The following is a 144,179-nucleotide window of genomic DNA, read 5'->3' as shown; positions in this document are numbered from 1 at the left end:
AGACCATAAGGTTAGAACTGAGAGGAGAGAAAGAACACACATATATTGAATTCTTGACTAGTTTGTGGGCATCCTACATGACTCATCTTTTAGAGTTCTCACTATCGTCCATTGATGTGGACATTTCCTTTTTTTTACAAAGAAGGCATCAAGTTGAGAAAGGTGAAGGACCTTGTCAAGTGTAACTTTGGCTTTCACATGTACAATATGTGGGCTTACCCTGCAGTTGAGGGTCACTGAGAAATTCAGGATTCACAAATTTGGGGCACAACTAACATGTTCACGTGTCCTTGAAAAGAGACAAAGAAACCTTTTTAAAGAAAAGATATAAATGTTCTAATGAATATAGCTGTTAAGTGCTGGATCTGTAAGTCCTACCCCATGTCTACTGGATTCTAACATCTCCTTTTTTGCTACTGTATCCCTTGAATCCAACTTACGTTGGAGTTAACTACAATGATGAAGGTGAATAGATACAGATCAGTATCTTTGAATGAATCATTTGTGGTGTAAGAGCCACAAGCATGATCAAGACTTTAGGTTGACTTGCCCAATCCCCTTTTTCATCTCTTCTCTCAGCTTACCTCAACTCTTTAGTCTGTCGGTGCTAGGAATGATTTCCCAGTGTCTCTTGTAGTATTGTGGACTTAATAGTGTTTCCCTTCCCAAAATTCATTTGTTGGATCCCTAACCCCCAGTACTTTAGGATGTGACAATTTTAAGAGATTGGGCATGTCAAAAGGTAATTAAGGTTAAATGAGGTCATAAAGGTTGGTCCTAATCCAATATTACTTGTGCCCTTATAAGAAAAAAAAGAGGGACATGGAGTTGTGTACACACCAAGAAAACACCATGTGAGAATATAGCAAGGAAGCAACTATCAGCAAGCCAAAGAGAGAGGCCCCAGGAGAAATTAACCCGCCAGAACCTTGATATCTTCCAGCCTCAACAATGTGAGAAAAAAAGTTACTGTTGGCCATCCGGACTGTATTGCTTTATTATGGCAGCCCTAGCAAATGAATACAGATTTTGGTATGGAGACGTGATTGTGATTAAAATCTAATACAGTGCAAGTGGTTTTAGAACTGAATAATAGTTAGAAGCTGGATAATAGAGGTTTTAAAAGAATCCTAAAACAAGTCTAGATTTCCTTGAAGAGATTGTTGGTGGGAACATGAATGGTAATGGTGGCTTTCTGTGTGAAATCTCATACAGAAATGGAGAATATGTTATTGAGACTATAGGAAAGGTGATTCTTGTTATAAAGTGGCAAAGAATTTGTCTGAGTTTTCTTCTAATGTTGCGTGGAAAGTAGAAGTTACAAGTGATGAACATGGATATTTAGCTGAAGAGATTTCTCAGTGAAGTGTTTAAGGTGCTGCCTGTTTTTGCCTCTGTGCTTATAATACAATGCTAGAGGAGAAAGATAAACTGAAGAAATTGTTAAGGAAAATGGACCAGAACTTGCAGATTGGTAAAATTCTCAACCTATCCATATTGCAAAAAAACAGGAAGTTTTCCTGGAGAGGCCATCAAGAATGTGGCTTGATGATGCAATAACTCCATAAAGAGATTACCCATGGATCTAAGCAGAAGCCAGAAATAATGACGGGTCTGTGCCAGCAGAAATATGTCCAGATTGGACTAAAGGATCAAATGTGGAACAAAATGAAAGAAGCCTTGAACTTCTGGGATTGTACAGAATGGAAGAGTAGAACTATTCCATTATGAACATTATTCTTCAGGGAAAGAAGGTAGGGCCTTACCTACAAGACATTTAACGATGATTCAGGGATTGGTAGGGCTGCTTCTGCACCACAGGTCCTGGGGCAAAGCTGCCTCCTCCTTTATTTCAGAAGACAAGACTGCTATCTCCCATTGTCTCATGGGTAAGACTTTTGCCTAGAGTTATGAGAAAGTGCAACTGCCCAAGGTAGAGCCCCATCAGGTCCAAAAGGCAGAGCATCAAGCCAAAAAGGATTATACTTGAGCATTAAAATCTAAAGGAATTTGCCTTGTCATATTATATATACACTTGCTTGGAACCCATCACCTTTTCTCTTTTTTATATTTTTCCCTTGTGGAATTGGGAATGTTTATCCTATGCCTATTCCATTGTTTCTCACCATTGTGTTTTAGAACATATAAATTGCCTGATTTCACAAGTTGTCCTGCAGAAAGGAATTTTGCCTCAGGATAAATCATACCTTGAGTGTCACCCATATGTGATTTGGAAGATCTTCAGATAAGACTTCAGACCTAGAATTGATGCTAGAATGGGTTAAGAATTTCGAACTGTTGGTGCGTCTGGGTGGCTCAGTTGGTTAACCATTCAACTTTGGTTTTGTCTCAGGTAATGATCTCATGGGTTTAAGCCCTGCATTGGGCTCTGCGGTGACTGTGGAGCCAGCTTGGGATTTCTCTCTCCCTCTCTTTCTGTCCCCCCTCCTCCCGCTTGAACTCTCTTTCAAAAAATAAACATTAAAAATTTTTATTAAAAAGAATTTTGAGCTGTTGGAATGGGAATGAATGTCATTTGCATGTGAGAAGGTCATGAATTTTGATGGGTTAGAGGACAGAATGTTATAGACTGAATTGTGTACCCCAAATTAATATGTAGAAAACCAAAACCCAAACCCCAATACCTTAGAATATATTGTGTTTGGAGATAGAATCTTTTAAGAAATAATTATGGTTAAATGTCATGTAGGTAAGGCGCTAATCAAATGTGACTGGTTTCCTTATAAGAAGAGGGAGAGATACCTGGAATGTAAGCACACAGAAAGAAGGACATGGAAGAACACAGTGAGAAGGCAGCTGGCTCCTATCTAAGGAGAGAGGCCTTCAGGAAATACCAATCCTTCCAGCACCTTAATCTTATACTTCCAGCTTCCAAAACTATGAGGAAATACATTTCTTTCCTTCAAACCACCAAGTCTCTGGTATTTTGTTATTACAATCCTAGAAAATTAACACAGGCAGGTAGCAGTGCTTGTGTGATACACTTCTGACCAATGCAGTATAAGAACATATGTGAAGGTTTCTGACAAAGCCTTTGCTTTTCTGATCCAGGCACTAAACCTTCTCGTGTCCCCTTCTTTCCCTATTTATAATGTACGCTGATACTGGGAGATGCAGCAGTCATCTTGGAAGCATGAGGTGGGAGCATAGGAAGAAGGCCTATATGCTAAGCTTACAGCTTACTGGAAAAGTGAGAGAAGCCTGCTGGCATTAGTGGCATGCTAGATGTTTACTCCATAGGCTTCTTTAAGCCACTGTTGCATTATATTCTGTTATTTACGGAGAATACAGTCCTAACTGACACAAATGTATAACTGGTATAATTTTTTTATGTGAAATAAGCTTACATTTATCAGTTTCTCATGAGAGTATTAGGCATGCTTTGTAAGCACTTGAAGTAGGTATTTAAAGAGTGAATCTCCTGGTCTTTCATATTTCACAGTCAGTATCTTTCCAACTACTTTATATCTTCCATGAATTCCTACCCTTTTATCTGATTGTCCACAGGAAACAACCTACACTTACTCCCTCTGATTCTTAGGGCTTTGAGGAATTTTTAAAATTGTAAAAATTTAAAATTTTACATTTTGAAATCATGGAAATCCACATATGTGAATGTAAGAAATCATGCAGCAAGGGGCGCCTGGGTGGCTCAGTCGTTCAACTCAGGTCATGATCTCATGGCTTGTGGGTTCGAGCCTTGTGTCGGGCTCTGTGCTGATAGCTCAGAGCCTGGATCCTGCTTTGAATTCTGTGTCTCCCTCTCTCTCTGCCTTTCCCCCGCTCACGCGCTTTCTCTCTCTCTCAAAATAAACATAATAAAAAAATTTAAAAGGTCATGCAGCAAGATCATGTTTATGCTCTACCCAGTTTTTCTTGATGGTAACATCTTGTGAAATTATAGTGTAACACGACAACTAGGGTATTGACATTGCTATAGTCTAGTTATAAAACGATTCTAAAGATTAGTTGGCCAACTAATCTTTGACAAAGCAGGAAAGAACATCCAATGGAAAAAAGGCAGTCTCTTTAACAAATGGTGCTGGGAGAACTGGACAGCAACATGCAGAAGATTGAAACTAGACCACTCTCTCACACCATTCACAAAAATAAACTCAAAATGGATAAAGGACTTGAATGTGAGACAGGAAACCATCAAAACCCTAGAGGAGAAAGCAGGAAAAGACCTCTGACCTCAGCCGTAGCAATCTCTTACTTGACACATCCCCAAAGGCAAGGGAATTAAAAGCAAAAATGAACTACTGGGACCTCATGAGGATAAAAAGCTTCTGCACAGCAAAGGAAACAACCAACAAAACTAAAAGGCAACCAACGGAATGGGAAAAGATATTTGCAAATGACATATTGGACAAAGGGCTAGTATCCAAAATCTATAAAGAACTCACCAAACTCCACACCCAAAAAGCAAATAATCCAGTAAAGAAATGGGCAGAAAACATGAATAGACACTTCTCTAAAGAAGACATCCGGATGGCCAACAGGCACATGAAAAGATGCTCAACGTCGCTCCTCATCAGGGAAATACAAATCAAAACCACACTCAGATATCACCTCACGCCAGTCAGAGTGGCCAAAATGAACAAGTCAGGAGACTATAGACGCTGGCAAGGATGTGGAGAAACGGGAACCCTCTTGCATTGTTGGTGGGAATGCAAATTGGTGCAGCCACTCTGGAAAACAGTGTGGAGGTTCCTTAAAAAATTAAAAATAGACCTACCCTATGACCCAGCAGTAGCTCTGCTAAGAATTTACCCAAGGGATATGGGAGTACTGATGCATAGGGGCACTTGTACCCCAATGTTTAGAGCAGCACTCTCAACAATAGCCAAATTATGGAAAGAGCCTAAATGTCCATCAACTGATGAGTGGATAAAGAAATTGTGGTTTATATGGGGCGCCTGGGTGGCGCAGTCGGTTAAGCGTCCGACTTCAGCCAGGTCACGATCTCGCGGTCCGTGAGTTCGAGCCCCGCGTCAGGCTCTGGGCGGATGGCTCAGAGCCTGGAGCCTGTTTCCGATTCTGTGTCTCCCTCTCTCTCTCTGCCCCTCCCCCGTTCATGCTCTGTCTCTCTCTGTCCCAAAAATAAAAATAAAAAACGTTGAAAAAAAATTAAAAAAAAAAGAAATTGTGGTTTATATACACAATGGAGTACTATGTGGCAACGAGAAAGAATGAAATATGGCCCTTTGTAGCAACGTGGATGGAACTGGAGAGTGTTGTGCTAAGTGAAATAAGCCATACTGAGAAAGACAGATACCATATGTTTTCACTCTTATGTGGATCCTGAGAAACTTAACAGAAACCCATGGGGGTTTCAACTGAGCGTTGATGGGGGTGGGAGGGAGGGGAGGGTGGGTGATGGTTATTGAGGAGGGCACCTTTTGGGATGAGCACTGGGTGTTGTATGGAAACCAATTTGACAATAAATTTCATATATTGAACAAAAAGAATTAAACAATAAAATGATTCCAATACTACAAAGATCTTCATAGTCATACCAAATTCCCTCCCAGGCTTCCCCCCCCCCCCCCCGCCCACCCCCGGCCTTAACCTTCAGTAGATAGGTCTTTGTATAATTGTGTCATTTTAAAAATCTTTATAAAGGAATAATGTAATATGTAATCTTTAGGTTTGGCTTTTTTCACTTAGCTTAGTTCTGTGGAGATTCACCCAGGTTTTTGCATGGATCACTACTTGGTTGCTTTTTATTGCTGATTATTATTCTATGACACAATGTACCAAAGTTAGTTTAAACACTTACTGGATTTATAATCTTCAGCTGTTTATTAGGAAAAAAAAGTAACTTTCCAATGAAGTCCACCTTCTATAACCTGGATTCTCTTTCTCAGTAGCATGACTTATGTTTGAGTTCAGCCACTGGTCTATAGTCCTTCTCCCACCTTAGGCCCTAAAACCCTGCCCAGTGATTCCCCAATGTTACAGCACATTAGATTCACCTGGAGAACTTTCAATAAAAATCCCATGCCTGTGTTGCTTGTCAAAACAATTAGTATGTCCCAGTGTCAAAGCTAGGCATCTTTTTTTTTTAAGGATTTCCTCTTGTCTCCAGTTTGCTGTAGAATTGAGGAATCACCACCTAGTGACTGCCCAAGACCCTGATGCAACATCTTAATAGTAATCCATTTACTTTTAAGTTGCCTATATATTCCTCAAGAAATGGCAAAAGTTATAAATACACCAACCATTAGCAAGAATTAGTGGAATATCAGAAGGACTAAAGAGCATCTTCCTAAAACCGCTCTTTCCATCATTTGTAAATGCCCAGTAATTCTAAAGATTTTGCAGATACTTCTCACAAGGTATAAGGAAGAGGCACAGATAAGTGTATTGACTTTTCTTATCTATATGTACATATGGAGAAGGAAAATATGATCAAATATATATGAAGTTGAATTCTTGGGTTTTGCTATGCTGCTCAGTAGTCTTTGAATGGTCTTGACATGTTGATGTGTAGTTCACCTCCCTTGCTTTGATTAGTATTCAGTAACTATCCATATTGTCTTCTTTTTCAAATACTTGTATACAAATCTGTTACATAATTCAAGTGGGCTCACTTGAAAGCTCTGAGACTCTGGGGAACTGAGAATTTCAGAAATATCTTCTGTGTTTGATGCTTTGATGCTAAGACCGCATGTTTCAAGGCACAGCTTAATGGCAGAGTCCTATTAAAATAATGTTTAAGTATGATATTCCCACCCAGTGGCAGAAGTTTAATTTATGTTCATGTGATAAAAATGAAGTTAAATATTTCTCACACAACACAGAGAGTGCTTATAAATTCTTACCTGTTACATGAAGAAAGAGTCTTTCAAGACAACTTATTTTATCACTTAAAAATGCATGCTAGAATCTCTTCGAAGCATGAAAGAACCCTAGTTTAAAAAACAACTGAGGTGTGATGTCACCAAATGGCGATGTAGATTGTTCCTGACTTCACTCCCTCTCCTAAGAATAGCAACTGACACCTACCATGGACAAGACACACTGAAAGAACATGGACTAGGACCATTAACAGGGGAATGAGGCTGAAACAACCCTCTGTACCACAGAGACCAAGACTACATAGAAGAGTAAGAGGAATAGCTATACCTGATGGCATTGCCCTTCCCTCAGGCTCACAGGGCACCTTGCTGAGAAGTCTCCTCTGAGCCTACAGTTCCTCCAGTGGGTCAGGAGAGTCCACGTGGGATATCTAGCTTCACCAGCATTGTGGGTCACTTCATGGGAGTTCCTGCACTGGTTGCACTCCAAGAGTATCCTGGGGAATCTGCAGTACTCAACTAGGGTGAATCTGTGTTGGAACCATGGGGAGGGGCTGCAAGCAGTTAGTACTTGGATCTTGGTGGACCAAGTTCTTATCTGTGAGCTCAAGTAGTGGGCCTAACCAGTGATTTTGCTAATATGCAGAGCCAAGTCAGTAGTATATTCTGACCAAGGAACTCGGTGGGGTGCAGGTCTGCTTGATTCAGGTCCTCAAACAAGGAGTTTTGTGAACCTTGGATCCTAGTCTGCTCACTCCCAGGCAGAAGAGCTGAATCATAGCCCCACCTAGTGTAGAGTATGGCTTCCAGCCCCATCTGACAGGAAGGGCTGATGAAAACACTTAGAAGCTTCTCAGTAATCTAGCATTGCTTAAACTGAGAGATGGGTGGGCAGAGTTGATTGCCCTCAGAGCAAAGTCAGTGCTTCTGTTTGGACAAGGAACTTGAGTCAAGAATACAAAGAACCTTGGTGGCCTTGGAGCTGCTTCTCCTGTTATGCCTAGGGAGGGAAACTATTTAATAGCCCCATTTATTGTCGAATACAAGCCTTCAGCTTGCCCAACCAGAGAACCTTACCAGAGCACACAGGAAGCTGCATAGCCCAGCCATCAGCCGTGCTTACAGTGGCACTTGAACAGAGAACTCAGCTTGTGGGTTTCCCTTCTGCAGAGCAAAATTGGTGGCCTCACATGACCAGGATATTCCATTTATACTCTTTCCTGGTTCAGGTCCCACAACAATGATCCATGCAGCTCTGAGTTCTGTATTGCAGCCCCATCAGGGCAGGGGAGATAAGTCATAGCCCCACCTACTGTTGAGTCGAGTATCCAGTCCCAAGCATCTACTAAGCCTGACCAGAGAATTGAGGCAACTCTGGAGCTTATCCTATAGCCTCACTTGGGCAGGGAACCAAGCCAGTGGTCCTATTCAGTTATTCTCAGTCAGTGGCACATACCTTCCCACACCTGCCCTCAAAAGCTTGAACAGTTGCCTCACCCAAAAATAAGCCCTAATAGGAGATACCACCTGCCCCCGAATGTTACCTAAAGACATGTCCAGAAATCCAGATTGAACTGACTGGTGAAGAAATGTCTGCCAAAGCAAACCTGCAAAGTTTGTATATGAGGAGAATGCTTACTCAAATAAGCAGATACCAATGTCAAGAATCAAGGATTATTTAAAAATCAGTAAATATTGCACCAAAGGAAACTAATAAATCTCTAATAACTTATCCTAAAGAAATGGAGGTTTATGAGAATTCAGAAAAGGAATTCCAAAAAAGTCTCCTAAACTTAGCCAACTGCTTGAACACAGACAAACAAAATAAGGAAAATAATGCATGAAAAAACAAATTCAACAAAAATAATAGAAACCATAAAAAAGAAAGAAAGCAGAAATTCTAGAGCTGAAAAATACCATAACCAGACTGAAGAATTCAATAAGGACCTTCAAAACTAGTCTCAATCGTGTAGAAAAAAAGAATCATTGGCCTGGAAGATAGGACATTTGAAGTTACCCAGTTGGAGAAGCAAAAAGAAAAAAGAATAAAAAAGAGTGAAGAAAGCTTGTGGGACGTCTGAGACACAATGAAAAGAAACAATATTCTAAAAGGAGAAGAGAAAGGAGAAAGGGAGAGAAAGTATATTTAAAGCAATAATGGCTGAAAACTTCCCAAACTTGGGGAAGACATCCAGATCCAAGGGGTCCAGAGGACCCCAAAGAGAGTGAACACCAAGAAACATTGTAATTAAACTTTCAAAAGTCAAAGACAAAGAATTATAAAAGCAGCAACAGAAAAAGGAGAAGTTACATGCAAGGGAGTAGTCCATCAGACTACTGGCAGACACTACTGGCAGATTTCTCAACAGAAACTTTTCAGGCCACAAGAGAATGGGATGACAATATTCAAATTATTGAAAGGAAAAAAAAAACCTGCCAACCAAGAACACTATACCCAGTGAAGCTGTCCTTCAGAAATGAAGGAAAGATAGGTTTTCCCAAATAAATGAAGGTGAGAGGATTTATCACCACTAGAACTGCCTTATAAGAAATTCTAAATTCTAAAAGAATTATTTGAATAGAACTAAAATAATGCTAATTAAAATTGTAACATAAGGCATTATAAAACTCACTGGTAATGGTAAATGTGTAGTCAAAGTTAGATTCTGTAATATGGTAATGATGGTGTGTTATCACTTAAAATTCTAGTTCATATGTTACAAAACAAGTGTAGTATAAATAACCATAAATAAACACTCTATTATTAGTTACACAATATAAAAATATGTAAATTATAACATTAATAACTGAAAATGTGAGGAAGAGAAGTAAAAGTGTAAAGCTTAAGAATTCTATTGTGGTTTAATTTGTTCTTAGTTTAAATTAGGGTGTTATAATAACCTTAAGATATGTTATGTAAACCTCACGGTAACTACAAGGGAATAGCCTGTAGTAATTACATAAAAGAACATGATAAAGAAGTCAGAGCATATTGATACAAGACATCAAAATGCAAAGACGACAGGTTAAGCAACAAGGAATGATAAATCCAGAATACAACGAGAAAACAGTTAATAAAATGGCAATAGTACATCCTTACTTATCAGTATTTGCTTTAAATGTAACATGGCTTAAATTCTCCAAAAGACATAAAATTGATGAATGGATTAAAAAAAAGTTCCAACAATATGCTACCTACCAGAGACTAACTTTACCCTTAAAGACACATTATACTGAGAGTGAAGGGATGGAAAGAGATATTTTAAGCAAATGATAACTACAACAAAAAAGCAACGGTAGCTATATTTGTGTCAGAAAAAAAAGACTTTAAAAGTGGTAAAAAAGACAAAGAAAATCATTATATAATGCTAAAGGGGTCAAAATTTCAAGAAGATATAACAATTGTAAATATTTATGCACTAACATTGGAGTACCTAAATACAAGAAGCAAAAACTAACAGAACTAAAAGGAGAAATAAACAGAAATACAATAATAGTTGGGGACTTAGTACCCAACTATCAATGATGGATAGACCATCCAAAGAATTGAATAGCAATATAAACCAAATGGACCTAATAGACCTACACAGAAAATTCTATCTGACAACAGTGGAATATACATTCTTCTCCAGCATATGTAGAACATTTTCTAGGATTAACCATATGTTAGCCCATAAAACAAATCTTAGTAAATTCAAGAAGACTGAAATCATACCAAATATTTTTTCTGACTACAATGGTATGAAACTAAAAATCAATAAAAATAAAACTAGAAAATTCACTAATACATGGAAATTAAACAATAACCTTCTGAACAACGAATGAATCAAAGAAAATTGAAGGGGAAATAAATATTACAGGCATACTTTGGAGATCTTGCTGGTTTGGTTCCAGACCAAAGTCTTGCCTTTAAAGAAAATCCATTGGAACTTCCAAATGCCTGACAGCATCAAACTTACTTTCATCTGTAATTGGCTGAAGGACACATTGCCCTTGATTCTGGTTCCCTTTAGTGTCTCACTTAGTCACCCTGACACCTTTCTTTTTTCTAGCCTCTCTAAGATAGAACATGAATCAAACACATGAATCAAATAGACATTGTCAAGAGAAATTTTAAAATACGTTGAATTTAATGAAAATGAAAACAAAACTTGTAGGATGTAGTAAAAGCAGCACTTACAGAAAAATTTATAGCATTGAATGCATGTATTAGAAGGAAGAGATATCCAAAATGAGTCATCTAACCTTCTACCTTAGGAGACTAGAAAAAGAATAGCAGGTTAAACACAAAGCAAGTAGAGACAATTAGGCTAGAAATCAATGAACATGAAAACAGGAAGTCAATAGAGAAAATCAATGATATCAAAATCTGGTTTTTAAAAGATCAATGAAATGATAAACCTCTGACTAGATTAAGAGAAAAAGAGGGTAGACACAATACAAATATCAAAAACGAAAGAGAGTCCATCATGACAGATATTATGGACATTAAAAAGATACTAAAGAAATGCTGTGAACAACTCTTTGCCCACGAATTTAATATAATAGATGAAATGGACTAGCTCCTTGATAGATACAATCTTCCAAAGCTCATGTAACATTAAACGGATGATCTGGGGAAGGTTGTGGCATAGGAGGACCCTAAGCTCATCCCATTTCATGTTTACAACTAGATATCATCCCCATCCAAGTAAATAAGCCAGAGAGCAGTCCAAAGCCTGGCAGAACAAATCTACAATGATAGAAACTAAGGAAAAAATACAACATATCAATGAAATCAGGAGCTGTTTCTTTGAAAAAATCAATAAAATTGATAAACCTCTAGCTAGGCTTACCAAGAAAAATTACAAAGAACTCAAATAAATAAAATCACAAATGAGAGAGGAGAAATAACAATCAACATCTCAGAAATATAGTTATAAGAGAATATTGTGAAAATCTGTATGCCAACAAACTGGACAACCTAGAAGAAATGGATAAATTGTTAGAAACATGTAAACTGTCAAAACTGAAACAGGAAGAAATAGAAAATTTGAACAGACCAATAACGGGCAAAAAAATGGAATCACTAATCAAAAACTCCCAACAGACAAAAGTCCAGGGCCAGATGGCTTCACAGGTGAATTCTGCCAAACATTTAAGGAAGAATTAATGCCTATTGTTCTCAAACTATTTCAAAAAATAGAAATGGAATGAAACTTCCAAATTCATTCCATGAGGCTAACATTACCATGATACCAAAACCAGATAAAGACTCCGCTAAAAAAGAGAATTACAGGCCAATATCTCTCTCTGATGAATATAGATGCAAAAATCCTTAACAAAATACTAGCAAACCAAATTTAACAATACATTAAAAAAATCATTAATCATGATCAAGTGGGATTTATTCCTTGGTTGCAAGGGTGGTTCAATCTTCACAAAAGAATCAACATGATACATCATGTAAGAGAAAGGATAAAAACCATCTGATCATTTCAATAGATACAGAGAAGCATCTGACAGAGTACACCATCCATTCATGATAAAAGTCCTCAACAAAGTAGGGTTAGAGGGAATATACCTCATTATAATAAAGGCCATATATGAAAAACCCACAGCTAACATCATCCTCCATGGGGAAGAACTCAGAACTTTTTCCTTAAGGTCAGGAACAAGACAATGATGTCCACTCTCCCCACTTTTATTCAGCATAGTGCTGGAAGTCCTAGCCATAAGCCTCAGACAACAAAAAGAAAAGGTGTCCAAATTGATAATGAAAAAGCAAAACTTTCACTATTTGCAGATGACATGATACTATATATAGAAAACCCAAATACTTCACCAAAAACTGCTAGAACTGATAAATGAATGAATTCAGTAAAGTTGCAGAATACAAAATCAACCTACATAAATCTGTTGCATTTCTGTATACCAGTAATGAAGCAACAGAAAGAGAAATTAAAACAATCCCAGTTACCTAGGAGGAAACCTAATCAAAGAGGTGAAAGATCTGTACTCTGAAAACTATAAGACACTGGTGAAAGAAATGGAAGATGACACAAAGAAATGGAAAGACATTCCATGCTCATGGATTGGAAGAACAAATATTGTTAAAATGTCTATACTAACCAAAGCAATCTACACATTTAATGTTAAAATGTTTATACTACCCAAAGCAGTCAACACATTTAATGTGATCCCTGTCAAAATACTACCAGTGTTTTTCACAGAGCTAGAGCAAACAATCCTAAAATGTGTATGGAACCACCAAAGACCCTGAATAGCCAAAGCAGTCTTGAAAAAGAAAAGCAAAGTTGTAGGCATCAAACTTTTGAACTTCAAGTTATATTACAAAGCTCTAGTAATCAAAACAGCAGGTACTGGTACAAAAATAGACATATAGATCAGTAGAACAGAATAGAAAACCCAGAAATGAAACCACAACTAAATGATCAGTTAAAATTTGACAAAACAGGAAAGGATATCCAATGGGAAAAGGACAGTCTCTTCAACAAATGGTGTTGAGAAAACTGGACAGCAACATGCAAAAGAAAGAAACTGGACCACTTTCTTACACACTAAAATAGATTCAAAATGAATTAAAGACCTAAATGTGAGACCTGAAACCATAAAAATCCTAGAAGAGAACACAGGCAGTAACCTCTTTGACATCACCATAGCAACTTTTTTTCTAGATATATCTTCTGAGGCAAGTGAAGTAAAAGCAAAAATAAACTGTTGGGACTAACATCAGAATAAAAAAACTTCTGCTCAGTGAAGGAAAGAGTCAACAAAACTAAAAGGCAACCTATTGAATGGAGAAGATATTTGCAAATGACTTACATAATAAAGGGTTAGTATCCAAAATCTGTAAAGAATTTATAAAACTCAACATCCAAAAACCAAATAATTCAATTAAGAAATGGGCAGAAGACATGAATATACATGTATTCCAATGAAGATGTCCAGAAGGCCAACAGACACATGAAAAGATGCTCAAAATCATTCATCATCAGGGAAATGCAGTTTAAAACTACAATGACAAATTACCTCACAGCTATCAGAATGGCTAAAATCAACAACACAGAAAAACAACGGATGTTGGTGAGGATGTGGAGGAAAAGGAACACTCATGCACTGTTGGTGAGAATGCAAGCTTGTACAGCCACTGTGGAAAACAGTATGGAGGTTCCTCGAAGAGTTAAAAATAAAATAACCTATGATGCATCAGTCTCATTACCGGGTATTCACCCAAGGAATACAAAAACACTAATTCAGAAGGCTATATGCACTCCTTAATATACATTCATACATACAGTGGAATATTATTCAGCCATAAAAAAGAATGAAAATTTGCCATTTACAATGACATGGATGGAGCTAGAGAATATATTGCTAAGTGAAATAAGTAAGTCATAGAAAGAGAAATACCATATCAGTTCACTCATATGTGCAGTTTTAAAAACAAACAACCGGGGCGCCTGGGTGGCGCAGTCGGTTAAGCGTCCGACTTCAGCCAGGTCACGATCTCGCGGTCTGTGAGTTCGAGCCCCGCATCAGGCTCTGGGCTGATGGCTCGGAGCCTGGAGCCTGTTTCCGATTCTGTGTCTCCCTCTCTCTCTGCCCCTCACCCGTTCATGCTCTGTCTCTCTCTGTCCCAAAAATAAATAAACGTTGAAAAAAAAATTAAAAAAAAACAACAAACAACCAACAGGGAAAAAAGAGAGGGAGAGAAATCAAGAAATATGCTCTTAATTATAGAGAACACACTGATGGTTACCAGAGGGGAGGGTGGTGGGGGGATGGGCTAAATAGGTGATGGGGATTAAAGAATGCACTTGTGATGAGCAGCACGTGATCTATGGCATTGTTGAATCACTATATTGTGTACCTGAAACTAACATAACCTTGTATGTTAACTAACTGGAATTAAAATAAAAATTAAAAGAAAAGAAGAAACGGCTGATCTTAATACAAGATGTTAATAATAGAGGAAACTGTTTCTGTGAGTGAGAGGGGTAAATGGGAACTCTGTACTTTTTGCTACATTTTTTTGTAAACGGAAAACTTCTTTAAAAAATAATGTTGAGGCAGAAAGTTAAGATGGTGGAGGAGTAGGAGGACTGGGATTTTCTTTGTACCTCAAACATGGCTGTATTGAGGTCAGATCACTTGGAACACTCAGGAAATCGATCTGCACAGTGACAAAGGATCTCCACAGTTGGAGGGAGACAGCTTGGCAGGATCGAGGCACATGTATGTGAATTTGTCTCTGTGGAGAGACAAAAGGGAGAGAGCAGTTGTGAAAGTGCGGCATCAAGTGAGCACAAGAGGAAAACCTCTCTGGACCATGGATTGGGGAACAAGAAATACAGAGAGTGCCAGTTTATTATTCGCAAACAGCCTTAGGAGCTGAAACTTGGAGGTTGGGAAGTGCAGGGCTTTCTTTGGAGCAAAGCCGGAGTCTTGGCGCCTGCTCCTGGGGAGGCGGGAGCCAGTCTGGAGTATATAGAGCACAGTAGTGATCACAGGGGCACATTGGAAGAGAATAGTCCCCTTCCTGGAGTACTTTGGGAAGAGGGTTTATTGCCTCCCCCAGGACAAAAGACACTGCAGGTGCCAGCCAAAGGCCTTTTATCTGCAGGGCAGAGGGGGCTGTACTCTAGAACAGGGGAGAGGAGCTACACCAAGCTGGGTTTTGAATCCCAACCAAGCGCCTAAAAGGCGTGGGAGAACTGTGGAGCAGGGCAAGCTGACCGCCCGGGTTTTCTGTAAGGGCTGCCTAAACAGTGTGGGTTGAGATACCACATATAGAGTGGAGAGATGCCATTTTTCCCCCAACACCAACATGGTGGGACTTCAGAGAGCAGCAGACCCCAGCAGAGGCAGGACACACACACACCCAACCCGCCCCTTCGTGCCTGGCAACTGCTTATCAACTGGAGCAAGACTGACTGACCCAACACAGCTGGCCTCTCCTCCAGAACAGCACAGTCACGGGTCCCAGGCACCAACAGACAGCTGGTTTTTCTTTTTTTTCCTTTCTTCCCTCTTCTTTTTTTCTTTTGGGATCAGGCTCATAGTTTCTGGTTTCTTTTGTCTCTCTCTCTCTCTCTCTCTCTCTCTCTCTCTCTCTCTCTCTGTATGTGTGTGTATATATATATATATATATGTCAATATTACATGTATTATATATTGTATGTAATATATAGTATATGTCATATATACTATTATATATTATTTGATCAATATATATGTTGGTCAATATATAATTGTGTGTGTGTGTATATGTATATATAAATGTATATATATATATATATATACACACACACACATATATATATAAATTTTTTTGACAAGTCATTTTTGTTCTATTTTTTTTTCTATCTTTTCTCTTTCTTATTCTTTATTTTCCTTTCTCTTTCTCTGGACTTAGACTTATGGTTTTTTGATTCTCTGGCTCCCCTTTCATTTTTCACTTTTTATGGGATCAAGCTGGCCCCACTGCCTTTCCTTTTTTTTCCCCAACAAATTGCTTCAACAAATTGAAGTGCATCTGGTTGAAGGTCCAAACACTAAACCACGATGAGCAAGGAGGAACTCTGCAGAGGACTGGTCAGTGGGATAGAGCAGCCAAAATGCAACACAGAGTGCATGAGATGTACCAAAAAAACCACTTCCTGAAGTGCGAGGCCCTGGACAGCGTATGACCCCTTTTTAATATATTAACTTATATATTTAATATATTAATATATATATTAGTATGTGTCACTCTCAAGTGTGGGAGGCATAACAGGTTTTAAAACACACAAAGACAGAAACCTAGCCAAAATGATAAAATGGAGGAATTCTCCACAAAAGAAAGTTCAGGAAAAAATCACAGCCAGAGAATTGTTCAAAACAGATATAAATAATATATGTAAACAAGAATTTACAATAACATAAAACTAATAGCTGGGCTTGAAAAAAGCATAGAAGACACCAGAGAAGCTCTTGCTGCAAAGATCAAAGACCTAGAATTAGAACTAATATAAAAATGCTATAACTGAGATGCAAAATAAACTAGATACAGTGACAATGAGGATGGAAGAAGCATAGGAGAAAATAGGTGAAATAGAAGATAAAATTATGGAAAATAATGAAGCTGAAAAATAGAGGAAAAGGAATTTACTAGATCATGAAGGGAGAATTAGAGAACTAAGTGATTCCATGAAACAAAAAAAAATACCCATATCATAGGAGTCCCAGAAGAAGAAGAGTGAAAGGGAAAGAAGGTTTATTTGAACAAATTATAGCTGAGAGCTTCCCTAATCTGGGGAAGGAAGTAGGTATCCAAGTCCAAGAGGCACAGAGAACTCCCTTTAAAATCAACAAAGACCGGTCAACACCACAACTGAAACTGAGAAAATACAAAGATAAAGAGAGAATTCTGAAAGCAGGTAGGGAAAAAAGGTCCTTAACCTACAATGGTAGACACATAAGGTTAGTAGCAGACCTGTCCACTGAAACTTGGCAGGCCACAAGGGAGTGTCAGGAAATATTCAATGTACTGAATAGGAAAAATATGCATCCAAGAATCCTTTATCCAGCAAGACTCTCATTCAGAATAGAAGGAGAGATAAAGACTTTCCCAGACAAACAAAAACTAAAGAAGTTTGTGACCACTCAACCAGCCCTGCAAGAGATCCTAAGGGGGACTCTGTGAGTGGAAAGCACTAAAGACTACAAAGGACCAGAGACCATCACAAAGAACATGAAACCTACAGATAACACAGTGGCACTAAATCCATATCTTTGAGTAATCACTGTGAATGTAAATTGACTAAACGCCCCAATCAAAATACATAGGGTATCAGAATGGATAAAAAACAAAAACAAAACCAAGATCCATTTATATGCTGCCTACAAAAGACTCATTTTAGACCTGAAGACACCTGCAGATTGAAAGTGAGAGGACTGAGAAGCATCTATCATGCTAATGGATGTCAAGAGAAAGCTGGACTAGCCATATTTTTATCAGACAAACTAGTCTTTAAAACAAAGACTGTAACAATAGATAAGGAAGGGCATTATATAATTAAAGGGTCTATCCATGAAGAAGAGCTAACAATTGTAAATGTTTATGCCCCCAATGTGGAAGAACCCAGATATATAAATCAGTTAATCATAAATATAAGGAAAACTTACTGATAATAAGACAGTAATCGTAGGAGACTTTAATACTCCACTTATAACAATGGACAGATCCTCTAAGCAGAAAATCAATAAGGAAACAATGGCTCTGAATGACACATTGTACCACATGGACTTAACAGATATATTCAGAACATTTCACCCTAACGCAGCAGAATACACATTCTCCTCGAGTGCACATGGAACATTCTCTAAAATAGATCACACACTGGGTTACAAAACAGCCCTTGATAAGTATGAAAGTATTGAGATCATACCATGCATATTTTCAGATCACAATGCTATGAAACTTGAAATTAACCACAAGAAAAAATTTGGAATGCCCCCAAATACATGTAGGTTAAAGAACATCCTACTAAAGAATGAATGGGTTAACCAAGAAATTAAAGAAAAATAAAAAAAAAAAATACCTGGAAGCAAATGAAAATGCAAACAGGACAGTCCAAACACTTTGGGATGCAGCGTTGGCAGTCCTAAGAAGAAAATACATTGCATTTCAGGCCTGTCTCAAGAAGCAAGAAAGTTCCCAAATACACAATCTAACCTAAAGGAGCTAGAAAAGGAGCAACAAATAAAGCCCAAAGCCAGCAGAAGAAGGGAAATAATAAAGATTAGCGTGGAAAAAAATGATACAGAATCCAAAAAAACAAAACAGATCAATACATTTAAGAGCTGTTTTTTGGAAAGAATAAAAAAAAATTTGACAAACCCCTACCCAGACTTCTCAAAAGGAAAAGAGAGAGGACCCAAATAGATAAAATCATGAATGAAAAAGGAGAGATCAGAACCAACACCATAGAAATACAATTATTAGAGAATACTATGAAAAAACTTTCATGTGAGAAATAAATTAAGCATACAACCATTAGTTTTGCATGAGAGTTTTAGGAGGACTTTGGCAACACAAGAATTAGATATCTTGAAGATGTTAACATTATTTGAATGTATATAGTAGCTGGTTCACTATAGACTGTACTACTTAAAGTGTGGTTGTATCATCAGAGGTAGTGAATGCAGATTCTGAAACCAGGAACCCTGCCGAGGGCTTTTATGGAGGTACATATCAGGGATGCAGGCCAGGACAGGGTCTTGGGAGATACCTTCTGTATCTAAGAATGCCTCTTCATGTGTTGGGGCTGTAAATTTCCTGGGTACTGCCGTTGTTCTCCTTTGAAGGACTTCCCATTTCAGATAGCATTCTTCCTGGCTTTGTCCAAGATGGCTTATAGCCTCTGAGGTTCTGCAGCTGTTTATGAAGTTTTACAAGGTGGCCTTGGTTAGGACTTAATAAACCTTAAAGGCCTCATTATGGTGAACCATTATGGAGATTTAAAATTTGGGAGAAATTTTTAAATTCTGTTTACAGATATTTGATAGAGATTAACTTGCTATTTAAGTGTACTTTTCTATAAATGCTACCTAAAACTGTATGTGTGTGTAAGTCAAAGGAACTGGCTAAATACTAAGATATTTGTTACTTACTATTCTAATAAGTTTTCATATCATTTCACAGTTATTTTGTTATAGAAATGTCTTGTAAATTCTCAGTGAACAGAAAGCTTGTTCCCTTGTTAAACAGTTCTGCTGTAATATATGACACTCAGTTGTTCACTCTCTTCCATATATCTGTTCATTTTTCTTCTTAAAAAATAATTTACTTTTAATGTCTTAGATGGTAACATTAGAAGAACCCTAGTTTGAAAAATCCAACTAAATTAAATGGATTTAGTATCCAATCTGATTGTTTGCAATTAATAGTTCAAGAAGACACAAACATCTTTTAAAACCTATAAGAAAAGTCCAACTTTTGTGACTCTGTATATCTGATTTGAGTTTAAAATCACTAAAAACATTTTGGTCCTTTTTGTGTACCTGGTGTTAGGCACTATATAAGTTGAGTTATTTTTTATTTTTATTTCTTTTGCTATTAAAATAATTTGTTTAATATTAAGTAGTGAAATAACATTTGGGTATTAGGTCTAGAGGAGAAAGAGTGGGTGACAGATTATAATTTATCAAATACAAATTTTAAAAATAGGCTTATCCTTATTCACTAATGCAAAGCATAAGTTTTTGCTAAGTTATCTATTAAAATTTTTAAAGTTATTATATATGTTTAAAATGATAAAGATTATGTCATTTTAAGTTAACAGTATTAAAAAGGCAATAACCCAATTTAATTACCATTAATTTAAAAGGCAAAAATATTTTTTGGAATAAAAAGTTATTATTAACACAAACTATAACAATTCAAGGAATATTTTGTTACACACCAAATGAAAAACCCAAACACAAAATAATGATTTCTCATATTTTAATAATCAGTGGGGTGACAGAACCATCAGTGAATGTGTCAGGAATACATGTGAACACTGGATGAAATACACAATACTTTCATCTCAGCATAAATCAGCAAGCTCTTTCCTGGTACAACCTACGTTACAACACCTGTCACTGTATCTTATATAGTCTGATCTCTTTATTCGAGAATGTGCATCTAACCTTGATCTTCCTAATTGTGAAAGACTTTGGTCTTCAGCTTCATTTTGTCTACCAAGAATACTTTTCTCCACTTCTTCCAAGTTAAGATTAGAATCCTTCAATGAAGGTTGTAGTTCTCTGAATGATGGCTCCCTCTCAGACAGTGTTGCCTTCAGCTCTTGTGGCAAATCAGGAATGTATTCCAACATCCCATTCAAGGCTTCTGCACCACTGGTGATGGAGGAGGACACGATTTCTAAATTAAAAAAAAAAAAGGAGGGGGTAGAGAAAAATACTCAAGGAACATCAGGAAAAAAAAAATTTTTTTGCAGAGACATGAAAGAAAGTATTGTCTTAATAGAATTAAACATCAAAACAGAGTTAACAAGTATCCTGATTAAACAATTCAGCGGATTATAGTTGGGCGGCTTAAATTACTACAGCATTACTAAGATTCTGCTTTACTCCACAGACTTCGTGTCTGTCTTTCTTCATGTCCCCTTAATGCTTTCATCATAGTCTTTGACTCCCTCTGACATTTCTGAAGTCATCGAAAACACTCAGTTTGACTCCAGATTAATTTTTCTTACCTGACTAATTTTCTTCTGTTACTGACTTCTGACTTAATTCTAACTTAATCCTCTCAAACATTCCATGGTGGCAGATTACTGCCTCAGGATAAAGGTAAAAAGGCAGAATTTTCAGCTCCTCTGATCTAAAAGGAGATATTGGTCTCTGACATCCCTCATACATCTATTTAACAATTTCTTTTCTCCAGAGTATTTACTCCAAATCAGTAGTATTTTACATTTACTAGAGAAATGGGCTAAAAGAACAGTGACCAAAATACCAGTGACTTTAAGAAGAGATTGGTATCTGTTGTGCTGTGTGTACTAACTAATGTACTTTGTATGACTTTTGTTCCAGGGTTGTGGATCACACAAGTTCTGCATGTTAAGGGAGTCTGATTTAAACACATCCCAGGATGGGCAAATAAGAAGGTTGGAACTTGGACTGGGAACCTGCAGGAACTAGCTGATGTCTTCCTTTTTTTAAATTTTTATTTTTTAAAAATGTTTGTTTATTTTTGAGAGAGAGCACGCGAGCGAGCAAGTGGAGGAGCAGAGAGAGAGGGAGACACAGAATCCGAAGCAGGCTCCAGGCTCCGAGCGGTCAGCACAGAGCCCGACACGGGGCTCAAACTCATGAACTGTGAGATCATGACCTGAGCCGAAGTCGGACACTTAACCGACTGAGCCACCCAGGAGCCCCTGGTATCTTTCTTCTTAGATCGGTTGAACCTGCATTGACTGTTTCCATGTCTCTGGCACTGCCAGGTAAGAGATATAATAAAAAGGAAACATATTTCCTGCTCTCAAAAAACTCTTGGTCATGTAGACTCTCTCCTAACCTTACCTATTCCATTTACACAATTTTGAGAGTTTTAGCACCAGAAACATTAGAGACACAGATGAAGTTTAAATTAAAGTATAAACCTGTATCAGTTCTTGCTGTTCTTCATGGACAGCCAACTGTCCTTTTCAGCTTACTAATAAAGTGTGGCTCTTGAAACAGTGGAAACAATGAAGCCAAGATATATAAATCTAAACAATGGACTGTAGATTTCTGGGTAACCATTGATGACTATTGATCAGAGGAAATCACACCCCCTCACCCAGGCAGGCATGAATGCTCTGGGGCTGGCCCCTTTCCTGTGAGTTCTTTAGCAAGGGTCTCCATGCTCTCCTTTCAGCCAGTAACAAACTTCAATAGTTGGGAGTTTTCAAGTGAAAGAAAACAAACTCTAGTATTTTATCTTTCCTTCTAATGCTCATTTTCATTCATGTTCTAAACCTGACAGATGAGAATTTGTACCATTTTTTTGGTAGTGAGAAGTTTTTGCATTTTCCTTCAGTAAGATACCCCAAGTTTAATTCAATCTCCCCATAAAACTCTCCTTGCTCAAACTTAAACCTTCTCTAGTTGGGGCCTTATTGAATGCAGAGAAAAACTAATAGTAACTTTAGTAACTTTCCATATACTTAAGCCAGTTAATGAATTAGGCAAAACAATTGTAGTTTCTGTTGTGTTTATTCATAGGCTGTGTTTTTTGGCATTCTTTTTCACATATTGACTATTGTGAGCAATGCATGTGGGAGTGGTAATATCTCTTCAAAATTTGGATTTCATTTGTTTTAGATGAATATGCCGAAGTGGAGTTGCTGGATCATATGGGAATTCTTTTGTGTTGTTGTTTTTTGAGGCATCTCCCCAGTGTTTCCCACAGTGCTTGCACCATTTTGCTTTGCTTTCCCACCAGCAGTATACAAAGGTACTAGTATTTCCACATCCTCAACAGTTCTTGTCTTTTTTTTTTTTTATAATAGCTATCCTGACAGCTGTCAAGTGATACCATTGTTGTTTTGATTTCCATCTCCCTGATGATAGTGATATAGAGCTTTTTTTCTTATAACTGTTGGCCCTTGTATGTCTTCTGTGCCAAAAATGTCTGTTCATGTCTTCAGTCCATTTTGTAATTGGATTATTACCTTTTTTGCTATTGAGCTGTAGGAGTTCCTTATATATGTCGGAAATTAAACCCTTCCAGATATATGATTTGCAAATACTTTCTCCTAATCCATAAACTACCTTTTTACTCTGATTATTTCCTTTGCTCTGCAGAAGCTTTTTAGTATGATGTAGTTCCACTTGTCTACTTTTGCCTGATTGCACTCTTTTATTAAAATTTTTAAACTTATTTTGAAACATTTTCCAATCAACAGCTTTACCTTCTCAAGTGTAAATAAAAGATAATATTCTAATCAACCTGAATTCATATAAACATCTCTCTCTCTTTTTTTTACTGTTTGTTTATTTTTGAGAGAGAGAGAGAGACAGAGCACAAGCAGGAGAGGGACAGAGAGAGAGGGGGACACAGAATCTGAAGCAGGCTCCAGGCTCTGAGCTGTCAGCACAGAGCCTGATATGGGGTTCGAACTCACAAATAGCAAGATCATGACCTGAGCCAAAGTCAGATGCCTAACCAACTGAGCCACCCAGGGGCCCTCTTAATTACTGTATTTTGGACTAAAATTACTAACATAGACCTCTTTTAGTTAAAAATATCTCTTATTTTTTAAAGGGGTGCAATGAGTGTTATTTCTGCATACACTCTGGTAAAAAAAATGGCTACTAACAATAATACAAAACAAAAACTAACAATAGAGGTTTTATAAGCTCATGAATCACAAGTTATTTTGCTTGATATGTACTTCCAAAATGATTCTTACCTAGTAATTTAAGCATTTTTCTTGATCTTCACTTGCAGGCAATATTTTGTTAGTTTATTTCCAGTTAAATTATGTACTGGGTAGCAATGAAGACAGTCCTTTGAAAAAACTTTAAAATCACAATACTCTGCTACAGAAACAGAAATTTGGCCAAATAGCTATATTTAAATGTGCTCAGAAAATCGTGTTTAAGTAACAATTTGGAAACAACCTAAATGTCCACTAAGAATGGTTAAATATATATAGTAGATTTGTGACATAAAATACTATAAAAATTTTTTAAATTCACCGAGGTGGGTCTCAAACATACAACTCCAAGATAAGAGTCACATGCTCTACCCACTGAGCCAGGCAGGCGCCCATACATTAACAGTGCATGTCAGTTTCTCATTTAATGTAGATGTTTTCATTTTCTCATTAAATTCACGTATTTTTTCAGAGTCTTTAGTATCTGTGTTTTTTATTTTTTATTGTATTTATGTGTATGTTTCAGTCTTTAATATGAGCATATTATTTATTCAGAAAAAGTGAATTCACAAAGGAAACACAATGCAGTCTGGTCTTGCCGACTTTGAATGAGTAAATTTCTAAACTCTGTAGTGTAGAATATAAGCATTATGTAAAAACTTGCATTAAATAAATCAGTCTCTGACCAACAGTATAGAAAAATAAAGTAAATAGCTTTATAATCATACTTTAAATCCCATAAAAGAGAAGTAAATGTGCTTAGTGTGCACAATGATTTTACGTGAAGGTCACTTAAATATAGGATATATTATGTAGCCTATAAAATATAGTTGTGATTTATCATAAATCGCATACATGTTGTAAAACATAAAACACTATTCATAATTGAGCTTGCCTTTTCTGAATTTAATATAACCCATTACACTGATTAGATGTGAAAGTTTGTATTGCTACTTAAACTTAGGTTCTATTTTATCTCTCTAAATAGTATTACTAACAAAGTTTTTTTTTTTTTTTTAAACCATTCCAGATTTGAGCTGTACTCAATTCTGAGGGGTCAGGTTTTCTCCTGTAGGGGATCAGGCCTTTTTCTTTCTCTTCAATCCCTTCTCTGGCAAATGAACTTCAAGGCCCAATTGCAAAGAGGGTGGGAGGCTAGGCTCTCCCCTTCAATGAAATTTACAAATAAAAATAAAATTAAAAGAGATTTTGGATGATGTGGGCCACAGTCCAGATTTTTTGCAAAGGAGGAGAGTTGTTAAGAAGACCCTTCATATTTACCACTCCAGGATCCTAGCAGTGGTCTCCGAGTTCAGTCCCATGCACTTTGGCACTCAAACCAGCGCACACGACCGTCTGCTCTGTGCCCTGCGGACTTGACTGTGGTGTCCAACCCAGGTGCGCCCTCACCTCCAGCGGGTCTTTGGGCGACAGAACCACCTCTGTGGCTCCCCCTCATCCCCATCCCGATCATCCTGACTGCCAGGAGGTGAAGGGCACCAAGTGCCTCTCAGGAAAGGCCTCTGCTGTGCCCGATGCTTTCACTTCCTCTGGTGAGATCCCGGGTGCGACCTCACTAGAAAAGCTCATTGCAAGAGAAAATTCCAAACTTTTAGGCATCAGCAACCTCGGAGTCAGGGCTAAGCGCGGGAAGCCAGCGCGGTCTGGATCCGCCCAGCGCCGGTGCGCTTCCGAACGGTCCGGCAGGCCGACCACAGCCAATGGGAAGTGGGGAGCGGCGGGGGCCGGAGCGCTCACCTGGGAGTGCGGAGGGTGCCTGCCGAGGTTCCCGGTGTTGCTGACTGTTTTTTCCCCAGGACAATGAGCCGCAGATCCGGATTTGTAGTCGGACATACTCGCGGCCGCATGCCTTTAACACTTCCTGCTCCTGGGCTGGGATCTCTCTGGCACGTAGGCTCAGTAGCAGCCAGACTCCCAGCAGGTGGGATAAGAACAGGCGCAGCATCTTGGACCAGAAAGCTGCTGCCCTGGGCGTTTGCTTTCCGCTAGAGCCTGCAGCCGCTGACGCCTACCGGTCTCTGCCTGTGTTCCAATGCTGGACTTTGGGGCTGCTTTCCTGGCCAGGGTCAACCAAGCTTTTATAACCCTTGGGTGACCACTTAGACCTGAGTCAGTGGTCCAAGCCCCACCCTTTTCCCCACCCACCTCCTTGGAATTCCCCCTTTCACTCCCCCCAAACCCCCACCCCCTATCCCACCCCACCCACCCTCCGTTCACCCTCCCCAACTTTCCTCCACTTGCCCATCTTTCTGTTCTTGGATCTTTTGCAGCTGTATATATTTTTCTTTTCTTCCTTTAAAGTATTTCACAGACTTTAGGTAAAGTTAGTCAAGATTTAAACTTTTCTTTTATCATAAAGTTATGCATGGCCCTTACACTAAATTTATCAAGAAAAATAAAATTGAAATCACCCATATTCTCATAGTTCAGAGTTTTCCAGCATGACCATTTGTTGTATAACCTAATCCAAATAAGTTCATTAGAATAGTGTCTGGTATATCAGTCATTAAAAATACAATGAATGAATGGAAAAATTACTAGCAAAAGAGATATCTGATGACTTCTTTAAAAATCCTGGTTAAAAACATTAAAATTATCAATGCATCACTTTAAGTTTGTACGATATCTTAAGTTTACAGTGCACTTTCTCTACTGACTTTCCTTGACTCTTCTGGGAGATAGTCTAATTGTAACCAGTTACTTGAATATTTTAATTTCAGATTGTATTGTTTCTATATCCCTAGAGACTGGAGAACACACACACACACACACACACACACACACACACACACAGAAACAAAAAATGCCACAATTCTAGAAAGAATATTTTGATAATATAGGTTACAGCACAGAAATCATGTCTATTTTTTATTGTATTTTATGTTTACTGTATTTAGTGAGCTTCTAATTTAACAGTTTGAGATAATATGCTCATTAAATAATCTTTCTAGATGGACAGTAACTTTTAAGTGTAAATAGGTTCTTTTTTTCAATAATTTATTTTCTTGTGTTCATAATGTATTCAGATTACCTCAGTTCCACCAGGTAAACTAGAGACATGGAGGAAGTTAGGGTAGCTTTGGGTTAAAGTAGTAATAATCAGTTACAGATACAACTATGGGATAGAATATTTCTCATTTCTAGGTTGCTGCTAATTTCAACAGGACCCACTTGGCATTGATCAAATGCTGAGCATTGTGTAATAAAACACACACACACACACACACACACACACACACACACACACACCCCAGCCCTGACCAAAGCTATGAGATGGTCAGAGGTAGTGCTTTTACATGGTTTTTTGCTAAAACAAGCAGTTTGGGAGAGGCTTCTCAAAACTGAGGTTTGAAGGTTTTTTTGTGGGTTCACAATCATTGCAAAAAATAATCCATTTGCAAGGTTGCCCTCCAAAGTAATTGCTTGTGTAAAATGTAAATTTCGGGGGGGGAGGGTAGCTTTGGAGGGGGTGGAGTGCATTAAAAATGTAGTAGGTGACTGATACCAGCTTCCTGTGACCATCTCAGATGACCTCAAGGAACAATTAAATACAGGAAGAGCCAGAAAACCAGTTAAGCAAAGGCATGCAAGCAAAATTTTTAAACAATCAGATATGATAGAAACATGTATAAAGATGACCTAAGGGTCTTTCACATGTCTCTGTGGAAGTCAAAAAACCTTAATTGTTACAACCATAACAAATTCTACCTTTTGACTTGTCTTTGTCCTTGTGACTTGGAGAACTGCTTGCAAGCACGCACACCCTTTCTTCTTTTGCATGTAGAGTTCCCTGTATCTAATAATAAACTTGGGCAGTTCCACAGAGTAATCTGAAAACCTGTATCCTTGGCTCTCATCTTCAGTAAAACAACAGATAAAAGGATTTACTAGCCTGCTTTGAGGCTGGTTTTCTTTCAGTCATCAGGGGCATTTTTACTTTATCTGTGTCGTCTTGTAGAGTCCTTGCAGTTATCCAGTGAAACGGCCATTCTCCCGTTTTACAGGGAGAGGAAGCAAGTTGAGAGTAGTCATGTAACTTGTACAAGTTTGTCTAGCGCACATGCCAGATGGGGGCTTACTCTACTGTTAAGAGTAACAGACAACAGTGGGATTCACAGGCTTTGTAGGCATGGCTAAAAGGCATTTCTTTCATGTTGTTAAAAAACAAGAAAACCCAAAGACACCTTTTAAAAGAGAAAAATCAAATGTATGCCATACACACATCTGGTAAGTGCTGGAGCTGGGATTCCTGCCCATGTCTTCTGGATTCCAAAGCCCCCTTTCTCTGGTTCTCCTGCAGCCAGCTCCAGTTGGAGTTAATCTGCATGGTGAAGGTTAATAGATACACATGAATGCCTTTAATTGTAGGTACAAAGCGGTAAGCGGAACTATAGATCGATTCTTGAGGTTGTTGAGTTGTAGAAATGGTTTCCAGATGTCTCTTGTAGGTAACAGGGTCCATGTGACACAGTTCTGGTCAGTACAACATAAGCAAGCAGTGGAAGTTTCAGGCAAAGGCTTTGCTTTTCTGATCCAGACACTAAGCCTTTTTTTTTTTTTTCCTTTCTTGTCCTAAAGTGGACATTGAGATCCAGAGGTGCAGCGGCCATCTTGGGACCATGAGTTTCAGCAGCAGAAGGAGGAAGGCTTGCATGCTAAGCATAGCTGACCAGAAAGGGAAGAGCCTGCTACCCTCATTCACATCTAAACGGGTGATTCCCTAGGCTTAAAGCCACTGTTACAGGGTCTTCTGTTATTCACAGAGAACACAATCCTAATTGATAAATATATGTGTAAGCAGAGTACTTTTTTATATGAGAATCAAATGAAGATTGCATTCATTAGTTTCTCATGAGGGTTTTAGGCACATATTAGTAGCACTTGAGATAGATATTTTAAAGACTGAAGTAATCATTTGAGTGCTTTTACAAGATGGCTTACCACAGATTATCTTTGTACCTCTTAAAAGCCAGTCATCTAATAAGAAGCAGTGACTGTAGATTCTGGGAGCAGGAGACCTGCCTCCAGGGATTTTGTGGAAGAGGTGGTAAGGGACTTGGGCCAGGGCAGTTTCTGTGGAATTGCCTTTTGTGTCTGGGACTGCATCTTTGTCCTATCAAGGCTGTAAATTTCCCGGGTGCTGCCCTTGTGTTCTGGGTTGGATCTCCGTGTCACAGAACTTTGTTCCAGGTGACAGACAACCTCTGAGGTTCTACAGCCCCCTCTTGAATTCCCTTGCTCATGGTCTCCTGCCTGCACTCCATCCAGTTGGGATCAGCCTGTGGTTCTAAGAGAAACTCAGTTTTTTAAAGACATGAGATTCTGCTCTTTTATATTTCACCATTAGTCTTTTTCTACCAGTTTTCTATCTTGTAGCAAATTCTCATTGTTTTCTCTGATGTGTCAGTAGCAAACCGTCCCCCTCATTTCCCGTGATAATAAGTAGTGCATCAGATCTGTTTTTGTATGTTTCTTCCATCATTTCATTGGGATCTGTGGAAGAAGGAGAGGTAAACCTTTGTATTTTTTCAAGAGTAGTGATCAGAAATCAGTGCTGACTCTATGTCTCATAGACATCCTTGGAACTACTCTAGATATTTGTGCTTTCACTTCAGGTTATGCTGCTTTATCAAGAAGACTGAAACAAAAACTGAAGGGAAATTAGGATCTTCAGAAAGTTCTCTTATCAGCAAAACTTTGGGAAATATCTAAATTTTTCTAAGAGATTAGAAGAGATAAATAACTTCAATATTTTCTTATTTCTACTCAAACAACAATGTATGTGCTAAGCCAATGTTGAGAAAGAATTATGCCACTCTTTGTATACTTCATACTTCTTGTGAACAGGGACCTTAGTTTTGTTCACTGATGATACAAGCTTGTCATATAGTAGACACTCAATAATAGGTCCCCAAATATGCTTTATTGATCACCATAAATATTAATATATTGGGGCAAAAAATTAAGGCCCAACATTATATGCTGCCTTGACACCTGGTGAAACGGAGAGACTTAAATGGCCTAACCACAAGTTCCCCACCACACTCTGCTCCCACAGCGGAGTCTGGCTCTCCTAGCCAAACAACTCTCCTCAAGAGAACCAGGCACAGTTCTTACACATCCCTCAGTAGTAGGTTTCATTTTCCTGCCAGCTCATGGAATTACTCAAAGAAGCCAATCACATCCTCTCGTAGTAACTACAGTTTTACCTCACCCTCTTGCTACTACAAGGCCTGCCTCATATGGCCCCCGGCTGTTTACTGTGTTCTGAGTGCAGCTCCCATTCAGCCTTGTGTGGCATGCAGTGTCCTCCTACACTGAGCCGTGAGTATATGTGACTAATAAACTGACAGTCTCAGCTGTCCAGTGTTGGATGTTGAATGTTGTATGTGGCCATCCTTGTAACTTTGGGGCAGAATTTCCTCCCTCACCAATGGGGTGAATAGGAGGTAATTAAAACATTTGGATCATGAACAAGGTGGCCCATTCATGACCAAGGACACCTAGTCAGCTTTAACTAACTCCTCTTGGCTAACTGACTGGTTCCATCATGATATGGCAAAGGCCCCCTCAGACAGAACTGCCAGTTGCTGCATGCTTGTGTTTTGGACACACTTTTTGTCTTTGTCAATATTGCCACCTCTTCCAACCCTAAAATGCTCTTGTCCCCCAGATAAGAATTGTTGTTAACTTACAATATACCACAGCTTAACATGTTGTTGGGTTTGGCCTGTGTTTGTCTGGCAGGTGGTCTCTGAGCATCCCACCTGTAAAGGCAGAGAAAACTAACTTTAACTAATTATCTCTTGAGTCCCACTTACCAAGGGTCCAGCTACAACAGTGTGATCACTACATCCTGGTGACCATCACTGACAGCTTAGGGGCAGCCATGTGGATATTGTGACTGTGCACCCCTGGGACAGGCTCAGAGTTGGTTTTCTGTGAGTTTTGTGGAAAAGGAGGACACCACCATCCTGGGGAGAATTAAGCATGGCACCCCAGTTGCAGGCCTGTGGCCAGGTGCTAATGAGAAAAGAAAAGGTGAAGCAGCATTTGGTACCAGCTCCTGCCAAAATACCAGAGGAGTGAGTAAGTCAACACCCTCCTAATGCAAAATCCCAAGCCAGCATACCTGGGTTTTGCTTAGTGTTGCTGATTGCTAGCATGCCAAAGGGCTAATCTGACAATCATGGAACTTAATGGCTTCCATCTGAGCCATAGACCAAAGACCTTATTGTATGTGGACCTTGACCCTAGGGAGATTAACTGACATTCCCTGGAGGAGAAGATGGTTACCTAAGAGTGTGGCCGGCTGCTGGTCTTTTGAACTTTTCCCATAACCACTCAGAAGGTCTGCACTATGGATGATTGGATCAAGACAGAAACTAAAAGCTATGACTTTTTGCAGTTAGAAATATGAAAATTTTAAATACTGAGAACAAACTGAGGGTTGATGAGGGGTGTAGGGGAGAGGGGAAAATGGGTGATAGGCACTGAGGAGAGCACTTTTTGGGATGAGCACTGGGTGTTGTATGTAAGCGATGAATCATGGGAATCTACTCGCAAAGCCAAGAGCACACTGTGTACACAGTATGTTAGCTAACTTGACAACAAATTGTATTTTTTAGAAAACAGATGAAAAATTTTGAGAGAAATTGTACAGAGAGAGAGAGAGAGAGAGAGAGAGAGAGAGATGCAGAAAAGAAAGCCAATAGGTGGCTTGTGATTCACATATCCAATAGCAGACAGCACAGCAGGACCCTTAAATACCTCTTCTGCTGCTGCTGCTGCTTCTTATGCTATTGTCACAACAAAGATCCTGATCCTCAGGGTTACAAGGAAAGACACCTGTGGCATCCCTGTGGCACAGCAAAAGAGTTCATTTAAACTTCTTTAAACCCTATAAAGCAAACATTGCCATGGGGGTGACCACTGAGCCTGATGATACTTGAGACTCTGGGGGAAGATATTTATAAATAAGCATGGGATAGAGAGGACACCCCCTGACGCCAGATTATATTTAGTAGCCAACCAAAAAAGGGAGAGGGAGAAAGAAAGAGAAGGAAGGAATGAATGAACAAACAAACAAATGAACCTGGCTATAGGGGAAGGGGAAGGAAAAAGAAAAAAAAGAAAAACTGAGGCCCACAGTTAGACCCAATTGGAAGTCTAAAATTTATTAAAATGATATAAATGGCAAAGAGATAAAAGCATATTTATTGGCTCTTAAACTTCTACAGCACAGGTTCTGAATTAATTTTAACATCTTCTGAAATCTACCGATTGGTACCACATGGACATAATACTGGACTCAAATTACTGGTACACCTGGGGATCCCACTACATATTAATATGGTACCCCCTATAATCCTCAGAGGTTACTACATATGAAATGGAGAACAAATAGGTATGTCTCACTTTAACCATTGGAACTGTTGCCTTGCCTAAGGTACCCAACTGCCCTAAAATAGATCTTAGTGAGCATAGATGCTCTGACCCAATAAATGGTAAATTAAAGTCTTGGGGCACTTGGGTGGCTCAGTCTGTTAAGCATCCAACTTTGGCTCAGGTCATGATCTCACGGTTCAGGAGTTTGAGCCCCGCATTGGGCTCTGCACTGACAGCTCAGAGCCTAGAGCCTGCTTTGGATTCTGCGTCTCCCTGTCTCTCTACCCCTCCCCTGCTCTCTCTCTCAAAAATAAAGAAACATTAAAAGACATGCATTTTCAGTGTGATCCTCCCCATCCTTCTTTGGGATAGCATGATTTTGAAAGAAGGAAAGAAAGAAAGAAAGAAAGAAAGAAAGAAAGAAAGAAAGAAAGAAAGAAAGAAAGAAAGAAAGAAAGAAAGAGAGAAAGAAAGAAAGAAAAAGAAAAGAGGGAGGGGAGTGGAGGGGAAGGGAGGGGAGGGGAGGGGGTTTTTGGTACTTACAAACTGGCTTGATAGAATGGGACCCCATTGACTCATCTGTACATTTTTACAAACTCCTGGGCAGTTGTGTAAGACTTACCCCAGGGCACCCCTTTTCCCCATTACCCTTAATCTAGAATCTTTTCTTCATTAAGATGACTGATCCTTCAGATTAGCCAATGGTCCATGGCTCCCACTCCCAATCTGGACCTTTAATCCAGCCCAAAGTTTCCCCAGTATTTCAACACATTAGAATCACCTGGGGTCCTTTAAGAAACACTAATATTATGTTGCATGCTAAAACAATTGAATTAGTATATCCCGGTGCGGGAACTAGGCATCAGTATTTTTAAGCTCACTAGTTGTCTCCAGTGTGCTGAATAGTTGACAAACTACCATGTAGCCACTGCCCAAAGACTCTGATGAAACATTTTAGGAATAATGCTATTTAAGTTGTTACTTATGCAATCCTGAAGAAATTAATAAAGTTAGAATTCCTAAATATACCAGTCTTGAGCTTAAGTGGGTTATGCAATACTTTAAATGTATTGTAAAGAACTGTCAGTTTATAAGGATATGCTAATATGGTGGAAAACAGATATGTATGTATGCTAAGGGGAATATGTTTTCTAATTTGTCTGAGGTTCCAGCCAGTGTTTTATAGAAACACAGTAATTACTCTACTTTGATCTTTTAACAATGGAACATGTGAAAAATTAATACAAAGGTGTTCAGTCATGACTATTAAGCCCAAATAATCATACTTTATTCCTTCCAACTTGATTTTCAGTGTTAACCTTATATTTTGCAAGGGCATCACATGTCACTTATATTTGAAGAGATTAACAAGTTATATTTTATATTTACTTGTATCTGGCTCAATTATACCAACCTTGAAACAGCTCAGAATAATCTTTACTAACTATTCTCGAACAATTCTCAAGCACATATTAGCATGCGAGAGAGGACATATTAAAGCTTTAGAAATACATATAATTCTGTTGATATTTAAGGAGTATTATTTTTATGGAAACAATGTTGAACAGAATTGCAAATTGCCCTTCTTATAAAGTGAAGTTTGTGAGGGTTGATGGGGGGTGGGAGGGTGGGAGGGTGGGGAGGGTGGGTGATGGGTATTGAGGAGGGCACCTTTTGGGATGAGCACTGGGTGTTGTATGGAAACCAATTTGACAATAAATTTCATATTAAAAAAAAAAAGGAAAGGACAGTCCTGAAAAGGAATTTCATCCTGGCCACAAGAGTATTTGGCAAAAATATTAATATACTCTACCACATCAGTGATTATTAAAATTTTAGTTCATGTAAAAAAAAATAAAGTGAAGTTTGTTTAATTCTACTTTTTTTCTTGGTTAATATTGACTGATAGATGTGATTCTTTTTTTTTTTTTTTTTTTTTTGAAATGTAAGGATGATGCCCAAAAGCATTTGACAAAAGGAATCATTCTGAACTAAGCTGACTAGTGGAGAAGAAAACTGATGAAAAATCTAGGGCAAGTTCTATGCCTCTGTATTATTGTGAGCTCTCTTCATCTATGATTCAGTGGTTTCTAACAAGTGACTGACTGATTTTTGATGAGGGTGCTTTTCCTGCTGTTTGGTGTGTGTAGAATATCTGCTCATTTAATTACAATGAATGAAGAGACCTTCTTCGTATCTTCTTTCTTGCTTCCAGAGAATGAGTGAATCTGACCCAGTAATCAGCTGTTTTGAATATGTAGGACCACTTCCCTAGAAGGCACAGTTTTCTCTGAAAACCCTGTTTTCCTGCTTTCAGGTTTTCTTGTCTATAGGTCCAGATAACTCAGAAAATTCTGGATTTTCTACAGCCCTGATTTCAGTTTTATTCTTTTCAATAAGTATCATTTGTTTAATGCATAACTAAATGTTATTTGAATTTTTACTCCTTTTTTTAATTAAGTGTCATCTAAATGCACCTATCAAATATAGCCCCCGACCAAATCACTTTCTCTAGTTTTATTTCTCAAATATGTTCATTGTGTCCATAGAAAATGAATAGTCAGTTCTCTGACAAATAGGGTATACAGTTAATTGATAAACAGAGAAGGGCTTGCAGTCAGCTGTCTGCTTGTCCTTTGTCAATTAGAACTCATCAAGTTATAGACTAGAGTGAAAACAGCAACAGACATGGAATACGCTTTGGACATAGAACAGTAGTATTAGGAAATATTGAATGCCTATTATCTGCCAGATACTTTGTCTGCATTATCTCATTTTGTCACTCTCAGCAACCTCTGAGCTGAGTAATATTAGTATCACCAAATTAAAATTGAGTGATAGAAGAACAGAAATTCAGTTACATGTTCAGGTCTGGTGAGCACTGGAGTGAAGGGTTCAAACTGAGACTCAATCTGCAAAGCTTGGGCTGTTAACACTTGGATACTGACTACAGTTTCCTGAGAAATTTTGTAAACATGATTTCGTTTTGCCCACTCAACAATCAGGTTACACCCAATAGTGGAAATGTTGTAATATAAGCTAAGTACCTTTTAAATTGACATTTTATGCTCCTAGCATCACTGGCTATCTTTTAGTAGTCATCTGTTAATTTTATATACCTGGAAAGCTAAACAGTAATGGTTATTCATCACTGTTAAGGGAAAAAATATACATTTACAACAAAGATAAAAGAGAGTCTGGGGACATCTGGGTGGCCCAGTCGGTCCAAGCGTCCTACTCTTGATTTCAGCTCAGGTCATGATCTCATGGTTCATGAGTTTGAGCCCTGTGTTGGGCTCTTCGCTGACAGTGTGGAGCCTGCTTGGGATTCTCTCTCTCCCCGCCTCTCTCTCTGCCCTGCCCTCACTCTCTTTCTCTCTCAAAATAAAGAACTACACTTAAAAAAAAAAAGAGAGTCTAAATGATTGAACTGTCAATTCAAGTCAATGGTTTTCAACTAAGGATAATTTGGAGACATCTTTGATGGTCCAACCAAGATAGAGGAGGTTTGCTATTGACATCTAGTGGGCAGAGCCCAGGAATGCTGGTAAACACCCTACAAAGATGGAACAGCCCCCTACCACAAAGAGTTATCTGGCCCCAAATGTAGTGAGGTTAAGAAGCCCTGGACTAAGGCAACAGAACAGTCTCATTTATAACTAAAATTATATGCTATTAAAAACTACTGTTAGAATTATTCAAGCAATTATAAATGATGAAATGGTGGTGCATTTAATAAATTTATGAGGCTAATGGTCTGGCATATTGAGCATAACAGTATATTTTGGTGAGTTATAAAATATATTGCTTTAATGCTGGTGTTTAGACTCAAGTTCTCAATTAATTGGCAGAGTAGTAGATATGTAAATATTTCAGGAGCCAATACACTTCTCCAAAGTGTCTACACCTCATATAGAAACTGGTTGATGGCCCAGGACTCAGTCCTATTCTATTGAGGACGGGGTTCCATGGTCACCAGGGGTTTTGTTCCTTGGTTGCTTTGGCCTTAAAACCCTACTCTCTGCTGACTTTGCCAAAACAACTCACTGGGATACTTTTCTCCAATAAACACAAATACTCTTTAGTGAAAACCTCTCTATCCAAATTCTAAATAAAAGGATCTAGCCTAGGGGCGCCTGGGTGGCTCAGTCAGTTGAGTACCTGACTGTTGCTTTTGGCTCAAGTCATGATTTCACCGTTAGGAGATCGAGCCCTACATAGGGCTCTGCACTGATAGTGCAGAGCCTGCTTGATGTTCTCTCTCTCCCTCTCTCTGCCCGTCCCCCACTCATACCCATGCTCTCTGTCTCTCTCAAAATAAACATTTAAAACAAAGAATCTAGCCTATAAAATCAACATCATTAACATAAAATCTAAAAGTAGTTTTTCAAAAATTCTGAATATATAAATTAAATGACAGATGTTAAAATTCAGTTCTTTCATTCTTCTTCCCTTCTCTTTCTGAATAATTCCATGCTAAAGCCATCAGGAAGGAGGCCATCCACACTGGGGGCAGCAAGGAAGGGAAGGTGGCCTAGTGAGAGGTGTGTGGGCCTGACTGGGTAAGGATAGCTTCTGCCCAGTGGGGCAGGTGAGTGGGATGAGTGGGTGAGGAGCACATCTGTCTATGTGATGAGTGGCCCAACACGTGTGGTCGGAGCTCAAGCAGGGTAAAGAGGGGGATCTGTGATGGAAGGCTTCCCAGCTCAGGATATCGACAAACAGACTGAGAAGTGCAAAAAGAAAATGAGATGATCTCTTAGAAATACTGATGGAAAATTACTAACAACCAGGAATTTCTGTGCCCAGTCAAGGCATCAATCAAGCATCAGAAAAGAACTGTTAAGCGTCACCTGGGTGGCTCAGTCAGTTAAGCATCTGACTTCAGCTCGGGTCATGATCTCACAGCTTGTGAGTTTGAGCCCCGCATTGGGCTCTGTGCTGACAGCTCAGAGCCCGGAGCCTGCTTCAGATTCTGTGTCTCCTTGTCTCTCTCTGCCCCTCCCCTGCTCATACTCTGTCTCTGTCTCTCTCAAAAAATAAATAAACGTTTAAAAAAATTAAAAAAAGAACTGTTAAGTTTAGATACGTAAGATCTTAACAGGTTTCCTCCATTTACTCTTTCTCGGAAAGCTATAGGAGGATGAGTTCCAGCAAATGAAGGAGCACAACATAGGGTATAGGAAACAAAAGATGCAACACAGGAATAAGGAGAAGAGAACCCCTACCATAGGTGAAGGGAGAGCTGAGTACCAGGTGTAGAGGGAAAACAGTCCAGGTGGGAGCAGGTCAGGAGTCTGCAAGTTTGTTCAAGGAGATACTGATAGACTAACTGATGTGAATGGACGTCTTGGGAGAAACTGACAAAGAGTTCATGGCCACAGAAGTGATAAATACATAGAACATTAAGCACATGAAACAACTAGACTTACTAATTCCAGAAAAGCAGGATGCCAAACAAGAAAGAGAACGTAGTATACTTTACTACGTGGCACAGTTTTGCTAAGTGTTCATCATCATCACAATGTAAGCCCTGAACATTGATCTAACAAAATGATCACATAAGAGTATTGGAAAGATGGGTCAATCATTGGGAAGGGTGCAAGTGTGTGGCAGTTGTGGCGAGACGGTATAAGGTGGGAGAGGTGAAAGCAATTCCTCATGATTTGTATGATGTGTCAAGAAATTATATTTTTTAAAAGTTGGGAACATTAGGAAATAGCTACACTGGAATGTTACTTAGAGATGTAAAGTTAAAGTAACACTGTTGGTATTAAAATATGAATTGTCGGGGCGCCTGGGTGGCGCAGTCGGTTGAGCATCCGACTTCAGCCAGGTCACGATCTCGCGGTCGGTGAGGTCGAGCCCCGCGTCAGGCTCTGGGCTGATGGCTCGGAGCCTGGAGCCTGTTTCCGATTCTGTGTCTCCCTCTCTCTCTGCCCCTCCCCCATTCATGCTCTGTCTCTCTCTGTCCCAAAAATAAATAAAAAACGTTGAAAAAAATTTTTTTTAATTTTTTTCAACGTTTATTTATTTTTTCGAAAATAAATAAAAAACGTTGAAAAAAATTTTTTTAAATTTTTTTTTCAACGTTTATTTATTTTTTCAAAAATAAATAAAAAACGTTGAAAAAAAAATTTTTTTTTAATTTTTTTTTTCAACGTTTATTTATTTTTTTGGGACAGAGAGAGATAGAGCATGAACGGGGGAGGGGCAGAGAGAGAGGGAGACACAGAATCGGAAACAGGCTCCAGGCTCCGAGCCATCAGCCCAGAGCCTGACGCGGGGCTCGAACTCATGGACCGCGAGATCGTGACCTGGCTGAAGTCGGACGCCCAACCGACTGCGCCACCCAGGCGCCCCGAAAAAAAAATTTTTTTAAAAATATGAATTGTTTTCAACTACTTCCCCTTGGCCCTTGCCATTTCAGTTTAAGTTGATCTGACTTCCAATTTGTAGCACCTGCATCTCTTGCCTCCAGGTTTTCTGGCCTCCAGCGCCCACTTTGCCAAAACACCCTAAGTGCTGGAAAGATAATGGACTGGGAACAGCCCTCCACCAATGAACTCAAAAGTAGGTTTTTATACCCCAGCTCTTGCATTTCTGGGGTCAGATAACTCTGGGTGAAGGGGTTATTCTGAACCATTTCTCAGAGTTCCCCAGCAGGGTTAAGTTGCCCACAGAGGTAACTTCCTGGGTAAGATTTCATTTACTAGCTTTTTTCTCTGTCCTATCTTACTCCACCAATTCCCCACCAGAGTTTCTGGGATTATGTGCCCAAGTAAATGACTTGCTCAAGGCACTATTGCAAAATTTGCTTCAGGGAGATCCTATACTGAGACAGCTAAAAGAGATAAAAGTGATTATCTCTGAGGAAAAAGAAATGGGAGGGAGAATGGAATGTCTTATCCATCACCCATGAGGCTATTTGAATTTTTTCTTTTCCTAAAACAATCCTAGTAGGAAATTGATGTCTCTGCTTGAATTGCTGAAGAGAACTTACTAAAGTTAGAAGGTGAACAGAACCCCCTTTACCTGCCTACTTAGATTTTCAGGCAGTTTCAGAGATGGCAGCCTTGTCCTAAGCTTCCAGATCAGACAAGGAAACTGGCTGGAAGATCAGTCCGGTACTCTGTCCGTAGTCCATGGTTATTGAATTCAGAGACATAACCATCCATAGGCTCAAACTCTATTCAAAACCCAAGTGTCTTTTTGTTGTTTCTAGTTTGAAATAGGTAGCATTAGTTGGAAGCCTTTCAAAAGTTTTAGATCCTTGAAGAGGAAAAGAAAGCATTCCAGAGGCCAACTTTTCTCTGGAGTAATTTAAGAAGATGTGAACTTGTCGAGTATTTTAACCTATATTGGGTCCCTAGCAAGCTCGCTCTCTTTTCAAAATCACCTTGGTGAATAGAATTGGTTCTATCTTCTACTCAAGTCACATCTTCATCAGCAGTAAATTAATGGTGTGGGGATGGTATGAAGAGAAGGAAAAAAAAACGCCTGTATTCCTCAAATCCCAATCATATTATCCTGACATTCTGACAGCTTTTCACAGACCTCCCTAACACATTTCAATGTATCCTAGTATCTCTGATCCATTGACTTTCACATGTATTCAACAACTGTTTCCTTCTAGTTTTTTGAAACCTTCACCAAACCAGAATCCCAGATTGCCAATCCTTTCTAGGACATGAATTCATTGTGGACACATCCTGAACTCTGTTCTTCTAACACCAAATGAAATCCCAATACCAACTCAGGGTCAGTGTCTGCCTGTCCCTCGCATCCAGGCGGAGCAGAAAACATCCACAGAGTGCTGCTAGCCATAATGGAAGTCCTCCAAGAAAAAAATAAATAAACTGAGGTTAGCAATCCATCATTCAATCCTGTGACACCTGTGGACGAAAAATTTGAACCAGAAATGTCATCTAAACCTGAGACTTAGCAGCACCATTGAGTCTTTATCAGTGGCATAGGTTTCCAGTTACCTTTATCAGCAGTCATGATGAATTTGTCCTGCCCAGCCACATTTCTTACTGTCTTCCAAGTGGCCAGAGGAACAAGTTAGCACAGCAAAATAAACTGGGCTGCAAGAGAATCCCACAGGTGACTTTGGTCCCCGAGGGGCTCAACTCCCCCTACCAATGGCTCCCCTGGCAGCCATTTTTGTGCTGTTTACTATGAGGGGCATTTGAGTCAGCTTCATCCCTTCATGAAGACTACTCATTGTTTTTGGCCTTCTTATTTTCTAGGCCTTTCTCACTTTCTCTCCCCCGCCCCTAGTCAGTCTGGGCTTCCTGGTGCACCTGCAGGCCAAGCACTGCTCCAGTCTTCATAAATTCCAAAGTTACCAGTAGAAAAATCATTAGAGATGCTAAGTAGTCATCCCTGAATACTAGAATCTACTTTCTGCAAATTGTACAGTTGGTAGAATGCAGGTATTCCTGAAATCCCCTGTAGGCATCCACAAGGCCAAACCTAAGGAATATTTCCAACCCTCTTACAGAACAAACACACTCCAAGGCCAAGAGATAGTGTGATCCCTGGCTAGTGGGCTTTATTTAATAATATTTTCCCAGCAAGAGTTTGTTCCTTTCCCAGAACAGTGGAGCAGAAACACTATCTAGGTTCTGGCTAGTGTCTCTAGAATATAACATTTGAACATGCATATATTAAATTGTCAAAGTCTATAAAATATATTATGAATTTCAGATTGCTCACATTCAGATTACATTGGTTGTAGATTATTCTTTGTAATTTGAGTCTGCTCCCTCCTCATCCTCTTCTAAACCCTGCCCTTCTTTTTTTTTTTTTTTAATTTTTAAAAAAATGTTTATTTGTTCTTGAGACAGACAGAGTGTGAACAGGGAAGGGGCAGAGAGAGAGGGAGACACAGAATCCGAAACAGGCTCCAGGCTCCGAGCTGTCAGCACAGAGCCCGACGCAGGGCCTGAACCCACGAACCATGAGATCATGACCTGAGCCAAAGTCGGATGCTTAACCAACGGAGCCATCCAGGTACCCTAAACCCTGCCCTTCTAATCCCCTCTTCTAAGGCTCTGAGACTGAGTATCTATGATATTATAGAAGCATATTTTTTATTTTGACTTTCATTGTCACTGTTCTTTCAGAGTCAGGGAGAATCCTGCCAGGAATTCAAAACACCAACATTTTAGTACAAACTACCATTACCAGATGTGGAATTTTAGGTAAATCACAAAAGGCCTCCATTTTCTTGAGAAAATGTAAAAATGGGAGCTTATACTAGACCATTTCCAAGGGTCTTCTCTTTTTAACATCTGGACAATAACTTCAGTATTTGTCATTAAAACTGTTTTCAGTAGATTTAGGACACTTTTATAATCTTTACAAAGTGAATTTAGGTACTGGACCATAAAGGACCCTTCAGTTTTACCCCCAAACACAAACTGAGTTGGGTGTAATACCATATAAACTTAGTTTATTTGTAATTTTAGTGCCTGTAATTTTAGTCCCCAGTTCTCTCATTTAAATATGAGTTAAAAACATTCAAAATGGCTAAGTAGTGTGATTTTATAAACTGTTTTTGCTATTATATTATGTTATTATTATAAAGTGATTTGATTTCCAATAAGGGTCATTCTGGTGCAGAAAATTTGGGGGCCCGTATTTATTTCCTTCCCACCACGACTTAACCTCCACGTGAAGCTGGGGGAGTCTCTGCGTTGCTTTGGTTAGGTCTGCAGTGTCTTGGGGGAAGATGAACAGCCACACAGGATAGGGATGAGATTTTCCCCAGCTTTGTTTCTAGTCACTGAAAAGACCCTGGGTGAGGTTACCCTTATTCAAATCTCTAAATCTTTGCTTATAATCAGACCTTAGTTTCTTATTTTTCTTCTAATATATTTTCTTACAACAATTTCCTTATTCTTCTTGTAATATCACAAAGATCTGTAAATATAAGCTACCTGAACAAAGACCACATCATGTTCAGTATTTAGAAAGGTCAGATGTCTAGGAGTACCTGAATGGCTCAGTTGGTTGAGCGTCCAACTTTGGCTCAGGTCACAATCTCACAATTTGTGAGTTTGAGCCCTGCATCGGGCTCTCTGCTGTCAACTCAGAGCCCACTTCAGATCCTCTGTCTCCCTCTCTCTCTGCCCCTTCCCAGCTCATGCTCTCTCTCAAACATAAAAAAAATTAGAAAATTCAAAAAAAAAGAAATGTCAGATGTCTAGTTGGTAATCAGAATTTAATAATAATAATAATAATAATAGTAATTAGTGCAAGTATTAACATAAATGGCTAACAGCTCGAGTGTCAGAGCAAAAATGTTTGTCCTTTCAATTATAAATATTATTATCTTTCATAATATAAATATTATTATGTTTAATAATAAATAAGGGGAAAAGCATTGGATAATCAGTAATACAAAAGACAATTGGAATATATTTTAATACAGTTGAATTGCAAAGCCTTTATTTAATAGCTCTGCTTTGATTTTTGCCTCACAATAGGCACAAACAAAAATGTGAGTGTGTGTGTGTTTAGCAGAGGTTCTGTTGAGTAATAATTACTAACGAACTCAGGGTTAATGCCAGGGTGAGAGGCCAATACAAACGAATGTCCTGGTGGTCCAGAGGACCCCAGCCTGATGTGTTGCACACTGACACACATCTTGTGTAAGGTCTTTAGCCAGTCAGTTTTTGCAGGACACTTAAGCCCATTCTCGGTGGGCCCTGTCAGGAATGTTTGGACAGAATGATTGAATTTAAGGTAAAAGAAATGCAATTCCAGATTCTGGCATGGTCTATGAACCAGTGCTAGATGTTAAGCATCCTTTAGACCACCAGTGTGCCTCCTGATCACTACTTTCCCGTGTCCTCCAGGAAATCCATGCTAATGATTCCATGAAGAGACCTTACTTTCTTCTCCCTCCACAAACTCAAACTAGTTTCCCAGTTTTGCTATTCTTCTGTGTCACTTTCCTGAACCTATGCTCAAAGCCACAGCCTTAGTTCAGGCCCTGGCCAGTACTTGGGTGGACTATTGCCGTTCTTCATTGCATGGGCTCTGGGATCTTCCCCCTATAGTGACTAATTCCAGTAAAACCCAGTGCAGATCTTTCGTGCCCATTACTCTCAGGATGCAGATTCCTTAAACCCAAAGCCATTCCAGAGATAATCTGTGCCTCCAAGTGCATTTCTTAACACGTCCCTCACAGGAGGAACCCCCCAGTTTAGGCAAATCGAACCAGCAGCAAATCCCTGGACGTGACATCCTGTCTTGCCTTTAATCAAGCCTCTTCTTCTGCCCAGCATGTCATTGTTCTGCACCTCCTTACCTTCATGGAGAACTTCAGTGCCTCCTTTAAGACCTCACCCAACGTTCTCTACAACTATGATTCTGTCAGAACCATATGTTGATATGTGGTCAGTTGCTTGAGTATAATGACTATTGTTTATAACAATGGCTTGTGTTCCCCCTTCAGATTTCATCTCCTCCTATTCTGCTTGGCCTTTCTATTCTTTGGCCATGCCAGGTCTCAGAGTTTTTCTTCTGGCTCTTCCCTTTGCTGAGATCCTTTCCCTGTCCCCCTACCTGCTCTTCACAGGACTGGTTAATTCACCATTCAAGTATCAGCCGAAATGTTACATCTGTAGAGAGGCAGTTCCTCCTGTCCCAGATCCATAGTCCCCCCTCCCCACATGCTCCCAATCACTCTGTTATCATCCTGTTTTATTTCTACTGGAGCATTCATCACCATCAGAAATGGTCTTGTTTATCTCCATGTTTGTTTGTTCCTTTCCTCAGTTCTTCCACCCCTTACTAGAACACATTCCTTTGCCTGAGATGCACCAACCTTGTCTGTTCATTCACTCATGTAACCCTAGGGCCTACAATAGTGCTTGATACAGAGTAGGTATCAGGAAATATCTTTGTAATTATTCCAATATATGTAGGGTTTGCAACTGTAGGAATGGGGCTAAATAGGGTTATCTTATGAGTATAGGTTTCCTGGTGAGTGGAAGTAAAAAGGTAGGATCCTAATCAACCTCCCCTCATTGCCACCTCTTTAGCAGCTCTGTCCTGAATCATCATTTGACTGTGTTTACCTTTTGTCTTTCACAGCTGTCTTCGCTTGGCAAGAATGTGTTAAAGGTCTAACCTTTTCAAGGCCTTTTAGAGCATATTCACTGGAGCCAAACCATTTAGGTTCGAGTCTATATATGGCTCTAGGCAAGTAATTTAAGCTCTCTGTGTCTTAGTTTCCACAGCCGTAAAATGATGCCTGCTTTATGGGATTGTTGGGATGATTACAATAATATATGCAAAAAAATAAGTGGCCATAATAAGTACAATATTCATGTTAGTCATTAACATTAGTTGTTTTCTATCACGTTGAGACAGGACAACGGACAAATCCAAATAAAAGAAGTATTGATGGGAGAGAAATGTGATAGGGAACATGTGTGACCGAGAAATGAGAGCAGCAGGACATTTGCTTCCAGAAATTCAAAACAACATAATTTATTAATTATACATTTAGATATTTGTAATACACACATATATAGGAAATAAGTTATTTAGAGTACCTCCATAATTTTGTGTTGAATGTTATAAATTTTATTTTAAAATCATTTAACAAAACCCATTTTGCATTTTAATATTTTAAAATAAAATCCATTATATCAAAATCTCAAGCATCTAAAAATTGTAAAAACCATGATTCAAGTCAACAATGATGTGTTTTGAGATTTGGTGGGTAAACATAATTTCATTTGTCTATGAAGAATTTACTCTGTTCCCTTCTGGCTTTTTCAAGGCTTTCGAAAGTGATCATTCCTTTCGGCAGCTGCAACTTACTCTTTTCTGTTTCCAGTATGTTCTCAGCTTCACCTTAAATAAAGTACAGAAATATGCAAGGTGACAAAATGGCCATTAGTGTTTTGTGAAAAGGCCAAATTGCTATATCGCAATGACAAGCTGTAACAGTGTTGGAGGCATGCCCCTAAATCTCACATTCACATGTTTCACCCATTGTCCTTAGGGGAAGGAAACTCCCAAAGGAAGGCCATTCTTTCCTTTGGGAGGAAAGGAATTCTGAAGACTCAGAGATAAATGATATGCCATAGATTTTATTTGATAGAAGACAGCATTTTAAAATGTAAAAGAAAAAGAATACCACGTGTAATACTTAGTCCCTTGAAGGAAAGTCAGGATGGTAAGCCTTAGTTGTGTTTGGAGGGGTTTGGGATGGAGAAGCCAAAAAGTCTTTGCTATATTGCCCTTAATATATAAGCGACACACATAAGAGAAAATAAAGCTTATTAAAATTCTACCTTTTCAGAAAAGCTAATCTTTTACCTGAAACCACTTATACCCAAAATAATATTAAATGTTCTTTAGTCTGTATACATACATACACACAAGAATATACATTAAAAAATTTTTTTTAATGTTTTATTTTTTATATTTGAGAGAGAGAGGGAGAGAAAGCGAGACAGAGCGTGAGCAGGGGAGGGGCAGAGAGAGAGGGAGACACAGAATCTGAAGCAGGCTCCAGGCTCTGAGCAGTCAGCACAGAGCCCTAGGTGGGGCTCAAACTCACAAGCAGTGAGATCAGGACCTGAGCCGAAGTTGGATGCCTAACCAACTGAGCCACCCAGGCTTCCCAAGAATATACATTTTTATAAACAATTCCTCTTTCAAATAACAGCTAGTACTGTCTTGGGCCCAGTTGAAGAAGACTAATTAGCAAGATTAAAAAAATTATAATCTACATTGTTGACATTCTATAAACTTTCCTTGGGAATGAAGGCAAATGTTTCCTTTAAGTACCTCTGTTTTAGCACACAGTTAATTTGTACCCCAGGCCCAAGAGGGTGGGCTTACAATTTTCAAATTATAATGTTTCAACCATCTGCAAACATCTTTTTTTTTTTGCCTCTGTCTTAAGTAGTAAGTAAAAATCATTATAAATTATATGTAATTAGACAAGTCTTTGATGACATACTAGATGTTTCCATGTGATAGGGCCTCACATACTGCAAATTCTCACCATGTGTTTGCAGAATGGCTGATGATAAATTCAGTCAAACAAGGGTTGTATATATTGGGTCATCACTAGTTAACAGGGCTAAATGTTATAACCTAAACTTTCAAAGATGGCACATTTCCTGGTAGATTAGAGGAGCCCAACATGGGGCTCTAACTCACAACCGTAAGATCAAGACCTGAGCTGAGAAGAGCTGACCGAGCTGCCCATGTGCCCCTATATATTTTTTTTAAAACAGGAAATTCCCACAGTGTGTCTTGAAATTTTAAAATTATATGTTCTGTGAATTCTGATGGACCTGTAATAAAATTACTTCCCAAACATACAATCACAATGTTCTTAGAAAATAAACTTGTTCCCTAGTAAAATGTTCAAGTGAATGCTGTGTAACAGGCTTGACATTTAATAGTACATATTAATTTTCATGAGGCATTGAGAATTCTAATGTCCATATAAACAATGAAACAATTGAACTCAAGATTAGTGAATTTTTCCCCCCATTCTTTTTTGTGGTGGTAAAATACATATAATATTTACTGTCTTAACCATGTTGAGTCGTACAGTTCAGTGGTATTAAAAACATTCATAATGCTGCGCAGGCATCCCTACCATCTATCTCCAGAGCTCCTCATCTTGCAAAACCAGACTAATGAATTCTTAAGCAGATGAGTAGCATGAAACTGAGTAGGTTATTGAAATAAGCTTTAACGTTGGTAAATCAGTTGTGTAGTTAGTCTCCTGCATAAAATGAGATTGCACTCCAGAATTTAATTTGTAGGTCAGTGTTTAATGCATTTTCCCATAGTAATAATGCAATCAAGATATTTCTAGGCCATCAACAAAAAACTATTTAGCCCACAATATAGCTGAACATGATATGATACCAATAATGCTTGACCCCAAGGAACATTTTTGCAGAGTTTTTGTGTGGAAAATGTATTTCCATCTTCAAATGGGAATTTTTAAGAACATATAACCCTTGTATCTCTCTAGGCTTGGGAAAGAGAAGTTCTACTCCCTGATTCCAATACCTGCAAAGGAGTCTATACTTCTTCCCTTCCGGTACCAAATCAGTCCCCACAGAGCTTGAGAGACAGTGATGTGCCCACAGAGCCCATGAGAGGAAAGGCTTGGGAAAGCACTGTTTCCAATATACTCTGGGTCAAAGGCTCAAGAAGAAGGGACAGTGGCAGTGCTATTTTCTAGGGCAATAAAATCCAGAGTTCTGTGAGAACAGCATGGTGCTGGTGATTATTTAACAACCAGCTCTCCCGGAAAAAAAAAGCATATAAGTTTATTATGAATGTAAGTTTATTATAAATTTTACTTATATAAAATAAATGTAGCACACAATTTATAAAAAAATAATAAAATGTTCTGTATACTTTATCATAAATTTCCCATAGCAAATTGATTCTCAGAATGTTTTTATTGTTTTTTCCCTGAAATATTATATTCATAGCTAATCTATAGTAATTGATGAGAGAGCATAATTCCAACATGAATGTTTGTTGGTATTTTCATTTATACTAATGAGTAGGACAAAAGTGGAAACAGTAACATATGTTGGAATGTTATTTGTTTGAGAATGATGTAGACAACTTAGCTGAATCGGGTAACAGTTTTTATTTTATTTTACTTTATTTATTTTTCAGATAACAGTTTTTAAATGTTGGGAGAATATTTCCTCAACTGTTTGTGCTAGTCACAATGTAATAGCCATTGACACAACAAACATTTAAGCACAATCTACAATATTAACATTTTCTTCTTCACTTCCTTCAGTCTAGACCATGTTGGCAAGCTTTCTTAAAAGGGCCAGACAGTAAATATTTTAGGCTTGTGGGACCTTATGTCTCTATTGCAGCCACTCAGCTCTGTTGTGGTAATGGGAATATATCCACAGACAATTCAGAAATCAATGGGCATGTCTGTGTTTTAATAAAACTTTATTTTCAAAAACATGTGGCCAGCCTGCAGGCCATAGTTTGCCAACCCCTGGCTTAGACAATCAACAAGGTAGTAAGTCAAGCCTTGATTTGGTGTTTGCAGATTTCCATGTGTAAATATTCCCACCATGACCAACTTCAGGCTACCAATGGGATGCCACTGAAGTCAGGGTTGTATCTGTATCTTATTGTGTCTGTATATTGTATCTGCATTTCTGCCACGCAGATACAGTAGATACACATAAAATAGATACACATAACTTAGGAGTACTGATAATAGTAAAATAATGAAAAACTGGTAAGTTGAGTATATATTACCATTGTTTTTAACAGAATTTAATATTATTTTTGTAATTTATTTAATTATAAGTTTATATAATTTAATTTTTAATAATGACTGTATTTAACAACCAGCTTACAAATTCCTGAAAATTTGATAGTTCACGTGAGCTGGTATGAGTTGACTCTAGCACACTGCTGTGAGAGGGAGCAGATATGTTGGTCATTGGAAGCTCAGAGAGAGGGGTCTTGTCAAAATGCCCATAAATGAAGGGATCATAAGGAGAGGATCCTTGAACCAGAAGATGAATCACAAATAGACTCTGCTTTATCAAAAACTGACCTTTCATTCTTTGGAGAAGGGTTCCATATCCTAAGTCATACTGGTAGGTGAGGACAAAGCCTAATGGAATGATAGGGAAGAGGAAGGCTGGCTTCTTCCTTCGTATTGCTCTGGTTCAAGAACAAAAAAGAGTAAATATCAAGAATGGCCTGTAAATACTTATCTCCATACTCAATGAAAAAAAATTACCTGCTTTTGGACGAATGTCTTCCATTTTAGAAGGTACTTAGTTCATTTGAGTCTTTTACAGAAATAGAATTTTCTTACCCACAATCTCTCCCCAGAGTCTGCAATTCTCAAGAGCAGAGTCTATGACTTGCTCGTCTTTATTTGACGTTGAGGCTCAGATTAATCATTTAAAAAATGGTTAAGTATTGCTATATCCCCCTTATGGATTGTGGAGATAAATTAGCAGAGGACTTTTTCTATCTTGGTATCAAGTCAGTCCTGTAACTTATAAAATGGAGAAAAGGATAGAAGAAATCTGAGACACTAGAGGTAGAATTAACTATTTCTACCCTGGTTCTACAGTTATCTCCAAGGACTAAGCTATAAGGGATTACTGTTTTTACATATACACTATTTGCAACAAAGTCCTATCTTGGTCAACTTTATGATAATATGTAATGTCAAAAGAAAAAAATAAGTAAATTACTTAAGACAAGTTTAAAGTAAATAGCAAACATACCCAGCTGTTAAAGAGATGGCTGCAATGCCAAAAAAAGTTCCAAAATATTTGAGGAATTCTCGAGACCAAGCAATCTGCAAAGCCATCTGCCTTTCTCTCATTTCATTCTGCATCATTAGCTGTCTTTCCAGCTGAGGAAGAAACAAATAGCAAAGTCTGGTTACTCATCTTTTGATTTGGAGCACAGAGTTAATAATCTGCTCTTCCAAGGGATTTTCATTCTTCATTTGTTTTTATTCGTCTTTTTTTTTTTTTTTAATCTCAATAGACTTTGACTAAAGTTCCTCTGGACAGCTATCCACAGCTGTCACCTTGGCAGTGAAATCTTCCTGGAATATATATACAGACTGGATATGATATTCTTCTTCTGTGTCCTCAGGTCTTGAATGCATGTGATCTGGAACTTTTATTCAACCCTAAAATAGATGTTCAGCCTATTCTGTCACTTGTGAGGAAAGATCTATGTGCTTTTAAGTGCAAGTACATCTTATTGGCCATTATTAGAAATTGCATTGAAATCATTTTGCTTTCCAAATTTATCTGGCTGCAAATTGACATTCACTTGATGTAGCAGGTCCATATCATTTTATGATATGATTGTAGAGGGGTATTACTCTGAGACATCAATAGAGATTTTTCTTTGCCATAATCTTCTTTTTCCTCAAGTGCTTTGTCACTTTAGTCAGTGTCTTTCGCTTCATTGGAGCAGAAAGCAGATACAGCCCAGAGCACAGAAGAAGACTGGATTTCTGAAGGGATATTTAGAAAACAAGAGAAGCAACTGTCGGACAGCCCATTATTTTGAGGAATTCAGATTCTTTTTTTTTTTTTAAATGTTTTTATTATTTATTTTTGAGAGCAAGAGACAGAGTGGGAGTGGGAGAGGGGCAGAGAGAGAGGGAGACCCAGGATCCAAAGCAGCTCCTGAGCTGTCAGCACAGAGCTGGACATGGGGCTCAAACCCACGAACCATGAGATCATGACCTGAGCTGAAGTCGGATGCTTAACCGACTGAGCCATCCAGGCACCCCAAGAAAGTCAGATTCTTGAGAGAGAAAAGTTGTTTTTTTAAATTCTAAAATCTTGGCACTGTGTATCATTAGCAGAACATAGAGGACAGCAAGCATAGAATTCATGATGTAAACCATAGGGTGGGAAGGAATGAGAACGTGACTCAGTTTTCCCTTCTTGCTGCCTTTCTACTGTAAGAAGGAACTAGAAGAAGAAAGGGAGATTTTAGATTTAAAGATGGGGCTTGGCTCCTTGGCCCCTCTTAGGGGTTGAAACTCTGGAGGGTTGCGATGGATTTAGGGTTTGGGGATCCCCAGAGTGCACCTGTGGGCCTATCTTCTGTTGGGAATTCTGGCAAGGGGCAACTGAAGTGGAGCAGAAATGGTTGCAAGGCAGATCTAGGCTTAGAGCAGACCTGAGAGAGGCCACTCAGTCTTCCTCAGCTGCCAGGGGGTATGGGGAATGTTTGCAGGGTTGCTGTGTCAACCTGAAGTGGGTCATAGAAGGTAGCTGACAACTGAAGGCAGGTCTGGGCTTACCAGATAGTCCACAAAACCTAGAGCCTGGGGACTCCTTAACAGACACTCAGGCAGGGGCCATAAACCACGTGCTGGGTAGGGAAAGTGGCTGGATATCAGGGGATTAGCAGCATCCTAGAGTCCAGTGATGATGGTCAAGCCAACCTGAAACATGGCTGAATACCCTTCGAGGAAATAACCTGGAGCTGCCCAGGTTGATCAAACAGGAAATAACAGCAGAAAAGCCTCCTCCAGCCAGAGTGTTTTGTGTACATGATTAGTTAGCATGTGAAATGCATCCTTGCCATATTACTTACTTAAAAACTTACATGACAGTTCATAGTATCTCCCCCCCAAAATGATGTAGATGCATCAATTAATCATTTGTGTTGTTATCAAAATGCAGCTGAATCCAGTCATGAAACAGATGAACACAGATCAGTGGTTCTGAATCGTACCTGCACATTGTGAGCCTCTCAGGAACTTTTCAAAATCCCAATGCCCAGGCCCACACCCCAGACCAGTGAAACTAGGATCTGGAGTGAGGACCAGTCATTAATATTTTTTAAAGGTTGCCAGGTAATTCCAGTGTGCAGCTAGGATTGAGAACCACTGCCTGAAAAAATTCACAGCCTAGGTTTTCCCAACCAAAGATCAAGCTGAAATATCAGTCTGAAAACTCATCTTCTGGGAATTCTCAAAAGATTGGGAACAGAGGGCTTTGTAAGTGTGGTGGAACTAATCTGTATGTCACTATTGTGGTGGAAAGGTGACACTGCATTTGCCAAAGACCTTTAAACTTCACGCACAAAGAGTGAATCGCCTTGTATACGGTAATGAAGCATCCTGGATGGGATCGTGGGACAGAAAAGGAAATTAGGGAAAAACTAATGAAATTTGAATATGGAATTTATTTAATAGTGATATACCAATGTTAATTTCTTAGTTGTGACAGTTAAAATAATGTTAGATATTAACTGTAGAGTATACTAAGTATGGGGTATTCAAGAACCCTGTCCTCTTTTTTTTTTTAAGTTTATATATTTTGAGAGAGATGGACAGTATGAGTGGGGGAAGGGCAGAGAGAGAGAGAGAGAGAGAGAGAGAAAATCCCAGGCAGGCTCTGCGCTGTCAGAGCAGAGCTGGATGCAGGGCTCAAACTCACAAAACCGTGTGACCATGACCTGAGCTGAAACCAAGAGTCAGACGCTTAACTGACTGAGCCACCCAGGCGCCCCTGTCCTCTTTTTCTATAAAACTAAAGCTGTTCTAAAATTTAAGTTTATTTTAAAAATGGTTATGAACAAATCTTATTTTATGTGTCTCTTCTAATAAGAATAGAGGCATTCATCTCTGTATATCATAAATTGTGATAATCAGTAAGACTGTGTATCTACAATAAACTCTGAGCCTAGCATTAAAAAAAAATCTATGCATACCCTCTCCGTGGGCAAAAAAATTCCTGATGAAAGACATCACTGAGCTATAATTTTAATTATCAATTAAAAGTTTATTAATTATCTCATGCTTCATAAATTATGCTTAAAATCATAGGCCTAGATCTAAACACATTTCAAACTTCAAATTAATTAATGAATTTTATTAACAAACTTTTTCAGCACCCATAAGGGATAATTCTATTAATTTACCAATAATAGGCATCATGTAAATAAATGTACATTCATTTTCACCCTTCTTCCCCAAATATTGACACATAAGAAATACGAGAAAAAGAGAACATGTACAGTAAGTTTCCTTAGCAGTTTTTTTAATTAAAATAAATTTTTTTTATTGTTTGTTTTTGAGAGATAGAGACAGAGCGTGAGTAGGGAAGGGGCAGAGAGAGAGGGAGAGACAGAATCTGAAATAGGCTCCAGGCTCTGAGCTGTCAGCACAGAGCCCAATGTAGGGCTTGAACCCACGAACCGTGAGATAATGACCTGAGCTGAAGTTGGATCTTAACTGACTGAGCCACCCAGGTACCCCTCCTTAGCAGTTTTTAACCCAAATCATAAATGTAAAATTCTTCATCCTATTTTAAAAGAATTTTAGATCTTTTTATAATACTAGGGGGTTTTTTGTCTCTTATTTTTGGTATTGCTTTACAAAACAATTTGAAATTAGAATGTTACTGCTTATGACTTCAGACTCTAATGTTCTTATAGGTTTATCTGATACTAGTTTAACAGTTATAGAACCACAATTCATTTTAAAGAGAACATAATAAAAGGGAACTAGCTTATTAAAAATAATTGTAATAGGGGCACCTGGGTGGCTCAGTCGGCTAAGTGTCTGACTTCAGTTCAGGCCATGATCTCACGTTTGTGGGTTTGAGCCCCACATTAGGCTCTGTGCTGACAGATCAGACCCTGGAAGCTGCTTCGGATTCTGTGTCTCCCTCTCTCGCGGCCCCTCTTCCACTCATGCTCTGACTCTGTCTCTCTCTCCCTATCAAAAATAAATAAACATAAAAAAATTTTTTTCAATTGTACATAGTAGTAGAAACCATATCCTGACTACATTCATAAAACTGTTATATCTGCTCTTTCTTGTGTATTTTATTTAATTTTAATTAATTTATTTATTTTAGAGAGAGAGTGCATGGGCAAGTGTGGGAGGGACAGAGAAAGGGAGACTCTCAAGCAGGCCCCATGCCCAGCACAGAGCTGGACACAGGGCTCCATCTCACGACAGTGAGATCATGACCTGAGCTGAAATCAAGTCGGTTGCTCAACTGACTGGGCTACCCCAGGCAACCCCCTCTTGTGTATTTTAATTCTTCAGTTTCTGTGTTTATATATATATTTATATTATACATATATATTTTTAAATAAATATATATTTAACATATTAATATATTTGTTATATTTAAATAATTTAATAAAATATATTTTATATTTTTTATAAAAATATATATTTAAGCTTTATCTATCTATTTATTTATTTAGAGAGCACATGAGCAGGGAAAGAGGAGAGAGAGAATCCCAAGCCGACTCTGCACTGCCAGAGAGGAGCCAGCTGTAGGGGCTCAATCCCACGAACCGTGAGATCATGACCTGAACTGAAGTCAAGAGTCAGACACTTAACCAACTGAGCACCCAGGCACCCCTCTTTGTTTAAAAAATATTAAGAACAGTCACAAAATTACTGACCTCAGTAATTTATCAATCTCTTGAGTTTCAGAAGGGACAATTACATAAAGTTCCACAGACCACTTAATGCAAGTTTCCCCTTAATACAATAATAAAGTAATTAAATTTCACTTGGACGCAGAAAATATTTTCAGAGCTCAAAGAAGGCAATGACATTGTCCTATAAATTATTTTCATTGCATTTTTTTCCCATTGGAGCCTTTTCTATTTTTGAGAAATAATTAGGCCGATCTTGAAAAAATTCAGTTACTTCTGTCCTTTTAGTTTCCAGTGGCCTTTTAACTTATGCATAATATATTCCCAAATAACAGAAAAGTTGTGTTTTTATTTGCTTAATTGGGGAATGCCAAAAAGAATTCTATGTGTCCTGTCGCAAAAGAAGTTTTTTTTTTTTTTTTATCAGAATTGAAAATATTTTATATTTGTCTGGGCCTTTGTTAAATTAACAGAGACATCATTGATACCCCCTAAACTAAATGCAAAATCAGAATTTCAGATAAACAGAACATAAACTAAGACTGCTAACATGAAGCATCTGTAATGAAAACTGTAACAAGTAGATTTGTCTTTAATTGGCTCTACAGATAGATATATTTTAAGTTTGTTTATTTATTTTGAGAGAGAGAGAGAGAATGAGCAGGGGAGGGGCAGAGAGAGAGGGAGACAGAGAATCCTAAGCAGGCTCTGCACTGTTGGCTCAGAGTCCAATGTGGGGCTCAAAACCAGGAACTATGAGATCATGACCTGAGCTGAAATCAAGAGTCAACTGACTGAGCCACCCAGGTGCCCTGCTCTACAGATATTTTAAATGCTCAACATCCAGTAAATAGTTTGGGGAGAATCCAGAAAGGAAAATGAGTAATAAATTCAAGTTGTTTTTTTTTTTTAAAAAAAAACTACTATTTTTTTTGGTCAATGACTTATGAAAGTAATTGAACATAAACAAAATCACAGTAGTATTTAGAAGCTTAAAAGCTTTGCTTACAGCATCTTGTTACATATCTTCCAATAAAGATTAAACACAATTAAATCCATTCTTACTCTCAAATGTTTGAAAACAGTAGGGTCTCCCTAAATAAAAGATAAGAATGCAAGTTTGGCAAAAACCTTCTATGTTAAGTTATGGATCTCCCCAATGAGATCAGAAGATGCTAACAAGATAAGCAGAGCCTGGGAAAGAACAAAAGACCTTTGACCTTCTCAGCCATTGTCTAAAAGTCTTTTAAGATCACTCCTAACTGTGTCTGGTACTGAAATTGAAGACAATTCCACAACTTAAGTAAAAAACAATACGGGCGTTTTCTTTTATCCTGGTTTTCCTCATTTTAAAGAGGACATGTTTCTTAGTTTGATAATTAATGTTTCACTTTGTCGATCCTAACTGTGCACTAAACTAAAACCTCTATAATACGTAGAACTAAGAATCTTAGAACCAAAATATGTTTCAAAAAATAAAATCAGAAAATCCTTAAGAAATTGCAGGATGCTTATTTTTTACTTCATTGTGGACACTGATTCGCTAATTGTGACATATGATTGAGGACATACGATTCGCTAATAGTAACGTGGCTCATGAGGTGTTAAGCACTGTACTAGTTTACATACATTGCCTTTCCCACAAAACCCTATAAGGTTGGTCTGTGAGTTGAAAAAAAGGGAATCCATTCCAACTAGTAGTTTAAACAAAATGACAATTATTGTAGGGTATTTAACAGCTTAAGAATTTCTGGGGGAGCAGTGAAAATCAGTTTGCATTCTGTACTGTCAGGAACAACACAACCAGGAGAATGCTCAGCCAGAACATGGGACTTTTCTGGGGGAACCCCACAGCTACTGTCTCCTGTCACATACTTGGGTCCAAATGCTGAAACTCCACCTCCACATTCCCAAAATACCAGTCACTTCTACAGTGGTTACTAGAAGATCCAGTGTCTTCTTGGAGCTTTATACCGCCCACGTCTACCTCCAGAGTCTCCCTCAGGCATGCCCTACTTGGCAGAACTAGGTTAGATATGAAACCCAGCTGCAAGGGAGTCTGGGAAACTTGCCTTTGACTTTTCCAGCCTCTGTTGTATCCACCGGCACTTGATAAGGGAGTTGGAATGGAACAGAAGTTAAACAATCCAGTCAATATTAACGGCCACAGGAGGTATTATCTCAGTTTACAGTTGAGGAAACTGAGGTTCAAAGTTTGAGTGATTTCCCCTGTGGCCTCAGTTATTAAATAGCAGACCTGGGATTCTAACCCAGACCTGCCTGTCCCAAAGTCCAAATTTTCAGTCTACTGTTAAGTATACTGAAGTATCAAGTCAGTATAGAAAATAGGGGTGAATGGCAGGGTATGTGATCATCATCTGAAAAACCTTTAGCTTTCCATATATTTGATGCCATAATTTTAGAAAGATTGCATAAAGAGCTCTCAATTGACCTGGGATACAGACTGACCTGAATATTCTGTTTAAATCTCTTTGAAAGAACCTCAACAACTCACTGCCTCCAATTTCTTACCAGCATTTCATGCTCCCCTCTCCTAAGTGATTTCGGTAACTACCACTCTCTGAATGTGAGCATTTCATGGTCCTTACAAGACGCCCTTTTCAGTGTCACAGCGGATTTCTCAGAGAACCAGTAGCCACCACCACGTCCGAATAATGACCAGAGTCTGCAGACTTGACTGTCTAAACATTTCTTTGAGATGTGACCTCCCCTGTCCTGTTGCACAGGCATGGGTTTGGGGCTCTGGGATCTCTCCCTGAGAGAGAACAAAGCCAGCCCATGGCTTTGTAAGGAAAATAGTGTCTGTGCTCGAGATGAGGGCAGAACAGGCAGCAACGGAAGTTCTGAAAGGTCAAGACCTGCTCCCCTTCTGTAGACAGGATACAAAAGGAAAAGGAAACTCGTAAGAGCAGATGAGCACTGGAGCCTTTTCCAGAAACGGTCCTTCAAATCCTCTATTTGTTTACTTTGCCCCCAGAATTTCCTGCTTGGTCATCTTCTCTTGGTCTTCCAGTTCCTGGTGATACCATCTCTTCCTGATGACTTCTGAATTCTAAATCTCCATCCTAGAACTCTTTTCAGTGGTAGATCCTATTTCCAGCTGCCTTCTGGGGACCTCCCCTGGGAGAGGGATGGGCAGGTCTTACCATAATATCTCTGCATACCTCCTGAATCCAGTCTCTTTCTTCCATGCTGCCTTTGTTCCAGCTCCTGCCCAGAGCATCATTACTCATCAAAAAAAGTACAGAGTTACCGCCATCTGTGTTCTCTGGTCCTAGTTTCTTCCCCATCCTGTCCATTTTTTAATACTTCTCTTTTTATATTTGTTTATATTCTTGTCTTAAAACGATTCTTATATTACTTTCCTGCTGAAAAAACTTCCACTGGCTCTTTAGTTCCTAGACATGATGTAGCCTTTTAAAATCCTATTCTGGTTCATCTCTAGGGCTTTGTGTCCTGCCACCCTTGTCCTAGACACCAGCCACCAGCCTTCACCTGTGGCAGGCATTTTCCCCTTTCCACACATTTTTGTTTATGGAAAGAGACGGACTTTGGGATTGCATGGACTAGGTTCACATTCCAGTTACATCACTTACTTGCTGTGTGATTGTGGGGAAGACCCCTGAATGCCTTAACTCAAATTCCTCTATCTCCAGGAGCAACATTAGCTGCCTTACAGGGCTGCTCTCCTACATCCCACGGCATATTTGCAAGGGCTGGTGCGCCACGGGCACTGGTATGTGTTAGCCTCTTTGTCTTGCTGTTTCCTCTCATCTCCTGTCCTTGGTGGTTACCTAGACTTAGAGACTTACTCTTTTCCTTTCTTCGCTCTCTCTTCCTGGAGAGTTTACCTGTTTTCCTGACTTGAGAGTTTATCTGTGCAGGAGGCCCTCACATCTCTTTCCGGAGTGCTGTCTACTCACTGAGCAACGCTGCCAGCTGCAGCCATCTCTCTAGCATTCCTGGCACTACCCTGAATTCAACACCACCTGCATTTCCATCGTGGTTCCTCCAGACCAGCTCCTTGTCTTCCTCAGAGGCGCCATGATTCTCCCAGGGGAATGAAAACTTTTATTTCATTTTCAACTTACTCCCCTTCTTGTTCCCCCAAGTTCTAGTGAGTCCAGAAATCCCACCCACTTTTCTTTCAAAATTTCCCCTTTTCTCCATTCTTGCTGCCTCCCCTGCTAGCCTTATATGTCTAGACTGCGGTACATGTCTATTAACGAAAGCACTGTGGCACCGAGGCCACAGTAGACACCAGGGCCAGGCTGCCTGCCAGGGAAGCCTAGTTCCATCACTTGCAAGCTGTCTGGATTTTGGTGAGTTCTTGCATCTTTCTGCGCCTCAGTTTTCTCATCTGTAAAATGGAGCAAATGACAGTGCCTACCTTTTAGAGTTGTTATAAGTATTCAATGAGCAAATACATGCAGAGGTCTAGAGCAGAGCTTTAATAAGGGTTCAATAAAAGTTAGTTGCTATTATTTGCCTAGAAAATAGATACAAAATTGTAAGATTGATTATTTGAAAATATCAATTCTGCCCCTGGTGCTCCCCTGCTCGAAAACTTCTAATGCTTCTATTTTTGCCTCTCTGCTCAGTTTTCCAGGTCCTTCAGACCATATCTGTGCCCCAGGATGTCCTAACCTTGTTGTCTGCTGCAGCCCCTCCCAGCTTTGGTCAGCCTGGCCTCCTACAGTTTTCTAGATGGGACTCCATCCATCTCTGCCCAGCCCTGTGACCTAGGTGAGTCACGACATATGTATGCTCTAGTTTTCTCATCTGTAAAATGGGGATAATAATAGTACCTACCTCGTGGGTTTACTTTTTTATGGGGTAAAAAATTATGTATATAGAGCATCTTTTTTTTTTTTAAACATGCCTGTGGTTGGTGGAGGAAAGGATGTTTGTATGGGAAGAGCAGAAGCAGCTTTACACAGTATCAGATGGAAATACATTTCTGTAAATCTTGAAGCCTAGGGAAGTAAAAATATGTTTCAGGAGAAAAAGACAAAATTTGCACACAAGTGACAATATGATTCCTAAAAGCTAATGGTTATTGAGCCATTTACTCCTTGTAACAGTCTGTTTGGCAGAGGTAACAAACATCCCCATTTTTCCAAAAGAGGAAACTAAGGGGTAAGAATGATTAGGTAACTCGCCTGTATCTGTAGTTCTGTTTGTACTGGGTTTTCTTTTACCTCTTAGATGAAGAAACTGTAGCTCAAGAAGATTAAAAGTCACGTGCAAGTTTGCCAAATGAGTAGTTGGCAGGGCGCAAGCTCCTTCTCTGGACTGTTGGTCCATTGTTCTCAGTGAAACCTATCTTCCGTACTATTTATTTTCAGATAATAAGTCCCATGTTCATTTAGTAATAGAAAAATGTTTTATACAACCTAATTCATAAGATGTTTAGTTTACTGCAAATGTAACTTAACCCAACAATGATCAATAACTTCTTTATAGTATGGACTTTAAATGTTGTAATATCTAGTTATGAATGGGGTTGCAATCTCCCAAAGATTAGCCCAGCATCGTAATTTTTGTCAGTTGATGAGGACAGGCCAAAAAATAAGAAATGCAGAAATGCTACATTTTCAGCAATATTAGGAATCATCTGTTCATATTTAAAAGCATTTTCCTGAGGTACCTGGGTGGCTCAGTTGGTTAAGCCTCTGACTTCAGCTTAGGTCATGATCTTGCAGTTTGTGGGTTCAAGCCCCGTGTCAGGCTCTGTGCTAATGGCTCAGAGTCTGGAGCCTGCTTTGGATGCTGTCTCCCTCTCTCTCTCTCTGACCCTTTCCTGCTCGTCCTCTCTCTCTCTCTCTCTCTCTCTCTCTCTCTCACTCTTTCTCTCTCTCTCTCAAAAATAAACATTAAAAAATAAAAATAAATAAAAAATAAAAGCATTATCCTGAGGACTGAAATATACTCCTTCTAGCAAGGAATTTGCAAAAGATTTCTAACCATTTTAACAGACATTTTTCTAAAAGCTATATACTGCTTTTACTGCAGTATATGGTATAAATGCTGCTGCCTTCATAATAGAAAATAGCAAACCAAAGTAGTTTGGTTGTTTATTTATTTATGAATTTAGTTAGCTAGTAGTTACATACCTTTTTCTAGGTTTGAACATTAGGAACCTTCTTTTAGTAAAGACATAGACTCATCATTAGCTCTCCTGGGCTGTAATCCAGCTGTGCTGTCATAGTTCGCTGAGTGGTCCCAGGCCTCTGCATCTATTTTCTGTCTCCTCCTGTATCAAGTGCTTATTTCTCACTCTTAGTAGTAAATCCTCTTCTAAGCACCAGTGTCTCCTGGTCCCCTTTCTTCTCTTTCTCTCCCTCTCAATGATCTGTTGCTTTTGATTGTCTTAGGGGCATTAAGAGAGCAAAGCTTGTTAGAACTGTGTATAAAGTAGAAGTACATAAATTTCTAATGAGGACATGATAGGGACGTCCTAGGAGTATGTTATACTTATTACAATTATTATTATAATTATATATATGTATACAATTGTATATAAATATAATTGTTATAATTATTAATAACAATTGTTATAATTATTTGGTTCTTTTGTCTTTAAGTGATTTCTCCTTGTTTCCTCATCATGTGCCATACAAGAAGTTGTCAGATACATGACTTTGGTCTAATGAGACGCTATTACAGTCACAATAAACTGGAGAATAATATTGTTTAACACCTCTTACCATGATAGCCAGGAAATTTGCAAAGTATTTATTTTCAGGATATGAGCCAAAGCAAAAGAGAAGTAAAAAAAAAAAGATAACACTAACCACACTGAATACAACTATAACCATGTAGATATTCTTTATTTATTTTCCTTTCTGTCTTCTCAATGGTAGTGCTTCTAATCCTACATGTTGATGTCTTCAGGGAATCCTGAAACTGAAGGTCTTTATCCAATAAAAAGTACTTTTGTACTTTCATGTAGTTTTATTACATTCAGAAATGTTCTAAATCTAAAATAATTATTCCAAAATACTTCAGCAGATGGAGAATCCAAGCAAGAAACAAGAGTCATTAAAGGCTATGCTGAGCAAAGACTTTCCCACCTGGATGGCAGGAGTTTTTAAAACATTTTTTTGACAGGGGCACCTGGGTGGCTCAGTCGGTTAAGCATCTATGACTCTTGAATCTGGCTCAGGTCATGATCTCACAATTCATGGGTTTGAGCCCGCATCAGGCTCTTCACTGGCAGCGTGGAGCCTGCTTGGGATTCTGTCTCCCTCTCTCTGCCTCTCTCTCTCTCTCTCTCTCTCTCCCTCAAAATAAATAAATAAAGTTAAAAAATAAATAAAACATTTTTTTTTGACAAGCTGATTCTAAAATTCCCTTGGAGGAGGAAATATACTACAACATGGATGAAACTCAGAATTATTATACTTTGTGAAAGAAGCCAGACAGATACAGTACTGTATAATTCCATTTGTTTGAAATGTCTAGAAAAAGCAGATCTATAGAGACAGAAGGTAGATTAGTGATTTTCCAGGTTGGGTGTTGGGATCCAAGACTTACTGTAAATGAGCACAAGGGAATTCTGGAGATGATGGAAATGTTCTAAAACAGGATTATGGTGATGTTTGCAGAACACTATAAATATACTAAGAATAACTGAATTGAATCCTTACAATGGGTGGATTTATACTATGTCAATTATACCTCAGCAAAGGTGTTTAAAAAAAAAAAGAAATGGGACAGACTACCCTTTCAGCATTAGTCATGATAGGTAAATGACAGCATGTGTTTATGTAAGTTTTTTTTACTGTTTATTTAATTTTGAGAGAGAGACAGAGCGTGAGCAAGGAGAGGGGCAGAGAGAGAGGGAGACACAGAATCTGAAACAGGCTCCAGGCTCTGAGCTGTCAGCACAGAGCCTGACATGGGGCTCGAACTCGCAAACTGTGAGATCATAACCTGAGCCAAAGTTGGATGCTTAACCGACTGAGCCACCTAGGTGCCCCAGCATGTGTTTATTTTAAATCATTATAAAAAATAAGGAAGATATGTGGTTATATAGTCGCCTGACTTCGTAATTCTTCCTGTATCTTAAAAAGGCCTTTTGTATTCCACTCTCAGTAAATTATTCAAAAACATCTGAACCACTTGGTAAGGAATAATTCTAGTCAGATGCAAAAAATTATAAATAATTTTATAATAAAACATTCCATCTTTACATTTATAAAAGAAGAAAGGAAAAACTGTTTAGCATTATATATATATATATATATACATATATATATATATATATATATATTCCTTTTCACAAATCATTACTTTCAAGCATTATATTCCATATTTTTCTATTCTCATACCAAAACACACCAGGTTTTCCTTGCAGTGGCAAGAGGTGGGAAGAATATTGGGTTTTTTTGCTCAGTAAATGTTTCTGTATTTTCTTCAAGTTTTCTTATGTCTGATACTAATATCACCGTCCTTGAGTATTAGATGCTTACTTGCCCTATAGAGGTGCCATATATACCATACTAAATTTTTGGTCAAGAGGGTGAGTTGAAGTGATCTGCCTTCCTTTAAAACATTGCTCAGATATCAGCCCATCACCATTTTTTACAGGGAATTTGGGGAGCTCAGTTTGGATGGTTGTTAATCTGGATATTCTTTTACTTAGAAGAAAATATGTTTGCACAATAACTAAATTCAGAATCCAATTAATATCAGAAAGTTAATATAGTGACATAATTGCTAATAGGAAGAATTCATGGGGTAGGTCATCTCCAGTTCTTATGAATTTTTGGCAAACCTTATATTGGAAGTTTCTTATTTAAACCTGATTTCAGTATAAAGACAGAAGTAGGCTGTAGAAAGAATCCATTATTTAGTTTCCTGTTTCTGGGAAATAATACTTCCAATATTCATGTTCACATGTGATTTTAAGAATAAAATACCATTTCATTATTTTAAGAAAATAACCATTAATTCCTGAAATGGAAGAAATTGTTATTTTTACATTTTGTCCTTTTCTGATGTGTATGGGTCTAAGAGTTCCACAGAAAGGTGAGCCTGACCCAGTCATAACCAATAAATCTTCGATTTGCTGCTGTTAAATCCCTGCAGAAATACTCATTCCTCCTGCAATATAATGCTAAGTAAAAACCCAAACTGAATAGCCACAGACAGGGAGAGGTCAAATTGGGAAACATAAACATAAATGTAATTAGAGGTTTGTGTTATAAAATGTTCTTCTATAATCCTCATGAATGTTTCTGCTTAATGAGAAAGAGATACATTTTTTGTGATGGGATGTTTATTCACACTGACCTCATTTTTGAAAACTAAAACCTAATTTGATGGTACTGATAAGCAAGCTAAGATGTGAAGTATTAAAAGCACTAGTGGCTTAGTATCAGCCCACAGTGGGAGGTGGGGGAAAGGCCACATAAAAGACAGTGTGGTAGGAAGGGAAAGGCATGAGTTTTCATGAAAGATATTGGCATCATTAATTCTGAGTCTGGAGGAAGACAGCACTCCCTGTATCAAATCCAATAGAAAATCAATTTAGGGCACCTGGGTGGCTCAGTTGGTCTCAGCCACTCTCCCGCTCTCACTCAAAATAAATAAATAAACTTTAAAAAAAGAAATTGTAGGAATATTGAGGATTTGAGCAACTAAATTAACAAGTTAATTTTATGTATATGTGTATAGCCCAATAAAAATAGGAAAATACTCTTTATAAATATTTAGTGAACATTGTATTATACCACAATAAAATATCCCAATAAATTCTCAAGTCAAAAATCTCGTAGACCATTTTTAACCGTAGTGCAGTAAAAGTAGGAATTAAAACAAATGGATAATGATTATTTATAAGATTTGAGAAAATAAGTTGAAAAATGACTAAAAAAGCCCCCCCCCAGAACTATGAAAATCAACAAGATAATTTAGCAGGATGGCTGAATATAAGATCATATAAGCTCAACATACAAAAATTAAAAATGTTTATATGCCAGAAACCATTAAAAACTATTCATAATATTATAAATACTATGTAATACCCAAGAATAAATTCCAACCAGAATCCTATCAGGAATTATCTTAGTGAACTTCACAAGCTTGTTGTAAATTTACTTGGATGAAAAATATGCCAGAAAAAACTATTTTGAAAATTGCTTTACCTGCCAGACATCCAAAGTTACTGTAGCGGTGTGTTGTACATTATGGTAGCCACTAGCAATATATTAACTTGAAATTAATGATATTAATTAGAATAAGATAAAATTCAAAATTCAGTTTCTCACATGCCTTGCTGGAACTTTAGTTTTTACTCTGAAGAAGATGGGAAGCTGCTGGGGGTTATAAGCAGGAATTTGTGTGATTTGATGCTTGAACAGGACCAGTCTGAGAGATGAGCATTGTGTTCATAGCAGCAATATTCATAATAGACCCAAACTGGAACCAATCCAAATACCCATCAACAATAGAATGGATAAATAAATCGTGGTTTTGTGTAATTGAATACTACAAAGCCTGGAAAAAATGAATTATGGCTACAAGCAACAATATGAATAAACAATGTGGACATAATATTGAATGGGAAAAAAAGACAAAAGAATGCATACTGTGTGATTGCATACATATGAAGCATTAACATAGGCAAAACTAATTTATGAGGGTAGAGGTCTGGATAATGGTTGCCTTTAAGCACTGAGAGAGAGAGAGAGAGAGAGAGAGAGGCAGGAGGAAGCCTCCTAAGGGCTGAAGATGTTCTATATATTGATCTTGGTGGTACTTATACCAGTATAAACATATGTAGAAATTTATTGACCTGTATACATAGGGTTTGTGTACTTCACTATGTCTATGACATGCTTCAGTATAAGAAGGAAATAAGTTGTAGGGGAACAGTTAGGAGGCTATAGCACGAATGGAGGCAAAAGATGAGGCTTTGAGCAGTGTGGTAGCAATGGAGGTGGTGAGAAGTGGTTAGATTCTGGATATTTTGGAACTTAGAGCTGAAAGTGATTTTCTGATGGATTGGGTAATGGGGTGTGAGAGAAAGGGAAGAGTAAGAGGTAACCTCAGGTTTGAAGCCTGAGCACAGCATGGTGGTCGCACTTGTGGATATGGGGAAGCCGCCAGGATGAGCAGATCTGATGGCTAAGAATGGGATCGGTGGGGTAAGAATAAGGAATTGTGTGTGGTTTGAACATGTTTGAGGTGTTTATGGACATCTAGGTAGAGACGTCAAGTAGACAGTATGATCGGTCTAGGGTAGAAATATAAATCTGAAGTTATCAGTTATATAGGTGGTATTTGAAATTAGGAGATTGAACGAGATCCCCTATGACATGAGCACAGACAGAGAAGACAACTGTGATATGAGCCAGGGCCACTCCTGGAACGTGCAGCAGGGAGCAGAGGAGGCAGAAGAGACTGAGATGGCTTCATTAGCGAAGGAGGAGGGGAACCAGGAGATAGGCTTTCCCAGCATTGAGGACAGTAGTTTCAAGGAGGGAGTGATCAGTGATCAACTGTATCAAGAGTTGTTGAGAAATCGAGTGAGCCAAGCCCTGAGATATTAATTCTGTTGATTAGTGATAATCTGAAACCATGCCTGTCACATTGGTAAACACTCAAATATCACAGGCTATGTGGAGAATATCATGGGGAATATACCTTAAAACCTATATAAACTCATTATTCTTGGCAGGAGATCATATTTTTGCAGTGAAGAAAATAAAAATTCTTCAGAAATGACGTCACTCTCCTACTCTTTCCCTCTGACTTTCCAAGTTTTGGCTTAAAATTAGCGAGTATATAGTCCTAGGGAACTAGTCTAGCCTTCTATCACCCTGGTCCTAAAGAACATGGAGAACTGAAGTGTTTTCTTGTCTGTTCCATAGTTTAAAGACTGCCCAAACTTGTGATGGAGTGTTCCTCTTCTGGGAAACAGGGCTGCCACTTACTCAACCTCCTGGTGCCTCGGTTTCCCATCTACAAAATGGAAATAGTAATAGTGGCAATCTCAGTATGTGTAACAAGGATTACAGGGGTTAATATGTTCAGAGAGCTTAGAATAGTACTTGGCATAGAGAAAAATGTTAAATAAGCATTAGATATTTATTATCTTATCCTAGTGCTCCTCCTGCTGAAGACCACCAGAAAAGTAAAGTAAAAAAAGTAGAGTTCATTGACTTGTTGCAGCGAAAGAGAAACATACCATAGGAAGTGTGGGGTGTCTCAGTAAGAGACTATTAGAAGAGATTTATAGGACATGGACTTGTGGTAAATAATTTGGGGAAGGTTCAGAGATCATCTGGACTGAGTGCTGTCAGAAAGTGGGAATAATTCCATGACTGGATATTTTAAGTCTTCTTATCTAGAAGGTGGCAGGAACTAAGCATGTGCAAATTGTAAATAGTAGAGAAGGAGCAGCCCTCACATTAGTCAGAATGGGGCGGGGGGGTCGCCCAGTCATCTCCGTAGTTTGGACAATGTCCATTTCTTTGTCTATTTTCTGACATGATTATAGAGTGGTCTTGTCTGATGGTGGTGCTCTCTGAAGCTGCTTATGTTCCCTAGGAGAACACCATGGCCTAACTGGTAGTGCCAGGGGCTAGCTGTCAGGGGTACATTTTTCTTTCTCAGTCTGTACCAACTGCCATGTGCTTTCAGGGGGTGATTAAAAGACTCTGGGAAGATTTTTTTTAATTTCTCCTGACAACATCTGAGTAATGAGTCATCAAGGAGGACCTGGGGAGGTGGCCAGAGAGGATAAACTGATCTAGGAAACATCTGAGGATTTAATCCTAAGTGTACCCATCGTCTCTGCTTTGCAGATGACCCACTCTCTACAAGCTCTTAGAAAGGGATAGAATGTTAGTGGGTCATCCAGAGTGATACCAGAGAGAAAATAGGAAGTGATGGGAGTTTGCCTCTGGCCCTCGGAGAGAAGGGATTCTGGCATGAACTCCAGGGTAGGATGGCCTTCTCCTTTGTGACCTAAAGCCTTTACAAATATGAAGTGGAGGGACTTGCTTCACAGTACGTGAAACTCACCTCCTCTGAAGGATAGGGACCCTGGGAGCTCTCAATGAGAATGTGCTTCAGGAAAACCTAAGTGATGAAGAGAAATGTCAAGGAGGAGTGAGGAGCAAAGATGAGGTTTCCAGGGGCCTGAAGTGTAAAATACCTAGGATGGTTGGTGAATGTGGCCAGATGCACCAGGAAGGTATCATCTGGATTAGATATTCATTGAAGAAACCAACACAGGCTGTCTAGAAGATTCTGAAAACCTGGTGCCAGCCTTCATCTGCCTCAGGCTAGGATGTTTTTTGGCTTAGAATCTCAGGAACAGCGCACTCTGTATCTAGTTAAATTTATATTTTCATAAACTAGTTATGTCTCTATTTTGCTTACCTTTGTCCATGTAAAATTAACCTGTAAAACCATGGGAGTGCTAAGGGAAGATCTGGACATGTTGACAGAATTGGCCAAGGCGGACTGATGCTAGACCATTTTCAGAATCTGAAGATCACAGGAGAGGCCAAACGGAGGGGCCTTAGGCAGAGACTCAGAGAGGTAGCTGTGGGGCCTGGAGACCCTTCCTACCTGGGCTCTCTCCCACAGGATCCAAGGGCAGAATGCGAACACCAGTACACCATCCTCGCCTTTCTTCTACAGTGTTTATTCTTGGTGGCCTTCCATAATTCACCAAATAAAGGTGGGGTTTGTGACTTTGGAGCCAGGGAGATCCAGACTCTGACCTCAGGCTCCTTTGGTATTAGCTCTCTGGTCTTAGACGTGGGACTCTACACAGCAGTTACCTCAATCCATCAAATGCAGCGATTACACACCTACCTCACAAATCTTTTGAGAGACAGTAAGTGTAAAAAGGCAAGTCCAGGGTGTTGGAAATAAAGTGTAGTGATGGCAGTCAAATCTACATGTGTGCTGCCTTCCCTGTATCATGTCAAACAGGAACATTTCAGGAGAGAACTTTTTAAATGTCTTTGAAATTCAAAAAAGACTAAATCTTAAAAAAAAAAAAAAGTTCTGTTGACTACTATAATGGCTAATTGTCAGAAAATTGTTGCAAAGGAGATATTTGTTCTTTTGCCCTACTAGGTCTCCCTACTCTAAATATCAAAGTGGCAGAATTTTCTAAGAAAAACAAATAAAGGATATATAGCATATACCAACAGAAAAATACTTGGCTAAATTTATGTTGGCCACCAAAAGACCTTGGAATTTGGCTCCAAAGATTAAATGTTTGTATGTGCTTAAAGCATCATTCAGTTTATCTATAATCATTGATTTAACACAATTTTATGTGATGCAATATGGTTTTTATTACATAGTTTTTATTACATAGCTTTTATTACATAGCTACATATTACATATGGCTTACATAGATGTGCTAAATCAAAATAAGATTACTTATCTTTGAAGCATTTGCAATTTTTGACATTTGATCATTCAGGGTGAAACAGAAAAAAGCCAAGATGTCCAAAAACATTGCCTGGGGGGGAAAAAGCTAAGATAACAGAAGGAAGTCATAACCAACTGCAATACTAATTTTATCTAGATTATCACAATATTTTTCATGAGGGCAGCGCACTTTGATTTTATGTCAGAAAATTCCACAAAACTAGTTCGTCACATGTAACGAATTGTGTTGTTGGGTAAAAGATGATGTCACACTGGCTATTCCTTAGTCTTTGGTCAGAAGCAGTGGTAAACTCGGTGTTGATTCAGCACTGCCTTCTCCTCATCACCCTGTGAGCAGTGGCACACATTCCTGAGACTGTCCTCCAGAATCAAAGGCAGGGTCTGTGGCCTTGGAGCAGAGGTAAGGTTGGCCTTTAATTGTATTCAATCATGAGGAAAAAAGGGCAGTCCCACAGCCACCCGGGTATGTTCATTTCTTTTCATATTTTGTCCAGCTCAGCTGTCCTCATCCTTTTAGTAAGCCAAGACACCCTAAAGCTGGCCACTTGTTAGGTTGAGTAGAGAATCTGTGGGAAGGAGGCTTGGTTGGAAAAGCCTCACAGATAATTCAATGCACCTTCCCCTTTCCCACCGCTACCAGGCTCAAGGGGGTAGGGGCACATTCTCCTCAATCAGGTAATCCTACACCAATCTCCATTGCTGCAAGGGTGCACAGAGGTGAGGAGTTGGCCTGGCCTGGGCAGCAATGAACTTCACACCACTTAGAGCTCTGTTATCTGCACTATGAGGTCCAGAAGGAAAGGCAACAAATCTCTTACAACAACAATGCCGGGTACTAGGGTTTAATCAAAACGAGACTTAAACAGTCTGCACGTTTTGGAACAAACCTCTTGATTTTTCAGTGTCTTTGTTTTTTCCTTTCTCCATTTATATTTTAGACATTGTGATAAATTATATAATCTGCTCTCCTCGGGACTGCTCCAGGGAGGGCCTCTTGGGATAAATTAAGTGATACTTGGCAAGTTGTCATAGATGCTAACAATAAAGATGCTATATAATTCTGAGTAATTGCTTAGGGTTGATATGCTTATGTAACTTGTCATTGACAATAAGTCCCAGAAGGGTGTATTTCTTATTTCCACAGCTTATCCTAAATTTTATCTTAAAACTTCTACTTGTGCTTCCCATTTACTATGTCACTACTGTGTAATTATTACATAGATATGCGTAAGCCAAATTGTTTAAAGTTAACTTACATTCTTATATTGGTTAATGCCCTGGATTTTGTGTATGTCTTATGAATGAATAATTGAAGCAGGGAGAGACAAATATGGTTATGTAAAAGTGCAAAAAGTAGTCAGACTCCCTGGTTTGAATCTTGGTTCTACTCCACACCAGCTGCGTAACTTTAGACAAGCTCCTTAACCTCTCTGGGTTTCAGCTTCCTCATCTATAAAATGGTCATAATAATAGGGTCTCTTTACCAGGTTATTATGAAACAAAATAAGAGAATACATAAAATGTGTAGAATAGTGGCTGGCATTTAACAAGCACTCGGTAAAAATTGGCAATTATTATTATTATTTTTTTAATGTTTTATTATTATTTTAATGTTTATTACTATTATGTTTAATGTTATTCTTGAGAGGTAGAGAGAGAGACAGCACAAGCAGGGGAAGGGTAGAAAGAGAGGGAGACACAGAATCTGAAGCAGGCTCCAGGCCCTGAGCTGTGAGCATGGATCCTGATGCGGGGCCCAAACCCACGAACCACGAGATCATGACCTGAGCCGACATTGGACGCTTAACCGACTGAGCCACCCAGGCGCCCCCCATATATCCCTTTCTTAAGAACTGTGAACATTATTTATATTTATCTTTGTTAAGTCAATTTTTCAAAAATTTTGAAAGGGCTAATGATCTAGAATTTTTGATGTAGTGGCTGAGGTTTATTAAATTCTTGGGAAGTAAGAACTTGCAATCCACATTTACTTGCTGATCAGTTGGGAAGGGAAGGTGGAGAGAAAGTAGAGGAGGCAAAATATATTTATGAGGTTTTCAACATAGTCATTGAGGGGAAAAAATGAATGGTTCAGATGTAAGGAAATGAAGGAAGAGGGGAAAATAATTGGAAATAATATAACTGAATGAACCTTCCCAATATGAGGACTCTTTCATAAGGAGTTTTTTTAAAGTAACTTTCCATTTACAAAAAAGAACCACACATTAGATGCTGCAAACAAAATTCACTATCACTTCCCTCTAACACTGACTTAAACATGCCTGTTTTTTTAATCAACTCCCTTTTTGCCTGAGAAAGAGCCTAAGGTTGAACTCTTTGCAAACCACATTCTGATGTGTTACTGGTTCCGAGAGCAGAGATCAGGGGCAGAGGACAGACTTTTATTAAGGCTTGGGTGAGATTAATTATGTAAGCTGTAAAAACATGTGTCTGAAGAAGTGAATCTTACCTTGACTAGGTGATCATTACTCTGAGGCATGATATGAATTTGTTCCCAATAATTGGCAAGAGAGCTTCACAGTCAGTTACTTAATCCAGAAGTCATTGAAAGCTTGGTCAGCAGTTCTGACCGTGTCTCTGTAGATGCATCCACAGTTCAACCATGTCTCTGTAGGTACCTCAACAGTTCTAACCGTGTCCCTGTAGATACCTCCACAGTTCTGACCATGTCTCTATAGGTACCTCCACAGAAACATGGAGCAGTTTCATTAGGAAATAAGGGAAGTGATCATCAGGGAGTAAGAAAGTATGAATCAGGGAGCAGAGCATAACGTAGGCAGCAATCGTCAGGGAATAAGAAAGTATGGATAAGAGAGCAGAGCATAACATAGGCAGTGATCATCAGGGAGTAAGAAAGTATGGATCAGATGGGAATGCAAGCTGGTGCAGCCACTCTGGAAAACAGTATGGAGGTTCCTCAAAAACTAAAAATAGAACTACCCTACAACCCAGCAATTGCACTACTAGGCAGTTATCCACAGGATACAGGTGTGCTGTTTCAAAGGGACACATGCACCCCCATGTTTATAGCAGCACTATCAACAATAGCCAAAGTATGGAAAGAGCCCAAATGTCCATCGATGGATGAGTGGATAAAGAAAATGTGGTATATATACAATGGAGTATTACTCGGCAATCAAAAAGAATGAAATCGGGGTGCCTGGGTGGTTCAGTCGGTTAAGCGGCCGACTTTGGCTCAGATCATGATTTCGTGGTCCGTGAGTTTGAGCCCCACGTCGGGCTCTGTACTGACAGCTCAGAGCCTGGAGCCTTTTCAGATTCTGTGTCTCCCTCTCTCTGACCCTCCCCTGTTCATGCTCTGTCTCTCTCTGTCTCAAAAATAAATAAACATTAAAAAAAAATTAAAAAAAAAGAATGAAATCTTGCCATTTGCAACTACATGGATGGAACTGGAGGGTATTATGCTAAGTGAAATTAGTCAGTCAGAGAAAGACAAAAATCATATTGCTTCACTCATATGAGGACTTTAAGAGACAAAAAGATGAACATAAGGGAAGGGAAACAAAAATAATATAAAAACAGGGAGGCGTACAAAACAGAAGACACTCATAAATATGGAGAACAAACTGAGAGTTACTAGAGGGGTTGTGGGAGGGGGGATGGGCTAAATGGGTAAGGGGCATTAAGGAATCTACTCCTGAAATCATTGTTTCACTCTATGCTAACTAATTTGGATGTAAATTTTAAAAAATAAAAAATAAAATAAAAGAAAGTATGGATCAGGGAGCAGAGCATAATGTAGGCAGCGATCGACAGGGAATAAGAGGAGGAGAGCATAATAAGAGGAGGAGAGGCAGCGATTGTCAGGGAGTAAGAAGTATGCATCAGGGAGCAGAGCATAATGTAGGAGAAGTTGAGAGGAAAACATTATATTCAAGAACATCTTTAGAACAGTGCACATTTCTCTGTGTAATAATCTCTGTTCACTACCTCACACTGCATTTTCCTTTGTCCTTCTGCAGTATAATTTGGAAGCCCATCTCTTGGAATAGGCACTAAGGACCAAATGGAGATGTGGTTTCTTATTCCTAATTTGCATGGTTCTCATTTTCCCAAAAAATCCTCATGTACACATCGACTCCCCCCAAAAGTGGTTTTTTTACTTGGTCATGTATTATTAAGAAATGCACTAGGGCTGTATTCTTTAACATAATACCTTCAATCATACTTTGTAATTCTAAATGAATCTGTCTCTGGGTGGTTTATGAATACTAACAGCAACACCAAAAAATGTATTTAAATAGAACATTTTCACATATGAAAGGCTATTTTTATTTTTACATTTAAAGGCTCTTAACATCTAGAAGGCATTTAAAAATATTAAATGAAGAACTTTTTTTCTAAAGTATATTTATTTTTGAAGGGGAGAGAGACAGAGCATGAGTGGGGGAAGAGCAGAAAGAGAGGGAGACACAGAATCTGAAGCAGGCTCCAGGCTCTGAGCTGTCAGCACAGAGCCAGACACGAGGCTCTAACTCACAAACTGTGAGATCGTGACCTGAGCTGAAGTCAGATGCTTAACTGACTCAGCCACCCAGGCGCCCCTTAAATGAAGAACTTTTTAGGAAGGACTGAAACCTAGCAGAAAAATGCTTTTGCACTCTAGGTAATCCCTGCTGGAAGGCTGTGTAGAAATAGGTAGTATTTTGTTGTATTTATATCATAATAGGTCTCATTGTAAGAGATAGAAGCCAGTTTGGATAAATTTAAAGCTACAACAAATTTGTCACAGCAGTAAGAAACTAATACAGTGCCCATACATCATTTGAATAAATAATATTGCCCACACAATGGAGTACTATGCAACTATTAAAGAAAATGAGAAAAACCTCTGAACAGCTTTGGAGTGACATACTGTTAAATGTATAGGCAAGGTATAAAAGGGTATCATTGGTACACTACCCTTTATGTAAGAAAGAAGGAGACAAAAGAAAATACGCACGTATCAGTTTATTGTGCAAAAGAAGTGCAATAAGGATAATTGAAGACTAGAGAAATTAGGCACCTATAGGTTGAATGTGGGAAGGGGCTATATAAAAGAGAGGGGTGGGAATAGGTTAGCTGGAATGAGGAGGGAGATACCCTTCTCTGAGCGTGTCTTGCTGTATAGCTTTGATTAGTAGAACACAGTTATGTTTTATATATCCCCCTACCCTACAACTAATTAAAACTGACCAGACATAGGGAGAATATAAAGTATAAATATTGCAAATGAATAACCTAACCATTCTGAAGGAGCCCAGGAAGAACTAACCCAATTCACAGGAAAACAGTATTTTGAATGCATATTTATTGTAAAGGGGAAAAGAACAAAAAATGTACTTTAGTTAGTGAATCTGTTTCTCACCGGGGTATATATTGGCAATTTTAGAATTATTTTATTTGTCTACTAGGAGTGAAGTGAATATATTATGGAAAATAACAGCCAGGTTTCTCACTGTCTGATAAAGAACATATGAGGATAAGGAAAGACTAGAATGAGGTGTCATAATGGATTGATCAGAGATATCAGCATGAACTCCTGGTTTAGTGTATGTGCATGGGTTAGTACATGTACATGTCTTTGCTGAATAGGCCCAGGAACAATGACCATAGCAACAAACACATCTAGAGTCCAGGTCTTGATTTCTAAGTACTATTCTCCAATAAGAGGAACCAGGACTCCTTGAATAAGTGGTTAATTCCAGACCTGGGACAGGGACAATATATATGGACTATCTTTTGATCACAGAAAATAAAAAAATATTCAAAAAACGTTGGGGTATGTCAAAAGGACCTAGGAGCCAACTTGAAGGAGTTTCCAATAGCCAAGACAATAATTTAAACCATAAAGTAAATAATGGTGGTACTAGATTATAACCCATAGGATAAAATGTCCATGAGACCATATTGCTATAAATAATTTAGGTGAAGAAGGAACAGCTTTTCCAGTGAACAAATACAGATGGAATGAAGAAGATACAAAAATCACCACTAGGCAGATACTACAGTAATAATTGTTGCATGTAAGATCCCACCAATGGGTGTGGAAATCAATGGACACAAGTGTGAGTAATAGCAAGATATTAACTGAGTCTCAAAGTATCTCCCCAAAAGTATTTATCAATTAGAAAACCAAAAATAGTAAGTTTACAGTGGAGAGACCTGCTAGGCACCACCTTAACCAAGTGACCAAGGTTAACATTACCAGTAATAAGACATACTGACATCAGGTATCCTTTGATATGGTGCAATGAAAAAGACACAACAGCATTCTGTGGTTTAAGAATAATAGCAAAAAGTGCACAACCTGAATCTAATTGTCAGAAAACACTAAAAGAACCCAAAGTAAAATAAATTCTTCTAAATAATTGACCAGGACTTATCCAAAATACTTATCATGAAAGCGAAGGAAGGAATGAGGAACTGTCACAGATTGGAAGAGACTAAGGAGACACAACAGTTAAATGCAGTGTGAGATCTTAGATTGGATCCTGGAACAGAAAAGGGACATTAGAAGAAAAATTGGTGAAATATCAAAAAGATCAGTTGTTTGGTTCATTTTATTATGCTTATGTTAATTTCCTGGTTTTGATCATTGTACTTTGATATTATAAATTGTTACTATTAGAGGAAGCTAATAAATGAAGGGTATTCATAAACTCTCTCTGTATTAGTTTTGTAATTTTTCTGTAAATCTAAATTTTTATTATTTTTATTTTTTTAATCTTGTTCTTTTTTAAATTTTTTTTTAATTTTTAAGAAGTATTTATTTATTTTTGAGACAGAGAGAGAGACAGTGCGAGTGGGGGAGGTGCAGAGAGAGAGGGAGACACAGAATGCAAAGCAGGCTCCAGGTTCTGAGCTGTCAGCACAGAGCCTGACTTGGGGCTCAAACCCATCGACTGGACCATGAAATCATGACCTGAGCTGAAGTCAGTCGCCCAACTGCCCCAATGTTTCTTTATTTTTAAGAGAGTGAGAGAGAGAGACAGAGCATGCGCGGAGAATGGGCAGAGAGAGGGAGGCAGAATCTGAAGCAGGCTTCAGGCTCTGAGCTATCAACACAGAGCCCAATGCAGGGCTTGAACCCACGAACTGTGAGGTCATGACCTGAGCCAAAGTCGGACACTTAACTGACTGAGCCACCTAGGTGCCCCTTATTTATTTATTTTTTAAAGTTTATTCATATTTTTTTGAGAGAGAGACAGAGAGATAGAGAGAGAGAGAGAGAGAGAGACAACAAGTGGGGGAGAAACAGAGAGAGTGGGAGAGGGAGAAAGAATCCCAAGCAGGCTCTGCACTGTTAGCACAGAGCCCGATTCAGGACTTGAACTCACTAAGCATGAGATCATGACCTAAACTGAAATCAGATGCTTAACCAACTGAGCCACCCAGGCACCCCTAAAATTATTTTAAACTAAAACATTTATTAAAATGTGGTTTCACTATTATTTTGTACTTAATAAGATTATTGAAGAATAATGACAGTTTCAATTGTTACCCTTATGTTAACTATTAGAGATATTTACAGGGGATATTTTTTTTTGTCTCTTAAAAATTCTCCTCCTTCTGCTGCCCCACATTCTTAATTATCTTAAGGAAGAAAATGAAGTAGAAACAAGACACATATGAGAAGTGTAAAGATTTTAACAGCAAGCCTGCATTAAATTATTTTTAGAGTAAGGTAGGGTGAGAGGGAGAAAGAATACATGTTATGAAGATTTATAGAGAAAACAAAATTATTAAAGCTATAGTACCATTTTTTAATTAACAGTTTTGTGTCCCAGACTCTGTATATATTGGCCATTCAGAACATGCTTTACTGAGTTAATAAATAAAGTGACCACCCTTGTTCAAGCAATGAAAAACTAAAAATGAATTAAAATTCACTCTGATCAGATTTATGAAACAGAATTATAGTTGAGGGAAGCAAAGAAAAAGAAAAGCCTTCTGGCAGTCTATAACTGGATTCATTGATCTCATTTAAGTTTGTGAACAAACCTAAAACCATTGTGTCCCCTTTAGAGAACTGATTGAAGGGCCCTGGACCCAATGTCAGCAGGGAAAGGCTAGGTAGCACAAGACCAGCTTGGTGGCTTGACCCTTGTCATTTAGTTGTTTCCCTTTGTAGAGATAAGTACCTGTGGCATCAATGACCTCATTATTTCACTTTCATTTCCTACCCTTCCTGAATATGGACAGAATATAGGAAATCATAACTATTTTCATTAACTCCTCTAAGTGATTCCATTAAGTGATTAATATTTTGCCCCACATTTAAAGAGATTTGCTGAAGATTTTTAGCAACCTCTTTAAAAGTCAACTAATGTATTGTATTCTATGTATTTACCGAATCCTTCATAATGTAGTTAAATTAACTTATTCCTATCCATTTCAACTTTAGTAGAAAAGAAACTGGAAGGTTGTCACTGTCTTGAACTTCAGGTACTTGAAGACCACTAATAGGCCAAGATGCTCTTTTCAGAGAGCCTGAACCCTGATGAACAGATTCGTCATCTGAGTCAGTTACAGATTTAGTATGTAACTCCTAATCTTAACTGTGCAGTGCATGACTTCTTTATGTTCATAAAGAATGAGCCTCCTGCTAACTGGATATCTACATGCAAAAGAGTAAAGTTGAACCCTTACTTCACACCATATAAAAAACTAACCCCAAATGGGTCAAAAACCTAAATATAAAGCTAAAACTATAAAACTCTTAGAAGAAAACACAGAAGCAAATCTTTATGATTTTGGATTTGACAATGGTTTCTCAGATATGACACCTAAAGTACAAGCAACAAAAGAAAAAATAAATTGGATTTCACAAAAATTAAAAACTTGTATTCATGAAAGAACACTGTCAAGAGAGTAAGAAGACAACCCAAAGAATGGGAGAAAATATTCGCAAATCTTGTTTGATGATGATCTAGTGTCCATCATGTATAAGCAACTCCTGCAGAGTCAAAAACAAAAACAACCCAATTTAAAAATGAGCAAAGTTTATAGCAGCACTCTCAACAATAGCCAAATTGTGGAAAGAGCCTAAATGTCCATCAACTGATGAATGGATAAAGAAATTGTGGTTTATATACACAATGGAATACTATGTGGCAATGAGAAAGAATGAAATATGGCCTTTTGTAGCAACGTGGATGGAAATGGAGAGTGTGATGCTAAGTGAAATAAGCCATACAGAGAAACACAGATACCATGTTTTCACTCTTATGTGGATCCTGAGAAACTTAACAGAAACCCATGGGGGAGGGGAAGGAAAAAAAAAAAAAAGAGGTAGAGTGGGAGAGAGCCAAACCATAAGAGACTCTTAAAAACTGAGAACATGGGGCGCCTGGGTGGCGCAGTCGGTTAAGCGTCCGACTTCAGCCAGGTCCCGATCTCGCGGTCTGTGAGTTCGAGCCCCGCGTCAGGCTCTGGGCTGATGGCTCAGAGCCTGGAGCCTGTTTCCGATTCTGTGTCTCCCTCTCTCTCTGCCCCTCCCCCGTTCATGCTCTGTCTCTCTCTGTCCCAAAAATAAATAAACGTTGAAAAAAAAATTTAAAAAAAAATAATAATAAAAAAAAAAATAAAAACTGAGAACAAACTGAGGGTTGATGGGGGGTGGGAGAGAGGGGAGGGTGGGTGATGGGTATTGAGGAGGGCACCTTTTGGGATGAGCACTGGGTGCTATATGGAAACCAATTTGACAATAAATTTCATATATTGAAAAAATAAATAAATAAAATAAAATAAATAAAAAAATAAAAATGAGCAAAGGACCAGAATAGACATTTCTCCAAAGAAGATATATAAATGGCCAAAAAGTCTGTGAAAAAATGTTATTAGTTATTAGGAAATTTCAAGTCAAAACCACAATGAGAAACAACTTCAAACCCATTAGAATGGGTAGAATTAAAAGAAAAGAAAAGAAAAAGGAAGATAACAAGTTTTGTCAAGGAAGTGGGTAAATAGTAACCGAAATACCTTTTGGTAAGAATGTAAAATGGTACACCCACCAAGGGAAACATTTTTGTGGTTCCTCAAGAAGTTAAATATAAAAGTAGGTGATCTAGAAATTCCACTCCTAGGTATATACTCAAGAGCTGAAAAGCAAATGTTCAACAGAAACCTGTATAAGAATTTTCATAGCAGCATTAATCACAACAGCCAAAAAGTGGAAATATTAATGTCTGTAAACTGATGAGCAGATAAACAAAATGTGGTGTATCTACACAGTGGAATGTTGTTTAGCCATAAGTAGGAATAAAGCTCTGACTCATGCTACAACATAGAGGGACCTTGGAAAGATTATGTTAAGTGAAATAAGCCAGACAAAAAAATAATATTGCATGATTCCATTTATATGAAATGTCCAGAACAGACAAATCCATACAAAAGCAGATTAGTGGTTGCCAGGGATTGGGGTGATGGGGAGTGACTGCTTAATGGGCATGGGGTTTCCTTTTGATGAAGATGTTATGGAATTCAGTAGCAGAGATGGTTACACAACATTGTAAATGTCACTGAATTGTACACTTTAAAATGATGAATTTTAGGGGCGCCTGGGTGGCTCAGTCAGTTAAGCATCGGACTTTGGCTCAGGTTATGACCTCATGGATCGTGGGTTCGAGCCCCACGTCGGGCTCTGTGCTGACAGCTCAGAGCCTGGAGCCTGCTTTGGGTTCTGTCTCCCTCTCTCTGTCCTTCCCCCACTTGTTCTCTCTCTGTCTCTGTCTCTGTCTCTCAAAAATAAAATAAAAACACTTAAAAATTTTATAAGATGATGAATTTTATATTATTTGTGTTTTACCACAATAAAAATAAACCTCAAGAATAATCATGAGTGAGGGACAAAGGTAACGGGGATAGGGACTGGCCACAATGAGTTTCAGAGGGGTAAGTTGAAGAGAGTTCTAAATCTAAGTTGGTGAGCTTGTGTTGACATGGTGATCTTTTAGTCAGGGTACTATCTGGCCACTTCTGGTTCTGGAACCATCTCCCACTTGCTCGTCCTTCCACATACAGAGTTGGCTGCTTTCCTCCTCCTTCACTCCCTACTTTACATTTTGGGCTCCTTGTTGCCACAAGACTCTCTACCAAGCAGACACTGTACTCTCTTGTTTTCCTCAGAACATTAAGCCCTTCTTATTTCAAGAAGCTTTCACCTCAAAAAAAAAAACAAAACAAAAGCAAAAAACAGATGAGAGGGCATAAGAATGGCAGGTTGTTGGGAGTTATAGGGGTTTAAGCAATTTCAGAAAGTTCTCATAATAGTTATTGCTGTTCTAATTTTTATATATTTGAAAAAGCATGTATTGAGTATACATTATGTTTTATGTTGCAGAAACAATCCTATCAGAGTCCATGCTGCTATATAGACAAATTACTACAAACTTAGTGGCTTAAAATAACACAAATTACTATCTTATACTTCTGGACATCAGAAGTCTGACACAGGTGCGAATGGGCTAAAATCAAGGTGTCTGCAAGAATCTCCTTTTCGAGAGTCTAGGGGAGATTCTGTTTCCTAGCATTTTCCAGTTTCTCCAGGCCACCTGCATTCCTTGTGGGGGATCCCTTCCTCCATGTTGCAGTCCAGCAACATCACATCTCTCTCTCTCTCTCTTTTTAATTTTAACTCCAGTGTAGTTAATGTACAGTGTTATGTTAGTTTAAGGTGTCATTATAGTGATTCAACAGTTCTGTGCATTCCTCACTGCTCATGTAAGTGTGCTCTTAATGCCCTTCACCTATTTCACTCCTCCCTATCCTGCCTCCCCTCTGGTAGCCCTCAGTTTGTTGTCTACAGTTAAGAGTCTATTTTTTTGTCTATTTTTTTCTTTGCTCACTTGTTTTGTTTCTTAAATTCCACATTGGTATTTCTCTCTCTCTCTCTCTCTCTCTCTCTCTCTCTCTCTCTTTTGTCCTCACCTCTCCACTTTTAAGAATTTGTGTGTTTAGGGGTACCTGGGTGGCCCTGGGTGGTCGGTTGAGCATCTGACTTCGGCTCAGGTCATGATCTCACGGATCGTGCGTTCGAGCCCTGCGTCAGGCTCTGAGCTGTCTGCACAGAGCCCAGAGCCTTCTTCAGATTCTGTATCTCCCTGTCTCTCTCCCCTTCCCCTGCTCATTCTCTGTCTCTCTCTGTCTCTGTCTCTCTCTCTCTCTCAAAAATGACCATTAAAAAACTAAAAAAAAAAAAAAAAAAAATTTGTGTGTTTAGATTGGGTCCACATGGATCACCAAGGATAATTTTCCCATCTCAAGGTCTGTTCCCTTAATCACATCTGCAAGGTCCATTTTGCCACAAGATAATACATTCACAGTTCTAGAGATTACTGTGTGGACATCTTTAGGGAACCAATGTTCTGCTTACCACATACATACATACACACAAACATCTGGTTATTTGCAGCATGACTCACCCTTGATGATAAATTCCTTGAATTTAGATGATAAGTTCCTTGAATATAGAGCACATACCTTAGGCATTTCTGAGTCCTGCTTAGCATACAGCACATTATTTTATATATATTAAATATGTATTTTTTGGTTTATAACTATACCTCATTTCTTTAACACCAAACTAACAATAGACATACAATCACGTATTTTTTAAATCTTGAGTTTGTTGTCTATACACAGTAAACGGTGAATAAACTACCTGACTTATCTTTACATGGATCATAACTGCTTTGCTTACAGAGTTCTAGAGCACAGCAAAGACTTATGGAATCTTCCCTCATTCTTTCTGCTTTCCATTTTCAGTTTCCATTCTGTTATATAATATCAAAATGCTTTTCTGGCCACTCAAGAGATACGAAATTAGTTTAGGTATGCCATCTAATGGCATTTTAAGAAAGTATTCATTTTTCTTTGATACTTCGTTTACTTGAGTATAGCCACCATCATGAGTAAGAGATGCTAAACAAAGCAATGGGAAACTGAAGTTTGCTGATGATATGAAAACATCATTCTAACTAGTAGTATAAATCCCCTCTAGCTCAACTTGAACCAAAGTTGTAATGAAGAGAAACCTTTCTGATTTGAAGTCTTTTACAAATTCTTATTAATCAGACTCCAGTGACTGATTTAATTTCCTGATTAGCTTACTTAAATTGAAAACTATTTGGTTCCATCTCCAATATGCATTGTGTTAAATCCCTGCCAATCATTGATTATAATTATGTAGCATCATGGAAAACGAAGGGCAAAGACCTCAAACTAGACTGTGCATTACAGTCTCCTGGAGAGCCTAAAACAGTGACAGCATGCCCGGCCAGGAAGAGATCTGATTGGTCTGGGGTGGGACCTAAATATCCCAAAGCCCTGAGTGAGTAGAATGTACAGCCAGTTAAGAACCTGGGCACTGGTATGAGATGTAGCTGAATCTCTAATTCTTGTTCTTTTCCCTGAATGAAAAAAAAAAAAAACCCAATAATACGGAATGATTGAGTTATTATTTATCTCCTTTTTTACCAAAAAAAAAAAAAAAGTAGAAGTAAGAAAAAAAACTGGGGAAAGTATTCTAGTCATTAGGCTTTTCTTTAATAAGAGTTTTGCTTTATTTCTTCTCTTTACCCCTTTTATTGAGATGCCATCAAACAGGAAAAGCACCAAAAGACATGCCGTCATGGGCTAAAGGCATTAGTACATATGATGTTTCAACTGGGATTTTTAAAGATATTTTAAAGAACTTACAAAGACAAGAAATCTTCTACCCTAGTGGCCCATTCCTTACATTTTCTGAGTCCTGCCCAGTCACAGGGGCTCTGGGATATGAGGTCAATTCCAGACCGGCTTTAACTGTTTGGGCTCACTCAACATATAGGATGGAACCTGTAGGTAGCTTCAGGTGTATTGTGATAACAAAATTCTTCAATTTAGTAATGGGTTCATCGGTACTCATTTTATTATGCTTCATAACTTATAAATATATTCTCTAGAATGTATCAAATGTTTTGTGATACTTTTTTTTTCAATAAAAGAATAGCTCTAAACCCTAAGAAAGATGTTAGAAGTTTAATTCCTTTAAACAGGAAATATTTGAGGACCCACCTAATCTTCCAAAATTTCTACAGATTATGTTTCTCTCTAGCCTGTCCCAGTTAAGATCAGAACTCAAGTAGCTTTAAGGTGGAAAGCTGCTTTAATAGTGTTGATCTACATTCTTTTTATCATCCTTCCTTGAAATTAGAAGATAAATAATAAAGTATATCCTGATCAACAAAGAAAAACTAATCATCCTAACCAAACACATGTTGGGAGAATCAAACTTAATGGGCCATTCCTGTACTTTTTGCTGGGTAGGCCAAGGATATAGGGTCTGACTGTTCCTTACATGGGCCATTACTCAGGGTTGTGTTTGCAGTGAGAAACCTTGAGAAATGAAGTAACAAGTCTTACCTAAGAGCAGCCTGGCTGACCCGTCACGGTAGAAGTAGTAGATTCCATAGCTCACTGTTCCTCGGCTGTGTCCCGAACCCATTGTACCCACCTCAGCATCCAATTAAGCCAACCTGCATGCCCTCTTGAGACTTGAGGGGCACAGGGAAAACTCATGCCAACCTCAAGCTTATGCTGCTTACTGTGCTATGAGTAGTGAAGTCCTCTGTCTCTGATGGAAGTGTCTCCTGTATTCTGCCAGCGTCCAATAAATAGTAACAGGCTAATTCGTTATCTTGCAAATAGGATAAAATCCCACACCCTTCACATATCCTGACTTCAAGGGAATGGATGTAAAAATCTATAGTTTCCAAAGATCTTGGACAAAAGACTCTCTGGGCATATGACATTCTTGGCTGGTTCATATGCCTAATGTTTAATCTCCCCTAGGCCACTTTTCTGTGTTACAAAAATTCAGTTTCCATTCTTTAAATCGTCCCATTCCCCCAAAAGAAATCGTTGTCCTGCACAGGACACTCTTAATAGCAATCATGGCAGCAACCATGAATACTTATAAAGTGAAAGACACTGTTTTGAGGACTTGAGGCATTGTCCCATATACTCTCTTTACACGACCATCATTATCCTCAAAGCAACCTTGTGAAGGGGATACTGTTACCTCCAGTTTATAAACCAGGAGGCTGAGGCACAAGTCATACAGTTAGGGGTAGAGATGGGATTCAAACCTAGCTGGTCTGTCTTTAGTCCTCACTTTTAATCACTCACCATACTGCCTCACAGTAGGACCTTCTATCCCCAGGGCCATAATGAACCCCAGAAGCCAAGAGATCTTTGTTTGAAACCTTAGGAAAATAATTTCAGTCAAACCTTTACAACGTTTCATAATACTTCCTGACAATTAGGCAGTTAGACAATATCAGGCAATTAGACAATCTTCTACTTTGCTACTTCCACTTTGCTATCAGCCTATGTCTAAATCCAGTGTCAAGTTTTCACAGTGTGTATTAATTTCCTATTGTTGCTATAACAAATTATACTTGAAGCTTAAAACAGCATAAATTTATTATCTTATAGTTCTGGAGTCAGAAATCCCAAGCGGGCTGTGGGACTGTGTTCCTTCTGGGCTCTAGGAAAGAATCCACATCCTTGCCTTCTCCAGCTTCTAGAGGCTACCTGAATTCCTTCTTTGGCCCTTCACTCTATCTTCAAAGCCAGCAGTGTAGCATCTTCAAATCTTTTTTTTTCTCTCTGACTTTGACCCTCTGTTCTCTCTCTACCCCTTATTTTTTTTAACATTTATTTATTTTTGAGACAGAGAGAGACAGAGCATGAATGGGGGAGGGTCAGAGAGAGAGGGAGACACAGAATCCGAAACAGGCTCCAGGCTCTGAGCGGTCAGCACAGAGCCCGACGCGGGGCTCGAACTCACGGACCGTGAGATCATGACCTGAGCTGAAGTCGGACGCTTAACTGACTGAGCCACCCAGGCGCCCCATCTCTACCCCTTATAAGGACCATTGTGATTACATTGGGCCCATCCAGATAATCCAGGATAACCCAGGAGCTTCCTTAGCTCAAACTCCTTAACTTAATCACATTTCAAAGTCTCTTTTGCCATGTAAGGCAACATATCCACAGGAGGTTAGGATGCACATATTTGGTGAGGAGAGGGGCATCATTCTACCTCCCCTATACTCTAAGCAGTTACGTCTTCCTTTGGTATGGAAATTTTTATACTAGGATCTAGACTGGAGATTTAAACACGCCCATTTACCAGATAATTAGTAATCCATTTCATCTTGGCTCCAAGGATAGAGGCCCATGAGCATTTTACTTTTTGGGGCCAAAGAGAACAATACTGCTGGAGTATGTCATAGAAACTTTAACCACTGTAACAACATAAAAACTTAATTGTTTGAAAATGTACCTGGAGTCGAGCATTCATAAGCATAAACTCCTGTTGGTTTTTCATGTTTTCATTCATAGATTTTGAGAATATAAACCCCATCTTCACCTAAAATGTAAAAAAGCAGTGAGGCTTAAAATGATATATTCTACATGTATCCTCATATAGGATGCTTTGGACTGTCCATATAACAAATACCAGATACCAGATACCATATAAAAATGTAAAAAAAAAAAAAAATCAAATTCTGAGCTAGGAACACAGTGTGGATTACAGTCCTTTCTTCTAAGTAGCTGTCTGATCTTGGGCAAACTTAACCAGCATGGCCAACATTTGCTAGCCTACGACCAGCTGACTGAACGAAGATGATTTCAGAATCTCCTCCTTCTCTATAGGTATACAGCTCCATGTTTCCTGATTTTGCTTCCCACTGTAAATCTTGAAGAACTGAATACTTAAAAACAAACAAACTAAAAGATCACTCTCTCTTCTGTGAGGGACAGTTGTATAGACCTTCTGTACAACTGGATGACAGAAACTTTGCTTCTGAGAAGGGATGATTCAGAAGATGCATTGAGGACACCTTGAAGACAGATTTCTCTGTGCTCCTTGCATTTGTGTTCAGGAAGTTTTAGGTGTTTCCAGGTCACTATGTCAACACTCTTCCTGTGATCCCTGGCCCTCTCCTATATACCCCTATTGTGTCACCCACTGGTGATATCCCTTGGCCATCCTCTTCTGGCTTCACCTTTCTTCTCTTCAGCTTCTACTGAAGGTCTCAAGAGGGGAAGAACACAATGACACTTAAATGTCCTGGGAAAAGCAATTTTTAAATGAATACATGGTATTGCCTATCTTATTTATCATGCTTAGGAAGTTCTTAAGTGCTCTATCACTTCTAGGGAGCCAAAATTTCAATTTTTTGTTCTTAATCCAATTGGGTAGGTACAGAAGGCCTTCGGTTTATTATTAATTTTACTTTCAGAAGATTGAAAAAACTTAGGGGAGCTACCACCGCTCTCCCCTCAATAATAGTGCTGATTCTCTTTGGTGGGCTACCAAGCAGGTTGTGAACCTCATGTCGGACCGACCAGCCTCAGTGCTTTCCAACGGACCCACACTCTTCTGTAGGAAACCCAGCAGAGCTTATGCTTTTCACAGCCTTATCATGAAATAGTGGGTTCTGGCTAGCTGGGGAGAAGATTCTGGGGGAGGGAGGGAATTTTGTGCCAGGTGGTAGAATAGTTATCCTTGCTAACTAGGTTCCAGGCGAGTGGGCACTCCAAGCCAGACTTCAGTGACTTCCCTGTATTCTTGCCAAAGATGCATTCTTGATTTACAGGGACCTCAGAGCCAGAGTCAGCCTCAGTGCTGGGCATAGGAGGCTGAACAACTCACTGGAGAGAAGAGGCAGGTCATGAGGTTTCTCTTCCCTTCTGCCACAGCCCCACTCTGTCCCCTGTCCAGAGAGTCAGAGGCCACCCGCTGAGGGTAGGGAGATGTAACAGAAGTTCTTTCCTTTTTCTGAACTTTGGCACCCCGAGTCAGTTGTCTGCAACAGCAGGCCAGAACTTGCTTGAAGGAAGTAGCAATATATTATCCATCTTGGAAGTCCCCATGATGTCTTTTTCCCATAAATGTTTTCATAGAACATGAGTGATACAAGAGAAATCAAGCTTAGGTCACTTGCCATTCTTTTTTTTTTTTTTTTTTTTTTTTTCCTGCACATAGGAGTAGATGATTGAATTTTTACATATGTTACAAACATTTATGAAGAAAACAGCTGTCCTCTAATCCCATTCCTACACACACACTCTCACCCTGTAAATTATAGAAATGTGTCTCTTGCAGTGCCCCTGTTGAGAAGGGGGTGGCATCTCTCCTGAAGTGGAGAGACAGTGCTCACATCAGCCATCTAGGGAGGAGAAACTATCTGGAAGGTTAGGGTATAGACTTACCTGTTCCTGGGCCTCAGTTTCTTGGTCTTGCTCCCAAGGGTTAAATGTAGAATCCAATCAGGATGAAGAAGTTCCCTGTGGTCCCCAAGGGAACCCACACCTGAAAATAAGTGTACCACACCTTGTGAACTATGTCCCAGAGTTCAGTATCTTCAACCTTCCTCTCCGTCCCCACCCTAACAAAGGCATTGTCCAAAATCTAAGCGGTTCCTTAAGGTGTCCAGAATACTTTCAGCTTTCTCCCATTCACAAAATATTTATCAGAAAATAAGCAAGAGTGATCTTGCAATGGGGATAACTTTGAATTCACCAAATTGAATAAGGTGTCTTTAAAAAATTACAACTTTATCACTGGTGACAAATGTCTTACCACTTACAGCTTAGATACCAGTGTGTCTCAAGGGGCTGAGAATGCTGATTCGGGTCCCATCTGCCTTCATTTTTCCTTTGATTACTCCTGAGACCTTAGAAAGGGCTCTTCAATGCCTCAGGCCCTCAGCTATGCCATCGTTTAAGATGGGAAGAGGTATATCTGAGGAGAATAGGTAGGGGCTGCAAGTTCTGGGCAGCCCTACTCCTGTCACCCCTGGGAACTATGATTTGATTTTACTTGGAAGGAAGGAAGAAAGAAAGAAAGAAAGAAAGAAAGAAAGAAAGAAAGAAAGAAAGAAAGAAAGAAAGAAAGAAAGAAAGAAAGAAAGAAAGAAAGAAAGAAAGAAAGAAAGAAAGAAAGAAAGAAAGAAAGAAAGAAAGAAAGAAAGAAAGAAAGAAAGAAAGAAAGAAAGAAAGAAAGAAAGAAAGAAAGAAAGAAAGAAAGAAAGAAAAAAGAAAGAAAGAAAAAAGAAAGGAAGGAAGGAAGGAAAGAAAGAAAAGAAAGAGAAAGAGAAAGAGAAAGAAAAAGAAAAAGAGAAAGAAAGATTCATGACCCATGCGTGACCTGTTATCCAAATGTCTGTGCTGATTCATTTCCTGATCAAATGGTACATTACCTACATTTAAGACTAGTGGCACATTACAATAATTTCCTGTACGTTTTTGCATCCCTCTCAAATTAGGTCACTCCCCCCCCCCCCCCCCCCCCCCCCCCCGCGAATTCCAGCTCAGAACCCACAGCTTCCGGGAGGTTTTCCCTATGGTAACTCCACCCGCCCTCCCTGGACCCAAATGCCGAAACTTGGGTATTTCCTGCAGTGGTATGCGGATTTCCGCGGATAATGCTCTGCCTCCTTTCCCAGCTCGATTACATCGATTCTGGAGAAGCCAGGGTTCCTTGCGAGGAGAGCCCGCTCTTTCGAAACGAGGTTGGGGATAGCTGTCAGCACCCGGGAGGACGAGAGGAGAGCCAACGAGGGGTGCTCCCGAGGAGCGGGCGCCCAGCGCTGCCCGGCAAGCCCGGGACCCCGGAGCTCGTCGCCGGCAGAGGCGGCCGCGCGGACTCCCCCCTCCCCATCGGCCTTCGGCCAGTCCCGCGGGCCCGGCGCTCACTCACTGGGCAGCAGGCGGCGGCCGAGGTGCGGACAGTAATCGCAGCGGAGGCCTCCAGGCCCGGAATCCCCTCCACCGAGACTTGACCGGGACTCGGCGGGCGGAGCCTCGGGATTGGACGGCCTTGACAGTGATTCCAAGGCTTAGCCAATCAGCGCAGCCCTTGGCTTCCTGAAAGACGCCCCTCTCCTGCCCGAGGCCTAGTGTACTGTGTCCCGCCAGGTGCCCGGGAGAGAATGGCGAGATCAAAGAGGCAAATTCAAACCAACAGCGGCTCAGCTGTCAGGTTTTGAGGGGACGAAGAGGCCTCAGTGAGGTTTGTAAGTGACCCATGTATGAGAGAAATCCCTGCTCCCGCGCCCAGCTGAGCTTCTAAAGAGTTTAAGGAGCCATCTCATTGTTACTCTCCAGAAGTGGTGTCAACCACACTGTTGGGTCTGTTTTCCAGAAAAGAATGTGTCTGATGAGAGGTTGTCACTTAAACATATGATCCACAGTTGCATTTTTTTTTTAATTTAAGTATAGTTGACACACAATGTTACATTACATTCAGGTGTATATCGTGATTGACAAGTCTATATACCGTGCTCCCCACAAATGGAGCCGCCATCTGCCCCATACAACCGGATTACAATACCATTGACTATATTCCCTAGGCTGTCCCTTTCATCCTCGTGACTTCTCATCCCATAACTGGGAGCCTGTGTCTCCCTCTCCCCTTCACCCATTTTGCCCATCCCCTTACCCCCCCTCCCATCTGGCAACCATTGGTTTCTTCTCTACTTATGGGTCTGTTTTTACTTTTGTTCGTGTATTCATTTGTTTTGTTTTTTAGATTCCACATATAAGTAAAATCATATGATATTTGTCTTTGATCTGTCTCACTTAGCATCATACCTTCTACCTCCATCCACACTGTTACAAATCGCACAATCTCATTATGGATGAGTAATATTCCAGTGTGTGTGTGTGTGTGTGTGTACCACATCTTTTTGTCCATTCATCTGTCAGTGGATACTTGGGTTGCTTTCATATCTTGGCTATTGTAAATAATGCTGCAGTAAACATAGGGGTGAATATATCTGTTTGAATCAGTGTTTTTATTTTCTTTGGGGAAATACCCAATAGTGTAATTACTGGATCATATGGTAATTCAGTTTTTAATTTTTTGAGGAACCTGCATACTGTTTTCCACAGTGGCTATACCAGTTTGCATTCCCACCAACAGTGCATGAGAGTTCCTTTTTCTCCACATTCTTGCAAACACTTCTTTTGTTTTTGATTCTAGCCATTCTTACTAGTGTAAGGTGATATCTCGTTGTGGTTTTGATTTTCATGGTTTTGATTTCCCTTGATTAGTGATGTTGAGTGTCTTTTCACATGTCTGTTGGTCATCCGTATGTCTGTTCAGGTCATCTGCCCGTTTTTGAATTGGACTGTTTGTGTCTTTTGGCGTTGAGTTGTATACATTCTTTTTATATTTTTAATATTAACTGCTTATCAGATATATCATTTGCAAATATCTTCTCCCATTCAGTAGGTTGCCTTTTTATTTTGCTGATGATTTCCTTTGCCATGCAAAAGCTTTTTACTTTGGAGTAGTCCCAGTAGTTTGTTTTCTTTTGTTTCCCTTGTTAAGGCCAATGTCAAATAAATCACTGTCTATGTTTTCTTCTAGGAGTTTTATGGTTTCATCTCTCACATTTAGGTCTGTAATCCATTTTGAGTTTATCTTTGTGTATGGTGTAAGAAAGTAGCCCGGTTTCGTCGCTGTCCTAGCTACATTTGTTGAAGAGACTTTGATTTCCCCATTGTATTTTCGTGCCTCCTTTGTGGATTAATTGGCCATATAAATGTGGGGTTTATTTCTGGGCTGTCTATCCTGTCACTGCACAATAGTATGGTACTGCACAATAATAGACACAAAGCTCCCTGTTCCCTGTGAGTAAGCACCAAACCAACCTCCTAGGCTTGCCTTAATGCTGTCAGCACTGACCCTTAGTATTCTGGAGCTTGGGTCCTACATTCCAGACGCTGTTTGTTGAATGGCTGGATGGGGAAATCTTACCAGCATTCATGTTCCCAACTGTGGGAGCGGGTGTGTTGTCAAGGTATCCTTTGTGCCACAGGAGCAAAGCCATATGGAACCTCGATTCTTTAAGGCAGGATATCAACTGATGAAAGAAGCAGGGAATAGTATTTGAGTGCAGAGACCCTAGCATAAGGACCCCTAGATTCTATGTCAAACTCTGTCACTGTCGCTTCCATAAATCTCTAAAACTATATTATCTCTACAATAGGACTAAAAGCCTTCGAACTTATTGGACTGTGAGGACTAAATGACATAATGTATTTAGGCAATTCTCACAGTGTCTGGCACATAGTTTGTATCCAATAACCAGTCATAACCAGCAATAGTTGGGAGCAGAAGGGGCCAGAGGGGTGGAACAGTTACTAAAACCAGGCAAGAGCCACAGGTGTGGCTGTAGGTGAGGGCTACCCAACAGAAGCTATGCTGTTCAGCAGAGGAAGGCAGTCAGTACTGACCATTAGCCCAGCAGGGTGAGATTCTGTCATTGGAGCCACTGCCACACCCTCAGCTCCAATTGAGGACAGGGTGGAAAAGAAAGGCCCGTCTGTGTCCTCTCATGCTCCGATATCCTGCTGAGGTCTTCCATTAGCTGGATCTACCCCGAAGCCAAAGATGAGGAAACCAGGCTCATGGAGTTTTTAGAGGTCTGTAATCCTAGGCACAAAGACTGCTGGGACAAATGGAAAATGTCCAGCACACCATTTCTACAAACTTTGACCATGTTTGGAAGTCCTAGTTCAAAAGAAAGGAATGTTTCTACCACAGGACTCAGCTGTGGTTCTATTGAAGTGGAAGCTGGATCTGCCCCCTTCATCATTTTGGTTTCTCACTGTGATGGAATTGGGATAACTGATCCCAATTACCAAGGAGAAATTGGGTTGCGGCTATACAATCAGGGCAAGGAGAACTCTGCACGATGACCAGAGATTCACTGGGCATGTCTGAATACTCCCATGTGCAGTACTAATGGTCATTAAATAACTGCAGGAACTTGATAAGGTCGAGACCACTTAAATTTCAGAACATGCAGAAATTAAATGTTGTATCACCACACCAGGCAAAAAATTCCTGATCTACAAAGGAGCCGCATAGGGCAAGGGAAACATAAATGAAGTAGGAAGTTATAATTATCCATTTTAACCTTGCAACAAGCTGTTGAGACAGACAGACATGTAAAATGTTAATCATTTCTTCCTTGCCCCTCTTTCCTTGTTACCTTGTGTCAAGAGTGCTGGTGGAGACAAATATTACAATTTAGTTTCTAGGTCAAAGTATACCCAAATTGACATCACCTCAAAGCAGTATAGTGGTTGGTAGGCTTCTGATTCTCATGTGTAGGGGATGAGCTTCTCTTCACCTGATCAATGGCAAGAATAATTGCTGAGTGGCAAAACAGGCAGACCATTTGGGTTTTCTGTTTGCCTTTCCTCATATCCACTCTTCCTCCCCTGCCCTGTTCTATGCCTCTAGAGGCAGATCTTTTTGGAGAGTATCACCTGGGCTCACCACAGCTCGTTTTGTTTCCATTTGTGTTTGGACACTTCGAAGAGGAGACTGGAAGCAGGAGGAAAGAGGTAGGATATGTTTTCTACTTTCCTTCTCTGTTTGGGACTGATGACCTAGTAGTGGCTGGGTCCGTCCACAATTGGAACTCTTGACCAGAGGCCTCTCTTCTGTGGCTCTAGCTCATGGAGCTCTGGAAATGCTTTCCTCCTTTGCATGTTAGTGCAGAGATGGTATGGACTTCCCACGGTTGCTAGTTGTTGATGGTTCAGGCCCAACTTCATGGTTCTCTTAATCTCACCCACACCCTCTTAAATAGTGTATTCATTAACATCTCTTCAGCTGAACCGAGTAGAATTCCAGTTCCCAGTGGAAACCCAATGGATGCACTTCAAACGATATACCTACATTATACTCTTATATGTATGATATTGTTCACAATTTTATTTTTTTTAATGTTTATTTATTATTGAGACAGAGCATGAGCAGGGGAGGGGCTGAGAGAGAGAGAGGGAGACACAGAATCTGAAGCAGGTTCCAGGCTCTGAGCTGTCAGTACAGAGCCCAATGTGGGGCTCGAACTCACGAACCATGAGATCATGACCTGAGCCGAAGTCAGATGCTTAACCGACTGAGCCACCCAGGTGCCCCGATATTGTTCACAATTTTAAGATAGAAGTGAAAAAGTGACCATAGAATATATACCTTTGGAATTAAGAGAAATCTAGGTATAGTTATTGAACACAATGGAATACGGGTAAGAGGATTAAAGGAAATTATTTCAGTATCAAATGACATATAACTTTGGGTGTTTGGGTGGCTCAGTTGGTTGAGTGTCCAACTCTTGATTTCAGCTCAGGTCGTGCTGCCAGAGTCATGGGATTGAGCCCTGTGTTGGGCTCCATGCTAGACGTGGAGCCTGCTTAAGATTCTCTCCATCTCTCTCCTCCCATCTCCCACTCTCTCTCTCTCTTAAAACAAACAAACAAACATACACTTTAATGAGTATGTGTATTATTTATAACTGTCTGAATTACTGAATGTTTGTATGTTTTTACACACACACACACACACACACACACAAATAGGTGCTTTTAATCATTTTGCATGGTAGCATGATTTTTATGTTATATAGCATTCATACATCCCACCTTTTAAAAGTAGGCTCCACACCCAGCACGGAGCCCAGCACGGGGCTTGAACTCACAGCCCTGAGATCAAGACCTGAGCTGGGATCAAGAGTTGGACAATTACCCAACTGAGCCACCCAGGTGCCCCCATATGTCCCATTTTTAAAAGGTGTATGACTTTCTGCAAGTGTGTATACAATTTTCATTGTTGGATTTTTCTTTTTTTGCTACTGTCAATAACACTGTGATAAACAGCTTCATATATATAACCATTTAATATGTTGATTGTAAATACCAAGTTGAGTAGCACACATATTTTAGAATTGATGTAAAATCCTCAACTCATTGAAAGTCCTTCCCCCCAGGACCGTAAAATTATTCACCATTTCCCTGTATACCATAAAGTAGTTTTTAAACAAACAACATTTTTGAAAATTCAAGGTATGTATGGTAGTATTTCCTTTTAACAGAGATGCTTTCCCAAGGACTATGAATTTCTCCATTAATCTGAGAATGAGGTTTAGCCAAGAGCCTTGGTCTGTGAAGGAAGGCATCTAGGTGCACAGTGTGGGCTGAGGCCAGAAGCTCTTCAGTAGTAAGCTATTCTGGAACAGTTTCCCAAGCTGTGGGGAACACGATCTAAATTACAACCTTACACTTGAATCATGGAACATGTTTATACATTTGAACCAACAGAGAACATCACTGAGTTTTGTACGTTCTCCTGTTTCCCCCAGCCCCTGGCAATTCCTAATCTGCCTTCTGTCTCAATAGATTTGCCTATTCTGGACATTTCACATAAATGGAGTCGTACAACGTATATGGTCTTTTGACTCTGGCTTCTCTCACATAGTATCAGGTTTTCAGGTTTCATCCAAGTTGTGGCATATAATACTGCTTCGTTCCTTTCTATGGCTGAATAATATGCAAATGTGTGGGTGTACCGACTTTTGTTTATCTGTTCAAAATTGATGGATGTTTGGGGGCACCTGGGTGGCTCGGTCAGTTACTTCTGACTTCAGCTCAGGTCATGATCTCACGGCTCATGAGTTTGAGCCCCACGTTGGGCTCTGTGCTGACAGCTCAGAGCCTGGAGCCTGCTTCAGATTCTATGTCTTCCCCTCTTTGTCCCTCCCCCACTCACGATCTGTCTCTCTTTCAAAAATAAATAAGCATTCAAAAAATTTTTAAATTGATGAATATTTATATTATCCCTATCTTTTGTTATTATGAGTAACACTACTATGAACAGTTCTCAGGCAGATATAGATATAGATATAGATGTAGATATACATATAGATGCAGATATAGATATATGGGAGTGGAATTACTGGGTCAGATAGCAAGTGTGTTTCAGGTTTTTTTTCATTTTTTTAATGTTTATTTTTGAGAGAGGGAGAGAGAGTGGGGGAGGGGCAGAGAGAGAGGGAGACACAGAATCGGAAGCAGGTGGCAGGCTCTGAGCTGTCAGCACAGAGCCCAACGTGGGGCTTGAACCCACGACCCGTGAGATCATGACCTGAGTTCTAATCAGATGCTTAACCCACCGAGTCACCCAGTTGCCTCTTTCACTTTTTGAGGTTGAACAAATACACAGTGCCAGCAGCAGTAAGCAAGGATACCAATTTCACTGCACACTTGTATAGTAGTTAAGAGCTTAGGCACCAAAGTGCCTGGGTTTGAACCTTGGCTGTGCCACTTCTGACTGTGGAAGCTTACACAAGTTACTTAAGCACTGGTGCCTCAGTATCCATATCTCTGAAATAGGGGTGATAATGGTACCCTCCTCATAGGATAAAACTTAAGGAAGCTAATATATGGAAATTACCAAGACAGTGTCCGACATGTACAAAATCTATGTCTTACTATATTAATCTTTACTATAATGATTGCTTTTTGTTTTGTTAATTTGATAGTTGAAGAAAGTGATGATATAGTATGCTGAGGTGTGCCATTGAGATGGCATAATCGGAGATGACAGTAATTTAAGGGGGCAGCAGAGTCAAGGAAAGCTTTTTTCAGCAGGGGTGAAGGGTGATTATATTTCAGAGTGTAAAGTGAATAAAACCAAGGCTTCACATGGTTCAGTCCAAGCATGTAATGGCTTTCTAAGGAAATATAAACTGACAACTGAAATACTGAAAAATAATACATAAGCTTACTGAAGAATTTCCTGCAAATGTTCTCCTCAGCCTGTTTAACAGACTCCAAGATCTTCTCTATATATTTCTCTCGTTCCCGATTTTTTTCCACTCACAGTACCTATTTATATTTCTCCTCCTTCTTCCTTCTTCTCGACTATGAAAAGACCACTAGACTAGACCCGGGTTGACTTCCTCTTTCTCCAGCCCATGTGGCTCACATGACTCTGTTCTCTGCCTGTGACTCTCAGCCTCCTGCACCCCTGAGGAATCAGCACAAATACCCTTTTTAAAAATTTGAGAACAGTCTCTGAACTCTGATGAATAAGGTGATCCACTTTATTATCTATTACCTTTCCTTTTCAGCTCTTCACAAGAAGGGCACAACATATGTTTGTGCTACCCAGGGACACCAAAAAATCATACCCAGACCTCAGTCTTAATTCTGTTTCTGTTGTTCCCATGGCAAGCATCCCTGGAAATGCTGTACCACTTGGCCTGCCATAGTCCCATTGATTTCTTCTAAGTGAATCTGGGAACAAGCATTTCAACGTTAGAATGTATTCTTCCCCATGTTAGCTCCCCATCTTCCTCTTGCCCTCCATAAACACATGAAAAATGATGACCTAACTGGGTTAAATCATTTGTGGTTACAGCAGGCATTAATTATCCCCTTTACCGAAACCAATCAAATGAGGGTTATTTCCAGAATTATTGGAGTCTGTGAAATACAGGGTGACAGATACCAACCCTACTTCACCAGAAGCAAAACTAGGACTACCTTTCCAACCCAAACCTAGGCCAGCCCTCATGGGTGATGGGGAAACTGCTTATCTTCCCTGCCCATCTCTCTTTCTTAAAACAGAAAGGCCTTAATGTCCTTTCAGTAAAAGTTGGGGAAAAGAAAAAAAACAACTACTTCTCATTCTTTTATGATGAGTCTGCAGTCAGGAGTGGCAGATTAAGTAGGTTCTCAATCCTGTGACTTGGATGTGACTATAACCTTTGAATAAGCACTTATTCAGACCAGAGAAGAAAAATCAGTTATTTCCTTCAAAGGAGAGGCTTTGAAGACTTTTAGGTATTGAGAACTCACATAGTTCTTGGTTTAAATCTCAGTGTGAGTATAAGATAATACTTCTGGAGGCAATTCTACAAGAGACACTGGAACTAAATCATGCCCTTAAATCAAGTGAAATGACTCAGAGGGGACTGTTTGACTTGTATAACATTCACTTACGTAATTTTTAGTCTAGGATATTAAATCAATAAAGAATATTTTCTAGTATCTTCTAAAAGGGTATCTCCCACTTGTAAACTTTACTTTTAGTGGCCTTCATTTATTGAGATACCTTAGAACTAAGTTATTTCCCATAGAGTCCCAAAGTCCCACAGCATTGATTCAAGTCATAAGTATTTCTGTGGGTTTATTAATTCCTGAGGACAGGGGACATTGTTGGAGATCTCATCTTTGTTTTCAAGTGCCCACAGCATGGGAGCTCCCCTTTGAAGGCTAGATAGAACTCTTCAATTGGCCAGCCCATCCCCAGCTGAGGACAGGGAGGAAGGAGACAAATACAGTGTAAAGTGAGAGAAGCATCTGAACATGGGTGTCAGGAGATGACAGCTGCTTCTCTCTGACCGTCCCCGTGTGTGAATTCCTCCTGTATTTTAAACACTTGTGTGACTAGGGCAAAGTGTTATCTATGAAATCTGTTTGGCACAGATGTACAGATTATGAACAGATGATGAAGGAGGAAGCCAACAGAAGGCAGAGGTGGCGGATAGGGACACAGAGAGAGAGATGGGCATAACACAGGGCAGCGGTTTACAGTTGCACACAATCAAAAATAGAACGTGGAGACACATTTGGATATTCTCTCTATCTAGTAATAAAATGCATTTGTAAACTTTCAATGCAAACCAAGCAGGTTGTTGATATTCTTAAAGTCTCTTTATTTTATCCTGTTTGTGATGACCAAGAAAGTTTACTGGAAATTGCTCCTTCACCAGGAAATTGCTAATGGCACTTCAAGCCCAGTTGTTCAGAACCTACAGTCTATCCTCCTTTTAAGAACAGAACAAAGATCATCTCTCTCGTTTTAAGGGCAAATGTGGAAGTGGGATAGGCAGAACTAGAGTGAAGGGTGGTACTGATACTTGTTAACCAAATTACAGGAAAGGGTGCTACGTCTGCACTTGCAAAGAACTCTTGGTTCAGTTTTTCCTTAAACATTATACCATCAGTTTTCAAAACTTTAGTGTGCACATGAACCACCCAGGGATGGTGTTGAAATGTGCATGTCCAGACCAGCCCCAGGAGAACTGGATTCAGCAGAGACCTGGATTCTGTATTTAAACACCTACGCCAAGTCAACTGTGATGCGAGTCAACCTTAGAAACACACTGAGAAATGGCACGTTGGCAATGATGAGTTTTTTCCTCTAAAAATGAATAGAGTAAGAGCAGCGAGAAAGGATATGGCAATACTGAAGATGATCTGGATGTCTCATTCCACACCTTCGGCTTCTCACTGGTCTCCTCCTGTCTCAGCACTTCTCCGTCTACTTTACCCAAATCACAAAGTCAGGATTGTTTTGATTCCCATGTATATTTTTACGTTTTTTAATTTTAATTCCAGTATAGTAACATACAGACTCTCATATATTTTTTGAAGTGATAAATTCTCCTTTTTTCTAAACACATCCTGGTTTTTTTGTTTGTTTGTTTTTTAATATCTCCAGAAGGTACCAAAAACTTCATTAAGAACCTTGATAAGCTGTATGGGAAATCAATGGCTGAAGGGTGAAAACAGGTGGGGAAGATGAATAAGATCAGCAATCATCAAATTACTAATATGTAAATCACTGAGCAGCAATCTGAGTAAATACTTTCCATTCCCATCACTGAGTTCAGAGAAAGGCAGATTCCATTCACTCTCTGCCTTCTCTGTTGATCATTATGTAGATCCTGGACATCACCTTAGTAAAGCAAACAATAAACCAAATACCCTCCCTCCCCCCTCCTCTCAGTTTGAAAAATTATTCATAGATCATAGAGGCCATCTAAGAGGATATTACTTAATCCTCACTACTACTCAGTGAATTGGTTGCTCAGGATAACTTAGCTAGTTAGCAGCAGGTGGCTCTAGAGACAGTTTTTTTCTTTCTTTTTTTCCTCACACAATAGTCCTGACCACACTCACAGGTCATGAAATCTTGTGTCCTGGGTCTTAACTCTCATTTTTAGAAAAATGAAAGATAAAATAGAAAATATCAGACAAAGTTGGGATAATACTGCCGTATTCCACTATGTGGCCTCAAAAAGAGATTTGAAAGAGGGAGCGTCTCAGCTGAATCTCCAAGTATATTTACAATTTGATTGAGGCTAAAGAGAATTTCACACTCTCTACCAGATTTTTAAGGCAGTATCATCCTCAGTATTTTTCTAGGTTAAAGAATAAAAACGTGATACTCTTGAGAATGTGAAGTCTTACTTGGGAAGCAAATGCCATAACCAAGGCAATGGGCATCTGGATATTCATCCGTTATGCAGTATTTTGAATTGCAGTTGAAATAAATAAGCAGGAAAGTCAAAACAATGAAGAGTTCAGGTTACCAATTTAAAATTACAAAGAGAGGGAGACAGAGACCAGAAGGGAGGGAAGAAGGAAGGAGGAAGAGAGGGAAGCACCTACAAGTCCAGCAATGGGGAACGCTTAAGTAAATTATGCCATCACCCTCTGTGTGACTCACATGGTTTTTAGCTAGTCTCCTCCATGGGTCTGGAGGGTTTTCCTTATCTTCGCCTAGAATGTGCTAACCTAACCTGAACCCCCAAGGATGGCAAGACAGCAGGGATCGAGAGCATTCTTAAAAGATGTAACCGGTGATGGGAAGTTCTTTTCATGTCAAAGCAACCTAAGTTTCATTATGTCGAGGAACTTTGAGGAAGTCCTCAAAATTCACGTATTAAAAGTATATTTCCTATTACACACACCCGTACTTTCTAGAATAAAAACCAAAGCCATATGGGCTTGCCATTTTACTTCGTATGTATTGTGGAATTACATCCAGCTACGACAAGATGTACCATCTTGTGAAAAGTTTTTATCGGAAGACTGTGGGGGTTGGGGGGTGGGGGAACCTGGTGGGCAGAACGTCAGGTGTCTGGATTCCTAAAATAAAAGCCGTCTGAAGTCTTTGTAATCAGCTCAGACGTCAGTTTGTTTTCAACCTTTGTTTTATTTTTTCAACCTCTGTTTTAAAAGAATAGGTCGGAATTATTAGATTGCTTTAATGCGGAAGCTTTTCTCTTTAACAGCTGATTTACAAGAACCCGGGCCTCTATTTTCGCTTTCGGTTTCTACTTTTTCTCCTAGAACGCAACCGCTAACTCCCCACTAGGAGCCCAGCCTAGAGAACGGATCAAGGACGAAGGGCGCGCCGGGGTCTCAGGGGCGGGGCTGCGGCCGGGTGGGGCGGAGCCCCGCCCCGCCCCGCCCCGCCCCCCGCCAGCTCATTAGCGCGAGAACCCGCGCCACCTGCTGCTGCAGCAGCTCCGGGGCCACCGCGTGCGGAGGCGCCGCCAGTCTCCCCGCCGGCAGGTAGGGAGCGTCCTTCCCTCATGGGGTGCCCACCGCGGGATTCGCTGGCTGTCCCGGTTGGGGTTGGCGCTTTAAAAAATGCTCTGTGGACCTTTGGAATGGAGAGGGGAGGCGGACGAGGGAAAGCGTTGCTGGTTGGATGGGGCAATAGAGCAGATCAGCTGCATAGGTTAATAGGAAAAGCTAAAACGTTTGGCCTTTCGCCAGGTGGGATTCAGTTTTGCTTCATGTCAGTTTTGTAAGTATAAGTTTCCGCGCGTTCCTGAATATGGGCCTGACTTAGGTAGCAGAGTCTAGGGGGAAATTCCTAGGCTGGAGGTCGGACACCTGGGTCCTCGTCCATCCTCAGCTGCTCTCTGAGTACGTCGTACACCTGCAGCATCTCCTAAGGATCCCCTCCTACTGTAAGATCCAGGAAACCTCAATAGGAGTTCTTCGCGCTGCCTGCGCTGAGGACCTGCAGGAGACCTGCAGGCTCCAGATGGAGCCTTTGGACACATTGATCATGGCCTTTGTCTTATAACACATTGTTTCACCTTGTTTGCATCTAAGAAATACCTTGTATGATTTTCTGTGGATTAAACAGTCTTCTAAAATGATATATATTTACCCACACATACTCACAGTATGTATGTGTATATATGTGTATGTATATGTGTGTGTACATGTAGATACAGTTTTTTTACTGGCTGCATTCCATGTTACTGGGTAACCAGGCAAAATTAATATCCCATTCTGGACATAAAGATTATTTGCAGTGTTTTAAGTATCTTAGCCATTCAGTGAACATCTTTGTATGTAAATCTCTGGGATATTGTTGATTATTTCCTTCAGGCAAACTCTTGTAAGCTTAACTACTTAGGCAAAGAGCCTGAATATTGTAAAGCCCTTTTTTTAAGTTTTTAATGTTTTTAATGTTTATTTTATTTGGGGGGTGGAGTAGGGGCAGAGAGAGAGAATCCCAAGCAGGCTCCGCACCATTAGCGCAAAGCCTGACATGTGTCTCGATTTCCACCAACCATGAAAGCATGATCTGAGCCGAAATCAAGAGTCAGAGGCTCAATCCACTGAGCCACTTTTTGAGGCAAATTGAAAAATCACCTTCAGGATAGTGCCACTTTCCATTGAAGTTGCCAGCAGTTTTTAAGGACTATGATAGTCTAAAGAAAAAATTAGCCTTTTTCGGTGGAAGAGAGTAGGCAGAGGTTACAGGACAGTAGTTAGAGTGTAGTCTTACAGGAAGCCCCAGAAGTACTGCTGGGATTTGAAGTCACCTGGGAATCATAGAAGAGGGTCTCAGGGTGACCGAGGGAAGGGAGTTGGGCACAGGGTTTAGCTGGGTTTAATAGGTCAACTCTCTTGATCTATTGATGGGGTGGATTTTCATTTTGGAGTTACATTGTCAAACTCTAGGAAAAAATTTTTTTTTGAAAATCAAATTATAGTTCATTTACATCAGGTAAAAGTCAAAGGAAACTCTAAAACAAACAGATATCAAGACACTGCTTACTCCTACTTATTGAGAAAGGAAGCTTGAATTCTTTTCCATCTTTTCCTCCTACCCTGGCTACCCTTGGGAGATGGAGGGGGTAGCATCAGTTCCAAAGGATTATACTGAGTTCCCCAGGCACAAACCTGCTTCCCCATCCAGAATGAACCATCATTTCTTTCCTAGTTCAAATTTCCTTGCTCTTTGAATGCTCTTGTTGGGGAATCCAGATATACCATCATAGTTTCTTACTTGAGGAAGATGTCAGTGTTCTCTTAGACCAGCTGCCCTGATGTTCTAGAGGGAACCCCAGGCAGGCTCCACACCATCAGTGCAGAGCCTGATGTGGGGTTCAAACTCATGAACGATGAGATAATGACTTGAGTCAAAATCAGAAGTTGGACACTTAACCGACTGAGCCAGCCAGGTGTCCCAGAATGTTCTTTGTCCTCGATCAACAATTCCACTTGGAGAAAGTCTATCCTAGGACCTAGCATGGGGCTGAGCACACAGTAGGCACTTCCCAGATATTTGCTGTATACACAAATATGTATGATATTTTTAAACAATCTTATGCCTAACTATAGGGGAAGTAACCATTATGGAAACAGTAAGATACTTAGGAATATCATTCAGTAAAATGGAAAATGTTTGTATTGTAATACTAAATGAAAAAAAATGAGTGTTAAATGTAGGATAAGGTTATAATTGTTTTTAAAAAAATTCATAGGGGAAAGGACTAGAGGTAAAATATTTGCTAGAATGCTCATAATGGTTTCTCAGTCTTAGCACTGTTGACAGCTTGGCCTAGACACTGCTCTGCTGTGGTGGCTGTCCTGTGCTTTGTGGGATGCTCAAAGACAGCATTCTTGGAGACCAGCAATCCTCTCCCCCACCCCACTGCACTTGGACACCAAAAATACGTCCTGGCATTAGCAATTGTTTCCCAGGTTAAAGTAATGGAATAGTGGGTGATCTTTCCCTTCTTTTCTCATTTTCTTCAATGTGTTTATATTATTCTAATAATGAATAAAAAAAAACAGGAAAATAAATATCTTTATTCTCCCTCAACTCTGATGCTTGAGGTTCCAAGGTTCTGTCCCTTCTGCTACTCTGCCTCACAAACATTCTGCAGGTTGGCAGGATGAAATGCTTCACTAAATTCATTTTTATGTTTTTCTGATAAATAAAGGGAAACATATCCATTTATTTGAAAATGTGCACACAGAAACACCAAAGAAATCACTAGTAAGATCATCTACTTTTTTTTTCTTTTTCTCCCATTCTTTCTTTTAAAAATTATAAAAAGGTGAAAACCTGCTTATCATCCCTTTGATTTCACTCCTAGAGATAATCACCATCAGCATGTTGGTATGGATTTTTCTGGGTATTTCCTATGTCTAAATACACACACACACACACACACACACACACACACACACACACACACAGATTTTTCTTTGTTTTCACTACAGTAGATTTCTGCTACATATACTGCTCTGCAAATTATGTTCTACAGCTTTGCAAAGTCACTACAATTCTATCCTTAATGGTATTACATTGTATGACTATAACAAAATTTATTTAACCCTTTAGGCTTTCTGGAGTATTCCCCAGTTTGGGGCTAGTGTTAGTAGTATCATCAGTTAACATGTATTGTTTATGTAGGTGTTCTTGTAGGATATATTTCTAGGAGAGGAGGTGAGAGCTCATATGTCATATATACATTTAAAATTTTAATGGGCATTACCAAATTGCCATCCCAAAAAGGTTGTATAACTTCACATTCCTACCATTAGTGAGAAAACCCATTTGTCCATTTCTTACAAACACTAAATATTAGGAGTCTTTATAATTTTGGCTAGGTTGATAAGTGAAAAATAGTACCTAATGTAAACTTATACTTTTTTAAAAACTGTTGAGATTAAACATTCTTTCCTGTGTGTATATGTCATTTGTACTTCTTATTCTCTGACCTGTATGCTAGAACTTTTTGCTCATTTTCTGTTGAGTTGTATGTAGTTTTCTTTTTGATTTTTAGGAGCTATTTGTGTATTAGCCTAAATCTTCTGTCTTATATATGTGTAGCATAGATTAATTGATCAGTTGTGAGTTTTTGTATGTATACAAGAGGTCAAAGAGACCTTAAGAGGGAAAACTGACTTCTCAAAGTGCGTAAATACATGTATAATACAAGAGGGAGAATGTGTTAATAAAGAATAGAAAGAGTGACTGTGAGTCATTAACATCTTAGTATGAATTGGTTGGAGCCTACTGTTTCTCCTTCTCACTCCTGCTACTTGTAGAACCAATTTTATTGAGAGAATAGGATTTATAATTTGGAATAAGTGAAGGACAGAAGAGGAGATTTAGAAGGATGGCCCCTGGGAGAGAAGTGGCGTGGTTGGGATAGTTATATGGAAGGCTTGAGTAGTTAAGGGTAGGATGAAAATATTCAGGTGCCATGGAGGGGGAAAAAAAGAGTTAAAAGGTGGGAGGTGTGGAAGTCAGACTCTCCTTTGAAATTTTTCACAGGGCAGGTTTGGATTTCCAGATATGTTCCACTGCAGAAAAAACATGAAATAGTTGAGAGGGTTTAGTGTAATATTTTCTCCTTGGCGTCTTTTGAGTTCTAGTATAAGTTATTTTCAGACCTTGTAATTACATGTAAAGATTCTGGGAAGGGAAGGAAAAATAAGATAAAAAGAGAGAATGGGACAAACCATAAGAAACTCTTAAACACAGAGAACAAACAGGGCTGCTGGAGGGATGTTGGGTGGGGGGATGGGCTAAATGGGTAATGGGCATTAAGGAGGGCACTTGTTGGGATGAGCACTGGGCGTCATATGTAAGTGATGAATCACTGAATTCAACTTCTGAAACAAAAAAATAATAATAAATAAAGATTCTCACCATAGTAACTTTTTTCCATTTTGCTTTATATGACTGTGATATTAAGTAAAGGTATTAAACTAAATTCCCTATTGCACTTCCACATTTATGAATCAGGCATTGTCTGGTTATCAGAAGACTATTTCAGTGAGAACTGCCAAGACCTGTCATCATTGAATAAAGCATTTTTCTTTTTGTGTTTTCCATAATTCGGTCACTCCAGAAAAATGAGGATATTTAGTGTCTTTGCATTCATGGCCTACTGTCATTTGCTGAAAGGTAAGACACCAGATCGTTTCATTAGGTTCTATATTTGAAATATTTTATCATAAGTTAAAAACTAAAATAATTATTTTAAATGGATGTCATTTTTTTTTTAGAGAACATTCTGTTTTTCTTTCTTTATTTCATAAACCCATTTCATTGGCCAAAGATACAGGGAATATGGTCAAACTGAAAGAAAGAAAACTTATCCATTAGCTATTTGTCTATTACCCATTATCCATTTCCCAGGGATAATTCCTGAAAATATCTGGGGAAATGGTCTGTGTATGTACTTTTATTCATTTATTTTAAACAAGAACAGGATCATTATATCCACCTTCCTCTGCAACCTGCTTTTCCCAGTGAGTATATTCTACAGAAGAATTATAGTATACGTTGAAAGTGCCAGGGTAACACAGTACTGGCATCCTCCTGAGACCCTCCCTAAATCTCCATACCCATGTACCTCTGGCTGGACAGCTGGTCAAGAGTTTAGGACAGTAAGAAAAGAGGACTGTTGGAATCTATCATTCAGACTGTCTAGAAGGTAAATAGGTATCCAACCAAAGGATATTATGGGGGTATCTGTATGAAACCAAGTCTTCCTGGTTATAAGTACACCATCACCATGTCATATTTCTACAGTAATATACATTTATGATTTGGGGACAGCAGCTTGTTTAGTGGATTTTACTATTCTGACTCATGGATGAGATTTAGGGTTCCAAAGTGTGCTCCAAAGCCACTAGATAAAGTATGTATTTTAGGGAAGTAAGTCCTTGAACATAACGATCACATAAGTGACCAGATAAAGTGTTTGTAAACCCTGCGTCAGTCTGCAAATTTTTTGAGGAGTTTCCCATCTTCTGAAGACTGATCATCTTTCTCTTCAGCGTTTACGATCACAGTGTCCAAGGACCTGTATGTGGTAGAGTACGGCAGCAATGTGACAATGGAGTGCAGATTCCCCGTAGAAGAACAATTAGACCTGGTTTCACTGATCGTCTACTGGGAAATGGAGGATAAGAAAATCATTCAGTTTGTGCAAGGGAAGGAAGACCTGAAAGTTCAGCACAGAAGCTACAGTCAGAGGGCCAAGCTGTTGAAGGACCAGCTCTTCCTGGGGAAGGCCGCGCTTCAGATCACAAACGTGACCCTGGAGGATGCCGGGGTTTACTGCTGCTTGATTGGCTATGGCGGTGCTGACTATAAGCGGATTACTTTGAAAGTTCATGGTAAGAGTAGTCCCCAGGTGAAGAGGGCCCAGTCTTGATGAAAACCGTATCCTGGTGCTGGGAACATTTCCTTCTTGCAAGTGGACCTCGATATCCACGGTGTCAGTCTGTTCATTCATTCCTTCACACACTCATCAGGGAGCATTATGGGAACACTTGCTATTCAGCAACCCCCAGGAATCTAGAGCCAAACATGGCAGCACCCTTTTTCAGTTCTCCTAAATATAAATTTCTAGTATTTACTTTTTTATTATTGTGAAAGTAATATATGTATTTGCAAATAATTCAGATACTATGGAGGGGAGTAAAATGAATTACAAAAGTGCCCTTCCTCCATTCACTGCCATTTTCCATGGCACACAAAGATGGCAACCACTGTTCGTGTGTCTCTCCAGGAATTTTTTTATTCCACTATAATTTCTTAAAATTTTATGAAGTCTGCCGTCATTTTCCTTCCTTTATGCCTCTCTGTGTCAAGTCCCAATTAATATGTTAAAAACAAACCCCACTATAAGGTTTACATTCAGAAAGACTTAAAGTCAGTCTATGTAGGCAAAAAATAATCCTACCAAATACAAAGGAAACTATTCTTCAGAGACAGTGTAAACTAGGCTCATTGGGCATATATTCATCTTGAAAATATGTACCACTGTTATCTTGGAGTGTTGCAGAGGAACTGTGAATATCAAATTCCTGGGTACTGACCCATAGATACATCATCAGGTCACTTAGGTTCAAAGTTTTGCATTGCCACTAGCTAAGAAAAGGAAAACACCTTCAACACCTTACTTGACCCCTACTGCTTTCACTGTTTAGATTCACAGAATTGAAACATGAAAGGATCCCATCTAAGAGAAACTAATCCAAACTCCCAAAGAACAGAAATCTCCCCTAAGGGATCTTTTGCTCACATGCTTTCCACAGCAACATCCTGTCCACAGGCTTATTGAAATTATTATCTGATACTAAGCTGAAATCTGTTCTCTCTAGTCATAGTTTTGAGATTATCTGCCTGCCTTTTTTGTTTACATGATGATCTTTTAGTATGTGACCAGAATCTAATCATTACCCTCCTTGCTCTTTCCATTCCTGGTTTACCCACCTTCCATTGGAAGATCAATTTTATAAGTAGAAAAAGTTTATATTTATCATAAAGAGATAACTGATCATTATAAACTCAAAATTTTGTAGGAATTCGGAGAAATGCATCTATTTTATGGCACATTACTGAGTTTCTGATTCTGGATCAATTAGTACTAATGTTGTCAAGAAGATGTCACTTGTCTTGGGAAGTAGATCTAATTTTCATTATATTTTACCATATACTTCCCCAGAACAGCAAGCTGGTGAGATCCCAGGTTGGGATTTTCAACTTTCCTTCAGTCTGTCAGCAAATATCAGGCACTAACTGTTTCATGGCTTTGAAGAAATTATTAAGACTTAGCCCCATGAATGGCCAGCATGGCTGGATCTGGGTTAGAGAAAAAGAGCAAAACCCTGTGGTCAGGTAAAAGGAAGTATAGGGTATAAATTTCTGCTTCCAGAAAAGAGGGTCTCTCATCAGCCATTAGGGGGTATGCAGAGAGTGGAACAGTTGTCCTATAGCGAGTGTAAGTGTTCTTTTAGGTCCTCTGGGCTCTGTAATGTCCCTTGTTGATCTGTGACTTCCTTTGCTATGGTTCAACATAATAGAAAACCTTATAGCCTTGATGGTTTTTCCAAGGAGGGGTTCCTAATGGAACAAAGCAGATGAACATCCAGGTTTGAGGGTCTGGTTTATTTTTGTTTTTTAAAGTTTATTTACTTATTTTTGAGAGAGAGAAAGAATCCCAAACAGGTTCCATGCTGTCAGCACAGAGCCCAACACAGGGCTTAATCCCACGAACTGTGAGATCATGACCTGAACTGAAATCAAGAGTCGGATGCTCAATTGACTGAGCCACCCAGGCACCCTGATTTGTTTTGACCATTCCATTTTGTATTATAAATTACTAAATTTGGCACCCTAGTCCCATCCCTCTTGTCATCTATACACAGTGGTCTTGGGTGTTGAGTTGAACTACACTTGAGAGCAAGCCAGCCACCAAGCTTCACATGCACTGAGGCAGAATTGTTCGTGGAAATGTCCTCTTTCATGAGCTTCACAACTCAAGCAGGTTAGAATTCCTGAGTCATCTCCATATGCAAATGATTTCACAGTAATGCTGTCAGGTTCCTCTCCCCATCACTGTCGACCTGAGTTAACAGCAGCTTTCCCACAGAAAGTTTACTCACCCTGGGGTTTTAAAGGGGAAGCATTTCAAAACTGAAATGTGTAAGTTTAGTTTTAGATTAACTCAATTATTATATAGTTACCCTGATAAAGCTCATTTGTTCATACAAACCAAGGATTCATGTTGTCATTCCCCACCAACCCCATTTCTCCCCCCAGATTCACCAGCCATCCCCATTTAGGTGTTCTCTGTAGTGTTCCTCCCCATCTAATGTATCACAGAACATACTTATCCCCATCTAACACATCATATAAATGTGCCTGTTCTGTTTGTTATCTCTCTCCTCTTTCTTGAATATACTTCGCACAAAGGCAGAGATTTTGGTTTGTTTAATCACTGTTTTATCCCTAGGACTTGACATACAAGAAGAGCGTGACAAGAACACACACACACACACAATATTTGTTGAATTGGGTGCCTGGGTGGCTTAGTTTGTTAAGCATCTGACTCTTGATTTCATCTCAGGTCACGATCTCATGGTTCATGAGATCGAACCCCACGGTGGGCTCTGTGCTAATAGCATGGAGCCTGCTTGAGGTTCTCTCTGCCTCTCTCTGGCCCTGCCTGGCTCTCTTGTGCATGCACACATTCATTTGTATTCTCTCTCTCTCTCTCTCAAAATAAATAAACAAACATGAAAAGAACATAAAAAATATATTTATTGAATGAATGAATGAAGTACTTCCTCAAATAGGATAAGCCTAACCTTTTTGAAACATGAACAAGTTTGAATATGTGAAAATTTATTTCTGAGTCTGTTCATGAGGAATTGTCAGTACTTTCTGAAGAAGACTGTCTGAGGACACTTAAATAGAGGTAGTAAGGAGAGGAGCGGCAGCAGCTCTAGTAGCTGTCCTAGTAGTAACTGACACGCATGTAGTAGCTATTGCATCCCAGGCCCTGTCCTAAGCACTTTTCCTATTTAACTCACTTAATCCTCAAATGACTCTATGGGGTAGGAGGTCCATCATGGGGTAGGAGGATGCATGTTTTCATATTCGACTATCTCTGCAATCTAAGTGTGTCTTTCAATAGATGCCATCTTGGATTCAGTGATGGGTATGGTGTGATTCTCATTTTATGAATAAAGAAACCGAGCTCTAGGGCACTTGGGGGGCTCAGTTGGTTAAGCGTCTGACTTCGGCTCAGGTCATGATCTCACGGTTCGTGGGTTCGAGCCCTGCGTCAGGCTCTGTGCTGACAGCTCGGAACCTGGAGGCTGCTTTGAATCCTGTGTCTCCCTCTGTCTCTGTCTCTGCCTCTCCCCTGCTTGCAGTCTGTCTCTGTCCGTGTCAAAAGTAAATAAAACATTGAAAAAAATATTTTTAAGAAACTGAGGTCTAAAGAAATTAAGTAATTTACCCAAGTTCAGCTATTAGGTGGTAAAGCCAGGTTCTGAACTCAGGTAATCTAGCTCTTAAGTCTCTGTCCTTAATGACCAGGTTTTACCCCTTGTATTTATCCCTCCAGGGTATATATGGAATTGTATATTGACTTCAAAACTACTGTGAACTTTTCTTGGTCTTGATATGACCACTGGATTAGCACATGTGTGCTCTATATCTAGTAAACCAGTAGTCTGTAAATGTTTTTGATAACCTACCCCATCAATAAAGTAGATTAGTTAATATGTGTGTGTAGTTATAAAGGATGTACTTGTGCTAATATAAAGGATATAGCATAAGAAATTGACTTTTTTAAAAGGTATAAGAAGTTGAACATTGCTAATTTCATATGGTTCAACCTACTGCATTGTGCATTCCATAAATGTACAAAAATAGGGGACTCTGGGGTGGCTCAGTCGGTTAAGCATCCAACTTCAGCTCAGGTCATGATCTCAGGGTTCGTGGGTTTGAGCCCCACCTAGGGCTCTGTGCTGACAGCTGGGAGCCTGGAGCCTGCTTCAGATTCTGTGTCTTCCTCTCTCTGCCCTTCCCCTGCTCACATTCTTTCTGCCTCTCTCTCAAAAACAAACATTAAAAATATGTACAAAAATGGAAAATTTTAAAGGATGGAATAAAAATTTCACATACCATATTTTTAATGCCTCACTAATTATGATGATTCACTATCATTAGCTAATACTTCAAGGTGAAGTTCATTGTTAACAGATGGTCTTGACGATCTTGAGGGTTTTTTTCAGTTTCAGGTGTACAATTTAGTGATTCAACACTTAACATCCAACATTAGGTGCTCATCACAACAAGTGCCCTCCTTAATCCCCATCACCTATTTCACCCATCCCTCCACCCACCTCCCCTCACGTCCCCTCTGGTAACCATCAGTGTGTTCTCTATAGGTTAAGAGTCTGTTTCTTGGTTTGCTTCTCTCCTTTTCTTTATGCTCATTTTTTTTGTTTCTTAAATCCCACATACCAGTGAAATCATGGTATTTGTCTTTGACCATCTTGTTTCACTTAGCATAATACTCTCTAGCTCCATCCATGTCATTGAAAATGGCAATATTTCATTATTTTTTTTATGGTTGAGTAATTTTCTCGTGTGTGTGTGTGTGTGTGTGTGTGTGTGTGTGTAGTGTGTTGTGTGTATATATATGCCATATCTTCTTTACCCATTCATCACTCGATAGACATATGGGCTATTTCCATAATTTGGCTATTGTAGGAAACCGTATGGAGGTTCCTCAAAAAGTTAAAAATAGAACTACCCTATGCTCCAGCAATTGCACTACTAGGTATTTACCCAAAGGATACAAAAATACTAATTCAAAGGTATACGTGTATCCCAGTATTTATAGCAGCATTATCTACAGTCTTTAGGTTTTTCAAACCATCACCTTGTCAGGTCCAATTAGGCATTTACTGTTTTAACTTCATAAAGTGTCATTCCTGCCACTTCCTTGTGGTTTGTGCTTGAATTCTTAGTATTATCTTCCATCTTCAGTTTCTCTGCAGAGAAACTTTTAATTAGTCGTTCATTTTGTAAGCAGGTTCAGTCTACTTAAAATTAGATAATCTATAATAAGCCCAAAATGAGTCACTATTCTCCCTTTGGTGTTGTAAAACCTCCCTCTTCCCATATGACCCTCATGTGGCATATGAAGCAAGCCCCAGTATCAATTAGCAAAGCTTTAAGCTTAGATTATTTCTTAATTATTATGATAAAAATATGTATAAGTGGAAGTTCTCATATTTTCTTCTTATACCCAAATACATGTGCCCTACTTTAGAGACTGATACCGTGGATATCTAACCATGAGTAGAACCAATGCACTCATTTATTGGGCACTTAGAGGTATACCACATTTATACATTTTCTTAGCATGAAGCAACATTCTCCTTTATTATTCAATTAAAAATTATAATAGAAGAGTAAAAAAGCAAACTTTTTACCTCTAATCCTTTACCATTATCTGTGATTTTACTCTTGAAACTGAAATTGTCCAGAGATCAAGCTCTGTGCTATGTGAACTAGAACCTGTTACAGTAATATTATTGCAGGAGGTATATAATCAGTGGATTGATTGATTTATTTATTATTTTGAGAGAGAGAGAGAGAGCGCATGCAAGAGCAGTGTATGGGGTAGAGGGAGAGAGACCATGTTAAGCAGACTCCACGCCCAATGTGGAGCTTGACGTGGGACTCAGTCTCATGACCCTGAAATCATGACCCAAGCCAAAAATCAAGAACCGAGCCACCCAGGTGCCCTAGTGGATTTATTTTTCTTAAAGAATTCTTGAACATAACAAATACCATGTTGAGGACCCAAGTACTCATGAGAACCATTCTTTAAGTGTTTTGAAATTGTCATTATGTTGATTTACAGTGTTTCTATTTGTGGTTTCATTAAGAGCACAAAAACATCACATCATTATTTCAGTTTTGTTTCTGGTTGTTTTGTATCAAATTTCTGTGAATATATCTTATAAAGCCATTGTTAGGCCTTTAGTAAAGGAATGGAAAGTTAAGGCTCTGGGTGAACCGCTAGTGATTTCACTGAAGCATTAGAAGTAAAATAAAGATTACCAGCATAATAATGGCTCGTTACCATGCTTGTAATGAAAAAACATGAATAAAGGTCTTAGGTGATGTAAATAGACTAAACAATCTACTAGAATAGTCAGTACACATGGTATCTTAATCCTAAAAGGGTCCTAAACTGATGAGCTAAATTTTAATCGATGATCTAAAATTTAAACTTTATATCTTGAGTGTAATAATTATTTAAATGATTTATTAAAATAGCCAGCATAGTGGCGCCTGGGTAGCTTAGTCAGTTAAGGCATATAACTCTTGGTTTCGGCTCAGGACATGATCTCATGGTTCGTGAGTTTGAGCCCCATGTGGGGCTCTGTGCTGACAGTGCAGAGCCTGCTTGGGATTCTCCCTTTCTCTCTCTCTCTGTCTCTCTCTCTGTCTCTGTCTCTCTCTCTCTCTCTCTCTCTCTCTCTCAAATAAATAGATTTTAAAAATAAATAAAATAAATAAAGAATAGCATAAAAATGTTCAAAAAAGTAAGTACCATAATATGGAATTCTGGATGAGATCCTAGAATAGAAAAAGGACCGTAGGGAAAAACTAGTTAAATATAACAAAGTGTGAAGTTTAGTTAATAGTAATGTACTAACATTGGCTCCTTAGTTATGACAAATGTACTGTAAGATGTCAGCAGTGGGGGAACTGGGTGATAGGTATGTAGGGACTCTGCACTATCTTTGGTGTAAATCTCTCTGTAAATCTGAAACTACTTTAGTATCAAAAATAAATTTAACCTTTAAAAAGTATTATCAGGAACACATAGCAGTTTTTATAATGATATCATGCTCTTTTTCATACCTAATTTCTGATCCTTGACCTACAGTTGAAAAAGTGAATATTATGCTAAGTGAAATAAATCAGGTAGAGAAAGACAGATATCATATGTTTTCACTCATATGTGGAATTTGAGAAACTTAATAGAGGACCATGGGGGAAGGGAAGGGGGAAAAATAGTTTCAAACAGAGGGAAGCAAACCATAAGAGACTCTTAAATACAGAGAACAAATTGAGGGTCGATGGGGGAAGGGGGAGGGGAAATGGGTGACAGGCATTGAGGAGGGCACTTGTTGGGATGAGCACTGGGTGTTGTATGTAAGCAATGAATCATGGGAATCTACTTCCAAAGCCAAGAGCACATTGTATACACTGTATGTTAGCTAACTTGACAATAAAGTATATTTAGAAAAAAGAAGAAAAATAGTAAAAAAAAAAAAAAGTGAGTGGCACAAGAAAATCAGATTTTCTGTTTATTAAAGTCTAAGAAAACTGTGCTGGCCAGCTGAAGAGGTTCAATGTTATGAAGATAGATTTATGGCAACAAAAAGAAAATATCCAGGAATAAATTTAAGAAGAAATGGTTTGGCCCTTTGTAAAAATTATAAAGCTTTCCTGAGAAACATACAAAGACTTGAGTAAATGGACAGACATACTTTATATTTGGATAGAAAGACTATTGGTTTCAGGAAGACATTTCTCTTTAAATTCATCTGTACATTTACTTGAAGTCTAAATAAAAGCAATATGATTTTTATGGCAAGGTAGTTGTTCCTGTAAGTTCAAACTTAGCCCAGTTGTGAATAGAAGAGTTGAAGGAGGGGTGCCTGGGTGGCTCAGTCGATTAAACATGCAACTCCAGCTCAGGTCACGGTCTCACAGTTCATGGGTTCAAACCCCGTATTGGGCTCTGTGCTGACAGCTCGGAGCCTGGAGCCTGCTTCACATCCTGAGTCTCCCTCTCTCTCTGCCCTTCCCCCACTCACACTCTGTCTCTCTGTCTCTCTCTCAAAAATAAATAAATGTTAAAAAAATTTTAAAAAAGAGTTGAAACAGAACTAACAGGGGTTCCCCACTGCTGAGACGTCTGAACATTAAGCTTATTTCTCTGAGAACCAGCCAGAATTGATACTTTTTCTAATGTAGACAGCACCAAGCTACATACATAGTTTTGTCCTAAATAAAAGCCCTGCCTTCTTTTTGCTCATGACCTAGCCCCATATCGAAAAATCAACCAAAGAATTTCTGTGGATCCTGTCACCTCTGAACATGAACTAATGTGTCAGGCTGAGGGTTACCCGACCGCTGAAGTCATCTGGACAAACAGTGCCCATGAAGTCCTGAATGGCAAAACCATCATCTCTGTTTCCAATATGGAGACAAAGCTTTTCAATGTGACCAGCACGCTGAGAATCAACACAACGGCTAACGAGATTTTCTACTGCACTTTTCTTCAAAGATCAAATCCCGAGGGAAACAGTACTGCTGAGTTGGTCATCCCAGGTAATATTCTGAAATGTCTCAACTAAAATGTGCCTACTGCTGTCCCCTGGCCTCTAGCACGATGCGTGTTCACTGTAGGCATTCATGTGTTAAATAGATGAATGCATGTATTACACTATATTTAAAAAATGCTTCCTCACCTCCACTCATCTGAGTCCTATTGCTATTTAATAAGCATTCAGCAAATATTATTGAATACGCCCTATGTTCCAGTTATCAGGGGTTCATAGAAAAGTAAGACACCATTCAGGCTCTCCAGGAAAAGGAAAAGTTAAACAGATAAGGCAACCCCATTCCATGTAGGAAATGCTCTTGTGGCTGAGGGGGTCTGGGGGAGTATCTGAAAGGAAGACTCAACACAGGCAGGGTTTCAGGAGTCCAGATCTGAGCACATCAGAGCTGCTCCTCTCTTTCCAGGGTTTCTCTGGTAGCAAGCAAATGGAAATCTATCCTATTCTAAATGGTACAGGTCATTTCTCCCCATCTGTCCCCCAACCCCAGATATAGTCTATGACATTCCAACTCAAAGCAGTCTGCTGAGCACGTAAGACATAAGAGACTCAATTTCTGCATGTGTCACGCTCCCTCTACATCAATAACCTGTCAGGCAGGGTCATCCTAGGGGTAAATAAGCTACAGTGCGTGAGAGGGATTTGAGACTCTTGCCTGCACAGACTCCGTTATTGTTTTCCTTACTACCCTACAGAAGTGGGTAAGGTGGGATACAGAGTCTGGTGAGAGGCTCAGACCTTTAGAGAGAGACAGGAGAGTACGAGGTTAACGTAACCCCAGAGGTGTTCTGAGAAGCACTTCTCAACGCCCCCTCTTCTACTAGATGTTATCAGTAAAGCTTCAGTTACTTAAGAAAAAACAACTAAGAGGGGTGCCTGGGTGGCTCAGTCGGTTAAGCGTCTGACTCTTGGTTTTGGCTCAGGTCATGACCTCATGATTTGTAAGTTCGAGCCCCACTTGGGCTCTGCACTGGTATTGTGGAGCCTCCTTGGGATTCTCTCTCCCTTTCTCTACCCTGCCTTCCCCAGTTTGCACGCTCGCTCTCTCTCTCTCTCTCTCTCTCTCTCTCAAAGTAAATAAATAAACTTAAAAAAAAAAAACTAAGAAATTAGGTGGAAAGTTCAAACAATAGGAAAAGGTAATCAATACCGGATTGGTCCTATGAATGAAGAGCAAAAAAAGTTTAGAAACTTAAAGAGATGCTCTTACTGGGTTATGAGTCACTTTGGTAGGGGCTGCTCTCATGGGCTCCTGCCATTTAAAAGTTGTTTTATAACAGCTTATTTGTGGGAAGGCTTACAGTAACTCGCCTAATTGCTGGTGTTTGTTTCCTCATCTATAACCTGTGATTTTATTTTAATATCTTACATGCCTGACTCAACTTACTTTGAGATTGAAATAAAATAGATATAAACAGGTTGTAAACTGTAAGCTCTTAAAGGTTGACCACTGTGTGGTTTTAAAGCTTGAATTAGGCCGTCAGGGATCATGACTAATGGTTAGGAGATGGGAATTAGCAGTATCTGAGCATCATGTGCTGAGGGAACCCCTTTTCCTCCTGCACGGAACCCCAGACAGATTGGTGACAGGTACCAGTGATTGGATGGCCCGAGATGTTCAAACTGAGAAACAAAAGGTAGCCTGAAATGGCCTTTAGTGGCGGCCACATGTACGGGGAGGCAGGAGCTCTCTGCCAGGACCAGGTGGCCTTCATGTCCCATCTCCACCACGTACAGCAAGCCATTGGCTTCTGCATTAAAGAATGCGAGGAGAATAATGAGGCTCCCAGGTGGTACTGAGCTGCTGTGGTGAGCACTTCACAAACGCTAGCCTCGCAATAAATTTATTATCATTTCCATTTTGTGAGCAGGTTAAAGGATTTGCCTGAGACCTCAAAGCTAGGGAGTGGCAGCAGAATTGAACTCCAGGCCCGTCTGTCCAAAGCCTGGGCTTCTTTCTCTTTTCCATGCTGTTCCCATTCTCATGTCGAAGGCATCTCGCTGTTCCGGCCACTCGCTGGCCTGGCACTTTTGGCCACCTCAAGCTAATCTGAATTAAACTTCAAGGATAATTATTCTCTCCACCCCTTCCCGTCAAAATGTTATCTTTAGTTTCTCTTTCTCTTTTGTTTTTCAGAACCATTTCTGGTTCCAGCAAATGAGAGGACTCACTTCATGATTCTGGGAGCCATCCTGTTGTTTCTTGTCGTGGTCCCGGCTGTCACTTTCTGTCTGAAGAAACAAGATGGTATATCTTTTATTGCAGTGGTGCCCACCGGGCATATGGGCAAGCGTATGGGGGGCTGTTGTTGTCACAGTGGCTCTTATAGGCAGAGCCGGGGCTGCTAAGTCTTGTGTAATGTGCAGGATAGTCCCATGTAGCAGGGGGCCCTCCCGCCCCAAATGTCAGTGGTGGCCCCACTAGGAAACAATGACTTATAAAATGCTGCCTTTCTATTAGCGTTCACTTCTAAGTCCAGCTTTCAGTTATGCAAAGTAGGTCTTAGCTGTGCTAGCGTGTGAACCTGTGTGTCATGCGTTACTCCAGTCCTGCTCCTTTCGCTGTTCTGCACCATTGCTTACATTGAGGATGGCCGTGAGCCCTTGAAGTAGCATTTCCAAGGGGGTGACAGTTGGATCACGGCTGCAGGGAAACCTGATTTGCCTTTGCAGCGTGTCCCAAAGACATTCCACTGTTGAGTAGAGATGGCAGTGAGGCCGAGTAGGATTGCTGGGTGAAGAGCGTGTGTATGGGGGTGAGGGCGGGAGAATGGGTGTGTACACAGGGCGAAGAAGACCACGCATCATACAATTTCTTTCCATCATGCAAATAACCACAGACTTAGAGTAGGAGAGGAAAAGCTAAAATACCTGTCGGTTTTGGTTGAATTTAAGTCTTGCATTAGTTGTACTGCTGTATTGAGTTGGTTTCTGGGCACCCTAAGGAATAAAGATAGTTTTTCCTGTAGAGCTGTGATACTCCTACCATAGTGTATTTTATAAGATTTCTGGCTGAGGGTGCTATATAGTTTTTGAAATAATTTGCATGTGTTTCTCTATTTGCCCATGGGAACAATTAAAATCCAGGAAATTGAATCTATTCAAATAATTTCCTCCCATTTTAAGATGATTCAAAGTAGACGTTTCCCCAATACTTTGAGAAGTATACCAGGGGATCCAATGATGATCTGTGTGTAGAATTATCTGAGGTCAAATAGGGAAGTGGAGGATGGAAGGGAATTCCAATGGTGGTTGAGAAATTCCCCACAACCCCTTAATAGGGTGAGTGGATACGGGAAAGTGGTGTAATTGAGTGGAGGTCAGCTGTTTCTAAAGAATACGTATTTAACAGAACTGAGACAATGAGCCAAAATGTAAGGATGAAGTTTCAATGATATGATGACCCTGAAATGGAGTTGATTTGTCCAAGGAAGTGACTATTGCCACCTTGCATTTTGAATATTTCCCCATGAAGAATAATTTTTGGCATTAGGAATGACTAGAAAACTAGTGTATAATAAAGTACCTTGGAATATGGTCCATCTCTGAGGGAAGGATGGAGAATAAAAGTATATACTCCTAAAAAAAAATCTCGGAGCAGGGCACCTGGCTGGCTCAGTCAGGAGAGAATATGACTTTTGATCTCAGTGCTGTGAGTTTGAGCCTCACACTGGGCATAGAGATGACAACTAAACAAACAAACAAACAAACTTAAAAAAAAAAGAAAGAAATCTAGCAGCAAAAGAATATGCCCTAAACTGTTGAATTGACCTCAGGGGTTGGAACCCATGGAATAAATGTGGAAGTCTACCAGATTTCCTAGCGGATTAAAAATGTTTCCTAAGAACCTGGAATTTAAACTTGAGTCACTGCATGGGATGTAGAGTTATGTTATATGGGGATAAATATGATTTGTTGTTTCCTTTTTTTTTTTTTTTGAAGTACGAACGATGGATGTGGAAAAATGTGACACCACAGATATGAACTCAAAGAAACAAAATGGTAAGAATATTAGCAGGGGTGAGGAAGCTGAAGGAAAAAGAAACAAAAAGTTAACAAGAAGAAAGCCATCAGCTATAATCTCCCCTCACTGTAAAGAATGCTGGCTGTTAGAGCAACGGGCTCCTCCTTACCTCCACCTGCGATAAGGGGCCTCCTCTCACTGTCTGCCAGGAGACTGAGGAACAGCCCTGGTCCACAGCTTTGGGGATGGCAGGAGGACGTAACTTCTCTTTGCTGAATTTTTATTGCTCTGGATCCTAACACCTCCCTGCAAAAGAGGACCAAGTTGAGTTACATGGATGGATGACAGATGGATAGATGATAGAGAACTTGAGTAGCAGTCACTGTGTTAACTGCATAGGCAGTTCCTTATTTAATCTCTCCCCCACAAAATCAAAGAGATAAATACTGGAATATTCCCCATTTTATAGTAGAGAAAACATAGGGTTAAGAAAATCATGTAAATTGCCCAAGAACACATACCTGACAAAAATCAGGCTTTGGAGCCCGCTAGCCTGACCATTGATCCTTACTCTTAACCTGTCCACTAACATTCATTTCACCACAAATGTCTGCATTGACAAAAGGTAGAAAGACCTCACCCAGCTGATTGAACTAAGAAGAAAGGTTTATTTTTTTTGTAAGTTTATTTTATTTATTTTGAGAGAGAGAGAGAGAGAGAGAGAATCCTAGCAGGCTCCACACTATAGCCCAGAGCCCAGGCTCAAACTCATGAACCTTGAGATCATGACCTGAGCCAGAATCAAGAGTTGGAAGCTTAACCAACTGAGCCACCCAGGCACCCCTGAACTAAGAAGAAGGTTATATTAAGATTTCTCATTCTTTCTTAAAAAAATTTTTTTAATGTTTATTTTTGAGAGGGAGAGAGACACAGACAGAGTGCGAGTGGAGGAGGGGCAGAGAGAGGGAGACAGAGAATCCAAAGCAGGCTCCAGGCTCTGAGCTGTTACCACAGATCCCGATGCAGAACTCGAACCCATGAATCACGAGATCATGACCTGAGCCAAAGTCTAATGCTTAACTGTCTGAGCACCTAGGCACCCCTCTAATTCTTTCTAATTCAGATAGAAATGAAACTTCATGACAAGCCCAAATTTAAAGGAATCTAATTAGTTTGGATAAGCCCAGGCAGGTCTCATTATGCTGTCCATCCCACTCAATTGTTTTGTAAAACTAGTGAACATTTGGAGCATCTTAGGGTGACCAGCCATCTCTCTCAATTTGCCCAGAATTAAGGGGTTTTTCAGGACATGGACTCTCAGTTTTAAAACTAGAACAAACCTAGGCAAACCAGATGGTTGATCACCCTTTATACTGCAGAGGTAACTGGACATAAACATAATTTGCCTCTTTCTCTTACTGCAAATTTATTATATCATCTAGCAACCATGAGTTATGTTTCTCACGATCACTTTCCAGATCTACAATTTGAGGAGACGTAATCCAGCATTGAAATTCCTGATCTTAAAGCAGGGATTCTCAGCCTGTGGTTTGGGCTCGTCGGGGTAAGCATGACCAGAGGAATGCGGAGGGCCAGGCGAACTGCAGATGATGTCGGATGTGAGAGGCCCAAGCACTGAAAAGTAGAAGCCAGGAGAGAAGAGGAGAACAAAGCAAGGAGTAAGCAGGGGTCACCTGCCAGGAAACCCTGGGGCCTCAGCATGACTGGGGCCTCAGACTTACGGGCACCTGAGAAAGAGAGAGGACACTTCCAAGTTGTCCATCGCTCATCCTAGGAAAACAAGTTGAGATTCCCTGATTTAGTGGTCAGTTCCTACAGAAGTGCCCGTTGGCTTCACCAGCATCTCTATTTGTCGTCTGTGTTATTGAGAGCCCCAGTGTTGCAGCAATATTTAAGTATGTTATTTCTATTTATTTTGAGTGTGTGGAGTCTTGTCATGTGAGTGTGGTTGTGAGTGATTTCTTTTGAAGGAATACTATGGTGGAAGTTAAAATTTTGCCACGGAACTAAACTGCTTAGTGACTTGGGTGTGTTCAATAAGATGTGTAATGTTTTTAAATTTTTTGGTAATGTTTCTTTATTTTTGAGAGAGAGAGAGAGAGACAGTGGGTGAGCAGGGGTGGGGCAGAGAGAGGGGGAGACACAGAATCCGAAGCGGGCTCCAGGCTCCGAGCTGTCAGCACAGAACGCATCTCAGGGCTGGAACCCATGAACCATGAGGTCATGACCTGAGCCGAAGTTGGACACTTAACTGACTGAGCCACCCAGGTGCCCCAAGGCGTGTAGTATTTATAAAGTGCTTGGTATCCACCACAGCTACCAGGACGTAGGAAGCATAGAGAACGGACTGATGGTTTGTATAGGATATTACCTTATTTAGCCCCCCAGTACTTTGGTTGACTTGAAAACTCTTACTCTCACACCTTAAGGTGAGGTATGTTACTGCAGTGTCTGTTCCATTTTACCTCTCAGCGTTACAGCCATGTGGCATCCTCACACACAATGTCACGTAATGCTTGTGACAACTGTATTGTGCTAGGCACCGTTGCTACCCCCATTTCATGGTGGAGGGAGAGAAGGGATAAAGTAACTGGCCCGAGCCAGTAAATATCACACCTGAGGTTTCCGCAGCTGTCACTCACTGGCCTTTTAGAAGACAGTTGAGGGCTGTGTTTTGCTTTAAGCACTTCATTCATTCAGCAGAGACATTTAGGAAGTGCCCTTGCACGTCCAGCACTTTGCCGGGCCGTGACTGAAGAGGACAAAGTAGCTCTCCTCAAGGAGCTCGTGGCATCGAGGAGTGATGGGTCAGAGAATATATTATTACAACTTAGTGCAGTGTCATAGTATAAGGTACCGGAGGACCGCGACGGTGTGGAGAGTCTGGAAAAGCTGCCCAAAGGAGGGATGCCAGTCAGTGTGTTCCTCAGAAGCTGAAAATACATTTTCATAATCCAAGTGATTTTAGTTTATGAGGAGAAGTCAGCATTTTTAAAAATTGTGGATGATAACTCTTGAATCCCTTTTCTCTCATTGTATTTACCTCTGATTTACTTACCTTTGCCCTGCAGTCTGATGTCGATATATATCGTGTTGGTATTATTTTTAGCAGTTCTTTCTTTTTACTTAAGTGCTGTTGAATTTTGAATTCATATCTTTCCGTGATTCAGAATTCAGATCTAAGAGAAGACATTAAAAAGTCTTCATTCCATTCTCGCCGTCGAGTTTTCCTTTGCAGAAGCAACCATCCCTGCCTTTTATTTATGTGGTCTTCTAAAGACCATCTCTGAATATATGTAGAAATATGTATGAAAAGTATGTCTTTTATTTCTTTCTCTTTTTCACATAAGTGGTAACACACTATTCACTTGCTGTGCACTTTGCTATTTTTATTGAATATATTATTCCTCATGTAGCGGCTGGAACCAATGTGAACTTCCCAGAGGCCGGGCGTCATGTCTTCTTTGCTTCTAGATCATCTCTTCCATAGCCTGTTAGTATCTTTTCTAAGACTTAGTACATCCTAAATATTACTTCATCCACATTTAGACAACAGCATTTGTTGAGTGCTCTGTGACTGAGTTTGGATTTGGTTTATGTTGTGTTTCTCAAAGTGAAACCCTTGGGTTCTCCAGGGTACACTGGGTCAACCTAGTCCTAAGGGCTGACTTTAATACTAATTCTCTACCACCGAATCATGTGTGGAACTTGTTTTTTCCTCTCTGTTTTCTCTTGAGTATAAACTAGACTTTGATGTTGCAGTTGCAAAACTACATGAGTGGGTTTTATTGTGTTTTGTTTTTTGTTTTGTTTTTGTTTTTTTGAAATTCCAGTAGTGTACTTTGACTCTCACCTGTGCTACAAAAGGCCCATGAGCTGTGCCTGAACCGTTGAGTCCTACCAGTTCTCATCACTACACAGATCCAAGATATTGCTTTTCAAAACTTTGAATTTACATGCGCTCTCTGGAGGCCCCAGCGTATTCCTTCTGTCTTCGCCATCTACCTGTGTTATCAACAAGGAAAACCTTTGCTTTGCCACATGTCAAGGCTGAAGAAACAGAATCTCCAACAGAACAGAACTCCTTCTGTTCTCTTTTTGTACACGTTCGTTTGTACAGCATCCGTTGTTTGCGTGACTGTATCCTCTGTGTGAGGTACACGAGAGGGTTCTGGCTGAGTTGGAGGACAGTCTGTTCACTCCATTCCTAAGTGTTAATGCCTTCTTGTGGTGTTAGATTTGTAAGGCACTTTATATCTTTGTCTTGTGTTTCACTGTAAAAGACATAGGCAGAGATGATACTTAGTTCTGCGTTTTAATTGTCATTATTTACACCTGCATTAATTTAATAAAATATTTATTTTGTTCCTCGGTGCACCAGCCTGTCCATTTTCTTGTTTTCTAGGTTTTATAAAACCACGTCCAGTTTAATATCCTGGTGGGAAAAGTTGCTTAGAATATCTGCAGCTACCTTCCTAGTAATTTTTTTCATAGCTGCCATTTATGTTGCATACTCTTGAGTTCTGTGTGATGAAATCGATCAAGAGAATTATTTATTTAAAAAGGATGTATTGAAAGTTTTCATTCTCTCTTACTCGATAGCTTCTTTTAGGACAATACCAAGAAAAGAGTCAAAGTTGTGTCACACAAACTGAAGATCTGAGGGAGGGAGGAGAGGAGGGAGGATGAGAGGGAGGGAGTGGTCCTCAAGACAACTATGAGGAGGGGCGCCTGGGTGGCTCAGTGGGTTAAGCTTCTGAGACTCTTTATCTTGGCTCAGGTCATGATCTCAAGGTTTGTGAGTTTAAGCCTTGCATTGGGCTCTGTGCTAATGGCACAGAGCCTGCTTGGGATTCCGTCTCTCCTTCTCTCTGCCCCTCCCCTGCCTGTGCTTACTCTCTCTAAAAAAACAAAACAGACAGCTATAAGGAAACTGAAGGGGCTTTCCTCTCAGAGAGTCCTCTTCTCAGGACAGTAAACATGGACATGAAGGCCAATGCCTGTAAAGCTGGATGTATTCCAGTCTTCACATTCTGAAAAGGAAGTGAGACATCTTAGCGTGAAGTCAAGTGGAGGATTAAAGCCTGGTCTAGGATGGGGCCATAAAAAGATTTGTAGTTTTATTTTATTTATTATTATTACTATTTAAGTTTATTTATTTATTTTGAGAGAGACAGAGACCGCATCAGCGGGGCCGGGGGGGGGGGGGGGTGGTGGAGAGAGAGAGAGAGAGGGAGAGAGAGAGAATACCAAGCAGGCTCCACACTGTCAGCGCAGAGCCCAACGTGGGGCTGGAACCCACGAACCGTGAGATCATGACCTGAGCTAAAGTCGGAAGCTTAACCGACTGAGCCACCTAGGTGCCCCAACCAAATATATTTTTATCTAAATATTTTAGAAAACTTAGATTATTACTATTGTAAAAGTTAGAAATCAGAGTTAACTTTTGCACAATTGCTATCCCTGGCCATATTTATAAAGACAGATGCATTCCATTTTTATGACTTTTCCCTGCTCCAGGCCTCCAGGGTTTCAAGGAAATCAGTAAACCAACTTACCCTTATTATAATTTAAATATTCTCAGAATCACTTATATTTTAAAAGAAATTAAAGTTTGAGGAAACTGAAACAATTGTTAGTGGTGAGGTTTTGTCATTAAAAGTCATGATAATTACCGTTTATTGGGCACGTACTTCAGGCTAGACACTGGGATTATATTAGCTCATCTAATGCCATGGGCTGGTGATGAGATATACCAAGCAATAGTTTTTATTGTAATTCTTGCTGATTATTTACTTATGTCTTTTCCCTCAACAGAAAAATATAAAGTGGTCATTTAAAAGTAATGTATATAAGACTACTATGACATAATTTCGAATGGAGAATAAGTGGCCAAATTGGCTGAAATGTACATTTCTGGGTTTCTTTTTTTCTCATTTAATTTATTTATTTTGAGTAAGAGAGAAAGAGAGAGTGTGAGTGAGTGTGCAAGTAGGGGAGGGGAGAGAGAGAGAGAATCCCAGGCAGACTCCTCACTGTCAGCGTGGAGCCCGATGCAGGGCTTGCCCTCGCGAACTGTGAGATCGTGACCTGAGCCGAGATCAAGAGTCAGATGCTTGGGGCGCCTGGGTGGCTCAGTCGGTTAAGCATCCAACTCTTGATCTTAGCTCAGGTCATGATCTCACGGTTTGTGGGATTGAGCCTCACATCAGGCTCTGTGCTGACAGCATGGAGCCTGCTTGGGATTCTCTCTCTCCCTCTCTCTCTCTGCCCCTCCCCTGCTCTCTCTCTCTCTCTCTCTCTCTCTCTCTGGCCCTCCCCTGCTCTCTCTCTCTCAAAATAAGAAAAGAGAGAGACACTTAACCCACTGAGCCACCCAGGTGCCCCTACACTTCTTGGTTTCTGAATTGTGACATTATCATATTTTAGCTCCATTTTTCATCAATTTATGATCTGATTGCAGATTCTGTAGTATAGAAGAATGGAATTAAATGGAGCAGAAGTTCAGAACCTCTGTCTCCATTGAAGAAAACACAGATCCCCATCTTCCTCCTTCTAGTCAGTGTGATCTTTCTGGATCTTTCTAGATCTCTTGCAGAAAATGAGAGTCAAGGCTGGGGAGATGGGCAGCAGTCTGCTGTGGAGTTAAGTCTCATGCAGGCCTCAGGATTCAGCCCCTCAGTAGGGTCTTTCAGGCCAGGTGGCAAATCTGGGGATGATCCAGATAGGGAGAGGAGATGAGATGTTAAGACCCTAGGCACTGCAGAAGGGACACCGCCTTCAAGGCTACGCCTCAAACAATAGGCAGCCACACCCTGGCTGGAGGGAAGGTAAAGGGAGGTGAATCTGATCTTGCATCATCTCTGGGCTGGAGACCAGCTGAAGGATCACACTCTCAGATTCAGTGCCTTGAGACTCCTGGGGATGACTACGATGGTGGCCAAACCGAGTTAGGACAGTGTTCTGGTGCCTCCATTTTGGGGAAGGAAAGTTCTCAAGAAGTTAAATGGGTTTACCAGAAGAAGGCTTTGTGCCAGGATTGTGGCAAATCTTAACATATTAATCTGATTTTGCTTCCTGTATTTCCCTCTACCTCTGTTCTCCCTCTTTGTAGTCTAGGGGTTGATTTCCCTTCCCCAGCCCATGCCAAAGATGAGATATAGTGCCACTTAAAAAAAAAAATTTTTTTTAACGTTTCTTTATTTTTGAGAGAGAGAGAGAGAGCATGCATGCAAGTGGGAGAGGGGCAGAGAGAGAGAGAGAGAGACATAGAATCCAAAGTAGGCTCTAGGCTCCGTTCTGTCAGACCTGATGCAGGGCTCGAACTCACAAACCGCAAGATCATGACCCAAGCCAAAGTCGGACACTTAACCTACTGAGCCACCCAGGCACCCCACAAGTGCCACTTTAATAGTTGAAATTCCACTCATGTTTCTTCACAGTTCCATTACAACCCTATCTGTGGGTCACAATTACTCATTGGCCAACTTCTCTAGGCCAGGCATTTACAAGGCATAGCAGAGGAGTCAAAGATGTGAAATGTGGCCACTGCTTTCAAGAAGCTTACAGTCTAACTGAAGACATAATACATAAACTCAAGAAGAATTAAGTCATAATTCAAATGTTGGAGAATATGAGACTTGAAGAAAATGTCTCAGGACAGTGAGAAGAGAGGACAGCAAACATTATAAAGTAGAAGAAGGAGGAAATCATTGGTGCCAGAAACTTTCACCAATGAGGCCAGATTCAACTTGGACCCTGGAGAATGGAGAAGATGCCTGCGTCTGATGGTGTGTGTTTCTAGTCCGTTCAGGCTGCTATAGCAAAATAGCAAACAAATTTATTTCTGACCTTTCTGGCGACTGTGAAGTCCCAGGTCAAGGTGGGACCAAGGCCAAGGCCAGCATGGTTGTCTTCTGGTCAGGATCCTCCGCTTGGCTTGTACCCAGCACCTTCTAGTGGTCTCTTCACATGGTGGAAGGGGCAGAGGATCCCTGTGGTGTCTCCTTCATAGGAACACTAATCCCACTCATGAGAACTTCACCCTGATGACCCAAGAACCCTCCATAGGCTCCATCATCTTCAGACCATCATCTTTGGGGGTTAGAATTTCAACATGTGAATTTGAGGGGACACAAATATCCAGGCCATAGCAGTGAGGGCAGCTGCTGCCCCTCCTTGTCGTCATCGTCATCCTCCTCTTCCTCCCCTATCCCCCTCCCCTTTCCCCTTTGGATAAATTTAACAATGGAAGAAAATCTGTGATCCCTTACACTTTAGTGGGAATGTAAATTGCTACAATCTCTGAAAAGGATAATTTGGCAATATCTATCAAAATGATAAATGACCCAGGAATTCCCCTTATAGAAATTTACCCTACAGTTCTATTCTCGTATGTGAAAAATGACATATGTGTCAGGATATTCACGTATCCTTACTGTGAAGGATATGTGAATTAATAAATATGAGATTAATTTTGATTTAAAAAAGGGTTTTAAAGCTGAAAGGATTTCAGCTTTGTTTGTGATAGCAAAACATTGGAAATAACCCAAATGTTCATCATTTGGGAACTGGTTAAATGAATGGGGCATCACATCCAAACGAGAATATTAGACAGCCACATAAACAGATGAGGAAGTTCTTTCTGTACTGATATGAAACATATCTCTGACATATAGTTATTGTTAAATTGAAAAAAGAAGATATAGAACAGTATAGTATGAGCACTTTGTACATTGTATTATGTGTGCATTTATACTATGAACACTTTGTACACCAGGTACTTAGTATGTATACTGGGTACACTTAGTTTGTATATTATGTACACTATGTATCCTTGCAGATATAAATTTTGTATTATTTGAAAGAGAAAAAATGTAGATACATGTTTACATGTATATGCGAAAAATGTATATCTGAAAGAATGCATAAGAAGCTGGTAAGACTGGTTGTTTTTGGAGTGGCATAGTGGGTTCCTAGTGGGAGAATCTTACTGGTAGGACCTTTTGACTTTTGAATCATGTGAACATATTACCTATTCCAAATAAATTATAATTTTTAAAATCTGAGCTCAATTATTTGCCTTCTAGGAACTTTCAAGTACTACTTGTAAGAAATGATAACTCTCCTTAATGTGTAAGACTAAATACAAACATCAGAGGTGAGGGAGTTTAAACAACTAAATTGAACCACCAATGGATTTTCAATCTGGACTGAATTATTTTCTTTCATTTACCTTTTCCCCAGTTTTCACTGGTTTCACTCCCAGTATGGCTTGACTATGGAAAAGCATGATCAGTTTACTTATGGGCTCTGACTGTGGGTTTAGATCCATATGATACTGTTAAAAAAAAAATGAGTAGAACAAATCAACCCATTGTTTATGGTGTTATAGATATGAAATATGTTTCTTTTGATATGAAATCACTAAAACATTTGGATCTTGGGGAAATTTGCAAGAAAGATTCCAGTATATGTATCCAGTCTAAGAACTGAGTTTAACACAAGCGAAGTTTCTGCATAACTGCAAGGTAAAACTTTTGGCCAGCATTTGGGGGGTTATTGGTGACTATCAAAATCCCCCAAACCTAGGTTTCCCCTTTCAGATCTTGGCTTCTCCTTGGGAAGGTTTGGCCATCTGCCCCAAGACCAAGCACCCAGACTTTCACAAGACACAAAAAGCTGTTTCCACCTCAGTGCTTTGCAGTTGTGAAAAATGAAAGATTATGGAGAAGTTACTCAGTAGACAACAAAACTTGCATAACTGAAACTGACTAGAAGAATCTTTTTTTGTTGTGAGAATTAAAGAAAATGCCACATCAAGCATGAATAATGAAAAAAATTTAAATCAGCAACAACAAATGACTGAGAGCAAGCTTCATCCGTCAACTACCTCTCTTAGCAAGACAGAAACAAGTTGTCAATGCTAACATGTATGAGATCCAACAAAATGTCCTTTTTCTAGGACACAGAAGATGCTTGGGGACTTCAAAACTTGATTAAAGTGATTCAGGCATGTAGGAGAAAACTGAAAAACAAAAACAAAGACAAAAACAACAACACGTTTTGTTGTTTTACCACTGTTCTAAAAGTTGCTTCATCCTGGGTGACTGTGGAAGGTAAAAACTGAAAAAAAAAATCTAGCTGTACTGAGAAATGTACATATATTTAGGAAAAGTGAGAGATTGTGTAGAAACCTGGAGTCAGACCCAAGTTCCACTCTTAGTAACTCTGTGACTTGGGTATGTGATTTAATTTCATGAGTCTTGTTTCCGTATGGGTAAAACAGAGTGAGGTCTAAATGCGACAGCATATCTAATGCATGATGGATGGTCTAGTCAGTTTGTGTATTGATAGTATCAATGCCAAGAAATTACTTATTAAATTATTTTAAAGTCCAGGAGCTATAAATCCAACCAGACTGGTATTGGTAATGGACGACTTCAAAAACCATTTTTAAATCAAAATTAATTTTGTATATATTACTAAAACTTATTTTTAAAAATTAAAAAAATTTAAAGTTAAAATGTTTAATTTTTCTTTCTATAAAGTAAAATAACTGAATTAAAGTTGTGTTGGGTTGATGGTCATCGTAATAATTTTGGAGTTTTTCATTATGTTACAATTGACTAGAATTTCTTTTCTTTTTCAATTTGCCCATTTAAAATTCTGACATTGATCCCTTTCGATTCATCTGGATCTCTCATGTCAGCAAATGCTGAACTCTACCGTAAAGCAGAAATTACTTGCATAGGATAATGTAACTTATTTAGGGACAGTTTAGAAAATGTTTATTTGGATACCCGTGTTTTGTTTTTAAAGAAAGATGCTTCACTTCTTGGTAATTTCAGAACAAGCTGTTTTCTAGTGGAAATTCCTCTTTTTACACCTCAAGTTAAATTTTTCTGTCTATCCTTCAGTCAAACTGAAAACAAAATATAGCAAAACAATGACCTTTGTTGGTTTCTAACTAAAGAGAAACAAATACACCATCAATGAGAACTTGCCCTCTTTGTTTGAACAAACACGCATTTAGTGCCTACTGTATCTACTTGGCTTCATGAAGAATATAGAGATGAGCCAGACATCCACACTACCCTTAAAAACACCACGATTGAAGCATGTTATCATTAGTTATGGGCATAGAGCCGCCTCCTTCTCCCAAAACAAAACAAAAGACACAAATAACAGTGTTAGAGAAACCACTGAATCGCCAGAAAATAATTAAAGCAGTTTGAACTCAATCTTTATCCTCTCTACCACTTAAGTTATATTTTCTCAATCCTTGGAGAGTTTGTGAATTTTGTGGCCTCATTGATTCTAACCCAAATGTGGTATTTTTGTAGTTGTATGAGTTCTGCCATATCAGAGCACTGGAACATATGAAAGAGGTTTAATAAACAGTATTAAGACTTAAAAACAAATTTTTTTTAAAAACGTTTATATTTTGAGAGAGAAGGACAGACAGACAGAACATGAGCGGGGGAGGGGCAGAGAGAGACGGAGACAGAATCCGAAGCAGGCTCCAGGCTCTGAGCTGTCAGCACAGAGCTCGATGAGGGGCTGGAACCCACAAGCTGTGAGATCATGACCTGAGCCGAAGTCGGACGCTTAACCGACTGAGCCGCCCAGGCACCCCAATAGTGTTAAGATTTTTAAAACATTTACTATATGTTGGGCAATATTCTCCATGCTTTGCGTGTATTGACTCATTTAGTCTACCTAAAATCTCTACGAGGAAACTACCGTTATCATCTTTTCTTGACAGATGGAGAAATGAAGGAACAGAAAGTTTAGATAACTGAACCAAAATCAGATGTCCAGTAAACTCTGGCTGCAGGATGCAAACATAGTGTGGCTTCAGATCCCATGCTCTTACACTCCCTGCTGTGCTGCAGCCAAAGACTGCCTGGAGGCATGTTAATGAAGAGGTTTCAGAGTTTATTACCACTGGGACCTACCTGGGTTGGACAACTCCAGAAGCAGTCAGATGTCTGTTTGCCTGTATAGTTTCGTTTTTCCAGACAATGGGGGATAATCTGACTAGTGTTGTTCTAGATATTCTAGTGTATGTCTTTGATGAATCCTTGAGCTCATTTCTATTCAGTATATAACTGGTAAGTTCAACTGCTGGGCCATCAAGATATAGACATACGTAAGAGTGGGATTTCTGGGGCATAGTGTGGAAATGTTGGGAAATGTACCAATTCGCATTTCCAGCATCAGTGTGTGAGAACTCTAGTTATTCCACTTTCTCACCAACATCTGGCATTTTGTTGCTTCTATTTTAGGCATTCTGGTAAATCTGTAGACATATCAAATATGGTTTTCATTTGCATTGTCCTGATGGCTGATGGAATTGAGCTCTTTTTCATGTTTATGAGGTATGTGGCAATCAGCTTCCATGAAGGGGCTTTTCAAGTGTTTTGTTCATTTTTTATTAGGTTGTCTATGATTGATTTGTAGGAATTCTTATCAGATTCTACATATAAGTCCTTTGTCAGATATTTTCTCACCCTGTGTGTTTCCTATTCTTTCTCTTAGTGGGGTCTTTTGATGATCAAAAAGCTCTTAATTTTACATAGTCCTATTTACCAATTTTCCCTTTATTTTTTTATGGGTCCCATTTAAGCAAAGTTTGCCTACTCCAAGGTCATGAAGACCTCTTTCCACGTTTTCTTTTAAAATATCTACTGTTACTTTTCATATTTAGATCTTCAGTCCTTCTGGAATTAATTTTTTGCATATCACGTCATAAAAAGTATTTCTACTTTTTAAAAAAGTGTTTATTGGGGTGCCTGAGTGGCTCAGTCGGTTGAGCATCCGATTTCAACTCAGGTCATGATCTCACACTCATGGGTTCGAGCCCCACATCGGGCTCTGTGCTGACAGCTCAGAGCCTGGAGCCTTGCTTCGGATTCTGTGTCTCCCTCTCTCTCTGCCCCTCCCCCACTCGCATTCAGTCGAGTAAAAAACACTTAAAATTTTGTTTTATTATTATGTTTATTTTGAGACAGAGAGAGTGAGGGAGGAAGGGAGATAGAGAATCCCAAGTAGGCTCTATGCTCTTAGCACAGAGCCGGATGTGGGGCCCAAACTCACCAACCATGAGATCATGACATGAGCCAAAGTCAAAAGTCAGGCACTTAACTGACCGAGCCACCCAGACACCCCACATTTTTAAAAATCATATGGATAACCAATTGTCCCTACACTATTTACTGAAAAGACTGTCTTTCCCCTTGCTGTATAGCAGTGTCACCTTTATCATAAACCAATTGACTGTATCTCTGTCTACATATCTATTTATCTGTTCATAGACTCTATTCTAGTACATTGATCAACTCATTTTTTGTCTAGAAAATTTTGTTAAAGCAGTATTAATGAGTTTGAAATTTGCCTCTTTGTATTAGGGCAACACTTGAGTTGTGGGTTTTCATCTGTAGCTCTAGCCAGGCCATGGCACCCACCAAGGCTTTCATCCTGTGGGTATTTATATAATGAAAAGACAATGCATCTGTTTCTCCTACTGTTTTCCCTTCCCCCTCCCCCCCAAATCTTTATTCAGTCTCTTTCTCTCTGCATGTGTTTGTCTCTTTGTAAGTATAAAAGCAACTCATCGTTGACTTTTTTATTGGATATCTTCTCTTCTTTGGGCAATATTTTAAAAGCAGATGGATATAGGATTTAATGTATTTTTTTATAATAAAGAAATTAAGGTACACTTATCTATGTATACTTAAATGAGTTTTTCCTACTATAAATTTATTGCACCCTAGTTTTAGAAAAATATTTTGCACTCTCACCCTAAAAAAAATGGGTATTTAAATTCTACAAGGAAATGATTTTGTCCCAATCTAACAACCACTACAAAACAATACATCCTTTCTGTTATAATTTAAACATCTATAATAAAAAATAAATATTGTATATAACTGCATTCCTAGAATGTTTGCTGACAGCTACATTATTGTAGGGTCCAATGAACTTTATCTCATACTCACATGTTTGGGTAGAGTCATGTAGCAATATGCAAAGCAGATCCTCTGTTGGGATGTCTGTTGGCCTCACAGGGAAATAGACTAAAACAGAAACAGTGGGCCATGCCCATCATTTGTGCCTTTCTGTTAATGGTTTATTAAGGTTCCCAGTCATCAGAGCTAAAACCTTTGGGCCATAGTTACTCTTCCGTTTTCTCATAGCTCAGCTTCAATATTGACCTAATCTCCTTTCACAGAATTTCTTCTTCCAACTTCTTCTTTTGTGAATTCACAATTACTGCCCTCTCTTGGCCCTTCTATTAGGATGTTCATATTGACTTAAACAAAAGGAAGATCATTATCTCAGCAAGAAATATACATGTAGAATGGCTCTGTCTCTATTTCTCTGCAATTCTCTTGGCCTCACTCTGTGGTGGGGGTGGGGGGTTGACTCTATACGCAAGCTTGTAGCAAGACAGCTGTGGTAGTCCCACATTCCACACTGAGCAGCCACACCTCGTGTGTCTCACTGGCCACGACCAGGCCCCATGCCCATCCCCCAAACCAATTGTTGGCAAGGATTTACCCAGGAGCCAGGGATGAGACCATCTTTTTCTGGGTCACATGAGGATAGATACCTTAACAAAGTCGGGGCCTTGCCACAGTGGAAGATGGGAGTTTGAATGGTGGTAGACAACCAACAGTGTCTGCTCCAGACCCTAATCACCTCAGTTTAAGTAATTGTAAGTTTACTCCTAACCATGCTCCCTGCCTTTTGTTTCAGCCCCCATTTTCTCAGCATTTATAATAAAGTCACCAGAATTCTCCTTAAATATATTTCTGTCATCACAGCACTTTCTTAGTATTACGGTGGCTCCTCCCTGAGTGAAGGATAAGGTCTGAACACCTTGGCCTCCCCACTCAAGATCCCCACAATGAGCCTCCAACCTATCCCTTTATCCTTTCTTCTCCCTACTCCATTATAACAAGGGTGGGCATTTTTAAATTTTCTGTAAAGGGCCAGATAGTAAATATTTCAGGCTTCGTGAGCCATGTGATCTCTGTTGCAACTACTCAACTCTGCCATTAGAGTGCAAGAGCAGCTATAATTAATATGCAAACAAACTAGCATGGCTGTGTTCTAATAAAACTTTATTTACAAAAACAGTAGACAAGAGTTAGCCCCCAGGTCACACTTTGACAATCTCTGCCTTTTAAGAAACCCCCTACTCCACTGAACAAGCAGCATCCCATTAGAGTCATAATGATGACAAGGTAATGGTTTGAGGCAGCGCTACATATGCAGGATATCTGGCAGGGTCCAGGCTTCATGTCTGATACATCATCAAAATTTGCAATAGCAGCAAGACTTTCTGTAAATGTATTAATTCAGCGAGATCATTATAGTGATTCAAAGATCAAAAGATCCTATACGGCTGTGTTTCAAATCTTCTCCAAGCTGTGGCACACGGATTTGCTGGCCTGAGACAAATAAATGGGTTTATTTCTCTCCTGTGCAGATAACCTCTTGGTGAGTCATCAGTTCAAGCTCATCTTCCTACCCTCACCAGCAGATACTCACCCTAACTCCCACAATCTTTTTTTTTTTTCTGATCATGCTATTGCTTTTTTTTTATTATAAAATATACATAACAAAATTTACCATCTTAACCATTTTTAAGTGTACATTTTTAAATGCATTCATGTGCAACTATCACCACCATCCATCACCATAGCCCTTTTCATCGTAAAAATTGACATTCTGTACCCATGAAACAGTAACTCCCTATTCCCCACTTGCCCTTGCCCCCGGCAACCACCAATCTATTTTCTGTCTCTATGATTTTGATTACTGTAAAATATTTCATATATGTGGAATCATACAGTATTTGTCTTTTTGTGGCAGGCTTATTTCACTTAGCATAATGTTTTTGGTGTTTTTTTTTAATATTTATTTTGAGAAAGAGAGCATGAGCACAAGCAGGGAGGGTGAGAGAGGGAGAAAGAGAGAAAGAGAGAGAGAGAGAGAGAGAGAGAGAGAGAATCCCAAGTAGTCTCCATGCTCAGCACAGAGCCCAATGTGGGGCTCAAGCCCATGAAATGTGAGATCGTGATCTGAGCTGAAATAAAGAGTGGGTGCTACGGGGTACCTGGGTGGCTCAGTCGTTAGGCGTCCAACTTCGGCTCAGGTCATGATCTCATGGTTCGTGAGTTTGAGTCCCATGTCAGGTTCTGTGCTGACAGATCAGAGCCTGGAGCCTGCTTTGGAGTCTGTGTCTCCGTCTCTCTGCCCCTCCCCTGCTCGTTCTCTCTCTCTCTCAAAAATAAATAAATGTTAAGAAAAATTTTTTAAAAAGAAGTTCAATGTTCTATTTCTATAAAAATAAAAAAAGAGTTGGATGCTTAACCGACTAACTCATCTAGGCACCCACTTAGCATAATGTTTTTAAGGTTTATCCAGGTTGCGGCATATGTCAGAATTTCTTTTCTCTTTAAGGTTGAATAATATTCCATTGAATGTATACACTATATTATGATTACCCATCAATCTGTTGATGGGACACCTAGGTTGCTTGCAAGTTTCAGGTATTGTGAATAATGCTGTCATAAACATGGGTACACCTCTTTGAGACCCTGTTTTCAATTATTTTCTGTGCATATACTCAAAACTAGAATTGCTGGGTCATACAGTGATTTTTTGAGGAATTGATATATTGTTTCCCACAGTGGTTGCACCATTTCATTTTACATTCCCATTAACAGTATGCAAGGGCAATTTCTACACATCCTCACCAACGTGTTATTTTCTGGTTTTTTGTGGGTTTTTTTTTTTTTTTTTTGGTAGTAGCCACTCTAGGGTGTAAGGTGGTATCTCATTATGGTTTTGATTTGCATTTCCCCAATGATTAGTGATGTTGAACATCTTTTCATGTGCTTGCTGGCCATTCATGTATCTTCTTTGTAGAAATGTCAGTTCAAGCCCTTTGCCAGTTTTTAATCAGGCTTTTATTGTTGTTGACTTTTAGGAGTTCTGGATATCAATCCCTTATCAGATATATGATTTGCAAATAGCTTCTCCCATTCTATTGGTTGCCTTATTGCAATGTTTACATTGTCTTTTGATGCGCAAAATTTAAAATTTTTCATGAAGTCCATTTGTCTATATCTTCTTTTGTTGCCTGTGCCTTTCATGTCATATTCAAGACAAATCCAATCTCATCAAGTTTTTGCTCTATGTTTTCTTCTAGAAGTTTTATTATTTTAGCTCTTACATTTGAGTCTTTGATACATTTTAAGTTAATTTTTGCATATGGTGTTAGATAAGGGTTCAAATTCATTATTTTGCCTGTGGATATCCAGTTTTCCCAGTACCATTTATTACAAAGACTGTCCTTTACTTACTGAGTGGTCTTGGCAAGCTTGCCAGAAATTATTTCATCATATATGTTGAGGGGTTTATTTCTGGGTTCTCTATTCTATCCCACTGACCTATATGTCTGCCTTTTCCCCAATATTGTACTGTTTTGATTACTACAGCTTTGTAGTAAGTTTTGCAATTAGGAAGTGTGAGTCCTCTACCTTTGGTCTTTCTTAAGATTGCTCTGGCTATTTGAGGTCCCTTGAGATTACATATGAATTTCAGGATGCATTTTATTTATTTATGCAAAAAATACCATTGGGATTTTAATAGAGATTCACTGAATCTGTAGATTGCTTTGGGTAGCACTGGCATCTTAACAATATTAAGCTTTCCAACCCATGAACATGGGGTGTGTTTCCATTTGTGTCTTATTTAATTTCTTTCAGCAATGTTTTGTGGTTTTCATTTTGTGAGTCTTAAACCTCCTTGGTTAACTCCTAAGTATTTTTTTCTTTTTGATGCTATTGTAAACGGGATGTTATATCTTCTTGCTGTATTAATTTTTTATTAGTATGTAATGTCCTTCTTTGTCTCTTGCAAACTTTTTGGTTTTAAAGTCCGTTTGTTTGGTATTAGTATAGCTACCCCTGCTTTCTTTGCATTACTAGTTGCATGGAATATATTTTCCAACCTTTTACTTTCCATCTGTTTGTACCTTTGGAACTAAAGTAAGTATCCTATAGACAGCATACAGTTGTATCATGTGTTTTGATCCATTCTGTCAATCTTTGTATTTTGATTGGATAGTTTTAGCCATTGAAATTTAAAGTAATTATGGATAAGATGGGACTTAATTTTGTCATTTTTCTATATCCTATATAGCCTATAGCTTTTTTTGTCCCTCATTTACTGCATTACTCTCTTCTTTTGTGTTTAATTTTTTGTAGGGAAATGCTTAAGTTCCTCTCTCTCTCTCTCTCTCTCTCGTGTATATTCTATAGCTATTTTCTTCATGATTCCCATGGGATTACATTTAACATCTTAAAGTTCTAACACTCTAATTTGAATTTATGCTACCTTAACTTCAGTAACATACAAAAATTCTGCTCCTTTACAACTTTGTCCCCATCCATTTTGACTATTGAAGTCACAAAATTATATCTTTTTATACTGTATCCCCCAAAACATAAACTAATAATTCTTTTAAGTGCATTAATTTCTTAAATCATTTAGAAAACAAAAAGTGGAATTACAAAATGTTGTTACCATAATACTGGCTTCTATAAGTGCCTGTGTATTTATCTTTGTCAAGATTTTTATTTCTTCATATGGCTTTGAGTTACTGTCTGTTGTCGTCTCATTTCACCCTGCAGGACTCCTTTGAGCATTTCTTTGCAGGGCAAGTCTAGTAGTAATAATTATCGGCTCACTGCCTTCTGGCCTCCAAAATTTCTGATAAGAAATCTGCTGATAATCTTATCTGAGGATCACTTGTATGTGATGAGTTGCTTCTCTCTTGCTGCTTTCAAGTTTCCCTCTTTGTCTTTGTCTTTCAAAAGTTTGATTATAATGTGTCTCAGTGGAGTTCAGAACTGAAAGTTCATTGAGCTTCCTGGATGTTTATGTTCATGTCTTTAATCAAATTTGGGAAGTTTTCAGCCATTATTTCTTCAGATATTCTCTTTGCCCCTTTCTCTGTCTCTTCTCATTCTGGAACTCATGTGATGCATGTTCTGGCTCACTTGGTGGTGTCCTACAGGTCACTTTGGCTCTGTTTACTTTTCTTCAGAGTCTTTCCTTTCTGTTCCTTGAACTTGATAATTTCCATTGTCTTATCTTCAAGTTCACTGGTTCTTTCTTCTGCCCTTTCAAATCTGCCATTGAATCTCTCTAGTGAATTTTTCACTTCAGGTATTGTACTTCTGTGCTCCAGAATTTCTTTTGGGTTTCTTTTTAGGTTTTCTATCTCCTTATCAGTCTTCCTATTTTGTTCATATATCATTTTCTTGACTTCCTCCATATCATCCTTTAGTTCTTTGTGCACCTTTAACACACTTGCTTCAGAGTATTTTCTAGTAGATCTGCCATCAGGTCTTTATCAGGGACTGTTTCTGTTGATTTATTTTTTCCTTTGAATGCACCATACTTTCCTGTTTCTTTGTATGCCTTATTTTTGTTGTTGTTGTTCTGGTAGAAAATAAGACATTTGAATCTAATAATGTGTTAACTCTAGAAATAAGATTCTCCATATTCCCTAGAGTTTGCTGTTTTGTTGTGGTTTTTGTATATTGTTTTTATTTTGTTGTTGTTGCTGTTGTTGTTATTGTTGTAGTCTGTCTCTGTGCCAAGAATCTGTGCCAATTTTACCAAGGTGTAAACTTAAGGTCTTCTCAGGTCTGTTATGAACCTACTCCTTTCTCTGGCCATATGCAGTCACTTTAAAAATTTCCCCATATCTGCAGTTATAAATGTCCTAGTCTTTGTTGTCTGGCTCCCCAAAGGGAAAAAAGAGAAAAATGTGAAGTTTTAGGGGATAGTAAGAAAAAGGGCTTTGACCCTTTAAGTCCCCTGGAAGTCATGTCAGCTGGAGGGGGAGGGGATTGCAGCAATGAGAGGAGGTGCAACAAAAATGGCCGCTGCCTCTTTGTCTGCACCTCTGTGGTTAGATGCAGCAATCAGTGATAAGAGCAAAAATCCTCAATATTTGGAGAATAGGGTCTTTTTTGCCTGCCCTGGCTCCCACAAGCTGTGTGTGGGCTATTCCAGGAATATGTGCATAGCTAGCCTCCTGCCATAGGACTAGGGGTAGGAAATAGGCAGCTGCTATTGTGCTATGAGCTGAAATGTATCAAAATTAACTGCAATTTACCATGCCTTCCCCTGGAAATTGCAAGTCTTCAGTAGATTCCATAGTTCCAAAATATTTGTATCAGACAGATTCTGCCACTGTAATTATTGTCCAGGTGGGAAAACAAACTCCTGATGCTTTGCTACTCCATCATCTTTCCCCTGCTGACTCACACAGTCTTATCACTGCCTCTGCCTCCCTGTAAGAGAGTGAAGAAACAAAAGGAAGAAACCCAGAAATAGTTTGCATCCAGGATTACACTTATATGTACTGGACAGTGGTTGGGAGAGTGTTTTATTGACTCACAATAATTCATGCCAAGTATTAAAGTATTTCCAATGGACATAGGGATCATAAGCATGGCTGAAGACTAACGTTTGGCTTTAGTTAATTAGTTGGCACCTATGTCAACAAAGAGTTTAATAAAACTCTGTTAGAAAATAGGGTAGGAGAGTGATTGAGAGCAGGGACTGTAGAATTAGGCTGTTTGGGTTTGAATTCTGGGTTTGCTGCTTCCTGTTTCTTTGACCTTGGTTAAGTTGCTGTACTTCTTTCTTTCTTGATGTGCGTAATGGAACCAATGATAGTACCTGAATCAAAAGAGCTGTTAGGATAATTACATGAGTTAATATGTGTAAGAAAACTCAAGCACATTGTAAATGCTGAACATGAGCTGGTAGAAGAATATGTATGTTCTGTCCATAGACATGGGGTAAAATTTCTATAAGAAAAGGACAGAGTCAGTAGATACTGACTGGGTAGACAGTCTGCTCTGTGTAGTCTCTGAGTCAAGGACTCAGATGGATAATGGCCCTGTTATATTCAGTATGTGGTTTCTGAGGTTTCCTTAGGGGGCCTCCATACAGCTTGCTAAACTAGGAGAATATAGAGGAGCTCAGTGGAAAGTTTTTATGAATTGGTTTCATTGGTTAGAATTTCATTGGTTAGAATTTCATTGGTTATAATTCAGTCACAAGATCATACCCAATTGCAAGGGAGGCTGGGACATATAATCTAGCTGGAAAAAGGAGTTTATGAATTTGGAGGGAGAGCTATCAGTGTTGGCTACAGCTGAACATCAAGACCAAATTAGTATTGGTATCCCAGCAAGAAAAGACTACATTGAATTAAAATAGCTATAATGTCATTGGCCTCTATTGAGGTTGTTTTAACAAAGCACTTTTTGAAACTGGTCATTGAATATACTCTAAAAATATGGATGAGGACATTGTTCACGTCATTACATAATGTGCTTTCTAAGGAACTCTAGGAAAAATTTCCCTTTGATCTTAATGCCAAAGTAATTGTGTTTCCTCAAGTGAGAAGTTTTTTTGTTTTACCATCAACCTTAGAAGTATTAGTAATTGTTTAACTGTCCAACATTGGATTGGAAAACTTATAGCAAATTTAACTTTTTAATTCAACTGATATTTAACGAGTATTTACTGCCTGGCAAGCTTTGAGCTAGATACTGAAAATATAGGAAAGAACAAAACATACATGGGTTGGATCCTGCCTGGTGGAACTCACAATCTGGATGAGGGTCTGGGAGTGAAGGTGGAGATACATAATAAACAAATGACTACATAAGTGCAACAATACCAATAAATAAGAGACCAAGGTAGGGGCACCTGGGTGGCTCAGTCAGTTAAACATCTGACTCGATCTTGGCTCAGGTCATGATCTCACAGTTCGTGGGTTTGAGCCCCACATTGGGTTCCACACTGACAGTGCAGAGCCTGCTTGGGATTCTCTTTCTCCTTCTCTCTCTGCCCCTCTCTCCCCATTCAAAATAGGTGGATAAACTTAAAAAAAATAATAAAAAGACCAAGATAAAATTTAAGAGTCATGAAATGACTTTACAGACAATGAATAGGGAAGGAATTTCTCTGAAAAGGTAACATTTAAACTGAGCCGTACAAAAGTTGTTGTACTTCCAGCAGGATGTACAATTTGCACAAAAGCTTTAAGGTGGGATTGAGCTTGACATGATCAAGGGATAGAAGGGAGGCCAGAGTGACAGGAGAGTAGCAAATGAAGGAGGGAGAAAAGCACAAGATGAAATTGGAAAGCTAGCCATATAGGACTTTGAATGCATGGTCAAGAGTTTGGTTTCCATTCTAAATGCAATGGGAAATTGCTGAAGGCTTTAAGCAGGAGAATGATTGATCCTGCTTGTGTTATGAGATCACTTTTGCTACAATGTAGGGACATGGAAGCAGGGAGAACAATCAGGTGATGGGTGTCAAGGTCTGGAAAAAAGCAGATGGTAGCTCAACCACAGCAAGCCTGTGTATTCAGACAGGGAGCATGCATTCCTGGCTTGTGCCCATGAAGAAGAGGAGACTCCGTGGTTTGGGCTTTATTCTTCTTTCCCTACCCTTTCTTGACCCACTTTCCATTTGTGCTTGTTTGTTGTATGTTAGAGAGCCTTGTGAACAGCTTTAAATTCTTTCTGGATGTTCTGTATAATTCTACAATCCTGGGATATAGATCCTTCTTTGTTCCAAAAGTGATTCATTATATTGCTTAGAAAGAATAAATATTGTTGGGGCGCCTGGGTGGCTCAGTTGGTTAAGCATCTGACTTTGGCTCAGGTCATGATCTTGAGGTTCTTGAGTTCAAGCCCCACGTTGGGCTTTGTGCTGACAGCCAGAGCCTGGAGCCTGCTTTAGATTCTGTGTCTCCCTCTCTCGCTGCCCCTCCCCCACTCGTGCTGTCTCTTTCTCTCTCTCTTACTTTCAAAAATAAATAAACATTAGGAAAAAAAGAATAAATATTATTTCTCAAAAGGTTTGGTATTTCTGGGTAGTCAATTGGGAAGACAGTTGGGACTTCTAGAGAAAGTGGATCCAGAGGACCCAAACTGCTACTTAAGAACAATTTATAAATGTAGATTATGGAGCTCAGAAAGAAGTTTCTCTTTGACATTTCTCCTAGATTACATGAAAGAGAGTCACTGGGGAATTCTGTGGACAGTCAGGGAAGCTTCAACTTTGGTGGCTATAAAGAGAGGAGTTAAAATTGGGGAACAAAGGGGTGAACGTGGAGAGAGGGAAGTAAGACAGGAGACTACTTCCTCAAAGTCAGGATGGTTATGAGAATGCTCTGGTTTGAACTTCAAGAAGTTACTGGAAATGAGTAATGTCACACACACACACACACACACACAGACATCTATTGAAAAGATACAGCAAATGTCTGTTGCAAGTCAGCTTTTGGTAAATTAAAGTACCATGATGATCCTGCAATTTGCTAGGGGACAAGAGGCATTGACTGTCCCAGTGTGGGTACGGACAGGGAGTGAATATCCTGGCCATTGTATCCATAATGAACATGCATTTCTCCCTCTCTTCAGCCCTCCTGGCTAGCCCAGTTTCCTTCCTTCCCAGCCAGCACACCACAGCTTGCTACCTCAGTCCACTAGGTCCACTCCTATATTCCCAGAATATATGTCTCTTCATCCTTAGTATCATGTCTGGCTGGGCCTTTAGCAGCCTTTGGTACCTCATTTGACTCAACTATTTTCCTGTTCTATTGAGCATTAAGGTAATAATTTAACTACCTTAGGCATACAGTATATAGAGTAAATGGTTTGTTGAATTTGATTGCTTAATATTTTTAGAAAACTAACAATTTGTAGAGATAAATTTGTATGTATGAAACATATGTGTGTATACATAGGTGATATAAAGATATATAGACACACACACAGAGTGTTTGCCTGCAAGAGAGATCGATAACGCGTATAACGGGTATGTCTATTGGACACAAAGTAGCTGCCGCCTATGAAGAAAGGGACAGAGAGAACAGGAGGGGAAGAGTAAAGGAACTAGAGCTGACAAAGAGTAGAAGCAAAAATGTCAACATACCCCCTACTTTTAATGCAAAGCATGCTACTGTCAGATAATGTCACAAATCCTGCCACTGGAATCCATGGTTCTGTCCCTAAAGATCTTGTTCTCTTTTATAATCCCAGGCCAGGAGGGGCTCCATTCAATCCCCGTTTATTTGTCAGGTTTGATACTCTTAAGAGGTCTCACTTTAAACAGGCTCGAGAACTCCCATTGGTTTCTCTTAAGGTTATCTCATATATATATATATATATATATATATATATATATATATATGTATATTTCTGATTATTTCAGGAGTGTCTGGTTGCAGATAGAATCAGAGATGCTCACTATTACAAACACAAAGGAAAGCAATAATAAATAAAAGAACTTGGAGCTAGACTATGGGGGCTAAATCTCAGGTCTCCCATTTTACTCAATATATGTCCTTCAGCAAAATTGTCTGCCCTCTCAGTGCCTCAGTTTCCATATTTATAAAATGATACCAATGAGCATACCTACCTTCTAGGGTTGTTGTAAGAGTTAATTGGGTTAATACACATAAAGCACTTGGAACTGCCCTAGCAACATTTAGAAAGCCGTGAAGATTAGCTTGTATCGCTGCTTTCCTCTTCAGCTAGGAATTACTACAAGTAGGAGTAGACTGCTCATTCCACCAGTTCTTCCTGATCACTCCTCTCCCACACCAAGCCTGTGTGATGGGATGCCCCACCCTAGAGCAGGATCCGAGGATGTCAGGAAAAGAGGCTGGAGCGCAGTGTGTGGAGTGGTGGACCTTGGGTTTAAGGTGAAGTGCCAGGTGTTTCTTTCCCTTCACCCACCTGTTAGAAGAGCCCATCTGACTGCCCAAGTCTTGTTCAGTCCAGCCCATGTCCAATTCCTTCCCATACTCAACTCATCTTTTATTACTCTCTGGCCAGTAGAAGGTGCTGAATCTCATGGCCACCTCTCATCCTTCTTACTGTACGTCTCAGCTCTGTTTGCTAGGGAAAAGGCCCAGGATTGCTGGCCAGGTGATAAAGAAAGTGTGGGGCTGGGGAAAAATCTTCCCCAAACATGATTGGAGCAAAATACCCTTGGACATTATACCCTCAGCAAGTTCCTCAAAATTTAAGTGACATTTTTCAGACAAATGAACTTTCCTAGTCTGATTTCCTGGAAAAGCCAGATATTCAAAGAAATTGTATGGCCCTGGTGGCCAAACGAGGTCAGTAAATTCTCCCACTGAGCCCCTTCTCAGGCTTGAAAAATTACCTGCTGGCACAGGAACATGTTTGAAACTTGTGGGCGGGGACTGCCTCCGAATATTTGCCCTCCCACAAACTCGCCACTGGCCCACTTCAACTCCCACAACTAGGTCCTGAATTGCGGCAAAAGCCACATTCATGTAAGTACTGTCAAGCCAGATGACCAGCCACTCTGTTTTTCCACAATATGTGTTACTCTCCTGGGACACATGTCTTCAGGTATATACGTTTTGATGCAGACAGACTACTTACAGCAGGTTTTTCCAAGGAAATAATCAGACAGGGACCCATGTCATATATACACATAGGTGAGGTCACTTGTGGTTCCATTGTTTTATAATATCAGAAATACTGGAAATCACCTAAGTGGTTCTCAGTAGTGATGGCTTAAATAAATTATGGTGTAGTGATGCAATGAAATACTCATGAGTATTCATGGGACGTATAATTGTTGACATGGAAAGATGCCCATGGCAATTTTGATGAGTGATAAAAGAAGTTCAGTGAACAAACAACATCTTAATATAATGGCATTTATTAAAATTGCATTCATACATACATGTGTGTCCAGAGAGCTATAGAAAATTATGTTCACCAAAATACTAGTGATTATCTCAGGTGTATTTGGGTAATCTTATTTATTTATTTATTTATTTAATTTATT

The 144,179-nt window shown here is 39.5% G+C and overlaps 3 protein-coding genes across 5 annotated transcripts; 1 reads left to right on the top strand and 2 right to left on the bottom strand.

Moving 5' to 3' along the window:
- Positions 1 to 20,296: 20,296 nt before the first annotated feature.
- LOC122475252 (prorelaxin) lies at positions 20,297 to 25,850 on the bottom strand. The gene is made up of 2 exons (XM_043567046.1): positions 25,496 to 25,850; positions 20,297 to 20,736 (listed from the first exon to the last, which is right to left on the bottom strand). Exons 1-2 carry the CDS (start codon positions 25,701 to 25,703, stop codon positions 20,399 to 20,401), a joined length of 546 nt encoding a protein of 181 aa, XP_043422981.1. The 5' UTR covers positions 25,704 to 25,850; the 3' UTR covers positions 20,297 to 20,398.
- Positions 25,851 to 44,626: 18,776 nt separating this feature from the next.
- PLGRKT (plasminogen receptor with a C-terminal lysine) lies at positions 44,627 to 88,428 on the bottom strand. Of its 3 annotated transcripts, none has more exons than XM_043567043.1 (6): positions 88,332 to 88,428; positions 86,843 to 86,942; positions 84,906 to 84,992; positions 49,444 to 49,574; positions 48,756 to 48,865; positions 44,627 to 45,025 (listed from the first exon to the last, which is right to left on the bottom strand). In XM_043567043.1, the coding sequence occupies exons 3-6, from the start codon at positions 84,984 to 84,986 to the stop codon at positions 44,904 to 44,906; spliced, it is 444 nt and encodes a 147-aa protein (XP_043422978.1). In that variant the 5' UTR covers positions 84,987 to 84,992; positions 86,843 to 86,942; positions 88,332 to 88,428; the 3' UTR covers positions 44,627 to 44,903. The 3 variants fall into 3 exon arrangements, with proteins under 3 accessions (XP_043422978.1, XP_043422979.1, XP_043422980.1); XM_043567044.1 differs by having other exon boundaries at positions 88,328 to 88,384; XM_043567045.1 differs by lacking the exon at positions 88,332 to 88,428 and adding an exon at positions 87,220 to 87,424.
- Positions 88,429 to 99,710: 11,282 nt separating this feature from the next.
- On the top strand, positions 99,711 to 122,598 carry CD274 (CD274 molecule). Its single transcript, XM_043565156.1, has 7 exons — positions 99,711 to 99,799; positions 104,404 to 104,459; positions 105,338 to 105,679; positions 113,940 to 114,227; positions 116,376 to 116,486; positions 118,181 to 118,240; positions 119,681 to 122,598. Exons 2-7 carry the CDS (start codon positions 104,408 to 104,410, stop codon positions 119,701 to 119,703), a joined length of 876 nt encoding a protein of 291 aa, XP_043421091.1. The 5' UTR covers positions 99,711 to 99,799; positions 104,404 to 104,407; the 3' UTR covers positions 119,704 to 122,598.
- The last annotated feature ends 21,581 nt before the right edge of the window (positions 122,599 to 144,179 follow it).

Source organism: Prionailurus bengalensis, chromosome D4, assembly GCF_016509475.1.
Source record: "Prionailurus bengalensis isolate Pbe53 chromosome D4, Fcat_Pben_1.1_paternal_pri, whole genome shotgun sequence".
NCBI lineage: Eukaryota > Metazoa > Chordata > Mammalia > Carnivora > Felidae > Prionailurus > Prionailurus bengalensis.
This window is presented reverse-complemented; position numbering and strand designations above follow the sequence as displayed.

Coding starts and splice junctions, on each gene's coding strand:
- LOC122475252 (XM_043567046.1), bottom strand. CDS start 25,703: ATGCTGCGCCTGTTCTTATCCCACCTGCTGGGAGTCTGGCTGCTACTG. Junction 20,737..25,495: donor GGCACCCTCCGCACTCCCAG/GTGAGCGCTCCG, acceptor TTTTTAATTTAG/AAATCGTGTCCTCCTCCATC.
- CD274 (XM_043565156.1), top strand. CDS start 104,408: ATGAGGATATTTAGTGTCTTTGCATTCATGGCCTACTGTCATTTGCTG. Junction 105,680..113,939: donor GATTACTTTGAAAGTTCATG/GTAAGAGTAGTC, acceptor CTCATGACCTAG/CCCCATATCGAAAAATCAAC. Junction 118,241..119,680: donor GAACTCAAAGAAACAAAATG/GTAAGAATATTA, acceptor ATCACTTTCCAG/ATCTACAATTTGAGGAGACG.
- PLGRKT (XM_043567043.1), bottom strand. CDS start 84,986: ATGGGGTTTATATTCTCAAAATCTATGAATGAAAACATGAAAAACCAA. Junction 49,575..84,905: donor TTATGAATGCTCGACTCCAG/GTACATTTTCAA, acceptor TTTCTTCCTCAG/CTGGAAAGACAGCTAATGAT. Junction 45,026..48,755: donor CCTTCTCCAAAGAATGAAAG/GTCAGTTTTTGA, acceptor ACTTTATTTAAG/GTGAAGCTGAGAACATACTG.